Genomic DNA, 144,179 nt, shown 5'->3' on the forward strand with positions numbered 1-144,179 from the left:
ATAATTTGTTGTTTTGGAAAATGAAAAAATTCCAAATATTTGTTATATATATATATATATATATATAATGTATATTGCTACAACATTTTCTACGTGTGTGTGTGTGTGTGTGTGTGTTTACTTTTGGATTGATTGAATAAATTGAGAAACATGCACATTATTTAATTTGATTTTTGTTTTTTTCTTTTGTTTTTTAGTTAATAATTTGCTTCATTTCTTTTAAATAAATTAAAATAATAAAATTAGCAGCTTGCTTTTTATGTTTATGTTTAAGTTTTATATCAATAATCAGTGTTTTTTTTGTTAGAATTATTTTTGAATAAAATGTGTATTGATCTCTTCTTCTTCGTCTTCCTCTTCTTTCTCTCGCTGCTGCTCAAGTTTTATTTTTTAGCGCTTGCTTTTTACAATTTACAATGCACAATGCAAATTATCACATATTTTGTTTTTTTTTCTTCTCTCTTTCCTTTCTCTCCTTTATTTTTCTTCTCTCTTTTTCGCATGCTCAAATTCTACTTTTTACAATATTTAAGTATTTTTTGAGGCAAACTTTTAGGTTTCTTTTTATATTTGCATTTTTATATATTTGATTTGAATAATAACATAAAACAAATTCAAACAAAATAAAATAAGAGCGTTTTTTTTTTTGACAATTCAAAATTAAACTGAACCTGAATGTTAAATTTGGCGCAGCAGCGCTCTATTAAAAGAAAACTCTCTGCTCGTTAACAGCTACTGCCGGCTGCAGCGAGTTACTGTTACACGCAATCCAACTAACTGTGGGTGCAAATGTGTTTGTATGTGTATGTGTGTATATGTGTGTGAAGGTATGTGTGGTGTTAAACAAATATCACAATCGAGAAATTAACAAAATGGCGGCTGCAGCTAATAACAGTCGCACAGCAGCTAACATAGCGCAACCTTAACAGAGCAAAGCTGAGCACAGCACAACTCATTCTCTGTCTTCCCCACACACATTTGTAATACTTTTTTGCTTGCTTGGTTATGTTAATGTTAAGGTTGCTGCGCTGTTTGCTGCTTCTGTTGCTGTTTCTGCTGCTGCTCTGCTACTGTTAGCTGCACTCTGCTAACTCTGCTTTTGGCTCTGTCTGTTAAATATCTGCTGTTGCAGCTGCAACAAACAAAATTACGACATTCCAATCCAACCCCGATTTAAAAGGGCTCACATTTTTTTGTAAAATTACAATTAAAACAAACTAACAAATACTAACAGACACACAGCTTAGGACATTGGCCCATTTGTGCTGACGGCTGCGACGGCTGCTGCTGGCTGCGCTGCTGCTTCGATTGCAGAAGCTGCCGCTGTTGCTGTAACTGTTGCGTCGACGCCGGTGCCGTTGTTGTCAGTGCCATTCTCTGTTGGCGCTGACGCCGACGACGCTGGACTGGTAACGGCCACTGTTGACGCTGGCGCCGCTTGTATAGCTGGCGTTGCTGGCGGCGCTGCAACCGCAGCTGGCTGCTGGCTGCCTGTGATCTGTAGCTGCATCTGCAACTGTTGCAGCGTCTCTGGGGCAATGTTAGATTTGAGTATGTTATTCTCCAGCTCCAGATTGGAGATCTTGTCCATCAGCTCGGAGATGCGCTCCTTGAGCACTTCCACCTCCTCGCGCACCGCTATCATCAGATGCGATTTCACCAGATCCTGTAAGTGCAAAAAAAAAAAAAATTTATTAGTTAAAATGAGTTATTAAATTTTTAAAATTATAAATTAAAATGCTTAAAATGTTCGCAGCGATTATCGCTTATGTAAGCTAACAACGAAATGTTGATTAGCAGTGACGTTGATGCTCTCTTTTCGCTGCTCTTATTTAACAGCTCTGCAATATGGCATGCTACTTAAAATGTTAACATATCTGACCGAACACGTTGTGCGAACAGCGACATGTTGGTTAACAGCGTTGCTGCTGCTACCTGCTCTGCAGCTGCTTAAAGAGTTAAAACCTACACGCAGATCGCTTATGTAAAGATAATAGCTAGCACTGTTGCTCTCTTCTCTGTAGTTGTTAACGTAACAGCGCATTAACTGGCTCGCTCACTGCTGTTCAAATAAAAAACACTCAATTTGTCGATGTTAGCTAATAGTCTATTAATTTCAGTTGAAAAAAGAAAATATGACTTGAACTTAGTTAAGGCCACGCACTAAAATTCATGCCAACAATGTCGCGTGTTTCGAGTAAAAGTACTAAATAATTATTGCAGAGAATTCTAACCAGCTTTACCTTTGTTTTTTCCCAATGTCAATGCCAACAGCAGCAACAACAACAAGAAAAACTCGCCACGCGTGTCTGCTGCAAATGCTCGTTAAATTTTAACATGCCCATTAAAAGATGTGGGAGGGCAGAAAAAAAAACAACTTAATGTGAAACGTCACCGTTACGTGATTGCCATCTCGCTCGCACATTGCATGTTACACGTGCGCGGCCAGCAGCAATAACATAGACATGTAATTATATATATATATGTAAGCAGGTGAGTGGCGCTTTCCTCTGCTTCTTTTTCTTCTCATCTCTTGTCCTCTCTCTTTTGGCGACACTTTCTGCTGCGCTGCTTGCTGCATTTAGTTCCGTTTTCATCGAGATTACGTTACTTTTTTCTCTCTCTCTTTCTAAAAAGCCGTTGGCCTAATTTTCACCAAAAATGTTGCCCATAAAAAGACTCGAAATTATTCTCGATTAGACAGCAATATAAATATAATATATTTAAACACAAATTATGAGAATATGTAGCAACACGCGCGCGATTTGCGTGCGTTTTCTATTAGTCATTCTCATGTGATTTATGACTAAATCAGATGCGTGGGGGAGGGGGCAAGGCTTTTGCTGTCGTCTCGCATTTATTGCACTAATTTTCGCTTGTTGTTGTTCTGCTTCCTCTGATTATAATTGGCCAACTGCCAAAGAATTATCAAAAAGCAACAAAAAATCGCGTTTTTCTATCTTTGAAATATTTTAAAAAGTTCCGTTCAATTCATGACAATTTAATGAATTGAAAATAGTACGCAGACACATATATATATAAAATATACTTATATATATGAGTAAAATATATTTTGTTTTGACAAATGTGCACTAATTCAATAACTCAATTATAAATGGGAAGTCCGCAGAAAGTCAGAGCATTTAAAAATTACAGGTGATAAGTAGATAAAAATAAAACTGTTAATTGAAAATCTAGTTTTTAACCACAATTAAAAATATTAATATGTATGCAAATATAGACTACATAATTTAGGCGTGAAATTATCTAATTCAGTATATTGATTTTTAAAAATATTTTTTTTAAAACATTTTCATTTATTTATATATTTTTAGTCCCGCTTTTTGTGTGCATTTCCTGTTTAAAATTGTCTACATTTTTTCATGGCCTCTTCTAAGAAAAAGAAATAAATGCACACCACACACAACATATCCATAACACACACACAGAGGCAAGTGCGTTGAATTTGAAGTTGGGTTCGTTTTCGGGTTCAACACGCGTGTCTTTTGTCTGCTTCTTCCTTTTACTCTTCTGCTGTTGTTCTTGTTTGCCTTTCGTTCGTTTATTTTTTGGCTGCACTTTGCTTAACGAAAGAAACACAAATATGGCGACCATAAGAGACAAGCGACTAGAAGGCGTCTTCCCCTCTCCGCTCTTCCTTATTCTAATTCAGCACTTTTCCATGTTCTCCTCTTTGTTGTCTGTCTTTTTTACCTTTTCATTTTTTGACAAAAGAATTTAACTCATAATATAGGCATGAAAAATGAATACAAAAAAATCATACAATTTGGCAGTCTAAAGAGAGATACAGAAGTATATATATATTTATTATATATGTATATATATATATATGGATATTTTCCTCGACTTTGGCTGTTTGCCTTGACGACAAGAAAAAAAAAATGCGCGCAGCCTCAAAAATAAAAAAAAAGTAGCAAAAATCAATAGCAGAAAATCAACTGCAGCAAGGTGAATTTTTCTCAATTGCACAAATAGTTCAAGCCTCTATATATATATATATATATATATATCAATTTTTTTTGTATACGTACTTTGGCATTGGGGACCATTACATAGCAGGGGCTGTCGTAGCCCTTCTGCCAAATTTCGTATAGCCAATTTTCTGGCTGACGCAGCGACATTGTGCCCATCATTTTTCACTGGTGTTTGTTTTTTATATTTGGTATTTAAATGAGTTTTTCTTTTTCTCTTCCACTTTTCAGTGTTTTCACGCACTTATATAATTCTTAAAAATTTATTCCAATTTTATTATATATCACAGTTAAAACAGTGCACAAAAAAAATCTCTAATATTTTTCTTGCTTTGTACTGATATATTTTTTTTTGCGTGTGTAATTTTTAAGTTTTTTGCGCTTCTTTATTTTCCTTGGGTTGTTTTTACGACAAAAGTTCAGCAATAACTGAGTGCGCTGTGTAGCTTTTGGTAATTTATGAGACCGGCGCAGAGCTTTTGCATTTGCATTCAGAGTCGACACACACAAAAAAGCTTATTTTTCTCTCTGTTGCTTTTAGTTGTTTTTTTCTTTTATGGTTGGTTTTGTTGCTGAAATAATGTAATTCAACAAATAATAAGTCTCTTGTTGGCTGGCCGCTTGCGCACAAATTACAATTAAAAACTTGTATATACTAGATTTAATAATAATTTCTAAATTTTTTTTTATTATTTGTGTTTTTAACGTTGTTCTTTTGTGTGTGGCGTGTTGCGAGTTGAACTGGCGACTGAACGTCTGCTTGCAATTAGTACCCGTTTTATATCAAATTGCAGGCAGCAAGCCGAAAGAGAACGAGAGAGAGAGAGAGAGAGAACAACAGCGAGAGAGCATAGGCAGAGTGTGTGTGCATGCCGTGAGAGCGTGTAAGAGAGCGAGCGAGCGTGCTGTGTATCTGGCAGATAATTTTCGGTAGTGCGCGCCATGTTGCGACAGCTGTATGCGTGTGCCTGCGTGTGTGTGTGTATTATAGATGACGGGTGTGTATCTCACTCAATCTTTAAGCATTTTCAAATCAAAAAAATATATACATATGTATATAAAAAGCTGTCTCTGATGCTGCTCTCTGTTTGTTTTGACGCGCTGCTCTACGCCTCAATAATTTACACATTTTTTCTCAACTTATTTACAAGCAAAATAAAAAAAAAGCTCAAATATTCATAAGCCAGCGCCCCAATATTGGTAAGAAAGATTTAAGCAAAGGCAAAGCAAAACAGCCGGCGTGTTTTTCATACGTATTTAAATATTTAGATACACACTCACACAAATACTCATATATTTATATATACGCATACCTATAAAGTATTTGCCATTCGCTTTCGGCATGACAAATTTGCTGCTGGCTACTTTTTTATTTGTTTTTTTATGCCTGTTTCTTTGGCACTTTTTTTGCGACGCAAAAACTTTACGACACTTTTTTTGTGTGTGGTGTTTATCAAAGAGTAAAAAAAAATACAGACAGACAGACGGAATGCTTGGCGTTCTTATACATATTTGATACGTTTTGCGAGCAAACATGCCATGTTTTTTTTTCTGCTGTTAATTGTGCTTTTTTGGTGGTGGCTCTTTTTCACCTTTTGCGCATTGCGTTTTATGCTGCTATGCGAATAGAAGAAGTATAAGAGAAGAAACAGATGAAGAAGAAGACTTTCTTCAATTGAAATGCCATTTTTATATAATCGAGAGTCAATTTATTTCCGCTTTTTACGAAACGAAAAATGAAAAAGTAAAGAAAACGAAAGAAAAGCAAATAAAGACAAGCCCACAAATATTTCAAGGGCTTGCAACATTTGCAAAACAAAATTGTCAGCAATAAAAAAATGTAACACACATGCAAAATGCGAATGAGAAAGAAGGAAAGAACGAGGAACGTATCGATTTCATGCGCATGTCCCCAGAAGAAGATGTATCCCACACCCCCCTCTCTGTCTATCTATGGGTCTTTAAGCACTAAACAAAGCTCAGGAAGACGCACACACACACCACATAAGCACAGTTAGAAATGCATACATAAACACAGCTTCACACATACACACACACATAAGAAATACAGCTTCATTTATTTTCCCACAGCACAGAAGAAAAAACAGGCCGGCAAAACAAATTTGTAAAAAAAACATCCGCGTTTGAAAGCACAACAAAACTTTAAACTAAAGACGCAAAATGCAAAAAACAAGCAAATATGTAATAATTAAAAAATGCATGTGGCAACAGAAGCAAAGAAATAAATAATAAAAAATACACAACACAATTAACTGCACATTTGTCAACTGCAGCTGATTGTTGAATAATGAATGTAATAAAATATTGCCTCATTCGAAAGAGTGAAAAATAGTTGAATAAAAGTTAGCCAATTTTTATATTCATTATTCGAGTTTTAGCAACGCGAAATCTTAACTGAAAAAGCAATAAAAATCGAAGCTTGCCAATGCTTTTTGCATTTCTAATTACAGTTTATCTTATTTTACTTAACAGCGTTCTGCACAAATTAACATACGCTGTAAAAACTATTCACAGCTGTTATACAAATTATATTTCATCAATGAAAATGCAAGAGAAATAATTTAACAACTGCGAATTATTATAAAAATAAAACAATTGATATGTTTTTTTTGGCAACAAACAAGAAAATTGTTGCCATACGCCTATTATTCAAACCAATATATATATTATAAATATTCATATTGGCAGGCAGCCAAAAGTATGAGTTCAAATATGTTATTCACGACTCATTCTTCATTATTCAGGTGGTGAAAAACAGCAAGATTAACATTTGAATAACCGTCTGGCAAATAAAAAAGTGGGTGGGGTGGAGGAGTATAACAGTATTACGGCTTTGCCCCCCAGAGACGCCCCCACACACTGGGTCAAATAAGTAAATATTTCCAAAGCTGATTAGAAGTAAAAAAATAAAGTGTTTGTTGTTTTAAAAGCGTATGGAAATTTTTTGTTACTTGTTGACAAACCAAAATCATCAAAAGCAACAAAAGCAAACATTTTTTGTCGCATGTGGAAAATTACATGAGATTTTTTTTATTTGAGAAAGAGCTGAATCTACGGCTGGGGAAGCAGAGAATGAGAATGATCGACAATTAAAATAAATAAAATCAAAATAAATAAATATTCCATCTCATTTTGATGTTGAATCACATTTCGAAGCGCGTGCACAAAATTAATAAATTGCACTCTATCTCTTTCTGTCTGTCTCTCTCTCTCCTCCTCTCTCTGCTTCTCTCTGACACTTCGCACTGGACTTTGGGCAATGCACAACACTGGCTCCGCCCTTTTACTGTTTTAATGATTAGATTAGCTGCTTATCACTGGAAAATATCACAAAATGTTGTGCAGGCAACAACCGTTATAAAACTGTTAAGCTGGCTGTTTTAAGCCGAGTGAGCAAGAGAGAAAGTGGAGGAGGGGGTGGGCAAAACGTCGACAGGCAGTCTTTCAACGCGGATGCAGGTGATGCGGATCGAGGGGCGTAGGAGGGCGAGTGACGCGTCAAAAGTGTTATACAAATGAACTTGGGCAATGTAAAAGGAGAACAAAAAAATTTGTTTGAATTGAGCAGTTGAGTTATCTAAATTAAACGAAGCCAATAAAAATCGAAGCCATTTTGTAATTTCAAATTACAGTTACTTCAAAGTGCTCTACTCAAATTAAAATACCCTGTAAATATCTATATTATACAAATTGCATTTGATCAATGAGAAAATGCAAGAATTAAATGAAAGAAATATGACAACATTTATTGTGCGAGTGGTGTTATTATTTTTTCCACAACTCTATATATAGTATGAGATGCTATTAAATTGTGACCATGGAGGCGCAAACAAATAAAAAACAAAACCAAATAAAAATTATGTCAAACAAAAAAAAAGATTTGAAGGCCTCTGTTAAAAACAATTTTGCAGCAGCAGCTCAATTCCCTCTCTCTCGCTCCCCCTCTCTGTATTTGCATAACGGTGTACTCTCACAGTTTCCGTTTCTCTCTAGGTCTCGGTCTCGGTCTCCCTTTCTGTTTTTCGTTCTTTGTTTTCTGATCACGCCACACCTGTCAGCACCTTACCCAGCGAGCATTTTCCCCTCCCCACCACCCTAAACACATTCCCACGAATATTTGCCAAGGCACATCATGACTGGAAACTGGAACGAAGGCTGATTTCCTGTGGAGGCCCCTTCAAACTCATCAATTGGAACAACAAACAGCTGATTGTTTAGTCAGCTTATCAGCTGTGCAGAAAAAACGGTACCACTAAACGGTAAAGGAAAAAATATACATTTCGCCTCGAACTTGTTCCAGGCGGTATTCCAAATCACACACATGCATATGCATACATATATGTGCAATGCGTGTAAGTATTTGTTTGCTTTGTTTTGATTTCTGCTTCATTGGCTCTTTCTATGGCAGAGAAGACACAGAATGCTGCTGCTGACGTCGCTGCTAACATCGCTGCTAACGTTGCGCTAAATGGTCAGCAATTGAAATTCATTAAAAACAAATCAAAAAACACAAGCGAACGCAACAAAGTAAAATATCAAATATTCATTTGAGAACTATCTCAAGGGGGCCGGGCTGTGGGGGGGGGGGGGGGTGTTTGTTAGTTTGTAGTGTGTCTGTCCAACAACTATCTGTCCAACGTTATCTGTTCTCCTCGCTGCTTATCTATCAACTTTTGCCTGCTTGTCTAGCTAAGCTTATCATCATCAGCAGTAGTTTTTCACACAACGCACGCGTGATTATAGTTTCAGCTTTGGCTTTACAATCAACAACAACAATAACAACAACAAAAATAACAACTATTAGCACATTTGTTTACCGCAAGCCAAACACACACACAACACATCAACACACACAAATAAATCCGTCGTAAACAGGTACAAAATACACAAAGAGAAGAGGAGGAAGAAAGAAAGAAGACAGACAGTCAGGCAAATTTAAATACTCTGTACGTAATTGTAAATTGGGTATATTGGCTTATTATGGTTGCAGAAGCCAGAAGACTGGCAAATTCTGCATACGCTGTGTGGAAAGGTAAATGGGGTATATCGGATTGTTATTGTTTGCTAAAGTCATGAGATAAAAAGACTGGCAAATAAAAGAAAAGGAAGGAAAAGTAAGAAAACTTTTCTTTTTTTTATCATTTAGACAGTTTTACTACTATCAACATAAGTAAGCTGAATTGCTACTTATTTTAGTTTAGTTTAAATTAAGAGATAAAAAAGAGAATTCTTAGAAATGTTTTTCCACATAAAAATAGAGTATTGGGCAGTCTTTAAATTGTCAGCAGAAAACAACTTGCGATTGCTTTTACATCGCACACCCAGATATATATATATATATATATATATACGCCTAGGTATATAGTCTATAGTCTGAGTAATTTGTTTCGAATGCTAATTTGTTTATCTCAGCCAGCCAGCCAGACAGTTAGTCAGTCAGTCAGTTAGCAAGAGTGAATTTGTTATTCTGGCATAATATTTGGTCAAAACAAATAGAGCTACTACCAATTCTCAGATGCTACAGATGTATTTGTATTTGTTTAGGAATTAGCGCTACTTAGAAGCAGCTCGAGTTGTATTTGCAAATGGATCAATGACAACAGTAACAACAAATACGACAATGAAAACAATAATCATAATAACAAAACAGTAGCAGCTTATTACTGTCCCATCTATGAAGAGACTAAGGCATATGGCTTACTTGTAATAAATATTATTATTGTTGTTGATGCCTGTAATATTTGCTCCGCTGCTGGACACGTGTAGCAGACAAGTCCAAACAAATCATTGTTTTTTTTTTCGTTATCATGTAAATATATATACATAGATATATATATGTAGATATATAGAGAGAAAGACAGATCTGTCTGCAATAGTCAATTGTTACTTGTGGCGGCAATCAAAGGAAATGCCAATTAAAAAACTGCTAAACGAGCTCAATAGCAGCCAGTTTGGCTTAATATGCAAACTGGAAAAACGAATAGAGACAACTTTAAAGAACACTTAATAACTAAATATTGTTAGCAATGAATGGGCAATCATCGATACAAAAATATATCAATACGGAGAACTTTTTCCGTAATCAGAGAATATATCACTAAAAAGTAGAAGTGTAGAAATTCTATAACTACTATCTGTGATCACAGTAATATATACATGTATATACTGACATTTCATTGGATTCTATCTTTGTTTATGCTCAGTAAAAATCGACTTGAATTTTGGAAAATCACCCTAAAATTTAAATTGTTTTGAGAAAATAATTTCTAGATATAGGAAAATAAATTCCTTAATTCCGTATCTATATCTATATATATATACATATATCTATATCTATATATATATACATATATCTATATCTATATCTCAATCTATATCTCAATCCACATCTATATCTGCATCATTATTTATTGAATATTCCACTTAATTTTTTCGCAATTTTATTGGCATTTTCCTAATATTTTTCAAAACATTTTCGAAATGATATTCATGCCAATTAATGATCAACTATCTCGAGGTGCAATTTGATTAATTGATTGGACACATGTCCATTTGACTCGAGGCAAAGTGCCTCATTAGTTGTTTCTCGGAAACACTCGCCGAGTCTTTTCCCAAAAGAAAAATTGTGCAATTAAATTACATGTTGTCGTCTATGTGTTTGTCTGTATATCTGAATAAAAGAAACTAACAGAAACTGCCACCACCCACCCAATTCAACAACGACAAATCAAGGAAAATGTGACGCATAAAACTGAAAAACTTTTGCTTTTCAAACCATTTTCATTGTGGCCGTTTTTAAAAGCGTGCCAAGAGAAAAAAAGAAAATTGCTTTTAAAACTATTTTGGTCAACTTTAATGTGTATATATATGTATATAGGGCGCAAGATTTGACAGTTGAACATGTCCCATACAATATATATATACTATATAGCATATCTATATAGTGTATAAAGATATTCGCCAAACACATTGACAGTTCTAAATTGGGTTGATACGCAAACCAAACATATGAAAAATTACTCATCACATTTTCCTTTTTATCTTTTGGTCGGAAAAATGACAATTGAAACTGACACGTTGGATATATATATATACAGATTATATATATGCGGATTTGTCTCTGGCGAGACCTTAACCCAAAATAACTATCATAGAACTAATTACGCGTTGACAGTTGACAAATGGTTACAAGGATAATACACAAGAAACCTAAAGCTGAAATCAAATGCAATCGTAAAATCATCACACATCAAATTTTAAATAGAAATATTAACATAAACATTAAAATTTGGTGGTTTGCCTGAGATTATTTAATTAAAAATTGAAGTCAATGGGAAATAAAATCCAAATCAGAAAAAGAAATTCGGTTCGCTTTGAAAGGATGCGCAGTAAATTTGAAATAATGCTGAGAAACGTGTGTTGGCAATCAAAACAAGGTGAAATTTATATTTAGGCGGGTATGCTCAACTTTAAATACCCATTGCAGTTACTTTGCAATAGTTTTCTGAGAGATGAGTGTAGGTAAGTAATCACCTAAAATCTGCAGACAGATTGACCGATTTCTAATGATTAACTGTATTATATAGTCGACTGATATTAATCAATCCAAATAAATCACTCAAAATGTCTTGCATATCACATTAAAGACTCATCATACCCAATCGCATGAGCAGACACCATTTCTTTATAGTATTCTGTTTATATTCTTGATTTTTATGGCGTTTGTGGCCTCGTCAAGAAATTAAAGCAAAAAAAAATGAGAATAGGAAAAACTGAAAGGGTAATTTGCTAGTGCGAAAACTATAAAAATGCGTCGGACAAATTTGTCCACGTTTTGGGCAACACTTGCAAAAGTTAATTGCCACACGTGGCGAGTTTGTTGGCATCACTGAGTGAGCTACAGACAGACAGACAGACAGAAAGACAGGCAGACTAAGAGACGACAGCTAATTTGCGCATTCAAATGCAATTAGCGCGGCTGTCTCTCAACCTGGCCAAGAGCCGAATCAACTCAATTCGACTACCTGGCCAAAATGCTAATCCGCATCGTAAAACGTAAAACGTGTCTCCCTGTGGCCAACATTTTGCTGCAACTGCAACTGCAACGGCAACACAGCGTCGCCATCGGCGTCTGTCGGTTTGTCTTAATTGCAACCAAGTTTTGTTTTTGTTTTCTGTTGCTACTTTTTGCTTAGGCGATTGCCTCATTCAATTTTATGGCCCTTACTTGATATGGTCAGCATTTCGAAGAGGTGTCTAAATGAGACTACAACTGAAAGTGCGCATGGCAAATGCTTAACAAAAAGTTGTTAATGGCAGACTGATAGTAGAATTGGTCAAACTAAATAAGAAACTATTTATATATATAAATATATCATATAAAATTGTAAGAAAGCAATAAACAATTGTCTGTAAATTTGTGGAAAGCATTGAGGAAAACTTGTTGGAAAATATAATGATCCATTTTTTATAACCTGAACACATTGAAAACGGGAAAGGATAGGGGAAAACCCATGGGAAAATAAGAATCATAAAGTAAAGTTTCATTGAAAAACATAAGAGAATCTCAACTAAGCCACTATCATATAAAATAGTGTGTATACCCGTCAGAAATTGTCAAATGGGTATCATAAAGTTGTGCAAAAAGTTGCAACATGTAAACAGAAGCATCAGCGACCGATGGGACACTCAAAATTTTGAATATAAATTCTCGTGTGCCATAGGCAAATTGAGCATATATTATTTTATCGATAACTTCAGACGTTTCGAAAATATCGATATACGTCGACTGCCGATAGCGATAAAATACGTAATTGTAAAGATAAAGCCTTTCCATTGATATACAACATACCCAGACATATTATTGATAAACTGTAAAGATTTCATAAAGATGGGCCAAGAATTTCATATTGAATTAACTACTATCAGCATGCTTAGTATTTATTTGGGGTCCAATTTTCTTTTAATATTTATGATTAAAATTCTAGTTTCCACAGAACTTAAACTTGAGCACATGAATAATGTTATTTACCTCAGACTGTAATGAGTTTCCTCAAATTATTTTTATCTAAATATTCAGCTATAAAATAAAGTATGAGCTCATTTTTGCCTTTGGTTTCTTTGTTTTCTTTTTTTATTATTTTTTTTTTTTACGTATGACACCTTTTTTAAAAGCTGATTTGTATCCAAAAACAGTTAGACAACAACAGCAACAACAACACGAACAAATTGAGCTATTCTCCCTAATATGGTTTATAATATTACAGCACAATATCATTCTGACTACGACTCTCTCTCTTTCTCTCTCTCACACACACGCACACTCTGGCAGCGCTGCTTAACTTTTGACTATGCCTATCGCAAATAGTTTGTAAACAAATGAGCGGCCCAAAGAGGAATGAGCAAAAAAAAACAGAGAACAAGAACACGCCGAAATTAATGAAAATTTAAAGTGAGGCGCGCACAAAAAAAAAAGAAATGCTATGAACAAAACAGAAGGCAAAACAGCTAAAACATAAACAAAAAAGAGGCAGGCAAAACTGAATTATTTTATCATGAATTATTCAAGGCCAATCAGGCGAGGGGAGGGGCGGGGGCTGCGCAAAGAAAAGGGCCAAAGCAAAGTACAATAACAGAGAGGGAGAGCAAAGCAGATGATTTTGCAGAGCGCAGCGTTCCCATGATTTATGTATGCACACACATACACTCACACACATGCACGCATGCATATGTACACTTGTGAACAAAATAATAGCACCACTCGCACATGAAATGTTTGCAAAGGTGGCTTTGCAGGCGTTTTTGGAAGTGGAAGACGACTCTAAAACAGAGTGTGAAATAAAAAAACCTACATATATTATTGATTAGAATCCCTGATGCTGTGCTAGCATTTATTTATTCCTTTTCATTCGTAAGAAATAATGTCTGTAGTGCTGCTATTATGCTTTTCGCAACTGTATGTGTATGTGTGTGTGTAGGGGTCTAAATATCATGCTCTTTGCGCCTGTTCAGCTAATGCCGAAAACTATTTTAATTATTTTGTTTGTCTCATTTGTGTTGCTTTTGCTTCTTCTTTTTCTTCTTGCGATCGCTTATTTTTGGGTAACGTAAGAAAGACTTTTTTGATTTCGCCTTTTGCCCTTTGTTCCAAGAATATAGTCAATCAATTTCTTCCCCCCACCCCCCAGGAATTCTAATTGTGTGTTTCTCCTTCTCTCATTTTTATTGATATTCATTTGGCGCATTGTGGAAAAATTTGTTCAATTCGCTGCAGATATCAACTAATAAACTAATTGACTTACGTTCCCCAGCGAGCAACAAATACTTTTGTTTACTCTTTTATTTATTTGTATCATGTCTTTGTTTTGCTTACCTGTAAAGAGACAAAAGAGGGGAAAAGAAAAGTGTCAAAAATTAATAAATAAAAATTCATTTTAAATACATATTTAAATACATATTTTTTCTAAGAAACATACATAAAAACATCAACAGCAAATGATAAAGTAGCTCAAAGAAACGATGCAAAAGTAAATAAAAAATAATCCTATTTTTATATCTATAATATATAATTTATGGAGATATAAAAATGTTTTTTTATTTTTATAATATATAATTTATGGAATTGTATTTTTTTTATTTAATTTTAATTGTGAAATGGCCCATTAAGCAAATTGAACGTGGCAAAAATGTATTTGAAATTTCTCAGACTGTTTTTTTTTTCTTGGCTAGCTATTGAAATGCGGAAGCAAAATGAATAAATACAAAACGATGTTGCGTTATTCGATTTATAGCGCCTCTATATAGATAGACAGACAGACAGACAGACACACACCTAATGTTTACACCTCGTGCACTTCTGAGTTGTATTTATTGTCGTTTTCTTTTCGTTTTGAGAGACGCTGGCAGCCACAAAGAAAATGTGATAAATTTTCCACTGTGCGCCCAGAAATTAGAATATTGCTCATTTTGTGTCGTTTACCAAAAAAATCTTAATTGGCATATTGGTGCCAGATTTATAAAATGCCTACAAACAAAAGCAATATGTGAAAACAAATATACAAAAAATCAAAGAGAGAAAAATATAATTAATCATTGTATTGCAAAATCATCTAATTTTAAACGCTGCTCTCAGCTCAAATCGGTTCAGATCTTTATATTTTTAATGCAAAAAAAAGCAGCGTTGTAAACGCGTTTTTTATTTGTATTTTTTTAGTGATTTTTGTGAGCATTGGTGTTGGTGTTGCGATCATGGCCAAATCAAACGTAAACATGGCCCGAAAGCGCTGTCGACGACGAGGTTACTCAGAGACAGATAGGTGTGTCTCTTGCTATCTCCCTCTCTCTCACTCCCACTCCCACTCCCTCACGCTGTCTCTCTCGCTCTCTCTCCGTCTCGGCTAAAAGTCACCAGACGCACACACGCAACAAAACTCACCTCACCACACCACACCTCTCGCCACCTCCTCTGCTTCCTCACCTCTTTCGTCATTCTTCTTCACAACTTGTTCAAACTGGTTCAATAAAGGAAAAAATCAAGTAGACTCGATTCAAATCGCACCTGAGTAACACGATTATACGATTATTTATGCTATATACTATATAGCGACAGAGACAGACGCACGTGGATTATCATGTCTGGGGCACAACAAATGCTCTGTGGTCAATTAAGGCATTAAGTTTCTTTTCAGCAGTCGTCGATCAGATCAATGCAGACATCTTTTCAAGGCAACACGACAATAAAAATAATATAGGAGAATTGTCTACAAATATCTGTCTGAATTCTTTACTAGTAACATTTCATTGAACAATGTCGAAGAGTTTCTTAAAATTAGACTTTTTCATATACCATAGTTTTTATGGCAAATATAAATGGCCGAAGGGGTATAGTGAAGTTCGGTTCAAGTATGTTAAAGGCTGAAAGAAGCATCTACTAGCCCATAAGCCATATATATTCTTGATCAGCATAATTAGTTGAGTCGGTTTAGCCATATCCGTCTTTCACTCTGTATGAACATGCTGAGAGACTAAGAGATATAGAGATCTTAAGCTGGAATGCAAGTTTTCAAATAACATCAGGCTTATTTCACATTTGCGAATATCGATAAATATCGATTTCCAATAGCAATATCGTGAAAATACAACTTTCCAATTAATACCCACACATATTATTGATCTTCTGTATAAATTGTACTTAATTCGGATAAGAACCACAAATTCTGTTTAGTCAAAACGTATTTATTCAATATGATTTTTACTGGCTTCTTTTTTTTATATATTTTTTATATACTCTAATATATTTTGAGTCACTTTCAGGGATAGTAAGTCTTCCATTGATAAGAAACTTCCATCAGCTAGTCTACTCAGTATATAGTAGGGTATTTCTTAGTCAGCTGCATTTAATAGTTGTGTTTAGGGGGTATCTCCTAGATGAGCTCTCTCGACTCGAGTATTCCAAGTCGACTTGTTTTTTTTAGATATGCTGACAATTTAAACTTTGTGCTAAAAAGGCTTATTTCGCATAGCCAAAAATCTTGCTTATTAATTTCTATTTCGAATTGTATATTTTTAGCTTTGCAGCTTTTTAAAGACCCCAATCTATTATTTTTTTCACCACCCGCTACATATACTAAAAATATTTAGATTTATATGTATTTTGTTTTGCCTTTGACAACAAACATAAATTGTTGGCTATTTTCAATTATAATTCAGTTTTTATAAACTTTTTTCTTTGTTGTTGATTTATTTTTAGCAATTTGTTTTGAGCTTATATTTATTTTTTTCGGCCCGAATGCCAAAAAAGTTAATTAGGTCAGCAACTGTTTTTGTCAGTTTTCGATATCTTATTTATATTGTTTTTTCTCTGGTTGCTGGGCCGCTTGGCAACCAGCAAAAATTTTAAACAATAAAATAAATATGAGAAAAAGACAAGCAAGTAGCGAGTAAGAGTCGCGAGTGCTCGACTCGAAGTTATTGTGTACGGAAATTATATAAACTTTAAAGCTATTTTTACAACTTTTGAAACGTCAATTAAAAAATTGTGCAAGAGTTTCAAAAATTGTGGTTTTATCTTTGTTTGAAAGAAATCGTATTCTATTTGATACAAATATCAGGATATTTTTCAACAATATGAGAAGAATACAAGCAAAAGTTGACGGTAATTATATAAACTTTAAATGTACGAAATCTTGCACAATAAATTTGATATTGGGCACCAGAATATCTGACAATATATATTTTTTTATTTTATTTTTTTGACTGTCAATCAGAAAACTGTGCAAATGTGTCAAAAATCAAGGCCTTAACGTTTTCAATAAATTTCAGAGATATATATCTTATTTTATTTTATTTTTTATGTAGGTAGAAGTACAGCTTTCTTACGCACCTACTTTTTCTATTGGGCTTGACAACAGGGTATAAAAAACAAATGAATTTTTTTGCCCAAAGCATGGAAAAACTTTGCTTGTAAAAATCATCGTTGTTATTTGTTGTGTTTGTTGTTTATTGTTGATTGTTTTGTATGTTTTGGGGGTATATCAAGTGCAGGTTGACAGTTTGGCAGCTTGTCAGTTGATTGACATTTCTAGTTGTTGTTAAGTGGCACAGGCGTGTGTGTTGTGCGGTGTGTGTGTTGTGTGTCTGCTGTGTGTGTGTGTGTGGTGTAAAAGTGGATTGTTGTGCATTTCAAACGCAACTAAATACGCAGAGAAATTTGTCAAATTTTGAGTTTGAACAGCTGTTGTTAACAGCGAAATATACAACTATAATTATATATATATATATAATTATATATAGGTTGAGAAAGTCATGATCCAGTCATCATAAAATAATGCCACGTAAATAGGCTCAAGTTGAAAACACTTTAAAAGGTCATTTCGATCATCATTATTCAGTTGAGAAATGCGAATTAATCGGTGATGATTGAATTACTTCCTGGCTGACTCTAAATGAAAAGCAATTTAAGCATTACGGAAGATCATTATACATACATTTATACGTTTGTATCTTTTTCTATCTTATTGTATATTTTTGTTTCGCAAAGCAGCACAACAAAAGTTCATTCGCTCAATATAGCGCAAAGGTCATTGTGTCAATATATCAACATTAAAACACACACTTTTCACAGATCATTTCAGTTCAGTTCAGGCTCATTTTCAGTTCAGAGTTGAATCTAAATTTTAGGCTCAGCAGGGTCACATTAATCATTGTTTTATATATCTTATGATACAGAATTTAAGGGGTCGCAACGAATATACATTTTTGTTTGCTTTTCAAATTGTGCATCAAATTGTGGAAAGAAGAAATTATGAAAGCATGCCGCACATTAAATTAGAACTTCATATATATATATATATAGCTTGGCGTGTGCTTGGAATCTTGAAAATGTGTCACATAAAATCGTACATTTGTCTTCAACAAAATTTACGATTTTCTTCCTTCAAAAAATTATTTATTATTTTAGCTTATTTTCCACATTTAAAGATGTAATTTATGAGGTGAAACCTTCCCTTTTTCTGTAGTTTCAGATTTTTATTGTATTTTATTTTCGTAGAGTATATCCAATTCGACTTTTGATAGTTGGTTTTAATATTAATTTGTATGCAGGCGTCATCATCAACGCGACAGAGTGAAAATTCATTCATTTATTTCGGATTAGCATAAATCTGTTGTTTGTTTACGCCACCGCGAAACAAATAAGAAATAATGATGATCATAAGGCATAAATTAACAATGATTATGCTTTAAATAAATACAAATTTGAAAGTCAAAGCAAAAGCATGCGTTGACTTTAAGCCGGTTTTTGGCTTATGTCTGTCTAGGCAAATGATAATAATTTGCCAAAATTGGCACAAATTGTTTTGTGGCCAAGCGTATAAATCAAATTTAAATTTATTAATGACGACTAGTTCCGCATGTTGCAGCAGGAAGGCGACTACTAAATGACAGAGAACAATTTTCTGGCTTGTTCTGCCCGAGTTCATTGCAAAGATGAGAATCAAAAACAACTGCTAGCAAAAGATCTAATTTAATTGAAAAAGACTTTTGTTTCATGTTGCGTCTGGGCGGCAATAAAATTTTAGCATTTGATTATAAACAGCCGCCAATGCTGCTGCCCCAAGGGCAGACAGTATTGATAAACGACTGCCAGATAAGCTAAACCAATTGTGACATAGGCCCACCAGCAGATACTCACACATGGCTATATATAAATATTAAATATATATAGCAAAGCAAAGGCGTTTGCTTCAAAATCTACTCAAGGACGTTCAGTTTCAGCAGCGCACTTTGCCCCAAATGACCGCAGCTGCTTTTGCTACGACAACGGAGCACGTGGCGAGTGCTGCTCAGAGCGCACTTTTGTCGCAAACGTCCGTAGCCAATTTTAGTGCTTACAAATTGGTTGCGAGTGTCGTTGAGAATGCACTTTCGTCCCAAACGACCATTGCTTTATGAAGCTAGGTAAATATGCAACGAAAAGACGCGAGTGTCGTCAAGCACACAGTTCACTTTTGCAGCATACGACCGTAGCTACAATAATACATAAGAAATTCAAGTGTAGTCGAAAGGACATCACACTTTTGTCGTATACGACCGCAGCCACAGATTTCTGTGACAAGGCGCGACAGTCGTCAATCTCAGAGCGCACTTCCGTCGCATACGACCGCAGTTAGTGTTACAACTCAAAGAAGCCGACCCACAGCTGCATCATTCTGGCAGTAGTCAAGGATAAGACGCTAGTCTCGTTAAGTACACAGTACACTTTTGCTGCATACGACCGCAGCTGTAACAGTGATTACTCAAAAAAGCACACGCAGAGTCGCACAGAGCCCACTTCTATCTGATACGAGCGCAGCTGTAACTGTAATCACTCAAAAAAGCGCGCACAGTGCACTTTTTCCACATACGAGCGCAGCATTTGCAATTTGAGTGCGCCTGGCAACATAAAAGAAAAAAATACATAAAAAAAACGAGTGTTGATCAATTTGAATGTGGCTGTGAATGTGAGAATGAATTTGAGTGCAAGTTTGTGTGAATGGCAACAAGGCGATAAAAGTGACCCACTTAAAAGTGGCGCTCACTGCGAACTGCACTTTAAGGCTATCTAATGCCAGACGGTTGCATTTAAGTCTCTAGGCCAGTAAGTATTTAAATATATATCAAGTATACATCATGTATAGATTTACGATTGTTGTTGACTAACATGTTTCACGAGTGTGTGTGTGTGTATTTGTGGGGGTTGCATTTTGGCAGACAAAAGCACAAGCTGACCTTGAATGTGAAATGAAAATTCTAGAGAAAACGAAACAACCAAACTTAAGAAATAAACACAATTTATTTCGCGTGTTTTGCTTTTTACGAAATACCCTGTAACTGAGTGGGAGGTGTAGCGGTTATGATAGACAAGAAAGAGCCAACCCTGAGTAGATATCTAACTTCTAGATTATTTTTAAGTATTGCTTAAAGCTCATCGGCTTCAGCTGGATTCTTGATAAGTTCACATATCTTTTCTTATATCATAAATATGCCTCAACAACTTGTTCTGTTGTCAAATTGTGGGGTATCTGGCAGTCGTTCATTTGAGGCTTAAACATTTTCTGGTTTTCCACTTTTGTGCTTGGCAAGTGTTTAGACAGCAACATTTATTGGCATGTCGTCACCTTCTGCAGTTGTTGCCACAAGTTGCCACACGTTGCCGCTGCTACTTTGTAATGCTAATGCAAATAGCTTTCTCTGTCTCTCTCTTTCTCACTCCACCCTCCCTCTCTCTCGCACTATAACGCTAAGTGCAACAAAACACAGTTCAGTCTCTGATTTTTTCTGGGAAATTGTTGCATGACTGAGTCACAGCTGTTATTATATGTGTTGTATTTTTTTGTGCTGCTGTTGGGCCGACTACAAACACAGGTGAGCTCATCGTGTTGAAGTTTATTGTGAAATTCCAAGCCTAAAACATTCACAAATGTATCCACCCACCCCAAACCCCACCAACACAACCCCCTCTCGGCTGACTTTTGGTTTACATTTCATGCGAATTGAAAGTCAACCACAACAAATTAAAACAGCAGCTTCATCAAAAGCGCATATCTGATTTCTACAGAACTTCAATGAGAAGTTGCCCTTCTATATGTACAATATATATATAATATATATATATATAATTATATATGTATATGTAGATAATTATGATCAGCATCATCACGACGTTTGCCACACAATGTTGCACTATTGTCTGCTGTGACGCAATCTGCAGTTGAAACTTAGTCTAATGACGTCAGCTGCTCTACATAATATATAATTGTGGCTGGTTGGTTATACGATGAATTTGTTGAATTAGAGATCATAAAATTAGCTTTGACTTCGAATATGAAATCAGGCCATGAATGAAAAGCTGTCAGCAAATGTCTGCATGGAAACACTAAATGCATTTTAATTGGGAAAAATCCTAAAGCTAAATTCTAAAACCATATTCTTAAAGATTGTTTTTGCCTGGAAAGTAGATTGCTGTTAGTCTTTGTAAAAGTTATTCATTGTTATATTTATTATTATTTGAAAGTTCTTTTCAAACACTACTTTTAAGTCTCAATTAGTTACAGTCTCAGTTTCTACTTGCTGCGATTCCTCAGCCCCATTGCCATCTCTAATGAGTTGGGTGGGTGGCTTTTCGAAATGTGCCTTTGTCAGGTCAGGCCAGACGATCAAGTGATAAGCACGCAAGGCCAACGGTCTCAAAAGGTCTCGTGCCACAACTAATTAGCACTACTTTTTAGTAGATTATGGGGTATAGAGCAAATAGTCCGTAAAAACACGTAGAACGGTCACAAACTGGACTCTAGCTTGAGTTGGGGTACGTGTTTCTGACGTCAAACGGCGGTTCAAAGCGCACTTAGAGCAAATAGCTAGCTAAAGATACTAAACATTTGATACAGATAGATAGATTGAATTCGATTGGACAGTAGAATATACTGCGATTAAACATCAAAGGGTCGCTGCTTGTGGCACGAGGCAGTAGCGCGTGCTTATTTAGACAATAAAAGACAATGGGCAAAGAATCTGCATAGCAGAAGGAACAACTGTTTGGAGTTTCCAATTAAAAAATAATACTTGCATTCGACAGCTGTTTTCTCTGGCATTTTGACTATTTCGGTTCATTGTAATTAACCTTAACCATATTTGGCAATAATAAATGTTTAGTGCTGTTTTTCACACCCAAAAACTTCAATCGCACTTGCACAAACACAAAAGCTATTTAAAAAAAATATTTAAAAAAAACAGTGGTAAAAACCCAACGAGTTTTTTTTTTATCTTATCTGTTTCATTATATTTTATTGTTTATGGTTTTTTATGGCTTGTTTTTGCTACAAGTAGTCGTGTGCTCAGTCAGTCAGTCAGTCAGTCAAAAGAGGCTTATGTGGGTTGAGAAATTAACACCATAAATGTCATTAAGTCATTAAGTTAAGTTGCATTATATCTTATCTTGTTGTTTTCAACATGTTTCCTTAAACATGTTTTCTTGTTTTTCTTGTTTTTTCCCTGTCAAGCACCCACCCAACAATTGAGGAACTTTGTCAATTACCACCTTTTTTGCTGCTGACCGGCCTGCGTTTGCTCAGACACAATTGATAAGGCTTCAAATTTGATTACGCAGTTTAGTTTGTTGTTTGGGGGCACGGTTTAAAATAGAGAATGCCTTCAAATTTTTAATCTTGGACAATTTTTGTTTGTGTCCAAAATAGTGACGGGCTTGACTTTATCATCTATATGTATCTTTAGTTACTTAAAATGTCCAAAGGCTAGACGACTCTTTCAAATGCGACCCACATTCGAGGCTATTTTGATCATTATCTTTTCACTGTTATTATGGCCAGAACTCATTGAAAATGTGTTAAAAGTGTATAATGAGGTAGTAGAAAAGAATGTAGTAGGCAGCAGGAAGTATGTTTGAGGCCATAAACTTGTTCTTGCTCATCATTAATATCAGATCTGATTAGTCATATTAGTCGGGCTGTCTGTTGATCTCAGAGATTTAAAGTCCTAGAGATAAGGGCATACGAAAAGAAGTCTTTAAAAGAAGGTTTTTAAACTTGTTTTTCTTCAGATTTTTATAAATTTTTACTCTTTTTTCCCAAAGGCAATCGCAATCGGGTTTCCATACTCTTACTTTATATTTACTGTCTATTCCATATAATACATATGCATATTAAGCACTGTATACTTTAAGCAAGTACCTAAGAACCTAACATTTCTAATTCATTATCTGCGCAGTTTGTCCATTGATTTCCCAATGTCCACTGAAAAATCTTATCAAGGCTTGTTTCTGTTCAATCGTTTGATTTTCTATGTTTTGAGTGGTGGCGACAAGCAACGATTGCTAAATCAGCTATTCAATATTAGTATAGCCTACAAACATTATCAGTATATACAATATATATAATATATATATATATATATGTATTGTGTATATTCAAGTTTGAATACAAAAAATTTAAATTAATCATTGAGAAATGGCTGACAAGTGGCGCCTAGTCTTTGTTTTGAGTCGATTTCTTGCAGAATGAGATTAAAGATGTTTATACGAAGTACAATTTCGACGAGATTAGCTCAAGAAATGGGAACGTGTGCGTAGGGGTACTCACTATATATATATATATATATATATATACAACATAATAATATGAATATGAATTGTGATAGTCACACTTGAGTCAAAGTGCTGCTTATCGCAACTGGTAATAGTTATATTTACATTTAAATGAGATAGCTTGGAGTAATTGACAAAAAATAACAAGATTTTGATAGGACAACATATTTTTTAATGCGCAAAAAATAATAGGTGACGTCATTATCTTGTTTGTCGCAATTGATTGATAAGCAGCAGGCAGAAGATTAAATATGTATGTATATATATATATATATACATATATATATGTGAATAAAGGAAGCATTGTTTAAGGAAGCTAATGTCTGAGTTACGCTCACATGAAGGGCGTGTCTTTGTTTCTTATTGTTCCTGATAATATATACATATGTATATTTAATCTGACCAGTCGTAAAATAAAGAAATATTTTCGAAATGAGTTTTCAATGAACGCATAAAATATTTATGAAGAGAACTCATACATAATAAGAAACAGACTCGCAATATGGCCACATAAATTATACATTCCGACATATCCTCATTCTTTAGATATAGCATATGTCTAGAGTATTTATACCTCCAATACTTCAGCCTTTGTTCTTAACTGCGAATTGCCATTTGATAATCTAATCAGAGCAGCTTATCGGCCTATCAGCTTATCAAATTTGAGTTGCTTATTTGCCACGCTCTTTTTTCACCACCCACAAATCTATGCAGATAAAAAACACAATGTTTTTTACTATAAATTTTTTGTCGGGGTTATCTACAAAGTTGAACTCAAAAGCAATGGAGAGAAAAATCGCATTGAATATAATTTATATTGTTTCTGCACCTGTGAGCGCATTTCTATTTTAAGACTCTACGCAGGCACACCCCTACTATCAAGCACACATTAGTGTAGCTCCCACTCGCAACTCCACTCCGATATATATTTATACGAAAAATCAAATAAATGATGCATAATTCGATGACTTTCACTTTCAAGCTGTGTTCGCCTTTAATGCCCCAATGTATAATTATAATTATTACTATTCAAAGTGATGTGTTTTTTTTCGCCATATCATTGGCACAACAAAGTGTACTTGAAGTGTGTGTGTGTGTGATTGTGTGTGTACTTTATTGTGATTATTATTATTATTATTTTTATTATTTTTGCTTTGCGATGCTTATTGCGGCAAACAATTTATGGCATTTTTCGAGTGTCGCCGGCGCGATAAACAGCACACACACACACACAGACACACACTCGCACACACACTAAAGCAAATGTCTGCCATTTTGTAAACAACTGCGCCCCAAAACTGATAAGCAAAAGCAGCGGCTCATAAAATGACATAAAACACATACCAGGCGAAGTAAAAATATTTTCAAATGTGTTGAAATTTTTGTCTGCTTTTTTGTATATATTTTTAAATTCTGTAGCCAAGGTCAAAAGCAAAAGCAGCTCAAATCAATCCTGTTGCAGTAAGAAAAAGTGAACAAAAAATGAGAAAATTACTTTCACATAGAGAGAGAGAGAGAGAGAGAAGAGAGAGAAGAAACTTCTCGAGTAGAAAGGCAAACAGAATTCAGCTTTGCTTGTTTTTCTTCTCATTTTTTGTTTTTCTTCTTTCGATTTTGTTTGTTTGTGGTTTTGTTTTGGCCTGAAGAAAGTGCAGACAACGTACAAACTGGCAATTGAATTGACCCAATTGACCAACAATGGTCAACGTCATCGTTTTCTTCTTCTTCAGCTTCTACTCGCCGCACTTCTGCTGCTGATGCTGATGCGGCTGCTGCTTGCTACGTTGTAGATTTGATTTCAAAAGGAAAAGTTGATTGACTTTAACGAGCAACCAACCAGCTGAAACTGCATGCAACAAGTACCCCAATCCAAGAACCCCAATCAAAAACCAAACCAAGACACAGATCCGTCATCGAAAAAAATAAAAATAAGAAAAACAAAACCTGTGCATAAATGTTGCCTGTGAGAAACTGGTGATAAAAGATATATGCACTTTATGCACATTCAATTGAATCAAAAAGAGAGGGAGAAAGAGAGAGTTAACAAGAGAGAGTTAGAGTGTGAGAGAGAGAGTTCTTTACGCTTAATTTTGATTGATTTTCGACTGCCTCAAAGAGTACCATAATAATAGTTTTTAAGTACTTTTTAAGTATGTCAAATGGGAAATTGTCAAAGCTGTGAAACGCTGTTCAAATAGACAACATCAGCATTAGTATTAATTGCAGTTGTTAGTTGATAGAAAAAATAAATTCAAAATATATTTTAAAGAGGATTCGATGTTGTAGCTAATATTTTTAGTGCATAGAAGATCTGTTTGTCGATGAAGATAAAAGGGATCTAGGCTAAAAGAGACATGCTGAGTAAATGTGCAGCTGCTGGCAAAAAACAGTTGCCATAGCCAAATAAATAATTATTAATCACATTTTAAGGCATTGATTCATGAGTTTTACTCAAGAAATGAAACTGATCTGAACTTCTCCTCTATTTAAAATTCTTTCTTGTCTTTTTCGATGTTCTGAGTCTAGTGAATGCGACTGCTTGTCTTAGAATAGAATAAACTTGAATATATTATTATTTTTATTTTATATCGATTGTAATTCAAATTCTTTGCACTATAAATATAGAAATTCGATAAGCACTTGTTGGTTTTTATTCAATACTAATTCAATTAAACTCTTTTTGCTTTTACAAAGACCTTTATCAGAGTCCACGTCACAAAGCAATACATATTCTTTTTTACAATCAATTTTCGACTGCCTACTTTGATAACCATATACAATTTATTGTATTATTTCATTTATTATTTAAGTATTTTCTAAGTATGCCAAAGCCAGAGCAAGTATCTTTATCTTTATGGCAGCTAAGCAACAAAGTCAAGCCTTTTTTGCTATTAGAAAGACCTTTGGCGAAGTCAACGTCACAAAAGGATGCCCTTCTGCAGTGTATTATGCCCGAGCACCTCATAATCTACTTATATAATCGAATTTCAACTCAATAGAATTCTGCTCTTGCATAAGTGCTTTCAGAGTGTCGTTTGTTTTTTGTCGTTGTTTTTGTCAAGGTTTCTCTTTGCTTGCTTGTGATTGAATGTTTGCTCAATGTAAAAGCGTCCAAGAATAGCAGCAGCATCACAATCAAGGCTATATACATATATATTTATATCGACACTATATATACATACAGACAGACAGACATATCTGAGAGTGGGTGCAAAATAAAGCTGACGAGTTCAGAGCTCAATCACAAGCCGCCCACGGCGAGAAGAGTGAGAAGAGCAGCTGCCTGCCATCATCAACATGACAAGAATAATTGTTGATGCGTGGAGGGGGGAGTGAAGGGGTACTTCCAAAGATAACAAACACAGCAAATAATCAGAAACAATTGTCCACTCTTGGGGTTTTTTTAATTGAGTCTAAAAATAGCTGCGATATTATGTGCACAAAAGCATAAAAAACAGAGCGAAAAAAGCATCGGAAACATCGAAACTCAATTGAACTAAATTTGCAGACAATAACAGAAGAGGGACGAAGGGGGGACAAGTGGGGATCTCACTTGAAGTGGGGGGCAAAAGACTTCAAGTGTTGAACAGTGTCTCAATTGATTTTCTGGGTTTCAAGTGAGTAGAGTCGCCGTTAAGTGGAAATAAACCAAAAGATTTTCGATCTGGTTTTTTTTATATCTTCTTTTATGGTTAAACTGTTAAACGATCTGTAATTTTGAGCATTATTCATGGCCAAAACTAAGCGACAACAAATTTGATAGACATTTGAATATTTTTTAAGAAAAATCCAAAAACATACTCAAAATTTACGCTTTTCATTTGCTTATCAGCAGACACTCAGTAAGAACTTTATATATTATATATATATTAATTAAAGACAAGGATTTACGATCTTTTTATAGCACATTTTATGACGAAATTCAACTTACCATTGCCTGTTCGATTTTGTTGTCAATCGCAACTGCACTCGTTCCAGATGCACTGTAAAAAACAAGTATATGTTTGATTATAATCGAGTTGAACTTTATAGAATACATACAATTATTTGATGTATAAATAGAAAATGTAAAAGAATATTTATTAATTTTACAAATAGCTTAATCAAGCTTGATGAAGTATAAGATTTATATGAATGAAGTTTATGTAAATTATGATTATAATGATTTGTTAGGTATATGATTGATCAAAAGTTATGATAGTTATTTATAGTTGTTCTATATATATTTAGCATCTACTTTAAGCCCACTTGGAGGCTAGTTTTGTGCCAGTTTTTATTTGCATATTTTTAACCAACTCATCAAATTATTTTTAATTTTCCCAGCTAACTTCAAATCAACGTCATCAATTAAAAACACATCATTTGATTTGGAATGCAGGGGTTTACTTAACATTTTGACAGTTTTATCCGCAGGCAAAAATTAAAAAAATTGCGGTTTATTTCATTTGACCCTGTCCGGATTGAGGTCAATAAAATATATAATAAAACTTCCTACATGCAAAATGCTAAAATACAAAAAACTTTTGGCACAGTCGGAAAAATAAAAGTGAGCCCCATTAAAACGCAATGTCAAATGCGCAATTAAATTGTCAGTTTTTCGCATCAAAAAAAAAAAATTAAACCCAAAAAAAAACTTAAAAAAAACCCGAGTTTGAACATCAAATTTTGTTGGCGCAACTTTGCCACACGCATATCAGATATAAAACTAACAAGTCTTGAGATAATTGGTTTGGCTCATTAAAATGATTGAATGATCATTCATTGCCACGCCTCCCTACACATACCTCTGCCCCTCCGCCCGCACCCTCCCCCCTTCCACTGTTTGCAACACGGTCTATCAATTTCGAATTTCAAATGGTTTAAACATGTCAGTGGAGCAGCTTGAAATAAATACACACACCGATCGCAGCCAACTATGTATTTCCTTAATTATTGAGTGTTTTCTGTGTTTTTTTCTTTTCAAACAAATTGCAAATTAATTATGCAACACTGGCTAGAAAAACCATAAAAAACAAACACCAACTCAACGAACTGTGTTCGAAATTACATAAAACTTGAATCAGTTACACAGCTCGACTTAAATACAAAAACCTGAAAGCATTTTGGGCACAAACTCTCAAGTCGCAGTTCTCACCTTGAGCAAATGTTTTGGGCTGAAAAAAATAAAAATCCGACAACTGGTTTTTCTTCTCAATTCACTAACGAAAAAATAAAGAAACAAATAAGCAAACAAAAACCTTTCAAGGACTTTTCAAAGCGATAATCGTAAAACATATTCTTGATTATAAACGAAATGATTAGCATGAGTACAGTGAACGAAAAACCGGGCGAGTTCTATAAAAACGGAAAGTCAACTGAATTTGGAACTGTACAATCAGTCGCAGATACACAAATTGGGCGTGGCAGTTGCAAGGTTTTCGTATTTTATGTGTTGCGGGCGGGGTGCCACGCAATTCTCAATTATAGAAATGGCCATATACTTTTTTAATGTGTCATCCAGTAAGATGCCTTTGAACTGATAGCAGCGATTTCGATGAGTCAATCATACAATTTTTATGGTTCGCTTAGCAACTGTGTAACTACTATTTTTGGCCAAGTCAAAGTTGACCACATTCCAACAATTGATAGCAATGCAGGCAATGACTCAGTTAAAAACTTTTGCACAAATGAATGAAAGGCGTCGGGAATACCCCAAAAATATCAATGATTTCAGTTGGGAATGGCAAACGGTTTTTTTATTTATTCAAAATATAGTAAAAATACTTGAAGAAAATAAATAAGAATGCTGCAGTCGAGTGAGCTCGATTTAATTAATTGATTGATTTGCTGATGCACATTCCAAAGTCGTTTGTAACTTTAAAAATAAGTTAATTATTTTATTTATGAGCGATGAGCGAGTGAAAATAAAAAACAACAACAACAATAAAAACATATCAGCACTGTTCGCACAAAACAACAAAAGAAAGAAGAAAAATATAATAAATTTATATGTTTGTTATTTAAATGGATGGATTTGCGCGGCTCGCAAAATAATTAAAGTCGAGTCGAGTGCGACAATAAAAATGCGGCTTGTCTGAGCCGACCGACCGACAATCTGATGATATTTATATATATTTTATAGTGCTCCTCTTTCTTCCTTCGTCATTTTTAATGGGCCATAAAGCCGAGTTGAGCCGGGCCGAGCCGAGTCACGAGACGAGACAAGGACGCTGTGCGAAAGTTTCTTAACCGTCTGTCCTTGGTAAAAGCAACGGATGCAGCAAGGAATGTCGCTACGCCCTCTCCCCGCCTCTCTCTCCAGCCCTATCTCCTTCACTCGTCTATCATCAGACTGCCCCGAAAAGTAAGTGGGCAAAGAATGAAAGAAGAGAAAACAAGAATGAACGCTTATCTTTTGGGCATGCCGATGCTTACATACCCTCCACTTCCCTCCCCGGCAGATAGGTGCCAAATAGCGGATATCTATAGTTCACTATAAATTTAAAAAACCCATCGATGATTGCTTGATTTGTTGACCAAATGTGAGAAGCATAATAAAAAGCATAACTAGTAAATTGGCTTGGGAAAACTTGGTAAGCAAATCATTTAAAATACGATTGTTCCCAATGCAACTTGACGATATAGTAGTCCGATCTAACTGATTTTTTATTTATATGTGAGCAGCATAATAATACGCACATTTCGTTTTTCATTCAAAATCTCATCCAGTGACCTATTTTGCCTATAGCTATATGATATAGTAATTCGATGAGGCCACGACAAAGGAACTATCATCAAGGTAAAAGATGCATATATTCCAAGTAACATCAAGTCAATTTTTAAACAGATGGGACACATGGGTATATCGATTCGTCTCTTATACTGACCAAGTATATATATACTATAGACTACAAACTTTACATCGTATTTATGATACTCTCCCAAAAGGGTAGACAAAAAGTAAAAGTCGCAAGCTGGGCGACTCCAAGTTGAGTGCAATGCCTCATGTGGCGTGACTTTTGTTCTCTTTCTTTCAGTTAATACCAATAAAATATATATACATATATAAATATATATATTGCATATATATTTTTGCCAATGTCATTGCGGACAACGGTCAATGGCTTTGTAAGGCGCATTTGATAAAAACAAGCCACAAAAAGTCCAACGAAATGAAACGATATAAATAATTACCCAATAACTAAGACAAATACACATTTTAATATTTAACGTTCGAAATAAGTATTATAAAATGCTGCACAGAACTTTTGTTAAACAGTTATGTCAACAATTAGACGAAGGGGATGACCCTAATGATATTATTATTGTCTCTTTTTTAGCTAAAGCAATAATTATCAATTAATTAGTCGTCTTAATTAAGTATTATAAAATCTCCAACTATCTCTAAAGATTTTCAATAATGTATTAACGTTAAGTGGGATATCGCCCAAAATATCTTAAAGATTAGTCTTTCATTTCTATGTTTATGTATTTAATTTTTTTTTCGTAGTTTGCAGACTTTTAGTATTTAATACAAAAATATATCAATAAGTCCATCTAATCAATATTCTCAAAATTTCAAACATTAGCTGAAGCTCAGCACAGAGCAAGTTAATTTAAATATTATTTATATGTTTGAAGTCGAAGCACAAGCCTAAGTAAATAGAATGTAGAATCGCAATCAAATCAATTTGAACACATTGCTAATCTATAATCTATAATCCCTGAACTAACAGACCTCCACCCCAATTATTGAACGTGAGCTCAGCTCAGATTAGATCATTAGATCGTCAGATCGTTGGCACGAGAACAGCATTAGGGGTGCCTGATCATGATCAGCAACATCATTATCATCAACATGCGAATAATAATTAAAACCGGTTCGCAGCTGTTTTGCTGACGTCACAAGCGCCAAATAGTCAAAGACACAAGACACAAGCCAAACAAAAGTGAGTAAGAAGCCAAATAAAGACGAAAGCACGAAATGAAAAATAGGAAAGACGAAAACAAACAAAAAAAACAGTGCAAAGTTTATTAAAGTTCAAGCGTCGCCCCTACAAACAACAATGATGTCATTTTTTATTACTTTATATTTTATTTCGTTTGTTTTTTTTTTTTTATCGTATTTCTACTTTTTTGTTTTTCAATTTCAATTTAATTTAATTTGATTTTAAGCACAAACAAATCATGTTTTTGTTGTTGGAGCACGTTTGGTTGCCGCCTGCAAGCTTAACTTGCCAAAATCACGTGATCAACACTGTTTTGTATCGCTTTGCAACACAATAAATATGTGTGTCAAAGAGAATACACAAGTATCGCAGTTACGAGGCCGAAACCTGAATACTCTGCGCAGACAGAAACTCATTAATTGATAGGACTTGTTTATACACTGACCTGGACCTGAACCTGAATTACAAAAGGGAAAAATGAATATAGTGAAGAAGAAAGCACCTTAGACCCCACATAAGATTTATATATATTCTTGATCAGCATCAAAAGCTGAATCGATTTATCCATATCTGTCCGTTACTCTGCGTGGAAAAAACGAATGATTATATACCGTGACATATTATTGATCGGTTGTTTTTGTGACTTTATCAAGATTGGATAAGGCAGACATAAGTAAACATATTTCCTTATCTAACATATGAATATGAACAGTTCTACTACGTATTTAACTGCTGAATGCCCTGGAACGAGCTCTCGAAACTAGAGCATTTGAACTTGTTTTCTCTTTGACGTTTTCCTTTGTTAATTATACTTTTGTGTGTTGTTATTTACAATATATGATTAGGTTTTTATACTTTTTATAGTCCACTCAATATTTTTATAGTGCCGGTTCTTATAATATATATTACGCATTAAATATTAAATTTTTATAGGACAATAAAGAGAACACAACAGCAGCAGCACTATTGTTACATAACTTTAGGTTCTGTTTAAACAAGTGTTGCATAGCTCAATAAACAGTTACAAGGCACTATATACACCTCCCCCCTCTCTCGCTCTCTCCCTCTCTCTGTCTGTCTCTCATTTGCGTCTGGCTTCCTTCAAGACTTTTAACTAGTCGGATACGTAATATTCAGCTGTATTTGCTGGCGCCGCAAAGCAAAAAATAAAAAAAATAAATGAAAAAAAGTTGACGTGCCAATTTTGTGTTTGCGATTTTGTTGTTTTGACTGCAACAGTTGCAAATTCAACGGCAACGGCAGCAACTGCAAATGCAAGCACATCAAATTACACGCCAATTGCCAGACAAATTAATCGAATCGAATCGAAACGTTTCACTCCTCTCTCTTTCTACCCGCTCCCTCTTTCTGTCTATCGGTCTCTGTCTGGCCTATTGCCAATTGGCCAAGCCACAAATTAGTTAGTGTCGCTGCACTTTGGCATTTCTCTTTTTGGCCAGGCCAAAATGTTGCCCAGCTATTTTTGATTTCACTCAAATATCAAGCAATAACAAAGACTCTATTCCAGATAAATTTAAGTGTATTTTTAATTGCGGATGTGGCAGCTTCAAAAAGTTGCCCCTTTTCTCATTCGGCATTTCCATTTCGAGTTCTATTCCCATTTTCATTTACAGCTTATGCTGCATTTTTTTTGTATAAACTTTGGGCTCACGTTGCATAAACACAAACAATGGGAATGCGAATTCCAAATGGGGAATGGCTCTTGTTGTTGAATAATTGAAAATGAAACAACAAACAACACAACTCCTCTGTTCAAGTCAGCAAAAAAAGAACTATGCAAGTTTAGAAGTGCGCAACTGCGTAATACTCTGTCTTTGTGTTGTATACTGACCAAGTAGAAAACTCTTTAAAAGCAGACAGCTGGCAAGGCAGCAATATTTTTTTATAATATTTAATAAATATAATAATTCGAAAAAAATAATAAATAACTTTCAGAATTATAAATTTGTGCTTGATTTTCTTTCGTTTTCATAAAATCAACATTTTTATTTTAATATTAATTCAATTTAAATAAGGTTTAAGCGATGTTTTTTACTTTCTCACTTTCTTTTCTTTTTCACTTCTAAAAACCAATTCATAAGTTCCTTAAACTTACAAATTTGAAAAACTCCAGCAACTCCTTTGGCTATAAACCCATTTCCCTTCAATAAAGAGTGTATATAAAAGAGAACTGACATATATAACATTCCTTTTATATATATGTAGTATCAAATGTAAGTTAAAGTTTCCTTTCTTTGCATTTATTCCCGTTATGACAACTACTTCTGGGGATCTCTCAAGTGTTTATTTGCATTGCCGTCGTTTTTGTCGGATTTTGTTTACGACATGAGGAAGTGAACGAAATCGTCACGAAAACGTTTAGATTATAGGGCTCTATGTGTGTATTCGTTATATACACTATATATGTGTATATATATATGAAAAGCAGGAAGTCAATGGACAACAAAGTTGAAAGCATACCAAGTAGTTGCAAACAATAATAATAATAATTTTATTGCGAATGCGCATTGTGTACTAAATCAATTAATGATTGCTGGTAGGAAAGCGGAAAAATTAGACTTCAGTTCAACTGGGAATACTTTTAATTACTTGATTGAGAACTATGATTAGATTAAAATTAATAAAAAGAAATGCGAAAAGTTTACTTCAAATATTAATTCATACAGCAAATTGAAAGAAAGAAATGCCAGGGATACTCGAGATTATTTTTAAATGTTGCTTAAAGTTTTATTTTATTTATATATTTTTTTGTTTATTTATTGTTTCCAATTCGAAATTAAAGGCAAAATATCAATATATAATTGGTTTACCATATTTTAAGCAAATAAATTCTTGCTTAACTTAAAATAACAATCAACAGCTAAAGTTAAATAATAAGTCAAATATTAGCACAACTATTTTGACAGTAAAAATTAGATTGTTTGGTTGCCAAGCGAGCGAAGTAAGACACGATTTATGAGTCAATATATATAGACTATATATGTGTATACTATTTGCAGAGACGACTCATAAGCCAGCATATATATAATTATAGATATGCTGCTAATTTGTTGTTATTGATTGATCTGTCTGTATTCTCTATATCTATTTATAGCAATCAATGCTGATCTATTTTCAATTGCATTTAGCTTAAAAGGCGTCTTTATTTACTTGTAGCAATTGAACTAAAATTAGCTTAATATTTTATATATGGGTCGGTTATCGCTTGGATTGCAAATTGTGTCTACTAGTTGGCCCCTAAGTGTGTGTGTGTGTATGTGTGTGTATCTCTTAGATACTGGTTATGCTTGTTCAGTTTCCTGTGTGTAAAGTAAAATCATTCGGCAGTCCGCATTACATCATCGCCAAATGCATCATTAGTTGATCCATTTTAGGTTTATAACTTCTTTTTTATACCCTACCAAATCATATAAAAATGTTAAATCAAATTTAAAATTAAAGTAAATAGTTAAAGAGAAAGAGAGAAAATTCTATTGCAATTCTTTAAAAACTCTATAATAGCTACTTCTCTGCCAGGGTATTTAAATTCCCTCATTCATTCTTCTCTATTTATTTTGGTTTTGTTTTTATTTGCGCCTGACCCCATTGCATTTTTTGATCCGTTACGCGTCCAGTTGAGCAACTTGTTGCAGGCAGATGAGTTGCCGCCAAGCAGCAAGTTGTAATCGGCACGCGTTGCCAACAGAAGTTGAGCCAGTTGAGTTGAAGCCTGGCAAGTTGGCGACACTTTAAGGCTTCCTACAACATGCCTCAACTTCGGTTCCGACTTGCCACAAAACCGGTTCGCTAGTTGGTGGCATTAACTGCTTATTTTTCTCGATATTTTTGTTGTTGTTTAGGGCTCATACAATGTTGCCAATGTTGTTTCTGTTTTTGTTGTTGCCCTTTGTTTATATTGTTTTTTTTCTTGGTTTTTTTGTATCGCGTCTTTTTTTTTGTGTTGCGTTTTCATATCGTTAAATGATTGACTTTTTAATTGGGTCAGGGACAAAAGCGGCGCATTGAAATGCCATTTTATACTGTGTGTGATTTTTGATTTATTTCTTTTTTCTTACATTTTTTTTTTTTTGCTTGAAATCGAATTGCAATTTCTTATCGCCTTTTGTTTATCATCGTTTTGCGCTGCGAAATGTCTGATGTAATTTTGTTGAGCAATAGAAAAACTGAAGATTCAATAATAACATATTGTGAATTGTTTCTTATATTTGAAAATCAATTTAATTATAGATAAATTGAAATAATCTTCATAGCGAAAATACCAGTTTAATTGAGAACTAGGAAAATTGCTTTGAATTAATTGATTTATATATATAATATAAGATTAGTTTAATTAAAGGATATGTTTGATTTTATATCTTATACTTCAAGAGTTTTAACTTTTGATAAAATTTTTAGTGATGCTGTTACTTTAAAAATAAAACTGGCAAAGTTTATGACACCAATAAAACTAATCCCCCAGTTAGCTATAGATAGATAATAACAGTACTTCTCACACATTAAGTTTACCAAAGAGATTAAAATCTATTAGAGCTTCTGTTAGCTTTTCGATAAGCAACAACAAAGAATTGTCTATATCTATATAGAGCTCTTATCGGTGCAGTCTAAAATTAGATCTCAACTGAAGAATATAAAACAAGAATAAAACGGTTAATTGTGACTTACTCGTTCTCTGGTAGAAAATAATCAATGTACTTCATGACGACTTCTCGCACGGGATCCTGTTGTTTACCCGATATACTTGGATACATATCGAAATCCATTTTGATAATGTTGATATGATTAATATTATTATTATTACTATTACTATTGCTCCCGGCTTCAGTTTTCATTATCGAATTGAGAGCTTAATAAAATGTGCTCGCTTTTATTGGGAGGTGTGCTTAATATGCCGTAATGATATGCTCAGTTTAACTGTTATACACACAAATATGCTTGCCCCCTTTTTTCTTGTTGTTCTCTTTTTCTTGTGACCTTTACTGTCGCTTCTATTTTGACTTGTGTTTTTTTTATCTACTCAAATTCTCAGCTATTTTGTTTTAAATGCGTTTCACTTTTTTGCTGCTGCGCTTTTAATACCGTTTTGTTGTTTTCCTATATTTTGGCGACTTTTGGGCAAGAGAGCTTTTATGTTTTTGCAATGCGTTTTTGTTTGGTTTTGTTTTATTAACAACAACAATAAGAGAGCAGCTCTAGTATTTTTATGCTGGCAGTAACAGCAGGAGAGTGAGCGAGACGGCTGCTTATTCAGCAGAGAGAATTGTTTCCCTGTTATACAGTTAATAAGCAGAATTCAGCGGTTGCTCTCTCTTTCTCTGTCACGCTCTCGCGCTCTTTGTGTGCTTGCTTACGAAAGAAAAAACAAAATGCGCGCGAGACGTTTTCTGTTAAAATACTTTTGTTAGCTGCAATATTAATTGTTTATAAGCGAGTGCAGATCATTTATTTCGTCACACTTAATTTCTTTGTACTCTCTCTCTCTTACACATACACTCACGCACAGTATTAAACAATAGAAACACACATACTGAAAACACATAAAAAATACAGAATTTAAACGCGAGTGCAACGCAAAACAAATGCCAAGCAAAACACAAAAACAAATGGTTTTTTTTTTAGTTAATTAATTAATGTCTGTAATTTTTGTTCGTGTTTGCTGCTTCTCAGAGCTTCTCAGCATAACTGAAAAAAACTGACTGAAGCACTGGCAAAGTTCGCTTTGGCTTCTTTTGCTCTGCTGCTGCTGCTGGTGCTCTGCTGCTGCTCTGTTGCTGCTGTTGTTCCGTGAGAGAGCGCTGCGCTGCTTACTGACTGACTGACAACAACAACAACAGCGAACCAGGTTACAGCAGCGACGCCAGGCGGCAGCTTTTGGTGGTTGCTTTTTAAAGTTTGCATTTGACTGCTGCCGCAGCCGAAAGTTTTCTGCTTTTTTCATGTACCCGCAAAAGGGCAGCTCAAAAGCAAAGCTTACAACTAAACGAAGCCTAACTCACACACACAATTGCATTCAAGCGTAAACAAACAATCAAGCAAAAGAAATGCCCAAAAATAAATGGTGTTTTTATTTGTTTTTGGTGCCTGGCATTAGTTAATTTATATGCAAACGACCATGTCTGACAAGAACTCACTCTCTCGCTACCTCTCTCTCTCTCTCTCAGCCAGCACAAAAAAGCAACATGGCTGCTTGCAAAGCTTTGCAGCTGAATAATGCAATGCGCGCCAAGAGAGAGAGAGGGAGAGCGCCAAGAGAGAGCGCGCTTGTCAGCAAACAAGCAATACAGATCGAGAGAGCGAGCGCAGAGAGAAAAAAGAGCGGACGCACATTTTTTTTCAACGGCAAAGAACTTTTGAAACTCAGCGAAGCGTCGCAGCAGCGGCGGCAGTAGCAACAGCAACAACAATACTCGATTGCCACGTTGTGCGACAGTGTACAAAATAAGTAACTATTGCTAAACCAAAAAAAAACAAAGCACATCAGCTCAATAACCCGAGACGAGCAGCAACCTCTCCCCCGCCCACCCACAACGTGCTCGCTGCCAGACGAATAGATAAAAGGACTATTGGAGGAGGGGTACTTAGCCTGCAGTTAAAACAGCTGATTTCGCTTTATCTGGGACGTGCTTTATACCAAAAGCTTTTTATGCTGTTGCCCAACGGGGAAGGAGTGGGGGAATAAGAAGCTCTAAAGCTAAAACATCCCCCAAAAGTAAATAACAAGCTTACCATACCAATTTTTGAATTTGTTTGATTTCATGATTTGTGCAAATTGCGAAATGCAAAACTCACCTGCAAGTAGAGAGAAAAATATGTATAAAATTAATAAAAAGTAATAAATATTTAGACATAACATGAACATAAGCATAAAAGGCCACAACATACAATAACTGTGCTTCCGCAAAAGCTCTCTTCAGCCTCTTTAGGCTCACAAAATGTATTTAATTTTATTTTTTCGCAATTTTGCTTTTAACGACTTTGGCAACGCCACAGCAACATAAGCAACAATTTCGAAAGCCCATTAAATGTAGAAAATTGTTGCCGGACACGCACGCTATAAAAAATACTTCAGAGTGAAAGAAAAAGAAAATGTGCGTAACGCTTTCGATCCATAACAACAACAACAATAATAATAACAACAACAAGAGTATTATATATATTTTTGTTGAGATGGGTTCCACAATTAGTGGGAAATTAGGGCGCTATAGAAACGGATTACGTAAATATCTTAAATTACTATATGCAGCAGAGCTAATTATGACAAAAAGAAAGCCTTTTTTTATTGCTGGATTATATTTTGGGCTTATTTGAGTTGAACTGCTTTGATTTGTAGTATTCAGAAGAATTTGGGGTCTTGAAATCAGTTACAGTGGAGGAAATTCTGCTTCAGATTTAGGAAATATATTCTTGTTTCAAGTGCAAAACGTCTAAAAATTATATTTTTATATTGAAGACCGTTTAATCTTAATCGTGAACTTTAAAATTAAAGAAAATATAAAACAATGACATCAAAAATGTATCATTAAACCTTTAAAGCAATTTTATCCTTTCAAAATTACTTTAATCTTTTTTTTATTTTTAAATTAATGAAGCAGTTAAAAAGAAAATAAAAAATAAATAAAATAAAATAAAGCGTATAAAAAATAAATTTATGGGTAACATTAATAATCTTGAATTAAGTCCGTTGTCTGTTTTCTTCTCATTTTCATTTTCATTTGCATTGCCTTTGTCTTTAGAGAAAACAAAAAACCTTACATGCAAAATCCATCATTAAAACTGTAATGTAATTTTACAAATTATAATAATTTTATATATTTTTTTTTTAATCTTCCACATTTGTCAGTTGTTGAGTAATTGAGAGTATTACGACAATGCAAATTGTTAAAGTCAATGCGATTAATTTATTTTCAGACACATGTAAATGAAGAAAAAACACAAAAAGAAGAAAAGCAGATAAATACAATAAACAAATACAATATCTTTTTGTTTTAGCGATATTGTTGACAACGCTTGCGATTTTTGTTGTTATTGTTGATGTTGTTGGGGGGGGAAGCCCAAATTTGTTGTTTGTTTGCTGCTAATGAGTGGTGTTCGTTGTTGTCGTTGTCTTTTATTGGCTGTTAACGTGTTGTTTATTGCTGATTACTTTTGCTCGCACAAAGCAACAGCAGCAACAAAAACAACATTTGAATTTGACACGCCCCATCAATTAGCAAAACACCCACAGAGAAATATCAAATAGATATATATATAGAAAAGAAATTGGCAACAACAACGTGTGTTCATTGTGCAACAGACAGCAGCAGCAGCAGCAGCAGCAGCTGCTGGAAAAAAGCTTGTTGCATGTTGATTTCTTGTTGTTGCCTGCCACTGCTGACAGTCACTTCCAGGCATTGTTTGCGTTGTTGTTATGAAACATTAGACACCACAAACAACCACATAAAAATAGCAACAACAACAACCACATCTTATAAACGGCAAATTATCCGCTGCCGCTGGCAGCTGCAACAACTGCAACAAACTACAACCACAACAAGTGCAACAACAATGAAAATCGTGAGTCTGCAGCGCATTTTTCTTCTTTTTACTTTCGTTTTTTGCAAGTCTTTTTCTCTATTAAATGCTACGTGCAACAATGTTGCAAAGCAATTTGATGCCTCCATTTTTGGGGGGCGGGTGGCTGACGCTGGGCGTGGCTGACCTCTGGCATGGCACAAAAAAATAGAGAAAAAAAGCGAAAGGCAAGCAACCCGATGTCAAGTTCAGCTCAAATCGCAATTAAACATAATAAGTACTATCCGATAATAGACCCACTGGCAGAGAGAGTGAGAAGGTGGGAGAGAGAGAGAGAGAGAGAGTGAGGACATCTGTTCAGGTCAAGTTGTAGTCAAGGTGGTGCTCAGAGAATTCACCTCTATCTAACTTATCTGTCTTCTCCCTTCAAGTAAAGTTAACTTAGAACACAGAATATTTTTCTTGGTTTAATCTTCAGATTTGAACTTGATCAGCTCTTAAGCCTTTCCATTATTTGCTTAAGGACCTTAAGTGGTAGTCGTCAGAAATTGTACCTCTATCTAACTTATTTTTCTTCTCTCTTCAGGTATGTGATACCCCTATAACAGAGTTTATCTCTCTACGATTTGACATTGATGAGCCTTTGAAGTTGTAGTCAAGGAGCTTAAATTGTAGTCCTCTGAAATTTCAACTTTATCTAACTTCTTTTTCTTCTCTCTTCAGTTATATGACACCTGGCGCTCAGACAATCCTTAGTTGCAATCCTGTCTCTGGATTTACTCTTCACATTTGAATTTGAGCTGGTCTTTTACCTTTCCAGCTGTAGTCAAGAAGCTTAAGTTGTAGTCCTTTGAAATTTCACTTTTATCTTGCTTCTCTTTCTTCTCTTTTCAGTCTAAATGCGGATAGTTATGCAAATGGCACCTGGAACAGCGATTACCTGTAGTTGCAACCTCTTTTGTCCTCTTTTTGTTTACTCTGCATATTTGAACTTGTCGAGGTCTTCAGCCTTTCACTGACGTCGTCGTGATAATAAATCAAACAAATAATGACAAACATATTTATTTTAAATAAGCGAAGCACATACGAAACAAGAAAGACAGCTTTGGGCACGTCGAAGATTAAATACCCTAGCAGACCGGTGTAAAACTGTCCTCATTTAAATTTCATTGTAAAAGTTATATAAAGCAATATAAATAACACACCTGAACTCTAATACATTCTAAGTTTCCTCAAAATAGAGTAAAAAATAAATATGCTGATCAAGAATATATATTATGGATTTCTTCGATGCGTTACATACGTTCCAACCAAATCGTAATACCCTCGGCAAGTTGAAGAAAAGCAACGGAAATACTCGAGATTAAGAAGAAAATATCGCCATTAATAATGTTTTTATGGATTGCTATAAAGCTTAAGCTTAAGCAGCACGATTGTGAAACACTTTTGATTTTGTTTTTGCTTTGATCGCATAAATCTTTCCATAACTTTGTTACTGACGTCATCACGTCATCACTTGAGAAAATAAAAGAGAAGGTCTCAGCCGAAAAAATAAAAATATATGCTGGTATTTGCTTGTGCCTCATTTTGGTTTGTTGTCTTTTTTTATTTTTAATGAATCATAAAAGCAACAACGTAAGTACTTCCAGATAAAAGCGAAATATTTGCGCGGCCACTACAAAAAAATATTGTGTGTGCCTCATAATCATCTGAGCACGGCACAGTGGCGTCACAAGGGTGAGCGAACTGAGTGCAACAGATGAGAAAACCCCAATGAAAACTGCAAACTGAAAAAAAAACCCAAGATCTCAATAAATTAATGAGTCCGCCAATGGAAACTTCAATTATTATTCAGAAAGCATCTTTCCAAAAACAAGGGTTTTTCTTTTTCCTAAAATTTAGAAAATATATGTCTAAATTTCAGTGTCCTTTTTATAATTTTGCAGCAAAGTATTTCAAAGATGTCACATATGCAAAACCTTTAGATAGTTTATAAATTGCAGTAAATTGCATTATTTGTTTCTGAACTTTAGAAATCATTTCTTAAATCAAGAAAAAATGATCAGTTATCAGGCAATTTTCTAAATGATTAAATGAGAAAAAAAGCACAAAATGTGGTGTTGATGAGTCAATGTGCAACTCTGTGACGATGACAGACGCACCGAAAACCGATAATCGATAACATCAAAAGCACAGCGCAACAAATTGAATGACGTTGATTCATTAAGATGTCAAAGTGAATAGATTGTTTGTGACATCATAGTTAAAAGTAGCAGAACGACAGACTGGCTGACGACGACTGTCCTTAGCTAATCAGCAGCAACAACAGCAATCGTTAATCGCTATCAAACGTTATCAGTACTGTTTTGCAGCTGTGTTGCGAAACGTGTTCGGAATTTGAATGCCCTGCGATTTGTGCGCTTCTTTTTGCCATCTGCGTCGTTAAATTGACCGCAAAGAAAATTGTGTTTCTAGGCACGTTTTGACCCGCTAGCCTTAACCGCCCCTCCTCCTCGCTCTATACCCTTTGCCGCTCTCTCTTTCTCTCTCTTTCCCTCTGTATCAGGCGCGATTCACATGCAAGACGACAACAAGACATCAGTTCACCTTAGTCGCTGCCGCCCCTCAATTGTTGCCACGCCCTCGCTCTATCAATTATCAATAATGCAATATGCCAATATGCAAATGGGCAAACTGTGCAAACGTGTTTTTCTACAGTCAAATCAATTAAACTGGGCTTTGTTGATAGTCCACACACAGCTACAGCTAAGCTAGCTGGTGAATATGAATACGAATACGAATGCATTTATGGGTGCACCCAACCTATTCGAATAGCTCAGCTGTGTTAGTTGTCATCTATGCACTTAGATAAGCACTTCAGCTTATTGGATTACTTGAATTGTTGGCTTTTACTCGAGGCAAAAGTGACCATTTCTACTTCCTTCTAAACCCAACCGACTATCAAACATTAATGGATAGCTATAAAGACGTCAATAGCAATGCTTGTATTGCTAGTATTTAAGAAATTGGATTACATATTTTCTGTTAATTATAGTCAGTTACTTTTAGTTAATTTAAATTCCTTAATATAAAAAAAGCCAGCACCAGAAATGATTGATGAAGCTATTATTTATTTAGCTATTAATTATTATTATAAACCTTCTTAGTTAAATTTCCGCTTTTGGTATACAAATTATACAATTTCCTAGTTTCATTTTAGTCGTTCATATAACACATATAAATCTTTCTTAGTTAAATTTTCGATTTTCTTATAACAGTTATGAAAGTGACTAGTAAAATTTTCGCCTATCGATTCATTATCTGATTTGTATGAGATTTTCGATTATTGATTAAATCTAATTAATCTAATAAAATGATCTAGAACATCGCTGACAGATTTGACTCTTCATCAATTAAAATCAATTATTTTTTATTGTATAATTCTAATAATACGTATTACTTGTCAATGTTGCTGATTACATTGTGTTATAGTGTTATATTCAAAAATTCATTCAGAATATAGAATTTGCGTGCAACAATCAATATTGAAATGCATCGTTATAGGTATATTTATAAATATTTAAATATAAATGCTATTAGGGTCATTATTGTGATCTTCTATATTATTATTCTAATTCCTAACATATATTAATCGATCTTCTTAGCTATAAGCTCAACACGCCAGAAAATAAATTGTCTTGAATAAATTATTGAAATAAAATAACAAATTTACAATTTCAAGCAATTTAAATACAAAGTTGTAGCTGGATAAATGCTGGATAAACCAATCAACATACTAATTATATAAATGATTTCATAATGCATTAATTATATGAAGTATCAAGTCTGTGATTAATATAATACATTGATGCTTTTTTATTAGCAATTAATTACCCTAAGAATTTTTTATAAACGGATATGCGCAGTTTGTGTCAAATATATAACAAATATCTTTTGCATATGCTTATTTCGTTGTAAATATCAACAGTTGGTATTGCAGGGTATCTCTTGGTGCAGCAACTTCAACAAGAACCTTTTCACTTGCCAAGTTATAATTATTTTCAGTACTAAAACAATGGCGGCGCGAACAAAAGATTTCAATTATGGCTAAGATAGATTTTGTGCTAAACAAAAAATGAAAAAGCATCTTTTGTTCTCAGATACTTTTCGCCTCGGCGGGTGGCTGACAGCAACAACAACAACTGAGAACAACAACTGACAACAATAACAACAACAGCAACAAAACAACAACCACGAAAACATTTACCCTTGACATTTTGCTCAATGTCAAATTGTGTTAAATTAACCAAAATATGAAGAAAATAATGCAGTTGAAAATACTTTTGTGAATGATACCCTGGAAATTAAGGTTGGTTTGGGTTAATACCTATATTAATACAGCCATAGCTTTAATAAAACTGATCAGTTTTCAGTTATGGTTTTAACTTAAATTATGCTTAAAATTATGCTCCCAAAAAAATCCTGATCAAAATTTATAGCGACAAACGCTTCCTCAAAGAAATTTATGCGCAATTTTTGCTACTAATAAAAAAAAGAGAACAATTCGAAACGCAAAATAAATTTACGAAATCAATAAATTTACGTTGAAAGTAAACAAAATGGTTGCCTTTCCTAAACATTTTTTTTTTAACCTTATTTTAGTGAAAGAACAAATAAACAAAAGTCGATAAACAGAAGCGAAATGGGAATCAGAAACAATAACAGAACCTCAATTTAGAGGTAGGCATATTATTATGCATATATCATAAAGCGAGCACAATAACAAAAAATTGTAGCTTACTTCTAAATGGAAATGTGGCGCCGGTTGTAATATATTTTGTGTTGGAGGAAGGGGTTCGAATACCCTGGGAGGTAGGCCATGTGGTCGCCATTAATGTCTGATTCAAATATACTCTCGGAAAAGTACACAACTTGTAGTGGGGAGCACTTCGACAAGGTCAAAAGCAGTGCAAAAGTCAAAGGTTCGATTAGCAAATACCCTTAAACAAATAAAGCGGGTATATAGCAACTTTCAGATATATTATCATCAATTGGGTCAAAAAGTATCCTTTCCGAAGTTTAAGAAATATATAAAATCTTAATAATGAAGGTAGAAAACATCCTGTAGCAAGTTAAAGATAGAATACTTAGGAACTTTCGCTACTTTACATAATGTATCATCAACAAGGCCAAAAGCAAGCCAAAAGTTAAAGGTTCGAACAGAAAATACTCTGTTGTAAGTTGAAGAAATTGGTCATACAGATTATATATATACATATAGCAATAGAGTGGAGGTTAGTTTATATAGATACTTTCAGGACTTCACATATATTTCACAGTTGTCATTATGTGTCACAGCATAAGCAACCCTCTCTCACAACCCCTCTGCTCGAGGGGTATAAGATATATTCAAAATGTGAATAAATCAACATTGACTGCTCTGTTCAAAGGAAATAAATTTCATTGGCCTGATGCTAATTAATGGCGAACGCTACAAAACACAAAAATTGTACTTTTTTCAGACGACTCGGTTTTGGCCAAGTTAATTTCAACATAAACAAACAAATACAATTGTTAAATATTTTCTTTGGTGTCTGTTATTTTTTTCGTCTTCTTTTTCTTCATTATTTTTTTTTAATTTTGTTTGCTTTGAGCTCAACGCTAAAATATAAAAACAACAACAGAAAAAAAGAAGCAAAAGCTGAGCTAAAAAAAACATTTTGCAGGCCTATGGCAAGCGCAAACATCTGTAGTCTTTATATAGCTCTGAATATCATGGATATACCATATAGATATAGATATAGGCACACACACACAAACACACACACATGCATATTGAATTGACCATGAAAAATGTTTTTGCCTGCTGCTGTCTACTGTGTGTGTGTATCTGTGTTTGTGTGTGTGTGTGTGTGTGTGGGGGTGTCTGAGTGGGTTTTTCTCAGGTGTGCCATTACAAAATATTTGCATTTCGGCGTCTAGACACAAAATCATTTTGAAAGTGTAATAAAGTTGAATGTGTTACAAATCAAACCAGTTATAAACCTTTATGTACTTAGGTAATCATAAATATTCATATAAACACCATTAAAAAACACAATAAATGGTTAAGAACATCTGTGGCAAATGCACATATATCTTGTTGATATGAACAATTTATTCATTTAACATCATTAAAGATAATGCTTGGAAGGCCTTTAGATCAGCTTTTAACTGCAATTGAGGCTTTTAATTTTTTCAATTTGCAATCATGTATGGAAAACAACAAGGAACAACTAACTAAATCAAACCGAAAATGAGATACTCTTCCAGAAGTGAATCATTATCAACCGATTATTTCTATGAAAGCTATATGCTATAAGTATTGAATGTTGAGACCCTCTGACTCGAACTGTTGTGCCCCTTCTGAGCCTATTGCTCCTCCATCAATCCTAATTCCTGCACAAATGCTAGAATCTTTGTTGTCAATCAAGCCTAGATTGTTTCAAAATCAACTTCAACAATGTCAAGCAAATCAAGTTGACAATCTTTCTCCACATATCAGCGGCTTCTAGATTAACCAGCTGACCAGTTTTTGTTTTTCTTTTTCGATTGAAAATAAAAGTAATCGATCGGATATATAAATAGTAAAACCGCAACGCAGTCGAGTGGATGGCTTTGACAGACAAACAGACGAACCCATTGAGGAAAGCTTCCAAAATGGGAATGGAAATGGAGGCAAGTGTTTTCTGTTTTCACGCTGCTTTTCCGTTTCAGTGCACACTAATCAACCATGCAAGCGTCAGAGAGAGAGAGAGAGGGAGAGAGAGAGGGAGAGAGAAAGGCTATAAATGAAGCTCAAGTTAAAAGCCTGTGACACGAAAAGGTCAAAGGTCGCGCCAAGGGGGTCCATTTACCTTTTGGGCCGTTGACACAAAATACACAAAAACAAAGTATAAAAAATAAAAATTAATATTCTTATTGTGTTTGCTATTGTTGTTGTTTTGTATTAGCTATTTGCTTTTGTTACAGTTTTAGATTGCCAAAGGTAATCAGCCAGCTCAGAGGGTGAAGAGGGGGAGGAGGCGCACACAGTCGCCGTCTTGTGACCAGTTCAAGGCGGTTCATTGATAATAAAAGTAATAAAAGAAAAAACGCTCAGTTGGCAACAATGTTTGTGTTCATGTTGCCCAATTAGCTGGCATTTGTTGGCCAACGGGAGAAGGGGATTTCGGCTAGGGGTAATTGTGTCAAAGTATCTCAGCTAGTTACCTTCTATGTACTCTCAAGTTGCGTGCCAGCAGCAAAGTTGACTGGGCCACAAACTGCACAGATAATGAGAATGGGTACGCTTAGCTTAATGGCGTTGCCAGACTGGCAAATGTTGTGGTCAGAAGAAGAAATGTTGAGGCAATTAGCGGTATTCGCCAATTGAATAAGCCGTAATTAGTAATTAATTATCAATTACCAAGCTGTAATTAGTAATTACTCATCAATTGACAATTCATTTCGGATTTATGGTTGTAGTAGTTATTTTAATGTTGGGCAATTTCAATCCAAAGATTTTATTTAATTACGTAATTGTGGGTAATTAAATGGATAAAATCAGCTTAGTAAAGGTAAAGAGTAATGCTAATTGGCATCATGGATGACATTAAACTTAAGATTTATATTTGTAGTTGGTCTACATTGGATTACTACAAAGGGCACTTCTAATGTAAATATGCTTTTTAATTACTTAAGTAGTTGGAGGTAATTAAATAGATTTATTCGACTCAGTAATGAGAAGTCTAAGCATGTCTAATATGCTAGCAAGTTGACTGCGCGAATAGTAAGAATAGACCAAAGGAATATGCACTGCCTTATCTGTAAACTCTTTAAATGGTTTCTAGTTCTCTTTTGCTCAAATAGAAATTTCTAGCATTCATTGTAGGCATTTGCCTAGTAGCTTCTTACTCACATCCAATACTAATTCTCAAACGAAGTGCAATTAAAAAAAAAATAACGCTCGCATATCATTTTTGTTGCGCTTGGCTAAAGTGCAATTTCAATGCAAGTCAAAACAGCGCCGGCGATAAGCAAACGTAATAAACAACACAATACAACACAACACAATACAAACACCCTTATCCCCATCCCCACTCTAATCCAATGTGGCAGGGGTTTGAGGGGCTGAGGGGGTTGCAGTTGGTCGCGCGTGGCTCCTAAAACAAACACAAGCCACCCACAAAACTGTGGCAGTGGCAGAAAAGGGGAATTGTGGGGGAAATGTGGCGGATTGAAGCTTGTTGCATTTTGCTATATAAAAACTGCCAAGCAATTAATGAGTTTTAATACCCTGTACTCATTAAAGCGTTTATGAATGGATATATAAAATGAGAGTATAACGAAATATGTGTTAGTAATGAATAAAAAAAAAGAGATTGCAGTGATTCTAAATAAATATATCTATCAAAATCTATAGCATATATGTAATCACAAGAGATAGGAATGATTATACAGCTAGTTAAATATATACATGCATCTAATATCTGTCTATAATATATAGAATTATTCCTGATTCTTCTATCTATCTTCTATCTTATCATACACACTATGAAATGAGAATATTCAACTCTTCTTTCAAAACTTTAACTTGGTAAAGACTCACACTTAACACATTTTTGCAGGGCATTACCAAGTCGAGCATTTGCATTTGTTTAACTTATTTTTCAGCGACTTTTCTCGAGTGCTTTTTGTGCGAGTTTTGCTGTACGGAATACATTTGCATTTTTTGCACATTTTGCAATACGCTTAATTATTTTTGATTTTATAATATTCGAATTAATTATGCAGAGAACGCTCGGAAAATGAATTTGCATATAAACATTTCAGTTGTGAGCGATGGAAAATAACAGCAACAACAACAATAAATGCAACAGGTTTTTTTTTCAGTGGGTTTTGGTTTTTGGGGTCAACTCAGCATTGAAATATTAAGCAAAAAGTATAGATTATAAGCTATAAGTAAATCTGCTGCACATTGACTAAATTATATATGAAATATCTGCTAAAATAGTATTCGTTTACTGTTTTTGACATTGGAAGTTGACATTTGCATATTATTTGCATTTCAGACGAGTTGTTTTTCAACAAGCTGCGAAACTAATTAAACCCCGCTCTATTTGGCCAGAGAAATGCCTCGAGTCAACACCTACAACAATATCTAATAGAGTAAATATTATTGCCACGCGCAGCAGCTTTGTTGAATTAACTTTAGTCTTATATTAGCTACGGTGACAAATGTGCAAAATATTTGCGGAATTCGACAAGTGTTTCACACACTGCAATATTGTTTTCGACTGAAGCACGTTGCTATTAAGGAAATTTTGAGTTGAAGCAAGAGAATGGAAATTCTCGACATAAATGGATTAAATTACTAATCCATATAAGAATTTTTGCAAAGCTTCAAGCAAGCAATGTTCAAAAGCAAATACCTTTAAATATGATCGATCGCTTCACAAGACATTGTAGAGTAACAAGTCAGCTGACAAAGAGGAGTAAACCTCAAAACAGTTCATAGCAGAATATGTCGCCTTAGCTAGAAAAAGCTGTAGCATCCTAGGGAAACATCTGATCAGCTCGAAAGAGATAGAATCCCCCAAACTTTGGCATTCTGTTAAGAACCTTATAAAGGGGACACAATAGAACACAATTTATTCCTAAAGATAAATGTGTGTGTGATAAGTAAACATCTCTTCCTAATGTTTAAGAGTTGTGAAATATGTATTTCTACGGGATCGATTCGTTTAAGATCGATATATAGTAAAGTAGTAGTACATAAAACAACAAAATTACATAGTCAAATATATAAATCAAATTTAAAACACTTTACGAGTTAAACTCTAAAGAGATCTGAAATCTTAGAGAATCCCTTCTTCATATTTATAAATAAATATATAAGCTTAAGATACATTTAATTATGTCTAATGAACTATTGATTAGCAGTCAGTTTGCGATACCATCTATTATTATCGACCAGTAGGAGCGAGCAACCGTTAAAAGGGTTGATTAGTTTTACTTACTCTTCGGTGCTGAACATGCGTACCATGTGCCTCTCTAAGTATTGGGGCACCACACAGCATTGGGGGGAGGTGGGCGGTGTTTGATAGGGATTCAGATTCATTAGGGCCTCATCGTCATCAAAGTAGCCCGACGAGGTTGAGGAGGAGGTGCGCGGATATTTGAGCATGTTGAGCAAACAAAATAATGCGAACAATGTCAACAGACAACAAACAACTGACAACAGACAACGCTTTATGTGCACAGCTGTGTATTATTTATGTCTGAGCTGATTTGTATTTTTTATTTTTTATTTATTTTTTATTTTTAGCTATTTTTGGCACAATTTAAAATCAATTGGATTTTGTTGTTTGCTTCTTATTTGTTACCTATTATAATTATTATTATTATTATTTTTTATTTGTTGTCTGGCGTATTATTTGTATTTGTATTTGTGTTTGTTTTATTTCTGCCAAATCACTGCCAAAAATGATGGCTTACAATTGTTGTGTCTGTTGTGTCTCTGTTTAATGCCCTATTTAACTGTTATATAAAAAACGATGTGTGTTTTTAATTGTTATTCAACCAGCACAAAGCATAAAACAACAAAATAAACAACGCGGCGAATTGTGTATACAATTTTATTGCTATCTTTTTTTTTTTTGTATTTTTGCTTAGCTGCGAAATATTTGTGAAACGAATGCGAAACGAATGCAAAACATGCACTTGAACACTAGATACAGATACAGATACAGATACAGATACAGATACAGATACAGATACGAATCGACACGATTCGAATCGTTTATTGAGCAAGTGCAACTGCAACTGCGAAACAGAATTTCCAATTTGATTTTTGAATGCGAATTCGCATTTCGATTCGTTTATTTTATTTATAATTCTATTTTGTATTTAGATTTTGTGGCGCGCTTGTCTCTCTCTGGAACGAACTTGTTTAGCGTCGTGCCAAATGGCAACAACTAATTTATTATTATATTTAGCATTATTTTTATAGCAAATATCCAAGACAGAAACACACACAAAGAAAGAGACAGGGAGAGAGAGACAGAGAGAGAGAGAGAGAGAAAGAGAGAGTGAGTGTGTGTGTGCAATTCTCTCTCTTCTTCTAGCGCTGCGGCTAATTACAATTAATCAAGCGCCACAAAACGTTGACTAAAAATAAATATTAACCAATTAATTAGAGATACACACTCACAGATACAAACAGATACAGTTGCAGATAGCAGCTAATTGCAGATAAAAATTATGTACACTTGACTTGACTTGAATCAAGTGGAGAAATACTGGAAGAGAGTGACTGTTGAGTGTGTAGCTGTTTGCATTATTTATTTATATTAATATTGCTGAATTTCCTCTTTAATGTTCATAGATTAATTATCTTATGAGTATTATACGACATAATTAAACTATTATCTTTTTTTTTCTTCACACAAACTTTGCTTCAGGGTATCAATCCGGAACCGAAATGGCAACTGCAACTTTACTGATTGAGATTTGGAAGAACCAGCTAAAGAAACCGATATTGTTGGTGCACATAGTACCATACCGGAAGTGAATACCGAGAACCAGTTTATAACCTTAACCGGAATCGAAACTGATAACTGAGATCGAAATATGATTAATTTTGACACCCTTAATGTTATTAGCTTAAATGCCTTGACTAGCTTAAAGATGCGTAGATTGGTAAGGAGCTAGAATAAAATGCATAAAACACTTTGTATCTGGGTGTTAAACCTGAACTGAAACTTGAATTGCAACTTTACGGATTGAAATTCAGAACCAGAACCGGACTCGTAATACATTCGCTTAAGAACCAGTTACTGGAACCGATATGATTATGAGTTCATATAGTACCAGAACGGAAACGAATACCTAATAAGATTCGTATCTTAACACTTCACGAGGTGGAACCGGAACCGGAACAGGTACTAAAATACGATACAGTTTGAGACCCTACATATAAGTCAAGTCAAGTTTAGTTATCTAGTGTAAAATGCACATTTTGTTTTCGTAATTTTGCTAATTGATTTCTTTCTGTTTCTATTTGAATATGCACGCTTTGCAACACTGGCTCCTGCAATTTGCCAATAATTGAATAAACGCAAAATAAAGTCGTCCATTCGCTGCTGCTTGCCACACTGAATGTGCGCCATGAATAATATAAACAAAATTGTGGAAGACCGTAAAAAAAATAAAATACCAAAAAACAACATAAAAAAAAAATAGAAGGCGAAGCAAACTTAAAAATTTATACCACACAATTCGTTGCGTTTGCTTCGTTTTAGTTGTTGTTGTTGTTGTTGTGGTTGCTATTTATAGACAATATTTAAATGATGCCCCTGTGCGTGAGCGTGTGCGTTGCGTGTGTATCTTTGTATCTTGTTAGTTTTCAAATGCGCAACGTGGCGGCGTCGCAAGAAGCAGCAGCAGCGGCAGCAACAACGATACTCAGGAGAGTCAAGCAGCGGCAACAATCTCTCAGATACAAAGTATACACGAACTACGGCTACGAGGCACGACAGTAACAAGGTCAGGGCGTCGCACAACAACAACAACTTAAACTACAACAACAACTTGCAAAACAACAACAACAACTCGAACAACAGCAACAACTTGAACAACAATTAGCACACGTCATCGATCGTTCGGCGGCTACTGAAAAATAAAAGAGCTACGAAAAAAATACTACTTCAGCTTGTTATTTTTTTTCGTATCTGTATCTCGACAATTTTTGCGTCTGTATCTTTTGCTGCCCGTACATTCAACTTGAGCTGTAGCAAATTGTTTAAACAAATAGCCGAACAACAACCACTTTTTGTGTAGTGTTTTTATTTTTTCTGTTTTTTTTCTTCTTTTTTTTTTTGATTTTGTCGTGTCTCGCGCCGGCGACAAGTTTTTGTTTACTGAATTCGAACCGAAAACTGATTTTTACAAAACGCGGCGCACAAAATCCAAAAAGCGCCGACGTCGACGTGGACTGCGCTGCTTTCGGCGACGGCGGCAGTGGCGGCGGCGGCTGTGTTGCCGCCAATAAAATATTTTCAAAAATACAACTGTTTTGTTTTTCTCCTCCTTCTGCTCGGCATTTTAGTTGAAGGCAGACCAGGAAAAACAAAAACAAATAAAAGAAAAAACAACAAAACACATGAAAAGTTCACCTTTTTAACGATAAGCAGCGACTGCGACGCTGGCAGCGACATTAACGTCGACGTCGACGTCGACGTACGATAACAAGAGCGACTAGAAAACAACATCGATGATTAGCCAAAAGGAGTGGGGTGAAGGGGACTGGAGGGGGAGGGGGTCTGCTTTTTTAAATAGTGCGTCGAGAATGTTATCAAAAAGCGATCTAATCGCAAAGATATCATAATTACCATTTATATGCATATTACTATATGTGTGTGGGTGGATTTATAGAGCCAAATTTAAGTGCTTTGGCAAAGACAGAAAAAAAAATGGAAAAAAACAAAGCAGTCTTTTATTGAAAAAGCAATCATCATCAATCAATACACACACTTTGTGGCCGAAAACTGCAAACAAACTTTTTCTAAAATATCCTTTTCTAAACTCAGTGCAAATAAAGGAATAACAAATAAATAAATTTAAATATCTGTTTGTTAACATTTTTATCTTATCATTGGACTTTCATCATTAAACTGTTGTTATTCTGTGGTATAATAATGTTAACTCATTCTTATTATTATATGTATATCTCAGTCCAGTCTGAAGAAAAATTTGGAGTTTGTTTGAAAAAAAGGTAAAGATTTCTTTTGCAGTATTTTCTGACTAGTCTTGGAGGAGGTTTATAGAGAGAGAGACGGGAAGTGTTAATTAAGCTGTTGCATTTGTTAAACAACGATTTTAACCCACTTATCAAGGTCTTAACACAAACAACTTGAGAATTATCAGCATAAATTGTGTTAACAAGAAAGCTGTAATCGAAACAGTTCGACTAGAAGATACCCTTTTAAATTCATGTGAAGACACACTTGCAGTTTGTGTAACAAATTGTTCAACTCTTATTTGATCTTGGGGAAATTTTTACATTTGTTCAATAACATGTTTGGGTGTATTATATTAAAATTGAAAAACTGTATTATGTGTCTTTTATTGCTATCGTAAATCGATTAGTATCGATTGATTGATCTTCGCGAGTTCTGCGCGAATTTATCGTCCAAATTTAAAGTCTCATCTGTTAATACTGATCAAGAATATATATTCTACCTACTATATATACTCATGCACAACTTTATCAGCCCGCTTTGCTCCCATTTATTTCAGGGTATAATAATGATTTTGACACAAGTACCCCCACTTGAGAACTTATCGTACTAGCAAGTCAAATAAAAATGTAGTAAAAGTCAAAAACTTGTTTTGACAGCGATGACTAACTATATAGTTGTATGTGGTATATATATATACTGGCGTGAATAGTGCACTTTAAGTAGTACTCGTAGCTGTAGTCAAATTGCCTGATAAGTAAAGCATGTGTCTGATAATAAAACACAAAAACAACTACAACGTCAAACGGCGAAAAAGACGTCATTGGCAAGTATAATTTAAATGAGCGATAAATAATTACTATATATAATATGGACTTGAAGCAACGCAACAAGTACTTAATTCGTGATTGTTACTAATACTATTTAATGGGTTGCGGCTGCAGCTGCTGATGATTATCGAAAATGTCTTTTTAACCTGTTGATGCGAATACCAGCGTTTCAGCAAATTGCATTTATTTTGTGCAAATGCCAGAAAATATGCATGTGCGATTTAGCAAGAGGGGTGCAGCCATGTTGGGGGAGGTGGTGAGGTGCAAGTAAGAGGGGATGGAGGGTGGTCGGAGGGTTGATCGCGATAATTGCGAGCTAAAAGCAACGCTAAGTGTCGAGTTGGCGTGAAATTTATCGCGGTGAAAAGCCGAAATAAAAACAAAAATTACACACACAAAACGAAAAGCGCAACAAATGAGAATGTTGCACAATAAAGCGGAGCACGACTAGCAGATGCCCCGTAAATAAAGACTTGATGTGCAGAAGCACAATATGTAAGAGGAAAGAAAGTAAGTAAAGCTAATGAAAGAACTTTATAATGTGTGTCTTTAGACCAACAATAACAGCCAAAGCAGCTAAAGGAGCAGTGAAAACATACATAGCTAAATAAATAACAAATTTTATATTTAATTATGTATTTTTAGCAATAAATCTGAGAGTCTGAGATTTACTTTCACTAAGATCAACTTCTCTTTAAATGCCAAACTCTGCTGATATTTGCTGCCAACTGTTACAGCATTCATATATGATTGGTTAAGCACATTTAAAATTACAGGGTATTTGTGCAAAATGTGCACAGTGTATGTAGTATGTAGTGTATGTGGCGAGACGGTGCTCTGCGCTCTTGTGATTTACCAAAATTGCCGCAGCTGGCCACCTGCGCGTATACGTAATCTAAATTTATTGGCTCATTAGAGAGTTGTGCAAAATGCGCACGTAAGCAGAGAAAGAAGAGGAAGAGCAGAAGAGGAGGAAGCAGAAGAGACGCCCAAATGCAATTGGTAATTGTGTGTAAGAAAATATATAATAATAATATAAAATAATAAGAAGCAATAATTAATAAAATAAGAATAAATAATACAAAAGAAATGAATTGATAAAAATAATAAATAAATAAAAATTATTAATAAATATATAACATATAAACAAGTGCGATTAATTTTGCGTGTCTCTTCTTGGAAATGGATAATCTTATCGAGAGCCAGCTAAATGCAATCAACTCCGAGTCTGAGTCACCAGTTTCAGTGTCAGTGCTCGAGAGTGTCACAATTATTGGGTGAGTTTGTTTTAACAGCACTTGCAGCACACAGTCAACATTTGCACTCAGACACCGACTTTAATTAACAGTCAATATGGGAAACAGAGTGAGGAGTTTAAGTTTGTCGAGCGGCTTACGAAACCATATCTCTAAAAAGTGAGTAAAAAGTGAGAACTTCACTTCAGTTGAACTAAAACTAAAACTAAAACTAAAGTCATAAGTTGCGTTATGCGCTCTATTTGCCTTTTAATGGGGCTTACGCTTTGCAAACAGACTGGCAGACTGGCAGACTGGCGGACTGGCAGACATACTGGCAGACAGACGACGGTACGACATAACGGTAAGTAAATTAATGCCGAGTGTAACAAGTGCAAATAGCGAGAGAGTTTCAGTTGAGCATTACCCAGCCTGGGGTAGTTGATGATAGTGAGGTAGGTTTCATAAGCCCACAAATGGAATTTGTTTTGTTTAGCATTTGAAAATAGTGGATACTAGTTCGATTATATAGAATAAGTGTACAGCAAACACTGGTCAATCCTGACCACTGACTAATCAACACTGGTTAAGCTCTATCGATGCTACAAAGAAGGGAAATATTTTGCTCAGAAACTATTGAACCAAGTAAGTTAGCCTTTAAAGCTAAGACTAAGGCTAACAAGCATGTACGCATATCGAATTACATTTCTTCATCTCAAATTACTTTCTTCCAAACTGCTTACCAACACTGGCCACAAACTAATCAACACTGTTTAACCCTTATTAGAGGCACTCGATGATATGAATTACAATACTTGCAAGCGAAAAGAGAAGAAAAATGTGTAGCTAAAAAACGATTGAAATAAGTTAGAGCCATGCCAATATAGAAAATTGATTTGTTGTAATCGAAATATTGATTTCGACTTTTGCTTAATTTAACTCTACTGGGAAATACCCAGAGCACAGATCTCAAATGCCTACTAGATTTGCTGCTAGAAGTTAACAAAAACAGGGATTCTTAATCGCTCTTAAGGAAATATTTTCAGTTGATCAATATCAGTGTTAAACTATAGTAATACTTTATCGCTTTGTATCGATAAAATGAAATAAGCTTGATTTGTATCTGATATCTTGTATTCTAAATTTGTAATTTACTTTACTTATATAGACGTTGTCGGGGAATATTAGAAAGCACTACAATCAACAGAAACCAGCTTGATATTTAACCTGTTTACATATTTTGCATGCTTAAAATTCCCATCAATTATAACCGAAGAAGAACACCACATTTTTTTTACTTACGCAACCCGAATCCCAACCCGAAAGAGGGGAGTATATCTAGTAAATAGGTGTAGTCTTTTGGCATTTGAATATTATCGCTCACCTGCAAAGAAAGGCAAAGGTAAACAATAATCGATAAATATTTGAATAATTTTATGCATACCTATTTAAATACTAATTAAATGCAAAGTGATTGAAAGTGTTGTCAATTTTACATTTTTTGCGGCGCAATAAGCCTTAAAATGTATACAGATACAGATACAGATACAACATAGACATAGACATAGCTTAATTAATTGGCGTGTTTGGCAACTGGCAAAACCCAATCAAAAACATAAAAATAAACTCAAATTACGCAGACGTCACCACAAGAAAAGAAATATAATAAAAGTAGTGGCTAGGGCAAAGAGATCGGAATGCACTTTGTTTGGCCAAGAGCCATTCGAATGTTGTCAATGAAATTTGGTAGAGCCGTCGAGCCACATCGCAAATATACAAATATGTAGATTTAAAATTGTAGCCAAGATTCAGTCAAAGCCAACTGCGAAGTCAGCTGTGAAATGAAAATGAAAATTGCATTTCCCACTTAGGACAGGTGTCACAATATATATTTATACATATACAAAAGTCTTCCTCGAGATGTGGGCGTTAAGTTTTTCACTGTTTTCCACAGTTTTTCACAATTTTTCCTCAGCTTTTCAAATTCAGCATATTTGCAATAATTCCTTGACAGACTTTGACTTTGACAGACTTTGATGTCTGTCTAAGATGGGAATGGGAATGAGCAGAAAGATGAGTCATGATTATTTGTGTTGTTCGTCGAGTGTTTTACAATAATTGCAAATGTTTCGGTTTCTGTTTCTGCTTCTTCTCATTTGGCATTTCACATCACAAGCAATATGTCAAAAGTGGGCGGACATCTAGTTGATTTCTAGGAATTTCATACACAATATACACAATGTCCATGAACCTTGTAAGAGATTTTAGTTTTTCTCTGTTTTATTGTGGCAGCAAAATATTCAAGCATCAAAGTCAACAACTTAGTTGCAATTGTTGATGAAATATGATGTTTTTCTGCTAAACTAAACCCACTTAAAGCATTATAGAAATGCTGAATTTGATTGATTTGTTTATTAAATTTCCCCAAATACAAACATTCTATTTTTAGGCCAACATTTCGATTTATTGGTAACCTCAATCTCTTATATACTAGAGTGTAAATTGATATATAATCTGTGGATTGCCTTAAAATTGTATTCCTGTTGAGCTGTCATATCGCAACTTGGCAACTTGGCGCAGTCTACTTTATACGCCGCACTCAATGAAAATAATTATAAAGTGAGTAGAAAAGAAAGGCAGAAGGAAGCATAAAGTATTTTCTCAGCTCTGACAAAACCCTTTAACATATTGTTCCTAATTGCAATTTATTTAATGATCAACTCTACAAACCCTCCCAGCTGCTAATTGCACAATTAGTGCATCATTATATATATCTTCGTACTTCTCAGGGTTTTCGGGGCTCGACTCGATTCGATGCGATTTGAGAGTTGTCAGTTGACAGTTGGCAGCTAAACAAATATTGACGACTGATATCATTTGACAGCATGAGTGCGAGTAACAAGTGATATCAGCCGAGTGACTGTGACTGACTCAATGTTCTCGTTGCTCACTGATATCACTAACAATACTAAACAACAGCAGCAGCAAGACCAGCACCAGCAGCAGGTGATAATGGCAGTGAAAATAACAGGAGTACAGAAATTGGAGCACAGCCAGCCAGAATAAAAAAACAGAAACATTCAGCAGGCAGCAGGCAGCAAAGCACTTTGCTTGACAATGTGTACACATTTTGCAGTTATCAGTTGATTAAATATGAATTATAAACACACTCACACACACACACACACACACACACAAAGACAAACACATACACAAGTGTAAAATGATAAGCGCCAGTAAATAAAAGGCATTTTTATATACAGGGTGTTGCCTTACAGTCTGCTGTCTCTGCCAGCAGCAGCAGTTGAGGATTGGCTGTGTGTGTCTTATTTGTGTGTGTGTGTGTTATTTGTGTGTATGTAAAAACAAATAAGAAATGTGTGTGTTTACAGTGTGTGCTGCATTAGGTGTGCAACAGTAGCAGCTACTGCAATTGGAACTTAACAATATTTTAAGCTGGGCAATTTAAAATGGGGCACGCTTACTTAACCTTCTAAGGGCCCAGAAAAATGCGCTTATTTGCGTTCAAATATTCGTTTCTCTAAATATTATTGGGGAATCCCAAAAATGTTTTTTTTTTGCTGTTTTCACTTATGTAAAGCTGAAAATTAGCGAAAGTCAAACAAATTATAAAAAAACCAAAGTCTTAATTGCAATATACTTTAAAGAAATATTATGAAATAGGATTGGGATTAAATAAATAATAAAAAAATATGAAACATAAAACATAATATTGGAGTGGGCAATAAAATGCACAGCGTTAGCAAAATGGAGTCTAGTATGACTTTAGTGGTTCGAAGTTGATTTTTTCGCACTCAAACCTAAATTTAGTACTCAAAATGTCAGATTATAATTGCATCCCTTAGCCAACAGAATTCAATATTCAATTTGATATTTGTCTAAACCTAACCGAAGTGTTCTAGGGTACTCCAAATTGAATTGTTAATGCTCTTAAAAGAGATTATTTAATTTACATTTCTTGTTACAATTTAATCCATAACTCAACAGAATTTTATTTACAATTTATCCACAAGTCAACAATTTTCTGTTTATAATTTTGCTCAAGTGCTCAAATAACCTTCAACTTTGTACAATTTGAACTTAGTCGAGTTATATATATGTATATGTATATATATATATATATACAGTCTGTGTAGTTCACATAAATATTCAACGTCCGATTGGGTAAATTGTAAACTGGTAAAGTGGTAAACAATTGGCCGGAATACGTATTGCGTATACGATGAGATTTATACTTACCCAATGAAATCTTTGATAAAACAATAAACCTTAAATAAACCGCGATCATTATTGAGTAAATAGTCGGGTTGTATCACGGAAGCGGCCATAAGGCCACTGCTCTGTAGTTGTTGCTGCTGATGTTGCTGCTGATGTTGTTGCTGCTGCTGTTGCAGATGTTGTTGTTGTTGTTGCAGCGTTGTAGTCATGCAGTTGCTGCTGCTGCTGCTGGTGCCTGTTGCTGTCGCCATATTGGCAGCCATTTTGTTTGCCAACGCAGTCATTTGGCGGCCATTTTGTTTAGCTCAAAATGCACATGCACAGTTAAATCAGCTGTTGTTGTTGTTGTTATTGTTGTTGTTGTCGAGTTGTTTTGTTTTTATTTGTGTTGTTTACAAGCACCTTTGTTTAGTCGACGAGGTAGAAAAAAATTCTTAGCTTCTTTTTTCTTTCGGTTTGCATTGAAATCAAAATAATTAAAAATCAATTACAAAAAAGCAATTGCCAAATTTGTGAAAATTGCTCAAAAATTGCCAATTTCAATTAGAGTGCTGCAGATGTGTGCATGTGTGTGTGTGTGTATGTGTGTGTGTGGGTGTGTTGCATGCATCATAAACAGAGGCGACAAGTTTTCATCAAGCATTTATTTAACATTCAGGTGATTTTTGCTTTTTGATGAAATGCCAATCAGAAACCACAAATTACAAAATTGCAGAAAGCGAAAGAGAGAAAAAGAGAGGGGAGTGCCAGAGGGAGAGAGCCAGATTCGGAGAGAGATAGCGAGATACAGACTGTTCTAGATAAGGTCAGCAGTTGAGTTGTTAGTTTGTTGCAGACGTCACTGTATGTTACACTCGTGTCCAACAATAATGTGAACAGCACAAAAGTATGCATTGCAAAACGTGAGCGAAATGAAAATTTCAACACGTTCACAATTTATTAATACATTGGAAACAATAAACCGATGGCGTTTGTCTTTTGCTATTCTCGACACACAAACATGCATAAATACGTTCATACATACACTCAGAAAAAAAAATAGCCATGCAATTTAGCAAATAGTCATGCTTTTGGCGCCAAGGATAACTCAACTTACTATTCATTAAGTATGCTTTGAGAAACCAGCCTTTTTTTAGGATTGCACGCTTTGCTAGTTTTTAGAAATTTATTTTCTTATATTTAGATATTATTCATAAGAACAACAAAAACTTTCTAGTTATCGCGGAAATTTTCCAAAATTCAGTGTGGCATATATATATATATATATATATATACATATTCTTATATAAATCTTAGGTAAACACTCGAGCTAAGTTATGATTATCTGCGAGTCAAACTTTCTCTCGACTTGAGCATTATTAATTGCTTTTTTAAGCAAAGAATATAAATAATAAGTATTAAATTAATATCAATATAATCATCATTGATATAATGCTGATTAACACACAATTTCATCAGCCATACACAAGTTCTACTCACATTCAATTATAACTAAAAGCAAAAGGAAACTGTTAAAGCTGCCTCAACTTTTGGTTAGCCTACTTTTAGCATAGAAAACAAACAAAGACTGGGCCAGCAAAGAAATGTTGATTATATATATATATGTATAGATATGTATATGTATATATGTGTGTGTGTGCAATATCTAAAAACTTAGCTGTTAGCGGGACACAGTCAGGCAGCGAGGCAGTTGTTGGCCAGAAATGAATGTCGCCCGTTGACAGCTTTGTTACTATTATGACAGGCACCCTCCCCCACCCTCCCCCAACCTCCCATCTGCCCCTCTCTATCTCTAACTGTGAGTGTTTAGTTTGTCAACTTGCGACTTTTACAAGTGTACAACATACAACAACATGCAACAACAACAACAACAACAGCAATAGCAACATAAACATCAACCACAAATGGAAACGATGTTTGCTCAAAGATAAGCATAAAAAACAAACCCAAAAATGTTTCTACAACAATATCAATTAACATATTCAATTAAAAGACGCACGTGTCGCAAATGCATAATTAAATCAGTGAAAGAAAGAAATATTTACATCGAGTTTAATGGAGAGCTGAACCCAGGGTTAAAGGCGCCCACTTCAATTAGGGAAGGACTTGATTATTGTACAAAACTCAGTCGAGTATATTATTATTATTAATATCACTTTTATTATTATTATTACATATATATCTATATATTTTGAGGTTCGTTTTTTGGTTGTGCTGACCCTGACTTTGACATTAGCAGCGCCCAAGTTGTAAGCCCAAAAAACAAGTCACGTTCTGAGTGCGGCACTTGAATTGGATGACTTGACTTAGGTATGTATGTGTCTGTGTGTGTGTGTGTCGAGTGGCAGGTAGGGTTGCCAAGTGCGTTTCAAGTGCCACACATAGGCAGAGGCAGAGGCAGAGAGCCAGAGGACCTTGGAGCAGCATAAGTATAAAAAGACTTGCAGCCTCACAGCGCCCCACTCAATTGCAAATGAAAATGAAAATGGAAAAATGTGAAAATGTGAAAATGTGAGAAACGTGTTGCGAGTTGCTTGTCCTCTCTCAAATGTATTCATAACGTAAAAAACACAGCACGGAGCTGCTTTATTATGCACAGCAAGAATTATATACCCTTCAACTGAAAGTAAGCGCAGATCTTTGATACATTTTATGATATCAGAGTCTTAGTTAGGATAGCTTGGGAAACAACAATGTTTTCAATACAAGGACTCAAGAACAAAAGCAAATATTTATGCCTCTTGTCAGCGTTCTAATTACTATATTGTTATTATAGTAGTTATAGCCTTCTCTTAAGATTTTTTGAACCGATTCTGATTTGTGTTTAGAATTGCCTCAAGCATCGTCCCACTTCTAGTTGTATAAATGGAACACAGACTAATCAAGAAAATATATATATCTTAATATATTCTTTTAGCAAACTCAGTCTTTATCACTTTGTCCACAACATAGTAATCATACCCTGTCTGCTAAGTACACAAAAGCAAACAAGAAAGAAAATCTGTATTCAAGCGAAATGTATAAATATGAAAATGGAAATGGAAATGGAAAACTAGGCGACTGCTGGGCTGCCAAGGCTCTTGGCCCAAGGGCTGCCAACATGGAGAAATAATAATATGCGATGAGTTCGTATCAAATGTTAGTTTTGACAAGGACATTTGGGTCTAAATCTAAATCTAGTCGGACCAGGAAACTGATAATAATCTGACTGAGATAGTTATCGCTTTGGTTGATGATGACACAATGAGAGCAAAGTGAATGATTTAAATCTGTTGCTGAGCTGCTAACAAATGTTTAATTTGAGTTCAAAACAGCCAACTGAATGGGAATCTGTGTGAGAATTTGAGTTCAAAACAGCCAACTGAATGGGAATCTGTGTGAGAATCTCTGTATTAAAAGTGACTTATGCTCAAAATATAAAATGTAAGATATATAAGTAAAACAATTGACCTGGAAAGCCAGCAAAACTAAGGGAAGGCATGGATGGAAAGTACACAAATGCAATCCTTCTCATCTATAAATTGTATTCTAGTTTGCACTTATAATTCTGAAACACTTGTTGAGATTCCAAAACGCAGCCGGAAGATAGAAGATGCCACATTTGGAATCTGCCTGGAAGACTGTCCCGTAAATAAATTATTTATACACAAAGTTGATTTGAAACCGGCTCTTGATGAGGAGCCAATAATTTGTAAGATGAAAAATGTTTACTATTCAAATAGAATCTATTCCAGTAGGAATCTTCCACTTTCCCTATTAAACAAATATATCAAATATGTAACAAAGCTGGCCTTGCAAGTTATTTGCTTCGTTTATTTAACTTCGTTTGGTGACTAGTCAATTCACAACGAATTTTAGTCAGATCAACATCTCAGCTTTATCTCGCTTTCTCTAACTTATTTTATTTTCTGAATATTCTGAAAAGTTCAGCATACGAAAGGAAAACGTATTTAAGAAATGACTTCGTTTCTTTTGGGGAAAACCATTCTGCTGGTGGAATTACTGCTTTCTGTCTATCGTTATTGTCAAGCGGCGTTTAGAAACCATTCCGCTAAGAAGACTCCCAATGCAAGAATGCGAAATCAAAATCAGAATCGACGTTAATGGCAATCATTGATAAGGATAGCGATGATATAGAAGATGAGGATCAAGATTCAGAATCGGAAAGATCGTTAGCTAATCAGTTAACTCGATTTTATCCTACTGAAGAAGAATTAACACTGTCTTTGTTAATTCCCGAGTTGCCTTAATATATATAATTATATATTTTTTTGTGTTATTCAGAACAAAATTCAGTTTGATTGATTTGACATTCCCAGCATTCGTTCAGTCAGTTGCGGAGTTTGAAAACTTCATCAAAATGAAAAGATAATTTTTACATTTTTAAAAAATATTATAAATATATTTGTTCTAAATTTTACGACAGTCCAGGCCGACATTAAGATATTAAATAGAGGCAAACTTCCATTTTAGAAATGTACTTTCTGTTTAATTATAAGTTGCCAAAGGAAAAGCTATTTTCTAAATTCCACTATTCGACTGTTTTGCGAGGTCACGATTAAGCCAAGCAAAGAACTATAACTCACTTATAGCTGCTCTAACTATAACAACGATAATAATCGTAATAAATAATAAGTGCCACACACTCGCTGTTTGTCGCAACTAAGCCACAAAAACTATTTTGAGCAACTTTCATTTTAATCTTGAATGGCTTTCGCATAATTTTCGCATTAACCCTGAAATAGCAAATGGCAAAGATGCCCCATTTAAATGCATTGAAGCGTGAAATTTATGCACACACACAGGAGGAGGAGAACAAGCAACAAACAGTGGCAACAAACGGTGGCAAGTACAAAATAACGCTTTGAGTTCACAGGCGTATTAAACGTGAATAATAAAATTATGCAAAATATTTGCTGTGAATTTCTTACACACTTTATATGTGTGTGTGCTGTGTCTGTGTGTATGTGATATGTGTTTGTATGCGTGCTGTGTGTGTGTGATGAGACTATGCGCTTCATTGCGCGGCGCCATAAAAACGCAGCAAGGACGACGCCAAAGGATTCCGTCAACTTTCCAAAAGCGCATTGCTGCAACAACAAAAACTACAACAGCAACACACACACACACTCAATACACACACACACACAATACACACTCATAGTGCAACAAAAGAGGACACCGAACAGCAAAAAAAATATAAAGGAAAAACTAGTAAAAGGAGAGAAAAATTCAAGCTGGCAGCAGCAGCAGCAGCTGTGGCAACCTTGACCTGAAAACGTTGCTGCATGTGGCATAAACGTGGCAAGTGGGTGGCTGGGTTGCCAGTTTTGTGGCACACACAGCAGTTGCGTATTGGGGGCACACACACAAACACACACAGAGCTTAGGAAATGGGAGACAAGCGAGGCACCGCATGTGGCACATTTATATTTGTTATTTGAGTTAAGTTCTTTGATGCAACAATGATGCAGGCAACAGCAGCACTGGCAACCAGATGCAGATAGATTTTAGGTTTAGACAGAATGGTTGCTGCTTTGTTGTGCGTTGTTGTGTGTGGCATGCAGCACACACACCCTAATTTTATAGCCCGATATTAAACTTTACTGTGGCAGTTGCAACCAAACACAGCTCTTAACTTGAACAAGTCGTTTTTCTTCGTTGCGTTTCGATTTTAAGTTGATGTCAAAAAGTTGGCACATTATTTTTTGTGGCATGTGGCATGTGGCAAGTTGCGTATGTGCCATAAATAGCGGATTCGATAACAACAACATTTTTATGGTCCAAATTCGAGTTGTTTTCCTGTCAGCAATAATCAAGAAAATAATTTGAAAAACACATTTCGCAAGAAAGTAATAAAAAATAGTAATTTGCTTAAAATGAGTTGATAACATTTTAAAATAGTTTGAATTTAATTGCAAATAAAGTAATTTGCTTGAAATGAGTTGAATACGTTTTAATTTACTGCTGCTGATTTAAAGAATTAGCTGCGCAGACAACTCCATTTGCAGAAAGCGTCCAATCTTCGCTGCACTTTGCTGTAATTTCCTTGCAGCGATAACAAAGTTTTCCCCATGAAATTTTCAATTAAGTTAAGTTAAGTTAATTAGGACAGGCTAGGCTCGAAACGGAGCGCAGAATTCAACCAGATAGCGGAATGCCTGTGGGCCTGTTCCGGTGCCTGCTTGCCACCATGCAACCGAGTGGCTGGTGCAACTGCCTCCAACTGACTGGCGACTCCTCCTAATGACAGTCAGCATGGATGAGGTTTATATTAAAGTCTAGCGTATTTTAGATGCATATTATTTAGTATTTATATCCCTCATCCATTCTTCACTTTAGGCCGTGTTAAACTATGGATTCACCTCCAGCTTAATACTAAATTTCATTTTATTCAATATGATTGCAAATTAGGATTAGGCGCATATTAACAGACTTTAAAAAAATGTACAAAAAGAATAGGTCAAACTACGGCCTCAAGGATTTAAGGGTTGCATCTTGGCCAGGGTTGCTTTTCAGTGGGTCTAAGAACTATATTTTATTCTCAGGAGCATCATTAGAGATAATTTCTTTTGTTTCTAAGACTATAATAGTTTGTGTTGTTCAACTTCTCTAATTGTGTCGTTATTCTAGGACAAACGCCCTTTTATTGCTTCACATGTCAAATTTGGATACTTTACTGAGAAAATTAGCTTTAATGGCGCAGAAAACTTTTCCAATTGCCCCAACAACAATTTAAAAGAAGCCTTTTTTCAAAAGTCATTTTAGATTGATTGAATTTGGAAATAGTTAAAGATTGTCTAAAGACCTTTTTACAAATTTTCAATGGGTTCAGGGCATAATAAGTTGGCTTCTGCTAAACCCATCTTTCAGTCGAAGATATACAAAATTTCTTAGTCATTCTCAATTCGTATAAAATTCTAGAAATAGAGTTCTTAAAACACTTCCGTTTACAGAACCCAACCCCATTTGGCTGTATGCCGAATTTAATCTAATTGAGTGCTTTCTATAAATTCACCGAAAGCTTTAACGCTTGATCTGATCCGATATAATCTTGAGACAATAAATATCAATTGACGTCGCTCTCTCTGCCCCTTTCTTTCTCTTTTTATATCTCCATGTTTATCTCTCGGTTTGGTCAAAGAAACCGCCTCGATTCGCTTAATTTTATATAAAAAAATAATTTGAACGACTGACGTCAAAAAAAAACAACAAAAATACTGCAAATTGTAATGCCAAAAAGGCATGCGAAAGTCGTCGAAAAGTCGTGTCTTCCTAATGGGTTTGTGTTGGGCCATTAGTTAAATGAGAGGCGAATGCGGCAATCTCTGAGAGCAGATGTTGTTCGATCGGATAGACGATGATCTACCTCAAGCGAATTACAGTCGGCACTAGCCCATCATCAAAGTGGGTAGCTCAACAACAACAGCAACAATAACAACTGGAAAATGTCTATAATAAATGCCAAAATTATCAGCTTAGCAAAATCTCAAATTCATTTTCCAAATTGCCAAAACTGGCAACTGGCAACTGACAACAAAAAAGCAGCAACAAAGTTGCATTCAAGCGAATAAGTGGCAATTAAGAGTGTGCTGGACTTCAACACACCCTGTGCTCACTCATTGGAAGATATGGATTCTTTTGTTCTATTCGAATTTCAAACTCTGTTTGCTCAAAAAATAAGTTTATAATTCTTTGCTCTTCAATTTTGAATAAAATGTAAGTATTTTAACTCACTTAAACCTATTTATATTTCTGGAACTGGTTTTAACAAACTTCAAATGCTTTTAATCTCAAATTGCATTTAAAATAAGTTTTTCTTTTCGGTTTTTGTAGATACGTAAAAAGTTTTCAACTTTCATATTGCTATTAAACATTAATAGTATTTTTTTTAATTATTTAAAATATTTATGTCTTAGATATAATTATATTTATTGAAGCACATGAGAATAGTAGTTTTTTATTTATTTATTTTTAGTTAGCCATAGTCTGTCAATTATCAGAGACTCGGAACTATTACAGGGTATTCGGCAAATTACTTAATTAATGCTTATGCATAAGTGAATATGATGATGATGATGGGGATGGGAATGGGGATGATGATCGTGAAAAGCGAATGTCTGTTTTGACATTTGATGTTGTTTTTACTTCGTTGTTCTCTACTCATATATTTATTTGCTATTATGTGTTTTATTTACTTTTGTTTCGGGGTGTGTTGACTTAGGTTGAGGTCATCCCCACTCTATTTTGAGACAGCTGTCACAAAATGTGGTCAGTTATAAAATATTGCGTATACGCAGTGTTATGCGCATTTTGCCAAAGAAAACAGAGGACCCCAAAAAAAGGGGTTGTTTTCGGTTTGTTTTTACTGCTGTTGCTTGTTGTTATTGTTGTTGTTATTGTGGTTTTTGTTGACAATGGGAAAATGAATGAAAACAAATTTCAAGTGAGCACATTGCGTAATCGAAACGAAGCCATCAAAAATGTTGATGACGACGACGACGAGGACGAAAACTTTCGGAGACAATGTCGCGCTTTGATACCCTGTAGTAAACAGAAAAAGGTCCTAGTGAGGTATATCAGAGAGAGGGATGTTGCAGCAAAAGGTGAGATGTTTCTTTCAAGAGAGCAGAAATAAAGAAATATTTTCTTCTCACTTCAATAGATCTTTTGTCTATTAATCCATTTATAAATCATAATGCCAATCATTTGTACAGGATATCTTTCTATCGAGCCAACATATTTGTCTACAGCTTAAAGTACAGGGAAGAAATACTGTTTTCTTCTGCATAGTAGAAATGTTCTATTCTCATAATAAAACCGATTTCAAACATTTATACAGAGTATATTTTTAACGAGCAGTGAATGCCTCAACATATTTTTGGTCTGCTTGAAACCCAGAAAAGTACACAAAGGAATCCGAGTGAATGAAAGAACAACAAGAGATTAAAAATAAATCAATAGAATTGTAAAGAAAATACTACAAGTAAAAATTCAGTTGATTTAAATACTTCCGAGTCTCTCTCGGAGAGACTGCATTTTGCACAGCTGAATTGAGGGAATGACCTTAATGCTACTTGCCACCTGTCCAAGTTCAAGCCAAATTATTGGAAAAGCAATTTGTAAAAGCAAGGGCGTAGGCGGCGGTGGAGGAGAGGGGGTTCAGGTGGGGTTATCGCTTTATTTATCAGATGGAGGCAAGAGCTATGCAAAAAAATAGACAAAAGGCTATTGATCGAAGGCCATTGAAGGCTATTCCGACATTAAGGACAGCACTCAACAACCTGACATTGAGTTGAGTATTTTGTTGAGTTATTCCTATTTACTATTTTCATTTCGAGGGGTGTGTGTGAATATTTTATTGTGTGTGCGAGTGTGTAAGAGTGTGTGTGTGCGAGTGTGTGAGTGTATTCTGGATAAACATCGCATGTTTTACACGCACTTTGCCAGCAAGTATTTATTTTTGGGGGTAGTTTTTGTGGAGCATAATACATATGTTTACTTTTATGGGCTCGTTTCAGTTCCCGGCAAAGTGATAACGATGATGGCCCTGAGACAAGTGCCAAAACTAGTTCGTGTTCACATGTGAAGCACAAACTATCCGATTTGAGTGTTGAAAATATAAAAAACAACCAGACTCGATCGACTTAGAGCTAGTTATCTATGATTTATGGGAATATCAATTAAAGTTCCTTTTTGAGATGTGAATTGAGTTAAAGTTATAGTGTGGATTATCAATATTTTGAGACCAGTTTATGATGAAGAACTAGCTCACAGAAGAACTTTCGATTATCAGAGTGATTTAGAATACGTTATCGATTTTACAGTTGGTCATTAAGTGGAAGTAAAGGTTTGGTATATCGACACATATACAGAGTAGATTAGTTAGTCAAGGAACTTAACTGTGTGAAGGAAAAATTAATCGATTTGAGAGTAGAAAGTTTAAGAAAGTTTAAGTTTAGTACTAGATCTCCTTAGAACTAGTTATCTCGGACATTAGGTGTGGTTTATTGAGTTGCAGTTAAAGTTGAGAATCTTTATATAAATACTGCATAGATTATAGAAGATTGCATAAGATCTGTTCACTGCTGCTTCTAATAGCATAACTCGCTAACCTATAAAGACTATTGACTGTCAGAAATCTACTTAAGTTGAGTATTTAATTATTATTATCTATTTGATTTCAATTGCCTATTTCTACATTTTCAAACAGTTCAATAGTTATTGTTGAACCTTTAAAACCAACTAGTTTTATATAAGAAACTTGTTCTAAGAGTAACATAAATTACGACTTATAAATGTCATTTGGCTGTGGAATTCCATTAAACAGATTATAGAGAAATGAAAGAGAATAAAAAAATCGGATTAAAAAATACCTCGCAAATAATTGCTACACTTAAAAAATGCCAGAATAAATACAGTCCCCGCTCAGGTATTTTAATGCCCGGAGTTAGACCTTCATTCGAAACTGTTCAAGCCACATTCACATTGACCTTGCCACTCAGCGTGTGACGTCACACACGCTCTCTCGAGTTGACATTCACGCAGAAGGACACTCGACAAGGACTACAAATCAAGGGCTAGAAAACTGCGCAAGCGTAGCCTTGACAAAGTATTCTTCAAATGGAGTGAAACATATTTGACTTTAGATTTAGATATAGATAAGCATGTTATGCATGAGAGCGAGAGAGAGAGAGAGATAGAGATAGTTTTAGACATGTTTTTATATTATGATAAATTAAAAATAGAAGTTTTCCTTTAACAAATTTTGAGTAAAAAAAAAATAGCTCGCAATTAATAGAATTTAGAATTTATTTGTATAAATTAAATAAATTTTAGAATTTCGAAATTGAATTTACCTTTTAATAAATATATTTCCGTTATTAAAGGCAATTTCTAGATTATTTTTGTTTTCCATGAATGAAACTTTTTTGCTGCTGTTGTTGTTGTTGAAATGACGGCACGGAGCACGACACGAAGCACGACGAACGACGCACGACGAGACAAAGGCGTACAAAGTAGTTAAAGGAAGAAGAAGCAGCACCGACAAAGGCGAAATAGGCGCGAAATTTAACGGGTTGCTGCGAACAGTGCAAAAGGGGGGCGCGGTGGGTGGGTTGATTGGCTGATTTGTGCAGGAGGAAAGAGAGCTGCGGAGACACGCACGTTTAATTACACACCAACACACGCACACGCACACAAAGAGAGCGAGCGCGCGGGCGAGAGAGAAAGAGAGAGAGAGAGAGCGCGCGTTAGTGAGTGAGTGTTGCAAAGCGTCGCCTGTTTTAATAGGGCTGAGGCGCTTTTTACTAAATGAATTTTGTTTGCGTTGCTGCTGCGTGCGTTTATTTATTATAAACAAAAATATACATATATATATTTCTCCACACAGCCTTTTTTATTGCTTTTTTCTAACTTTTTTTTAGCTTATATTATTTTTATATAACACAAAACACTTCTTTTTTTGTTGGTATTTTGATTGTAAAGATTTGAAGAAGGCAACTTGTGCGTTGCACTCACAACACTTGCCAAAGTTCGACGAAGACTGACGACGATTTGCCACCAGCGACGACGACGACAACTTCCGCATTTGCCACACAAAACAAAACGACGGATTTCTTTTCTTTTTCGCTTTGTTGTTGCAGATAAGAGCGCCGTTTGCTAAATAGCAAATTGTATATATTTTTTATAAATATATTGCAAATTATTTATTATTTATAATTTTCTATTATGATGTTTGCATGTGTGCGCTGGTTTTTTATTTTTATTATTTTTTTTGTTGGGTTGGTTAGAAAGAAGCCAAAGTGTAGATTGACAGCCGCAGCAGCACTCTGAGGGTAGCTTTTTTTGTGTTTTACCCGTTTGGCGCGTTCATCGCCCAACCAGGCAGCAAAGCATGCAGATGAGCGCAGCAAATTACCTCTCTCCCACACTCACTGCGCTCGCTCTCTCACTGCGCTCGCTCTCCCACACTGCGCTCTCTCGCTCTCAGGGCTGCACAGTTCATTTCATTTCCTTAACTTTGCCACGTGAGCGCGCGAGAGCGTAATAAGAGAGCTTATGTTGCAATTGCCTTTTAAGTGTGGGCAGCACGCATTGATTAACCTAAAGCGCCTAGGCATTAGGCAAGCATGTGTGTGTGTGTACGTGTGGGTGTGTGTGTGTAAGTCAGAGAGCCAGAGTGGGTGGCTGTAATAACAGACGACTTGTCTTCCCAGCCTCTGCGCTCTCTCTCTCTTCGACCGCTCTCTCTGCCGTATACATACATAAATATGGGCAGCATTGGGAAGCTTTATGCATACATCCACTTGATACGCTCTGCTGGCGTCGCGGCCTGCTGCTGCTGCAAAAGGCGCCTGCGCTTTGCATAAATACAAACACAAAAGTTTTAGCTGCCTGGGTCATCGCTGCTGACAGCCTTAACAAGTGGGAGGCAGAGAGAGAGAGAGAGAGAGAATGACTGCTGCTGCTGTTGTGCAGAAATGAACGCTGCTCTCTCTCTCTCTCTCTATCTCTGAGATTCATTCGCACTCTCTTTGTGAGTGCTTTTACTGTTGTCCTAATTTTGGCATTGGCTCCGCTAACTGTTTCTAACTAATTACGCCGATTTATAAATAATCCAACGAGGCGCACAATTTTAAGGTCCTTGAGCAAGGACTCAACCAACAAAGAGAGAGAGAGAGACTGTGAGAGAGAGAGTGAGGCAGATAAACCAAATGTAAATATTTAATCATAGTCACTGCTAGTCGAGTCTATTACAAATCAATGTCGCGTAACGGTTAATGCGAATGATGACAAGCAATAGAAGAGGGGGAGGAAGAGGTAATGAAACGGGACATTTAACTAAGGACACTTGTCTGCTCTGCTTCCTCATCTTCTCTTGATTTTTGCTTGAGTGAACTATGCTAATTGTAACTGATTCTTGTAACTATCTCTCCCTCTCTCACGCTCTCCCTCTTTCTCTCTCTCTCTCTCTCACTCGCTTATCGGACAACTGGAGCATGACCCACATAATCAAACAAAAGAAACAAAACTCAGCAAATTTGTTATAGTTAGCCAATTGAGCTGCCCATTCACAAAAATAGATGTGTAGTATAAGTGGAACAATATTTTTTTTCAATAGAGGGCGCTTGGGTTTTGTTTGGTTTTCCGTGCCGAGCTTTAGATCTCAGCTTTAATCCTCACTTTATTCAACTCGGTAAAGCTTTCCTGATGTAAAATAAATATCATTTGTCTATAGAATTTTTTTATCAAGTGTTGCAATAGTCTCATGCTTTTTGTCTAAGATTTAAGCTCGCAGCTTTACATTAGGTAAAGCTTTCCTGATCTTCTGAAGTGATTAAGATTTGCCCATTGAATCAAATATAATATTTCCACAATTTCGATAACTAAGTATCTTCTTTTTTTGGATATACACTAGAAATTAGTGAAGCAATATTATGTTCAAGTGTTTCATGCGATTCATATCAAATCGGAGCTTTACGTCTGAGCTTTATCTTTATATTATTTAATTCGGAAAGCTTGTCCGATTTCCTTCGAAAGTAGCTATAATTTCCCCATTGCCCTTATCAAATATTAAAGTTTCACATTTATTAAAGTTTCGATTACTCACTTTTAAAGATAGATATAATTATTATTATGTGAATCACAAACATACCTGCAAAGAAAAGATAGAAAACCATTACAAAAATGTGTCACTCAAGTATAAAAAAATCTTTAATTAACGCAATCAGTTTATAATTATTAGTTGCACCATAAATCCCCAACTGATATTGCTATTATTATCATTATTATTATTATTATTGTATTGCAGCTCATTTATATTTTTAGCGCAACAATTGAACAATTTCAAGAAGCTTCAAATTGATTGGAGCCAATAAGCCAAACAAACACATATACAATATATGTGTATATATATATTATTTTTAATATTTTTTCACAGTGTTTAGCTCTGATAAGATAAGACCCCGGGGGTCTCTGCTTTGTGCAGCATATTTTGAAAACAGCCTATAATAAATAAGAGCGACAGACAAATAAAAAAAAAAAATTCAATCATTGAAAAACAAAAAAAAAAACAGGTTGTCTGTAATTTTCCATATGACCATCAAAATGGTCGAATTCGATTATTTTCGGACCAGTTCTGTAAAAGGCCAACACCGAAGGTATTAACTGATAATCAGCGGAAAAGTTTAGGGCAAAGATTAGATATTTTACATGGGTGTATTTATTACAAATAAATAAAGATTAGATATTTCACTTGGGTGAATTTATTATTTATTATAAATGCGCTCAATTTCTGGCACATCAATTTATATAATATTTATATATATTTCCTTACAAATTATATATATTTTCAAGCTATCGAAAAGAGAGCTTTCCAAAAAAACATACGACGATTCAAAATGGCAAGTCAAAGCTCACCTGCAAAAGTCAGGCACGCTGATTACAGTTAATTTGCACTTGAGGCTAAGATTAGCTTAGATGTTGATGGCTCACAACAGAAGTGCTTACTACGAGCGAAGTGCAACAAAGTTGAAGCAAAACATGTGCCCCCAACCCTCCCCCCACATTGGAGGTCAATGAAATAAAACGCAATTGCGCGCGGAGTAAAACTTAAACTGCGCTGCTCCTTCTCATTCCCTCCCGACACTTGAAAGGTAAGCAAAAGAAGAGAGAATAAGAGCGAGAGAGCAGCAGCAGCAGCTGTAGCAGCGATCGGCGAGTAAAAACACAATGCTGAGAGAGCGAACGTACGACGCGAGAGCGAGTGAAAAGAGTGAGTCTGATTGACGCTTACAAATAAACAAACACACACACGCATACACGTACACACGTAAACACAAAACAAGGCGCATAAGGCAAACACTGAAACCGGCGACGCAACAGAGCAAAGCATAGCACAGCAAAGCAAAACAAGGCAAAGCAGCAAGGCAACAAAAGCAGCAAATATTCAACCGGGTTGCCCGCTTCTTGTTCAGTGTGACAGTGAACGTCGTACGTAACGTTGTTGTCTCGTCTTCTCTACTTACTTACTTGCTTACTGTGCATGTGTTATGGCAAGAAGAAGAAAAACAGCCAAGCAAACAATAGAGAAAAACATAGTGTGACCAAGTGTGACAGAAACTAACAACAATTAACAATTACAATTAAAGCCAAGCAGCAACAGTTGTCGACAAAAGTTAAACAGCTGAGATCAACAAACCACCACAACCACAAGAAGAAGAAGAACAACAACAACAACAAGCACAAACATGTTCGAGGTTGCCTGCCTAATGTTCATTTGCCCTTGGCTCATCATCGTTCTGCTCATGTTCATCGCTATGACGGTTCTATGAGCGAGAGAGAGAGAAAGAACGAATAAAAAAAAAATAGGGCACACTTGCCAAAAACAGCAGCAGCAACTGTTTCAACACATTTGGCAGTGTGCCCGTTCGTTCGTCGTTCTGTTTGTTTATTAATGCTTGATTCCTATACACTCAAAAAAAGGTGAAATGCAGCAGCAAACCTTCTTATTTGTTATAGTTTTGTAAGTTATTGAAATGTGATTTTAATTGTGTAAACATTTGTACCTATGTAAATAATATGCATACATCTATTTTTATGTATTTCCTAATTGATTAAGTTCTATTTTACGCATGAGCAAATAAATATATTCAATCGTTTTATATTAAACAACGCATTTTCGCTTTCGATTTTAAATATTAATTTGCATAATCGCCTTTGTTGGGCAACAGGTGAGAAGAGCGCAAGAGAAAAGAGAGGGGAGGAAGGAGGGGATGGGGATTTGAGCAAGCTCATCATCGAGTGCTTGTTGAGTGAGGTCATCACCCAAAATTTGAGCTGCAAGCTGCAAAAAGCTGTTGTCTAAATTCTTCTGCTCTATAATATATATATATAGAAGAAGCTAAGAATTGTAACTTGAACTTAAATAATCTTGATGAAGTCGATATTTGATCGATAATATTTATAATATAATATAACTATATTCTCTATAAAAATATACCAAGTTCTATCTATTTTCCTTTTATTTATCAATATGAATAAAAGATATTGATAATGATTTACTTTAAGTGTGAAATTAAAGATTAAAATATAAAGAAAATGATATTTTTTAATAGTAATTATTTTAGTTTAGATCCACTTCTTCTACGCTTTTGCAGACTTGGTCTAAAGTTCACTTTTGAGTGACACTTTTGCCAGCAATCCAACTGAAGGTAACTGCGAACAAAGCCTTATCTACATAATTCTACTATCAAAACATGTTGATAAGACTAATCAGAATTTTGCCCACCCAGCGAAAACAATCTAAATATACAAAGAAGAACAACAGGTTAGCAGACAAGTTTAAAAAAAAAAAATCAAAAACAATCTAAAAAAAAAAAAAAATTATGATGATAAATTTTGTTATTTTTCATAAAGAAATGTTCGAAAAAAAAGATATTTCCTCACCCACACACAAAATGAAGCCCATAGCAGAGGGGCGTGGCAGGGGGAGGGGTTCTGGGGTGCTTTGAGGTAAGTAGCTGCTTTATTTTAAGTGTGGGGGCCTACGCAGTCAGCCTGGGAGAGAATTAATCATATCTGAGAAAAAGCGGAATTTAATTTCTTCAGTTTTTTTGTGCTTTGTATATTTTTAAACAATTTGTGCTGGGCGTCGTCGTCTGGTGCTAATTATGATGTTATTTTGTATGCTCCTCCATTATGAACACAAGTCGTAATTGCTTGTGCCTGAAAAAACTTTTCAACTTCAAAAAAAAAGCTGATGAAAGTGAAAGTTTTTTTTTTGGGACAAAATAATAATTACAGAGTTATACGAGTATATATATATATATATATATATATACTTATATATATAAATATATATATATAGTTGTTGCAGACGTGTCAATGACAAAGTTAAATGAAATTGTATTTAATTATGTAAAACAAGAAAACAGCAACAGCAACAAAAACAAAAGCTAAACGGGTTATTTAAATGAACTTTACAGCCAAAGTCAACAAATTAATCAAACACGTTTAAATGCAACAAAACTGAACTTGACTGTGATTAATTTCAGTTTGCTGCACGCTGCACGCGCACATCTTAAACCAACAAAAATTCATTTATCAATATTTATATTTGAGACAAAGCACATTTATTTTGTGCAACATTTGTTTTCTCAATGCATTTGAATTTAATGTTTATTGTTTCAGTTTCACGAGGTGTGAATGACACTGGCTTTGTTTGAGTTACAGCAAAGGACACTTCACAAAATTAATTTCAAATACATATTCATTTTTTGTTATTAATTAATTTAATTATTCATTTTTCATTTTATTTGAATTTCTTATGAAGATGATTATTTTTACATTTTTTGACTGTTTTTAGTGAGTCAAGTCAATGAAAATAAATATATCAGAAATAAATTTATAAGAAATTAAAAAATATATACAAATTATAAATTAATATATTATTTATTTTATTTATAAATTATGTACATATCTATGTATTATTTAAATGTTATATAATTAATATAAATAACCAAAAAAATCTAACCTGTTAACTAAGCTAAAATGGGTCAAGTCAATGAAGTCATGGATGAAACTCGATCTATATTTAAGTCTCTGACCTGCTAGCTCAATGATGACTTCACAAAGTCGGTGACTCAATACATTTAATGTAATCATTTTCAAAGATGACAATTGCATCATTTCAGAATGATTAATTAGCTCGCTGACTAATGAGTTAAAAAGCTCGTTAAAAATATCTCAAATTATGCGAAAAGATTTGTTGAGTTTAATCAACTCTATCCGCATTAATACATTTATTTCTCTCGAGTTTTATGTTTATTAATAATAAATAAGGAGCGGATTGACTTATCTTTATTTCTTTTTCTGTTTCTGTTTACGATATTTAAGTTTAATAAATGTTGATAGTGAAATCCGGCTCCTAATCAACACTAAATTAGTCATATCGTAAAACTTTTAGCACCATTTATTTGCCCCGCATTGTTGTCGTTGCGATTATTATTATGGTTTTTTAGCGCTCAAGTGAACAAATATTGTGCACAGTTTCCTTTTCTTTTTTTTTTAAAGTTATTTACTGTCAACTGATTAAATGTTGTCCCAGTGGTGACTAATCTAAGTACACAAAACAATTTGCTGAACTAATTTTTTTTTCAAATTTAAAATTGGGTTTCAATAAACTTTACAAAAGTTATTGTTGATGAAAATCGGTCAAGTTTTGACAAGGTTTTTGAGTTTTGCGTATTGAAAAGTAAGCGTAAACATTTGCACAGCTTCTTCAGTGCTTCTTGCTTGCTTTTGTTTTGAATCGCAGAAAACTTAAACTGAAACTGGAACTGGGTTAATTCAATAGAAGATGAGGCGTTGATTGAGGGCTACAGGTAATAACAGTTACAAATTTGTGGCATCAACAACAACAACAACAACAACAACAACAACAAAATCAAGAATGCATTTGCATTAAAATTCATTCCAGTTGACACGCAACAAATGCAACAATAACAATGAATTTCTCTAATTGCATTCCGGGAAATATTTCGCTTGCCATTCAAAAGTCGGCGCAGAAAATATCGCGTGTTTCGCACTGGGGGAAAAGGACTTGCTTAGTGCAATCACCTCAGCAGTTTTGTGGGTTAGCAGGACTCGCCTCATCTCCCCTCTTTGATTATTGTTGCTATAAATTTGGAATGTTTACATTTTTCATGGCGCAGTTTTATTTCTTTGCCCCCCCATTTCTCGTAATGGGCACTACGAACTCACAGTTCCGGTCGAAACACAAACAACAACAAAATGCAAATGTGTGCAGAGCGAGACAGAGACAGAGATGGAGAGGGGGGAGAGAGAGAGAGAGAGAGAGAGGGAGTTAGTTACAAAAGAGGCAGGTTCGTCCACACAAACTGCACACAGTTCATTGCTCCAGTTCCAAAAAGAGCATTTTAAAACGAGCAGTCGTAACAGAAATGAGTGCCAGCCAAACACTCACACATTCACACTCACACTCAGACACTCACACACTCAGTTGAACTACTCAGAATTGATTTGTAAAGTGAATCTTAAGCTTTGCAGCAGCAAGGAACCGAAATAGCAATTAAAAACCAGAAACGGAATTGAATTTGGAATTAAAATTGAAACCATTTGGGATTCATAAGTGGAACCGAAATTTGATTCACTTTAAATCAAAATGTATTTTTATCTTTGTGAAGGCAAATCAAATATGTTTTATGGCAAATATTAAAAATGGGCATATCGCTATTATTGTCTTCTACAGTAAATCCTGTGCAAATATATAAATTGTATATAAAAGTGGGAATATCCCTATTCCATTCTCGCATACAGAATATTATTAATTATTATGATTATTAATCAATTATAATATTAATTAATTAAATATTCAATAAGCTTTATAAAAAGGGGAATGCCACAATTCTAAGCTTGTATTCAGATTAAGACGGAGAAAGGGGAATACCCCTTATCGAATCTCGTATTTCTTTATTTCCGCAGCGCACAAGCAATAAACACAAATTCAAAACAAACTTCACATGCCACATGTGGCACGTTTACTAGAGTGTTGCATGAATGCACTTTGTTTAGTTTTTGCTGCAAATTTTGCACATTACAAAATGAAAATAAGGCCAGAGGAGAGCGGAGTTGCAAGGGGAGAGGGTCATTCGGAGAGAGAGAGGGATACAGAAAGAGAAAGAGAAAGAGAGAGAGAGAGAGAGGGATAGAGAGGAGGAGGAGGAGGGAAGCGATGAAAGACCATAAAACTAAATTACAACAAATGAATTGAATTTTTTAGTGCTTCTGGCGGGAAACTTTGAAGTTTGCAACAACAGACAACTGCTGACTGCGCTTGCCCCATGTTGCAGTGGCAGTGGCAGTTGCAGTTGCGAAACGCGAGTCAAATGCAGCAAATGTCTATGCAATTAGGCCAAATTGAGGCGCTGTCGGCTTCCCTTTCATTGTTGTGGCATATGGGAAAACAGTTTGAGCAACACAACTTCAATTTGTTTATTTAGCATAGTTTTTCTCATGTCTGATTTAGGATTATGATTTTATATACATTTCTCTATGCAGCTGAGTGAGTCAAGTAAACAAATCATTTAGTTGAGAATATATTTCAATTTGCGCTGTTTTATAAGCAGAATCCATTTAAAATGGGGCAAAGACATACACTCAAAGCTATATTTTTATTTGTTTATCGATAACTGCTTTCGTTTCACGAATATCGATACAAATTGATTTCCGATAGCGATAAAGAACACTCTGTTAAAGATCTTCTCTATCACTTGATCATTTATATTTATATACGAGAGATTATTATTATTATATTTCTATTTCTAGCAGAAGATGACATTATCAATTAGCTGCAAGTATAAATCGCTTGCGGGTTCTTTGAAGTGATTTATATTTATTTATTTGAGTGGAAATTCATAAAGTTTGCTTGAAATCAGATTTACTATCTGTTTGAGAGATTTAATGTGCGGCTCTCTATGAATAATTGTGTTTCCTATCAATGGACTCTTTCCTACCACAAATATAATATGAGCTTTCTCTATAATATAATTTGTACATTGGCTAAACTGCTAACTCTTAAACAGTTTCGTTTCAAATCCTACACACTTCTGATGTATATTAGCTGATATATATATGAGTTAAATATACTTATTATGCACACTTGTATAATACAATATCGGTTAGTTTATAGGCCTGCAAGTGCATTCAAAAATCGATGCCAGAAATCAATCACTTCGCGCTTCGAATTGCTGTGCAAAATGCACAAATAAATGTTAAAAAATTACGCTGCAGTTTTTGCTGCAGCTTTTAATATGCCAAAAGCAGCAAAGGCAAGCAAAAACCCCCTCCACCCCTGCCCCTCACTGCTCCCCTGCCTTTTCACTACACGCAGCGCTGCATTTCATAAGAATTATGCAAAATGCAAACAAAAAGAAAGAAAAGAAAGCGCTGAAAAATGTGAGACGTGTTTTTTGTTTTGACTGTTTTCCTTTTAGCCATTGTCGCCAAACAGTCTGCGCCGTCACTGCTCATATTAGCCACGCATACCGTATACAGTTTAGAGTCTAGAGTCTAGAGCCGCCACAAAATGTGGCAAGCACAACCCGAAACCATAATGAACTTAAGCGCTCGCAATATGTTCGTGTTGTTCTTGTTGTTTGGGTCTTCATCGGCTGCTATTTTGAGTTGTTTTGTTTTGTGGCAACTAATGAAGCAGCAACAGCAGCAGCAGCGGCAGCAGCAGCAGTCCCGCGTAATGTGGCAAACAGCTTTGGTTTATTTTTACAGCCTAGCCTTGCTTTTGTGTTGTTTTGGCCAACATTCGCCACCAGCTCATTAGCTTGGCCAAATAAACACTCGGCGAAATATGACGAAAATGGTTTCTTTTTGCGCTAGTCACGTACATTTGTGTGTGTGTGTGTGTGGGAGTGTGTGTGTGTGTGTGTGTGTGTGTGTGGGAGTGTGTGGGAGTGTGTGGGAGTGTGTGCCTAGCTGTGTGTAAACATTGGCCACGTGGCTCATTGCAAAAAGTAATTAAATGCTGACTTCCTCCTCCGACTCCTCTCCCTCGCCTTTCCCGCTCGCCCTTTGAGGGCAGCTCAACAAAAGAGTTTGCCACTCCCCAAATAAAATCAACTTTTGGCCAAAGTTGAATTTATTTTCAACGGCTGCCAAATCAAAGCTTTTATTAGCACAGTAATTGCTGGCATAGCTGGCAAGTGTGTGTAATATATATATTTAAATATATATATATATATATATATATATATATATATATATATATATTTATATATATATATATATATATATATATTTATTTATATAAATATAAAGCATAATACATTAATTTGATAAGATTGGTTTGAATAACTTGTTGAACAGAACTATTTTTCTTACACCAATTCATAGTCAAATTGTTCCTTTGACGGCAAATAGAATTTTTTTGGTGTTCAGGAATATATACAAACTTCAGGAATATATATAATCTTAATATGGTTAATGATGTCTTCCTCAATAGTTGTGTTGTAAATTATCTCTCCACAAGAATATACATAAAAATAAACCAACTTAAAACTTCATCTCAAAAGTTGATTTATATTTTGAAACATTTAAGAATATTTCTATGCCAACTCCAAAGAATCAGCTTTTGTAAGAGAATTATTAATTTACTATATATAAAACTATATACAAATATAATATTTATAATTGCAAATCAACGTTTGAAGCCACCCTCGCTGCACTTGTCTCGAGTGCGCATTGTAAGTTTTAATGGCGAAATAATGAAAAACAATGTAATAAAATTGTTGTATCCAAAAACAAAAAAACATTGCGCACGTGTCAGTTGTTGAATACTGATGATGATGGTGATGCCCCTCCGTTGGGGGCAACTATCTATGCATATCTACAACGACTGCAACAAAAATTGGCAGTTGTTAAGTGGCAGCCATTGAAATGCATTTGTATCTGTATCTATGACTGTGCAAATGTATCTGTATCTGTATCTATAACTGTGTAAATGTATCTGTATCTGTATCTATGACTGTGCAAATGTATCTGTATCTGTAAGCGTGTTCCTAAGTGTGGCAATTAACCGTGTGGAATACCCAAGCTGCCCCAGTCCCAGCCTCTCTCCCCTCTCTCTCTCTCTCGCTCTCCAACTGCTAGTTAAAATGCCAGACAATGTGGCGTCGCTTGTCGTTTCTCTCTCGCTCTCTCTTTCTCACACACTCTCCCCGTCTCTTTCTCAAGCTGAGTCTCTGTTCCTTCAGTTAATAATAATCACATCGATTTCTTGGTTCTTCCCAGTTGTGCTTAAATGTTAATGTTGATTACGGTTCATTATAGTTCATGCCTCGTTTAAGATTACACGGTTGGGTTGTGTGTGTGTTTATTTCTAGGCAGCACTGTCGTTTGCATCAAGTGGCACGCTCTTAATTATAAAATTAACTCGGCGCAATTTGCATATGGAGAAAAGTTGATTATCAACTTCGTTTCGGCGTCAGTCAGAAGTGATGTGAAATCGGAGCGTTGACTTTGATTGATGCCCAGATATGATTATAGAGTTGATTACTGTAGTCTATTCTGGTATCTCTGGCCAACTTATGACAGCATATCAATTGTAAATGTCAGTGGGCAAATGCCAAAGCGATTAGCCACAAGCCGCAACTTGAGCTTTGCAACGGTTTGAAAGTCAGTTAATGTTTTGCAACTATTCAAGCCTATTTTGTATCTCAATTGTAAACTGAACACTCAGCAAACAGCGAACTTATTTCAATTTTTATTGGAATTGAACTTGGTTTAAATGTGATTTGAATTTCAATAAGCCAACTATGCAGAACACGTTAGAATGCTCGAATAGAAGATAATTTGAACTAATATTTTGAGTACATATTGGAGCCATATCGATCTATAATTGATCAATAAAGCAACATCTGCATTTATTATACGATTATATTATTTATCAATTGTAATATCTTTACTATTGTGCTTTAATTTCAATCGGAAATCGATTTATATCGATAAAGACGACAATTAACTGGCTCAGCGTTGGGGATTCGAGAACTTGTACTCTAAGTTTATAGTTTCTAGCTCTTATAGTCTCTGAGATCGGATTTCACAGACGAACAGGCCTATCTTCCTATTGATCCTGATCATATATACCTTATGGGGTTGCAGATACGTCCTTATGCATCTTTCATACTTTTGCACAACTTTATTATAATTTTCCTCCCATTTTTAATGGCTTCAGGGAATAAATATTTTTAGAAAAAGATAAATACATAAATCTAGATATAGAAGACTAAGCATGCCTCAAATGAGCTCAAGTTTAAATATCGGCCAAGATTTGACAAAGTTCTCAATTCCATTTAGAGTTCATTCTAATTTTCCCATATCTTAAACTATCTAAATAAAATAGAAACTGTTGCAACTCACCAAAAACAGAGTCGCACATTAAGGCAATCATTTAAAACTTGTACATACCTGTAATGAAAGAGACAAATTTATATATATAAGTAAATGTAATCAATATAAATATTGGATATATACACGGAAATGTAATCTATAAGAAATAATGTGAATCAGTAACTTTTTGGTAAAAGTGCGCAAACTGTACAAACTTTGCTGGCAAAGAAACTTTAAAAAAATGTATGGAACATGCCAAAAGTGCAAACTGAAAGAGAAATATTAGAATAGAGTGACGAATATGGATAGGCCATAATTTGTCACGAACTTCAAATAATTATGATGATGATGATGATGATGATGACAAGGCCTGAAACTCCAAAAGCAGACAAAAGCGCTTCGCTTCGAGTGGGCGAAAAAAAGCAATCGAGCGAGAGGCGCAAAATGAAAAAGAAGAAAACACAAAAAAAAAATAAATAAATAAGACAAACAAAAAACTTTGGCAAATTCTTCAAGTTGTTTTGCCGGCCTACAAGAGCTTAAGAGCTTCAGCCCAGTTGGTAAACAATCCATTGTTGGAAAGCGGAGTCAAAAATAACCACAAGATATGAAATGAGTGCAGACACCAAAAAGAAAAAAAAAATACAAAAAAAATAAGAAAAAAACCCAAGACGCCAATTGACTGAAGACTCCACAGATCCCAGACACCGGCAGTCACAAGTCACCAGAGATCGGAGACCCGAGTTTGGAGATCGGTTGGAAAAAAGAGACGCAGATAAATTGCTGGGCCAAGGTAAACAAATTCTGCGTCGTTGTTTACCCTTGCAATGGGATTTAGCGCTTTTTTTACAGCATTTGCCATGAAAAATAGTTTCGCTTGTGACTCGAAAAACACAACTGAATGGAACTCAACCTTGATCTTTCTATTGTTCAAGAATTAGTTTATTCAATTACACGTTAACGTTAACGAATGCAAGTCAAAGCAGATGAGGTGATAATAATATATCTTTTGTATTGGTATTGTTCAAAAATAAGTTTATCAAATGACAAGCAAACGTTGACGAATGTAGGTAAGAGAGAATCAAGCGATAATATATTGTTTAAACAGGTATTAAAGTTACCACAGCTTAGCTAGTTGCAACGTTTGCGAATACGATACAAAGAGGAATTAGAATTTAAATCGTTTACGAATGCAAGAAAGGGAGGATTAGGTGATAATAAACTAAATAGGCGTAGTAGATTTATAAGTGGGCTAATAGGTCTTTTAAAATCATGACTGCCTACTAGTTGCAACGTTTACGAATGTGACACAAAGAGAAATTGCAAAAGAGAAACAGTCTTGGTCCTTTTAGCCTGGCCAAAAGCAAACATTAAGCCGAAGGATGTTTCGACAAGATACCAAATCCTCAACAGAGATTTAAGGGTAATCCTCACTTCGTCAAGTCGAAATTTAAGCTTTACTTTTACTTTGCTTTAATTTACTTTTTTCCTTTTCTTTTTGGTTGTTGTGAATTTGAAATTTATTCTTGCCTGAGTTCTGTTGTTTTCTTTGCTTGTTTTTTTGCTTTTTTGGGGGTAACTTTAGTGAGTGGACGTTAAAACAGGTTCAAGATACAAACGCCAATTTATAACAGAGAAACAGAGAGAGTTGAGGGGATGGGGAGGAGGGGGGAGGGGGAGGGAGACTGCCTCTCATTACGCGCAGAGCATGTTATTGTTATATATATTTTGTTGTTTTGTTGTTTTTTTTTTGCTGGGCAGATGCTCGTAATTGTTATTTGTTATACTCGAGTGTGTTTCGGTTTTTTCTTTTTTTCTCCTTTTTTTCTTTTGCCTGGTTATATTTTTTTTTTTTTTTTTTTTTTTTTTGCCTGCGCTCACATTTAATATTATTTTTGGCATGTTTTTTAAGGCTTGCGGCTTTCGTGTGTGTTTTGTGTGTGTTTTGTTTTGTTTCGCGCGGCGTTGCGAGCCCCAAAAATAAACGCTGACATCATCGAGGCAAGCAACCAAATGTCGACAATGAAACGCAGCTCACTTATCAGCAAAGAGGCAGGGGGTGTGTGTGGGGGCGGGGAGGGAGGCAACAAACATGTTGTGTGTGCCTGTGTGTGTGTGGTTGATTGTTGTGTGTGTGTGTGTGCATTTGTGTCTTGTGTTTGTTTGCCATGCGATTAAACAGAATTTGCGCATACCTCCCTCCCATGCCAGCCCCACTCGCCCCGCCCCTACTCCTCTGGTTGCCACACAATGTGTCCAGAGAGTCCCGATTTTTGTTGCACTGCATAATTAAATTGCAATCTTTGAGCCCCTTTTTTTCGGCTCTTCATTCTTTTTATTCTTCTCTTTTGTTTCCCAAAATGCAGCAACGATTTTTTAACCTTGAACTTGGCCAGCGGCTGCATTTTTGGACAAAACAAGCAGACTGACACACACACACATATAAATCTATATATATATATATATGCAGATAAATTTGTGGAGTGTGTTTTGTTTTTTATTGTGTGGCCTTCGTTGCAGTCAACGACGCATGCGGATAAGAAATGTGTTTTTAATCGAGTGCAGACTGTACTTGCACTCGATTTAAAGGAAAATCTTTCCAATAAGCAGATATAGATTTAGATCATCAGTGCTCAACTTAGATACTGAGTTAGATACTAATTTATTTAGAGTTTTATCATTTTATTTTGCTGCCCAGTTTGCAATGCATTGAAGGAAACCACTCCAACAACCTGCAATTAGGTAGTACATAGCACCTATAGTAGTATATACTTCACATAAAATCAATATATATTCCTGTTAAGCATCAATAGTTGAGTCCACATAGATATATTGATGTTATTATGTAATTGCTATGTGAACTCAGTCTCTATATTCTAAATCTCTCTTAGATTTTCTCGTGAACTTAAATGCATCGAAGGAGACTTCATCGATCCTATTGAGTATATATATCTTTGATCAGCCATGTTTGTCTGTCTGTCTATCTCTTGTTATGCCAAATAGTACCCCAGTTATTAAGCTATATTTATAAGACATTTATCTACCATTAGAACAATCAGTCGAAGGATAAGTTATTGTATGCATAACCCTTTTGTTCAAGTTAAGTAATCCCAATCAAACGCAACTAAAGTTTGTTTTATGATCAGACTACTATATTACATATATAAATCGAATAGTCTTTTTTAATAATAGTGAAAGTTCTTCGTCGAAATCTTGAATTTCTATAAACAAACTGCTTGATTATCTTATGATGATTGACTGACTGACATAGAATAAACAGTGTGATTGATTGATTAACCATCTAATGTCAAATCTGCTTCTTTCTTGCCTGTTTTTTGTTCAAGATTTAAACTCTTTTTGTAACTAAGAATTATTACTGTAGAATATTCATAAATTAACAATTAAACAGAAAGCCTTGCTTTAATTTTTCATTAACAATTTTCCAGCAGAAAAGCGAGCACTTTTCCACAACATCAAATTGCGACTTAATTTTTAGTGTGCTTCAAACAGAGAATACCCCAAACGATAAACCAACAAAAACTAAATAGCTAATAAAAATTAGCCGCAGACAGAAGTAAACAAGAGCAAGAGAGAGAGAGAGAGAGAGAGAGAGAGGGAGAGAGAGAGAGAGAGAGAAAGGGAGAGAGAGAGAGCGAGATTAAGCTTTAGTTATCAGGCAACATGCAAAAATGTTATTCCTTTTTTATTCTCGTAGCTGGCAGAGGGGACTGGGGGCATAGCAGGGGTATTCCCTTAACTAGTGCCGGGTTGTGGGGCATAGCAGGGGTATTCCCTTAACTAGTGCCCTGAGGGAAACATTTCCGCAGTTTAATGCGCAGTTCTCAGCCAAATGGTCAAACTGCGTAATACTCACTCTCCCTCTAAATATACATATGAACAAATATATATATATATATATCTATATGTGTATTTGAAATTGCTTTTTTATTACGAATCGTCATCATCATCATCATCAACATCAACAGCGTTGAGGAGTTGTACAAAAAGCAGCGCAAAAAGAAATGCGAAACGCGAAAAACGGAAAAGAAACCTTCAAGTTTAGAAATGACATCATTTCAATTTTTGGCATTCAACTCAGAACGCACTTTACCACACACAAACACACACACACGCAACTCTTTAGCTGTTGCAAATTGAAAAAAAAAAAAACAAAAACGAGGCACATGAAACGCCTCCTGGCAGAGAACCTTAGCTCAAAATCTTAATGGACAACATGACATGAGTCTTAAAGTGGCTCCAAAGATGAGTTTTTGACTTTTTTCCCATTTCGCTTTTTTATAATTAAAAGCAAGGCAAGGGCCAACAATAAATTGCAAAAGGATTCGCCTCGAGAATCCATCTCCACGACAAATGATGCATCATCAACTGTGGCAAAGACTCAAGACTCATCTCAGACCGGAAATCTTCTCGCGGTTTGGAAAAGTGCAATTTGCCAAAGGATAAATTGCATTATTAGCAGGATGATTCAAAAGTAAATTGAGATTGTGGTAGACAACTGGATATACAGATATATAGAAGATATAGTCAGTCTGACCCTGAAGAGATTGAGATTGTAAATGGATACACAGATAGTAGTTATATATCTATATGAAGAGATTGAGATTGTAATAGATAGATGGGAAAACAGATAGATTTATCTATGATCTGTCTGATCGATATATAGATAAATCTATAGATAGATGGTTGATATAGTCAAAAGTGATGGGTAGATAGTGGTTAACCATGGCTGAGCTGATCTCAGAGACAACATCTCGTACACCAAACAACAATCAAGTTCATCGCATTTTATCGATAACTTTCTCATTTTTTATTTTTCCATAGTTTCTTAGTCTTAGGTAACAGTAATTAGTAATATATAAAAATAATATAATACTTATTCAAGCCACAAATAAATTGTTCAATGAAGCTCAGATGATATATTAGCAAATATTTATCGATTTTCATGCCGCAATAAGCATTAATGAATATGAGAAAATGTCAAACAAATAAAATACATGCAACATTTTCAATATGAGTTGAAAGTATTTGCGACATTTTGTGGAAAACCAGCAAAACACCAAAATTAAGTGCAAGATGAAAACATGAGTTTTTCTGCAATTGCAATTGTGATTTTTAGTGGAACAACTTGCAATCGTGCATCAAAAAGTTATCGAGAAACGAGACATTCGATAACTGTTAAACAGATTAGTTGTGGGCCAAGTAAACTCAATGTTCGATTAGAATTAAAGATCTGTTTGTTGCTATACTCGAAGTAAGCATTTATTTGCTCGTCGCAATCAGTGTGACCAGAGTCGATTAACACTATTAAAACGATTGTTTGCATATCGATATCAATTATAGACACATTTATTTCAATCTGCAATTAGGCTTTTAGAAAAAGCTAATCGATACTTAACACAAAAGCTAATACTTTACTGCGGATACCTTCGATAACTCGATGAACGATGACTATTTGCATATCGATACCTTTTTAAGCAATAAACTAATCGAGAGACTCAAGAGACTAGCTGTAACTTTGGAGTTACTCAAGTTTTAGCTGTGTTTAAAGACGGGCTAATCGAACATTGAGCAACACTGTGGCATTTTGAACCGTTAACCAACACACCGACCTGTTGACGGCCAACACAGTGGCGCCATCCAGCGGCGAACGTGGACGTCTTGCGGCAGTTGCTGCTGCTGTTGCTGCTGCTGCTGCTGTTGCAACCTCTCTTGGCACTTGCAACCGTTGAAAGCCACCAGCTGCACCCATCTCCGCCAAAGCATCCGGTGAACTGGCATAAAACGATGAATAGCCATGCACAAATCCCGTGGGACTCGCACTAAAAGCTGCCACTGCTGCTGCTGTTGCTGCTGCAGTTGCTGCCGCAGTTGCAGTTGCAGTTGCAGCTGAGCCGATGCTGAGGGAACGTTGCGCATGCTGCTGCCGCTGGTGCAGCAGCTGATGATGCGGATGATGATGCAGATGCGGATGCATCGGATGATGCTGTGGACTGTTGCCGGCACTGCTGCTTATGTTGCTGCTGCTGCTGCTGCTGGGTATGTTGATGGCACGACTCGAGCCGAGGCGAGTGTAGAGCGTTGGCGAGAACTGGTCGATTGCCTCCTCGGGATCCTCGTCGGCACCCGTCGTCGTGTAGAGCTGCCCCTCGCTGACAGCAGCGGGCCAAAGTGAGGCATCCACGCAGAAACTACTCCGGCCGGAATGCGATTGATCGTAGTAGTAATAATGATGCGGCTGCAAACGCAGCCCCGACAACGACGACGACGGCGGGGTGGTGTTGCAAGTGGTGGTGGTGCTGGAGTAGGGTATGTGTGGGTTGCTAAAAGCACGCTTGCGACTACCGTTATTACTTGGGGCGTGGCTAAAGCTGTGTTTGTTTGTTGTGTGTATCGATAAATTTACATGGTGTATCGATAATTTTCAAGCGCAAAATAAAGCAAAAAAAAAAAGAAAAAGAGAAAGAAAGAGAGAGAGAGAAGGAGAGAGTAAGCAGCAGATATACATAGGCAGTCATATTTTCAGAGAGAGAGAGAGAGAGAGAGATAGGGGAAGAGAGGGAGGGGAAGAGAGGGAGGGGAAGAGAGGGAGGGGAAGAGAGGGAGATAGTGAAATCCATGTAGGAAATCAAAAATATATGAATTTGCCAATTATTTTGGGGGGTGTGAGTGAGTGGAGTGGAGGGGAAGGGAAGGGAAGGGGGAGCGAGAGATGTGTGTGTGGGCGTGGCAGATGAGCTGAACTGTGTAGACTCAAAAAGGCAGGCAAATGAGTAGTGTCAGTGATCAAGGAAAACTATCCAAGAAGCGAGCTATCGAATTATTGCATAACTAATTAACAAAATGATCGATTAACGCAATTATCGATACATCAATTAATATAAGTATTAAAGCATCAATTAATAAATCAGAGCACAATGTTCGATATAGCGAAATGTTTAAGCATCGATAACTATTTAAACAGGTTTTGCTATATCTAAGAATTATCTACAGCTTCTTATACAACTTATGCATTTTATATACGTTTATCGATAAGTTATCGATTATTGGGTTTTAGTTTTTGCTGAAAAATGATGATCTTAAGCAGTGCCAAGCAAACTAATAGCAAGTTATAAAAAGAATCGATTAATTTGCTACAACTCAACAATATTTGATTAAATAGAAACTATCGATAATTTCTGGTTCTTCCGCTGCTTGAATATATGCAAACAAAAAATGCGAATAAAAAGCGCCAAGCGTCATCTCAAATAGATGATGCAACATTTGTGGCAGCAACATGATGGCGATGCGCTCCAGTTCTCAGCATAAACAAAAAGCGAGAAGAGAAGAGAAGCTGATGATGAATGATGAGCTGAATGTGGCATAGATAATCATCATGATCACAATCAGCACAATCATAATAATCATGAAAATGAAATGAAAACTGTCAGATTGCTTTGTTGCACGCAACAAGACGCAGCAGAATTGCAGCCAGTTAATTGTGTGGCAAGATTCGCTTCCGCCCCAACAAAAATAGTAAATAAACAACAGACGCCTCTTGAAGTTGAAGACAAATCGCCAAATAGAAAGAAAAATGGCCAAGAAATATATAGAAATGTTATATATATATATATATATATGTATATAAAGACATCTTTATACCAAAATAGGAGGGAACAAACAGTTAGTGAAAAATAATATATCTGATGACGCTTGAAACACCCTAGCTAAAATTAAATATAGTATTTATTGTATATATTATTATATATATTATATTATATATTTATCAGCACATTTTATATATTTTATTATACGAATATATATAACAGATATATATATATATAAATATTTAATACATTTTATTTTTAATTTTAACTTTGGTCTTTCAGACTTGATAACAAAATTATTCAAAATATTCTTGTACATTTTCCATATTTATTAATATTTATTTTCTCTACTCACAAAATATTGTTATTAAAGCGAGAATTCAATTTTTGAGAATTTATTGCTTTGTTAAATAAATGATTAAATATTTTAATATTCAGATTCTTTTAATTTTACAACTTATCTTTAAAAACAGCTTTAAATCGCTTCTTCCCATGACAGCTATAATATATAGTGCGTCAGTCCGTCTAAATCGATGTTAAGTACCAATTTAAAGATATATATCTTCATCCTCATCTCTATTTGGGGGCAAGTCTTCACAGTTTTGGTTGCAAACTGAACGCAAATTGCGGCCAACGATAAACATAAATAAAATGCAGGCAGCCGCGAAGAAAGATCTCGTGACAAGCAACAAGCAACAACAACAACAACAACAGCGTGCCACAAAGTAGTTGCAACAAACAGCAGCCCAAATATAAAATAAATAAATAAAGAAACGAAAAGAAAAAAACACTTTTACCCCATTTGCAGCAGCAGCAGCAGCAGCTGCAACAACAACAGTTGCTGTTGCAGTTGCAATTGCATTCAATGCAGTTAGCAGCACTCAGTCAACGCCGCACAACATCCGGGATAAACACACACACACACAACAACAACAACAACAAACTTTCAGTTTTGGCGCGCTTTTCACTTGGCAAATGCTTTTTTTTGGGCATATTAACTATGACAATTAGAAAGATACATTTGCCCAGGCTAAGACAAGTTTTCAGATTGAAGAAAATGTGGACCTAAAAACAAACGAAGCTGCTTATCTATAAGAATCTGTACATCTATAAGAATATATCCTAGTTGAGAATTGAGTTTTCTTCTGATTCTGATAAGCAGTTCATGTATATCGATACAAATCGATTTCCGATAACAATACAAAACACTCTTCTAATAATATAAAATAAATCGAATAAAAAACACAATTTGTGTTTACCAAAAACACATTTTCCTATCATAAAATCTGCAGCTTTCAGCTTTAAAAAACACTTTTCCAAGTTATCGATAGTTTTTCGACTATCCAAAAATAAACTTCAGTTTGTCAATTGCAAAAATATGTATTCAGTTTGTATAAAATTTAATGATCACAAAATTGTGTTTAATTCAAAAGACTTTTGTCTTAAGTTTTACTAGTCCAAAATGCATAATTTGCCTATTTAGAAATAGATAATTTTAAGTGATAATAAAAAGTCTAAATTCTTTCTTTTTTTTTTAATATATGATTCTTTTGAACACTTTTTGAGTGCAGTCGAAAACGTGTTTTGAGAACTTTTCGCAGCAGTTTTTAATTGGAAAACTTTCAACTTTGCTGCCATTAAAACTTGCAACTTATTCTTGGGTTAATTTAATTTAAAAAATCTTTAATTTTTAAGTTTAACAACTAATTAAGTTTTGTAAACTTTGTGATAAAAATAATGCCTGCTTAATTTTCTTTTCTTTTTTTTTCTTACATAATCTCAACAAGAAAACAATTTTGTTTAACAAGCGTCGTGCAACAAGAAAAAAGTGATGGAAAAAATGAAAATGCAACTAAAAAATCTGCATACAAATGGCTCATGCAACGTGATTGTTGCTGTTGTTGTTGCTGTTGCCATTTAAGAGCACAAATCACATGCGAGTTTCGCACATGTTGCCACTCTCCCCCCGCCCCCTGCCACAATTACATGCCTCCTTTGCCACTCCTTGCCCCTGCTAAAAAACAATGCACAAATTATGCAGCGCACTTTGTTTTTATTGTTGTTGTTTTTTCAGTGTGTCGCCTGCAAAGCAACAACAACAAACAACAACAACAAAACACAAACAAGGAAACAAAACTTTTTGGCCAAAACAAGACGAAGAAATTAGGTGAATGCAGCTAAAGTTGTTGTTGTTTGTTGTTGTTGTTTTTGTTGTCGACCAGTTGGGAAAATGTAAAAGAAAAAAGAAAGAGGAAAAGCGCAAAGAAAAATAGTCAACGTGTTTTGAGTGCAATCAGAGATTGGCATTAAGGCAAATAAATGGGGGAAAAACATGAGTCAAATTTAAATTCAAAGCCAAAACAATAAAGAACCGTTAGCTACAAAATCAAAGGTTGATGAGGCTTGAAATACCCTAGCTAAAATTAAATAAGGTATATATTTTAAATATTATATATATTTTATATAAAATGTACAAGAATAGATAAGAAAAAACGTTTATTCCCACGACAGCTAAACTATATAGTTCGCCGATTCGTCTAAAACGGACCTGGCTAAAGCATGTACTCCAGAATAAAGATATTTATCAAGTTTCTTCGAGTCAGCTTTAAAACTGGCTGAGTTCAAATAGTCAGTTGGAAAGTTGGATAGTTCGAAATAGACTTGATCAACTAATCTGAACTAATCTAATAATATCTAATGAAAAATGTCTTCTTCTGAAATTTGAAATTTAAATTCAATCATTTTATTTTTATTTGTAGAATTTTCCCATTTCTTAGTTGAAAAGAGAGAGACAGAGATAGAGCAAGCAAGAGACAGAACGAGCAACGACAGTAAATTTCAATTAATGAAAAATGCTTGTAAAAAGTTTGCATTTATTTTACAACCAACAAAATTTGTGCATGAATTTTTTTTGTTTTTGTTTTGTTTTGTCAAATGTGAAATTATGAAAAAGGAATTTTCTTTTTTTTTTTTTTTGCGGTGTGTGGAGGAAAAAGACTAGGTTCAGTGCATACTCACTCGGCTGGTTAAGTAAATAAAACTTGGGCTTACCTGCAATTAAGAAAAGATACAAATATTGATTAGTTGTGAGGAAGAAATAATTAAGTTAAACTTTTTAAAACTATTTCCTAATTTAAAAAGTACGAAAAGTTAGCCAAACTGCTTGCGCACTGCTTGTACACCTAATTGACACTGCTTGCTTTCGTGGTTGCTGTCTGTGCTCAAGTGTATAAGTGCCAAGTTGTACAATGCGCATAAACTGTAAAGGGAAATATAGCAGAGACACATGAACTGCTACACTCACGATGAGCAAGGCATCGAAAACTGTGCGCACTTAGCAGCTAACAGTGAATGCCAAAGTGTGCGACTTAGCTAAGACACCTCGCTTTAGCAGCTCAACTCAAACTAAACGTAGTGTGGCCGTGCTAATGTGGTATATGTTTCAGCCATGACAGACACCCAAGAACTTTGCAAAATAATCTTAGAAAAAACTGTAATTATTACAATTAAAAGATTCATTTTAATTAAATCTTTACCAAGTATTAAAAATGTTATTAAATGAAGCAAATAATGAATATCAATTTTCAATTAAAAACATTACTGTGTAAGAAAACATGTGGTGCAATTTAGAGCAGATTTTTAAACGAAATTCAATTGAAACATTTAAATTGATTTTAATCTACAAATATTGATTGTTTTCCATGGAATCCATTTAAATCCACCACCATTAATCCCGAAATACTTGGACAAATTTTTCAATTTTAGTAGAACAGCAAAAGGCAACCAATAACAACAAAAGAAGCCCGCAACGCAATAAAAATCTGTTTACCGTTTTCTCATTGTGCGCTTTGCTTTGCCTTGTTTTGTTGTCGTTGTTGTTTTGGTTGTTGTTGTTTGATTTTTTTCAATACCCTTTTTAGCACAACGAAAAATGGCAACAAATACAAACATGGCGATAATGTGCAATGCGATCAATAGCAAAACCAACAACAACAACAACAGTTGAAGAAGAAGAGGCGACAATAGAAGCAGAAACAAAACAAAACTCTTGAGAAAAACAAAAACAAAAACCACTGCAATTAGCCAATAGAGAGCGAGAACGAGTGCGAGCGAGAGGTAGCTGGATTCATTCACGTGTGTAAAACGGTTGTAATTGAGAGCCGATGATAAGAGCGTGAGCGAGAGAGAGAGGGAGAGAGCAAGGTAGGTCAAGAGAACTTGTAACTGTTGATCTTTGAGCGCGCGAGAGCGAGAGAGAGAGCGAGAGAATTGTCAAAGTGTGTTATTTTTTTTTATTTTGTTTTGTGTCTACGTCTATAATATAAATATAGAGAAGAAAAATGGTAAAATTGCGCACTATTTTAAAATGTTTTGCAAAAGCGAATTGTTTGATTTTTGTCGCCAGTTCGTTTGCTTTTTGGGCGCTTTTGCCATTTTTGTTTTGTGTTTCATTTTTGTTTGTATCTTTTTGCTTGGCATGATGACCGTCGCCTTGTCTCAATTTGTTGTTATATTATTATTATAGTTGTTGCTGTCAATCAATGGAAACAAATTCAGCAACAACAAATGCAAAACAAGCTAAAAACAAACTCATGAAAAATGCAAAAATCGCATGACGCGCAGAGGTGCGAGCGAGACGCAAGATTTCAACTTCCACACGGGCTTGTTGTGGAATGAATGTGTGGAATGTATGTGTGTGTTTGTGTGCACCCACGCCCCGTGTTATCGTCACGGCAATTTAAGCGCCCTGGCGCCAAGTGTTAAAAACTGACAACGGACAAAAGTTCTTCAATTCTTCTTCTTCAGCATTTGCTCTGCATACCCTAATAAAAGGCGGCCCCGCATGCAGGGTTTATGCATTTACTCGTATTAGTAATTAAATTAAATATACACTTCATATTTATAAATATCTATTTTAAACTGGGTTTCAAACCAAATTCGTATTTAGACTAATTTGAATATGAATATTAAGTTAATTTTAAACCGAATCAACTTTGATTCCTATCCGTAAAGGTTTTATTAAAGTTATCAGATAGTCTCCATCTCTTTACAGGGTATCTCCCTAGTCTCATACCAATTATCGATTGCAGCACAAGCCAGGCAAAGTAGTGTTGTATTATCATCAAGTGTGCATTGCAAAGAGACCTTCAAAAATTCAAGTACAATTCACTTGACTCAGGTATTCCCATTATATATTTATATATATAAGTATATATATAATATGTGTCTGCATAGTTGGTATAGTTTCAGGAAAGTGGCACAGTGGGCATTTCAGCTAAGACACGCATAATCGATGGGGTCTGCAGTTATCACTGAGGGCGCAGATAAGAAATAAAAAACAGCAGTGAAAGGTGCATGGGTAAGTCAGTTGAAATTCCGGAAACTGATAAATGTTCAAATGACAAATGCTTTAGTTAGTCGCAACTTTTGTCTAATCATCAGTAAATAAAAACAAAAACAATAATAATAAAACGAAAACCTGTTTCTACGAAAAAAATGAAATCAAGTCGGAAAAAAGCATAGAAAAATCATATAACGAACATAAAATGTAGAAAATGAGCAACTACTGTATATACTATATACGATATACATATATATAAATAAATTATTGCGCGCTTTTCATGATTGCCTAATAATTCGAGAAGACCGTTTTACGATCTTGCGGATAGAATTGAAATTCCACACAGAAAAACTGGCGATTGCAAAATGATAAATTTAGTTTTGTGTCTTTCATTTTGTATTTAAGCCATATTTCATTTTTATATAGTTACGGATTTGATTTATTATGCGACGCTTTAGTTGATTTTAAATGCAGTCAGGCGATAGTCGCTGCAGCGCCCCCTGGCGTTGGCCAAGCGCAACAGCAGCTGCGACGCTTTGGCAATGAAAAATTGCAATAAAACCGATCAAAAACAAATTAGATGCGGGGAAGGCTATGCATGCAAATAGAGTGGCAGAAGGAGAGAGAGAGACACTGGGAGGGAGAGGAAGATTGAGATAGCATGATAGAGGCAGAGATTAGCTAGACGACTGTCAGATGCCCTGCCAAGGAAGATCATTGAAATAAAGCTTTAGACAAACATCGATTAGAAATCCAATTGATTATAAAGTGATAATCATAAACGATAATTTAAGAAATCAGATGAAGTGTATGTTATCGATAAGTGAACGAATTTGTTCTGTTGCTTATATGCTCAAACAGTTGCTAGTTGCTCCTTCATTAGCAATCCAACATAACAGTTATCTTTACTCTATCGATAACAATCAATTGGCACACTTATCGATAATTGAAGGTTTTCTGACTGTAAGCTGCACTTTTGTTTACATCTTTAAGTATGCTGAATTTTTGACGGGCTTGAAGTACAGTTTTAGATTATCGATAACAAGCAATTGTAGCATATGCTACTGATAAAATCGTCTTGAATAGTTATCAATAGTTCAAACTCGATTTCACATGACTTCTAATCCAAATTATTCGGTAATAAATAATAAGCTAAGTAATTCATAGCTGAACTATCGATAGCCGCATAGAGTAAATTTACATTTAAACTATCGATAAGAAGCAATTCGTGCATAATCTATCGATACTAATTGAATACAACAATTAACAATAGTTCAAATTTTCGTTAATTCTATTTACTTTGCCTTCATTTGGGGTAACATTCCAGCTCACATAATCAATATACCCTATTAGCAATTGCAGCGTATGCTTGTGCCAATAAAAACAAATAAAGTAGAGATCACTGCATACAAAATTTCGCTTAATTAACATTTTCGTTGTTGTTTTTTGTTGTTGTTGTTATTGTCAGTCGCTTGCGTCTTTTCTAATTTTCTGCGGCGCTTGACGTACAACAAAGTTCTTATTTATTTCAATTTTAATACATTATGCATTATCTGTGTGTGTGTGTGTGTCTGCGTATATGTATGTGTATGTGTATGTGTGTGTGTGTGTGCGTGTGACAAATGCAATGTGCCCACAACAATTTTGGCACAGCAACAACAACAATCGCAAACCGTTATTAGGCAAAGTAAATAAATTAATTGTAGATTTCTGGGCGCGTGAAGAAAATTAATGCGAAATTAATGGAGCGTTGTGGCGCCGTCGCAAAGTTTGCATTTCAATTAGCAACTAATAAATTAGAAAACCCAAAAATAAAATAAAACTCAATTAAAAAGTGCAAAGCAGAGCACTGAACACTCTCAAAAGCTGGCTGCTATGCGAGCGGGATTAAGCGCTCCCAATTTCCCTGTTTTTGCGAGTTGCTGACTATGTGTGTGTGTTTTGTGAGTGGATGCCATGTGGGCGTTGTCACCGAGCACCGCCGGCAACAAACAAACCAAAAATAAGACACCAACAAAAACAGCTGTTGAAGCACTCGTTTCGCACAGCTGCGCGTCGACGTCAGCAGCGGCGCTGTCATCAGCTGAGCGCGCCTCGCTGACTCGTCACAATCCACACACACACACACATGCAGAGCTGCCAAACAAAGGCGAGCGAGCGAGGCGCAGCATGTGGATGTGAAGTTTTTTTTTTGTAAATGGCCGCTGGCTTTGGTTGCTGGATTGGTTTGGGGTGGGGGGTATTGAGTGAGGTTAGGTTTGCTGCGGCTGTGGTTGATGATGACTAATAATGAGTGGCAACCAAATAAAAGTCAGAGGCAAAGGCAAACAATAACAACAACAAAAAATAACGGGCCAAACCATAATAAAATAAAAAACCGGCAAAATAGCTTAAAACGGCAAACAAAGAAAAAACCGGCTTCAATTTTTTCTATGTGATACATACACATACAAAATATTCACATAAACATATATACACACACACATGCATGGGCAAACAGCATAATGATCTCTAGCGGAGACAACAACCACCGCAAAGATTAGAAGTTAAATATTTAATTTATGGCAAGAACCAAGCCAAATCTTTCTTTTCATCTTTCCTTGTCCCCATCTTCTTCATTCTCTATTCCACTTTAAGCTGAATTTTCTTTTGCAAATGAAAACTCAACAAATAATAAAAAAAACAATTTCCATTTGACAATAATTTCCGACAAAATGCGGAAGTCTCTGCAAGTCTCAAAAATTATGATAAATTTTTGCCAAATTGTGTTGTTGCCACCAAAAGTTTCTTTCTCGTTTGGCAGAGGGGGTAGGAGTGGGGGTGGTTATGCTTTGTATATGTGGGTGTTCAGCCAGTCAGCCAATAAACGCCTCCGTAAACAAATGCCCAACTTGTAGGCGAGCAAATAAGCCATTAATTATGTTATATGCCGAAAAATGTGTGACGCTGACTGCTGCGGCTTCTTCTCCTTTTTGCCATTCTTTTAATTAAATTTCATTATATTTCTATTCCCCTTCAATTCAAGAATGTGTAATTAATTGTTCACTTTTTATCATACTAGAATTGCATGCAATGTTTGCATGAAATCAAAATAATCAATAATTTCCTTACTTATTGATTCCCCTTTTAATATTCTACAACTTATCGCTTGAACAGTGGAAAATATTGACTTTAATTCTGTAAATTAAAGTATTTCAAATCATGTGTCTTTCTTTTCGGAGTGGTTCCTGGAGTGCTTTCAGTGGTTCCAGTTGGTTTTGTAGAAGAATGTGTTGTCCTTGGAGTGGTTCCAGTGGTTCTGCTTGGAGTGGTTCCAGTGGTTCTCCTTGGAGTGGTTTCTGTTGATGTTATTAAAGTGGTTTCTGTTGGAGTCATTGGAGTGGTTCCTGAGGGTGTCGTCATTGGAGTGGTTCTTCTGGTTATACTTGAAGTGGTTCGTGTTGGAGTCATCGGAGTGGTTCCAGTTGGTTTTGTAGAAGAATGTGTTGTTCTTGGAGTAGATCCTGTGGTTCTCCTTGGACTGGTTTCTGTTGGTGTTATTAAAGTAGTTTTAGTTGGAGTGGTTCCGGAGGGTGTCGTCATTGGAGTGGTGCCAGTGGTTCTGCTTGGAGTGGTTCGTGTTGGTCTGATTGGAGTGGTTCTTCTTGTCCTTGCAGTGGTTTCTGTGGTTCTCCTTGGAGTGGTTCGCGTTGGTGTCAATGGAGTGGTGTCAGTTGTTGTTCTTCTCGTGGTTCTAGTTGTAATTGGATTAGTTGCTGTTGGTCTTGTATGAGAAGGTGTTGTCCTTCGAGGAGTTGCTGCGGTCCTTCGAGTGGTCACTGCTGGTGTGTGTGTTGTTCTTCGAGTAGTTTTCACTGGTGTCCTTTCATTAATTGTTGTAAGATTCACCCGATTGGTTCCGCTTGGTATTCTAAATGAGTTTGGTTCTGCTGCAGATTTGACGGCATTGTTTTCAATCACTTTCCCCAACGATATTTGCTGCAGCTTAAAACAGTCTGTGCTGACCTCATTGACACATTTTTGGGTCTTGGAATCAAAGAAGTTGATGCAGATTTTCGGTACAGCGACTCCTGCGAGACACTCGTAGAACTGCGAACAGCTGCTGGGTTGTGGAGCACGATATCCATTGGGTTTATTGAGGCAGATGTAAGAATCGTTATCGCGGAATGATTTCAAATTTGTGGCTGCTCCGTTGGTGGCAATAACCAACAGGGACAAACAGCTAAACAGAACTGCAAAAGTAGGTTGATTAAATCAAGTCAAAAATGCCTGCTTCTTGAAGTTTTCCTTCCATTATTACCGATTTCTGCATTCATCTTGAATGAACTCTTCATCGAAGTGTTTGAATTGTACTAACTCAAATTTAGACTGTGTCACTCAATTTTTTATTTAAATCATTTGCCTCTTTGAGTTGGTTCTTATCTACATATGGTTCAGATAGTCGCTTATCTTAAACAGTTTTAATTAATTGACGAATTGAAAAATAGACTTCGATTAGGAATTACCAAGAAAATTAGAGAATTTCAATTCCATTTAAATTCAGAGAACTCGATTGAGGGATTCACTTCATATAAAATTAAGATACTTCGAGGAGAAGGGAATTAAACAATAAGTTATTAAATTAACTTAAGATAATTCGATTAGGGAATATTTTGACAGCATAAGGAGAAGATAAACAGATAAATCGCTACTAAGTTGGGTTGATTAAAGTTGGACCTCAAAGTCAGCTTATTCGTTTAATCAAAGAAACAATTCTTGATTGTTAAAGTCAAATATATTTTTAGTTGACTTGACAAAAGTGAACCACAAAAATCAACTCATTCATTTCAAAAAAGAGGAACCAAAGATTGCTAAGGCAGACATATATATTTATAGTTAAGTAACGAGAGGACATTGACCTATGATTGTGTGGAACGAACCGGAACGGAAATGCCTAAATGGCAAACCGAATTTTTGTGACTGAGTCAATGAAAAATGAGAAATTTAGGAAGCGATGAATTACAATATGGTTTGAGAGGCAATCAATAGGCTCTTTAACTGCCCAGCCACACGACAGTTCACTTAAGTGGACTCCTCCCCAATCCCTTCTCCTACTCCTACACTATAAACAATGTTCTCCACCGGCTGGCCTTATCTGATGACACACAGAACCCACCATTTTCAGCCAACTTTTCCACTCTTCGCTTCTCGCTCTTCTCGGCTGGCAAAACAAATATGCTTAATGAATTAACAAACAGTTCTCTCGCCCCTCTTTCCGCCTCCCTCTCCTTCCCGATCTCTCTCAATCATTATGGCTAATTAGGTGCTAAAATGCTACAATGTATTATGGCAACGAAACAGCAGCTGCTTAAAGCAACCTTAAAGGAGCAAGGGAACCTAGTCTACACTCAGCAAAAATAAAACGAACTGAATTCTAGAAATTAGCCAAGGCTTTCCATGGTGCTTGTCTCTGTGCATTGAAGAATTCAAATTTGAGAGGGTTTTTTCTAATAAAAAACCACCATATTTTTGTAAATTTTGGTTTGGGGCAACCTTTCTAATTTTTAGAAACTAGGTTTTCTTATATTTAGAAATTATTTTAAAAGAAAGTTTGTTATTTTTCTGAGTGCAGTTGTCTTACACCCTTTACACCCTCCTATTCTCCCACCCAAGCATTGCAAATTAGGCTACGCAAAGCAAAATGGCGCTCTGATAAACCAGCGAGTGCATTTTGTCACGCACATTGTGCAACACTGTGGCCCCATTGATGCCACACACGCACATGCACACTCATGCAAAGGTGGCACTATCCCCTTCCCCCTCTCACACACTTGTGGAATTTTCCATTTGGATTCTCTCAGACGAGAGTCAATCGATTCGAACTGCCCTTAATGCTAATTGTTAACAGGTCAAAAGCTATTCAAACTGATTTCTAACTTGTTTTCCATAAGTTTCAGCTAAGTTAAGTTAGTAAACAGCTCAAAGGAATTGTGTTTGAAATTTGTGGATGCTGTTGAGATTGATTTAGATTAAGATTGAATCATATTGGAAAACCTGATTAATATTTGACTCCTATTGGGTTTTATATATCTAATAAACAACTAATATCCAATAAAAGTATATATCGAATTATGCACATAAATATTACATATGTATGTATCTTATAGATACTTAATACCCACACAGGCAACAATATGTAACTTGCTGCTCGACATCTGCCCCAGCAAATCCAGCTTAACATAAATATATTTATTTCATTTTCTGCAGCTGAGAAATCCAATTTCCGTTTACTCCAACGCCTCACAATCCCAATCCGCATCACCCCCCACTTCCCCCTCGCATTCCCCATTCATCCTGCTCGAGCTGAGAAAGGCGCTAATGAAAGAAAAGCGTTGAATGCCTTTTTGTCTTTCGCATTCGCATTTCGGTTTTAACGTGGCTAAAAACGATGTTCAAATTGTGCAACTTTCACGCTCACTTTTTTTTTTCTTTTTTTGGTTTTCACTAAGTTGTTGTTAGTTTTTTTTTGTTGCTTTAGCGCCATTTGACATTTTCCCATTTTCCCTTTTCAAATTTTCTTTTTTTTCATTTCGTCTGCTGCATTTTTTTTTTATTGATTTTCATTTTTATTTTCTCGCTAGTTTTTCGCCAGCGACAACGAGTCCAAATTGCGTTTTCTTCTTACTCCCTTCTTGCCCCTTCTTTTGATGCATGCCGCTTCTTTCTCTATCTCTGCCTCTGTTTTGCTGCCCCCAAAAATGCAAATCCATAATCAAGTTTGCCTTTCGACGATTGTTTGCACATCCGATAATAAGTTTTTCTTTCGCTGTCAAGGTCGTTCGTTTTGTGGCAGCCACAACACATCCCCGTCCCCCCACCCTAACCAACCACTCGTTGGAATAGTAAACAACTCAAGTCGCTCACCCTACACCTTCTCCGTCCCCCCTCTCTTGAACGAGTTTCGCTCAAGTTGCAATTTTAACTTTTATAAATGTCATATTTAAATTCAATTTAAAATTCATTTAGAGAACAAAATGAGAGTGTGAAGATCTATAAATTATATTTATTCAAATACAAAACTCATAATTTTAATATTTGCCAATTCAATAATGTATATATATATTCATGATAAGCGTCAACAGCTTCAAATTTGTCACATAATTTCACGCGTATCTTAAGGTGCTCAAGTTTATTTAACTTGATCGATAACTGGCACTGTTTCGACAATATATCGATATAAATCGACTTTCAATAGCAATAAAAGAAAAAGTTCTAAATATATAGTATTAAAATTAATAGACGTAATTTCGTATTTATTATCATTTTACATATTTTTACTATTTTTTTGTTGATATTTTGTGATTGCCTATTTTTTTATATTTAATTTATTTTTTAAAGCCTGTCTACAGGGTATCTGCCAGTCGAGCAGTCCCCTTTACCCGTCGATTTTCAAAAAGATAGCTATTTTTGTCTCCTCCCCATTGAAACTTCATTTATATTTGTAAACACAACTTTTGCTGGTAATTCATGCAAAAAAGAAGAATCGATTTTCAGATTTGCACAAGTTGCGGAAATGGGCAAATGCTAATTTGGAAGTTGTCGTTGTCGTTTCTTGCAACTTGCCCCTTAACGACCAAGCCACAAGTTGTTAGTTCCGTTTGTTGGTTCGATTTTTTTGGCGTTTGCTTACAAGTCTTTAAGAGGTGGAAGGAAAAGGGGACAGTCCCAATCAAATTGTTGTCCAAATAAATAACAAATTAAGCTTGACATGCACAATAAAAGCAAAAGTTGTTTGCAAATAAATTTTCCACATATTTACATTTTATTGTATTGCTATACTACATAAATAAATGAAATCAAACACAGATTAATGACAAGTCCATAAAACTCTTGATTTATTTTTTTTTTTTTAGCTTTTAGCTTAATGCAATTAGTGGCAAATATTATTTGGGTCGCAACTAAACTGTGCTCTTAATTTAGTTTTCTATTTTTTGTGCCACATGCGGCACATTCAGCCGACTAATTGATGGCGGCCATAAACTTGTTTTGTCCAGCAGAAATGAAAACACAAATTTTGCCGCATTCAATTTCCATATAAAATAGTCAAGGTTATGGTCAATGTAGGGAAAAAACAAACACAAGTAGAAAAGTTAGCTTCTGGCGCCAGTTCCAACTACTCCTCACCCTCTTCTCCCTAACCACCCTTACCGGAAATGACGCGAACCAAAAGGAAATGCCAAAAAATGGACGACATTTTTGCAAGGCGGAAAACGGCGATGAAAGTGTTAAGATTATTATTATTTATATATATTTATATATGGTGAATTATTGATTGTACAAAATATTATGATTTAGTGGCATTAATTTGTATTATTTATTTTTGTGGCGTTATCATTGATGATTGACACACTGTGGCGGCATTAGATACAAGTGCGACAGAGAAAGGACGAGAGAGCGACAGTTAAATAGAGGCAAAGAGAGACAGAGCAACAATTTGGGTCTGCTTTGATATTTATGATCTAAAATAAATAAATACATGTGTATGTGTATTCCTGTTTTTTTTTTTTTGCTTTTGTTATTTTCCTTTTTGTTGGGATTCTTTTGTGCGCCATGCTTTGTTTTATTTCAATCATGTGCTCGTCCGTCTTTCGACGCTGTCCTCGTCGCTAGCCTTCGTCCACCCCTCGAAATGATCCCGCACCCATAAAGCAAAACGATCGCGGCCAACTGACGTCTATCAATAATTTCCTTCTTTGCTTTCGTCTAATTTCACTTTGCTCTCCCAAAAAGATTTCTTTGTGTGGGTGTGTGCGTGATAGAGAGATACACTGCTCTCCTTTACTCACGCGCGTACATATCGAAAAAGAGCCAAAAGTCAAAAGCCCAATCATCAATCAATCATTTCACGCAGCCATCCAATCGCTCATAAATCAATAAAGTGCCGTTTGGCGCCTGTCACAATGCAACAACAACAACAAGCAAGACATGTGAGCACGATGACGAAGAAGAAGAAGGTGTCAATTTGAAGGCAATAACAAATGAAAGCCGAAGAGCTTTCGTAATCTGAGGTATTCCCTTTTTGCACATGGAAACACCTGTTAAACATATTCTGTTGCTGTTATTATTTTTAGGTGAGTTGAGGCACAGTGGGGCAGGTTGTGTTGTGCTCGAATTGCGATCAAGATTTTTACCTGGCAACAGCTTCCTCTTTATAAAAATATATATTTATACGTACATATAGAATGTATGCGAGAGCGAGATATGAATCAGTGTAGCAAAGCAAAATAGAAATTCCGGCATTTTTGCATGTGATTCATTTGCAAAGTTTTGATTAGATAGAATATATGTATATAATATTCAAGATTATTTCGTTGATGTGTTGTAAAGATAAGCTTTGTTTGTCTATAGCTTAAAATAATTGTAGATTATAATTATTAAAAAATCCTGTCAACAATTAAACTATTATTCGGTTTGGTATCATCAACACTGAGACCACAGTGACAAGGCAAAGCGAAATTTTACTTGGAATACGTATTTTCATACTGCATTTATGCATGTAAAAGCTTTAACTACTCTTCCCATTGGAAAACGTATTGGCTTTTTTATGCACACCATTTTAATGCTTCCAATTAGTGAGTGCAGGCGGCAGGCAGTTAACAGCAACAAAAAAATAAAGCTAATAACAGTGCAGACATGCAACGACGCCCCCTCATCTATTGAAGCAGCAGCAGCTCGTTAAATGCCAACACAAATAAAAAATGAAAAAAAGGCGGCGCAAAGATGCTAAACATGTGCGCGTGAGAAACAACAAAAAAAGAGACACGCATAAAAAAATGTTTGTTGTGGTGAAATTTGCCAATTTTTTTCGCAAAAATTAATAGTTAACATTTGGAGAGCGGAGCAAAGAGCCACTAGCAGCCAGAGAGCGGGAGCAAGAGCGAGAGCGAGCGAGTGCGAAAGCATGAATTAACATTTTATGGAATTTCATTCCATTGACTCTTTTAATAAGCAGATAAGTGCGAGTGAGAGCGCAAGAGAGCAGTCACTCTCGAGAGCGGAAAGCTTCTAAAAAAAATGCCACGCGCAGCCGAGTTTATTTTTAAGCAACAACAAAAACAATAATAAGCATAACAAATATAATAAAAGCAACAACAACAAACATTGATAGCTGATGGTTGATAGCAAAACCAACAGCAGCAACAAAAACAACAACAACAATAGCAGCAACAAACAACGCATATAAAAATCAACATCAATATTTGTGGCTATTTATAGACACACAACACAGACACATAACGAACGCATGACCGTTTGCCTGTGTGTGGCTGTGTATATGTGTATACGTGAGTGGAAGAGCGTCGCACAGAGTGCTTTAGACAAGGGGGTGTGAAGAGTGCTGGCATACGCTGCAATGCGCCGGCTCAACGATCAATGCAGCTAAGCACAACAGCACAAATACAAATGCAAAAAAGCTCTCCCATGCACACGAGTAGAGCGCTGACTTCGTTTGTATTCGTGCTTGTTGGCGACGAGACGCCTTACAGACGACGACGACGATGCGACGTCAAAGGCGTGTGTGCTGTAATCATAGCAATGAGAGTTTTGTCGTTGTTGTTGTTGCCTGTTGCTTGCCTGCCTGCCTGCCGTGCACAAGGCAGCAGCAAACAACTGGAGAGAAAATGCAGACAATACGAGTTTTTTTTCTTTTACTTTTTCATGTGGCGCTCTTTAAATGCACTTCTCAACTTCATTAAATATTTCAAATTAAATATATTAATATATGCATTTGCCACAATTCGTGTGCCATTTGGGGGCGTATGCCAGTGCCATAAATTTGTTGATTTTCACAAGAAATTGACTTTTTTAAACACGCTTTGACACCGCCTGGAATAATAATGCATTCCAGTTAAGCAACTAACGTTTTTCGCTGGAAATCAGCGCCGTCTGGAATTTACCCACCCCATCCCCTTGTGTTGCATTCCCAGACAGACGTATTTGTTTTTCTTTTTATAATATTATTTAGCGTCATCTTTGCTAAAAAAAAATATTGCATGGCCAGTAATACGTAAACGTAAACGTAGCCGCCTCGTCATCAATTAGAAAGTTGTTTGCGTTGCATGTATGTTTGTGCGAGAGTGTGAGGCGCTTAACACATCCCCGCCCCCAACCAATGAACCATTGTATTATGTTTAAAGTCGCGCATCAAATTTCCATTGAAGGTCAAACTGCGTTTTACATTTTTTTTTGCGTAGAAAAAAAAACAAAACGGCGACGTAACTACGTATTTTGAGTTTGGCATTGGGTTTCTCTCAACTACAATAGTATACCTGAAATATATATATGTATACAGTTGCGGCAAAAATAATAGCATCACTACATTTTTCCTTACGAATCGAAAAAAAACCGCATTAATGTTTGCAATTTTTGCAAATGTTGATTTTTAATATATTGTTTTTACGGGAAAGGGAAGGGAAAAGCGCCATAATATAAGAAAAAATAATTATAGAAAAGGGTTATTTATAGCCAACTTTCATAATTATTATTCTCATTATTATTGTTATTATTTTTATTATGTTAATTTTATTGCTTGTAATTTTATGAAATGTAATTATTAAATTTGAATATGTTGAATAAAATTAAAGCTTTTTTCTGTCACACTTTTTTTTTTGGAAGTGTCTTATTCCAGTTCCAAAAACGTATGCACAAGTTCCTTAAAACATTTCTTATACGAGTAGTGCTATTATTTGTTCGCAACTGTATATATACATATACATATATTTCTTTATATATATATATATATATATATATATATATATATATATATATATATATATTACTGCGCATAAGGCGCAGCTCATTTAGCGTTACACAACACCTATTCCAAGGGGGAGCGGAGAGGGTGGCGCGGCAAGCACATCTCAAAATGCACACATTACGTACAAACAACAAGGAAATGAATCTTGACACGTTTTTTGCCATACAAAAAAATAGATAAATAAAGATTATTTGAGAACTTTGTACAATCAACTTTTCGTATCGTATTTTTGATAAAGTTTTAATCTTTTTAATGTGTGACCCCCATTTTAAGTGTTGCATGCGATTTCGTTCCACTGTGCACTATGCAGCAAACACTTTCACACGCATCATTTAATTCTGCCAAAAAACGCTGATGTAACAATTCGTGACGTTTAAATTCTACCTCGAGAATAAAAAAAAAACCAAAGGGCAAACAAAAAAAATTATAAATACTTTTTTTTTTGATAACGTGATAGTAATAACACAGAGCTACCCATTATCAACGCGCACAAAAAAAATTAATGCTGATTGTGGAAAATTTTTTGAATGTTTTTATTTGTAGAGCAGCAAGTTTCAAGTGAAAGTGAAATTTGCTACAGTTTTGTGCGAAATACATATACACATGCATTTATATATATATTTGGATAGATTGTTGATTCTTATCAAGCATCTGGGCTCATCTGGCCCATATAGCAAGTGGCAAGCGTGCCAAAGTCATAAGACATATGCAGAGATAATGGTTCATGCGCAGATTGTTTTCATGATATCATATCAACTAGTTGATATTGTTTGAGAAATGTTTCGTATGATTATATTTGAAATGATGGCTTATATTATTTCTAGAGATAAATTAAGTTATGGGTATAGCTGTCCTTGAGAAATAAGCTTGTGATTATATTCAAATGAGTTTCGAAAAGATTAGTTCATTCTTATATGAAGTTGGCATAGCTTATGCGATTTGTTAAAGATAATATTTACTATATTATTTGGGTTTATGTGCAGATTGGTTTTATGATCACAACTACAAGTTGATTTGCTTTGAGAAATATTATTATTGATTATATTTAAATTATTATTTTATTATAATTTATATTGTCATATGCCAAAAAAAAGGTGAACTTTAATATAAGCTTGACTTTCTTTGAAAAATGTGCACATGTTTAGTTTTATATGAAATTATAACTAATATTATTTCTAAAGATAACGAAAATACATTTTCAAAGTTGGCAAAGCATATGATTTTTTAAGAGATGCGTTTAAAATTTAGACAGATTAGCGAGATAAGTAAACTAATAAATGAAGTTTAGGATTGACGAACATATAAAAACTATTAAGAGATAAATGAAGATCTTAAATGGTGAAGATGTAGAAGATGTACAAGAAATAATTATACACAGTTATCATGTATCAGATATATAATAGTGTTTTCTTAACTACTAAATCTGCTCGTAGCAACAAATTTTCCTCCTCTCCTCTTGAAATCGTCTTTATAATTTACAATTGCCACATGTATTCTTTTTATTGTATTTTGGGTGTATTCCTTTCATTTGCCTGCTGCTCTGACGTTAATTTGCTCAGCACTTACCAGCCCCCAACCCCCACCCCCTGTCTCTATCTCTCTCCCTCTCTTTCTATATTGTCACAGCTGTTTCTGGGAATATATCTTTCAATTTCATTTCTTTTTTTTTTGCAGATTTCAATTGGTTTTGTTTTCTTGGAACATTTGCCGTGTTCAATTTGGTTCAAGCAAATAGATAGATACACTATATTCTAGATAATTTAGATAAACAAGTGCCTCAGATAAGAAAGCAAGCACAGCCTTAGATAAAACAAAAAAACGGAAGTGACAACATTTCTAGTATTTGAATATCTTTCTCTTTTACATTTTTGTTGGGGTGCATTAAGAAAACAACATATGGATTTTTGTGATGGTTGGAATCAGCAGTATTAATTGACGCATACTTTCTGCTTAGTAGGTCAAAACCAGAGACGCAAATCAAAATAAATGAGTCGCAGAAAACCAGAAAAGAATAGCAAAACTCGGCATTTGACAGTTCGGCAAAAATAGAAGCAACCAAAAGAGAGCAGAGCAGACCAGAAGCAAAAGGAAGAACCAACCAAGTCAAGGCCCATTTTGGCACATGAAATGTTTACGACCTTGCCGCAAAAGATAATAAATCTATAGATATATATATATCTAGATATATATATTATATAGAAACATGTCATGTTCCCAATAATTGCTTAAATTATGAGCTTCCAAGGATCTTGCTTAATAATGACAAGCAGAACAGCAGCAGCCTTCAAATTGAATTCCGATTTATAGATATTTTAAAAATCCATATTAATACTTTCTTCAGTTTTAAAATTACAATTCAAGCAAATTAAAATTCTGTTTTGTGTTTAAAGTTGTTATTTAAAGCTAAAGTAGACTTAATTTCCAAATCTTGTTTTATTATTATTGACAGCATCTGTTCTTAAAAGAAATCATAATGCATATATATTCAGCAGCAGCAGCATCAGTAGTTCTTTTGTAATTAATATATATAACGAAATTCACAATTTTAGTGATATATCTGTAATATCTGGACACATTATTAATCATCTGTTGGAATATCATTAACATCAGCTAAGAAACACGCAAGAAAATTGTATTTCCATCTTAAAGATCTGGCTTTGGGGTATCATCTCCTAGTGGAAGCACTCTCGACTCGAGCATTCTCTTTTTTATTCATCTAGTTTATTTATTTATTTTTTTTGACTTTGGTAATGCGAGCGTAACGAACGAGAACGAGCTCTGTCCAAAGTGACAGGTGTCACAAATTTCAAATTTCGCCGGTTTCTCGTTCTCGTTGTTCTCGTTCTGCTTCTGGTTTTCTATATGCATATATATTGTATATATAGCATATAGCATAATATTATCGGTTGTTGTTTGCTCTTTAAGGTGAGAAATCGCCGCTGACAGCCACATATGACTTTGACATAGTTATGAAAACGATTTGCGAAATTTGACTTGCTTTGTCTTCTTTTTCCTTTGTTGGGTTTTCTCTCTTTTTTAATTACTTTTTGTTTGTTGTGGCGCCTAAATGGATTAATTTAAAGAGCCAGGCTGCTTATGAGTAATAGTTTTTCCACTTCCGGGTGTTGCTACAATAACAGAACATGGTGAGTTTTGCTGCCTCTTCCACTTTGCTGCTTTCCAATTACGCTCAAAGTCGGTCAATGCCACACGCCTAAATGAGCCACCCCCACATCAGATCCAAGACTTGACATATGACTTTAGTAATACTGTTTTTATTTTTTTTGTAGTCTGCCTCGCCTTTCAAAGGTTTTCCACATTGGCTGAGGTAATCAATTTTCATGGCCCGGCATTATTAACATTGCTGTCCCGCAATCGCTGCCTTATCACACATGACGCATGTGAAGTTCTCCGCCTCCTCTCTTTCTCTCTCTCTCTCTCTGTGTGTGTTTCTCTCCCGCTTTGGGCGCTTGACTGTTCGATTGGGTCGTTGACTTTGACTGTTTCTTGGGATCGTTGCGTTCCATTGCAGTAAATCTGTCGATGGTATGGTATATATATATATACATACATATATGTATATATATATATATGCTGCATATATCAGTCTTTGCAACAATCTTCCAATATATAATAACTCACGCGTGTGTGTGTGTGTGTATGAAATATGTATTTACAATGTGTTTGAGGCTTTTCGTTTTGTGTTGCGAAATAAATTAAAAATGCGGAAAAGGTCGCAAAGCAAAAAAAAAATAAAAATAAAATAAACACAAAACTCATAAATGAAATGTGTGAAGAGACAAGCAAGCAAAAAAAAAAGGAAAAACAAAGAGACAGAGAGAGAGAGAGAGAGCGAGTGCAGAGCCGTTATTAAAGACGCGTGTTAGACATTCAAAAAAATATATTCATTACGTATACGCAGCGTCTGACCAGCGAAGAAGACTCGTTGTAACTGCGACAATTTCGTTTAACTGTCTATTGTTTGGCTTTTGCTTCAGATATGTATATATAATATACAGTTGCGAACAAAATAATAGCAGCATTTCGAAACTTATGCAAAAAAAGAAATTTATTATGAAAAACAAACCAAACCAAACAAAATTCAAGTGTTGGTTTTTAATATGATGTTTGGATTCTTCCTATCAAATAGCTTTGGATCAATTATATATTTTTCCTTTTTCCTTTAATAGAAAAAGTGACAAATGTATAAAATAAAATATAATTGTAGAAATCGTTTATTCATTTATAATTTTCTTCATTTTTCGATCATTTTCTTCATTTTTCATAAAATGGAACTTCTTCATTTGAATTGTTTAAAACACGTTTCTTGTGAGAGGGTTGCTATTATCTTGTTCGCAACTGTATACATATTAATCTGCAAATTATGAGTAGAGTTCTTCTTAATATCTCTTGATTCTCATTCGCTTTGTTGTCATTCGCTGCTAATTTAAATGACAAAATTGCCCAATGAGCTCAGCCAGCTGAGGGCGATGATGATGACAACAGAGCAACTCAATGTTTGGATTGATAGTGTATATATATCTATATATATAATGTGGAATGATGATTAAATGTGTTTGCTCACATATGAGGATGAGTTTTGCTCGGTGGGTGGTCAATATACTCATCAAGCGTTTCAATTAGCCCAAGAAAAGATTGTAATAAAAGCAGAACAAGTATGAAGTATCCTCAAAAGTATTTAAAAGAAGAAAAGAATTTCAAGATTCGTCTCAATCATTTTTAGATGGTACACTCAATATCAAATATATCTGTGTGATTTTCCTGCTAGCCATTACAGACATCTATCAATTAACACGTTTCGTTATCCAATTATCCGTTTGAATAATAAAATCAGCTCCATTTCAAACCGGCTAACTGCTCTCCCATATTATATAAACTAAATGGCATCTCTCTGTCTCTCTCTATCTTCCTCTCTCTCTCTTTCACACTTAACAGCTGCTGTGTGCAACAACAAAGCCCACGTCAAGTGCCATTGAGAAAGACTTTCGTTTTCATTAAATATAAGAGGCAGGTTAAGATCACGACTCAGAGACTGACCATACATAAAATAAACCAGTCACTGATTCAGTCAAAGTCCACTTATGCTTAACTCCCTGCCCTAACGCAAGCTCTTCACTTGCAACAACTTGTGCCCTTGCCACATTGCATCAATCAGTCGACAACAACAGCACTTCAATAACACAAAACTCAACTGAATTCGATCGTTTGTGGTGGCAACTTCTTAGATACCATCAAAGACGCAGCAGAAGAGGTGGAAAAATGAGAAATGTACAATGTAAAATGTATAACAGCAAAGTTGTCAAGTGCAGGCCAGTTCATTGGTATACCCTGTACCTTGTTAGAGGCAAACAAAGGGAATATAACTTTGTATGTTGTATGGAGATGAAGGCTGCATTTAAAGTAGAAATAAAGTTGATAATAATATTATTATGGATAGCAAGAAATAAAATTGATCTGATTTTATTTCTCTCAATGGATAATAAATTAATGAATGAATCAGCGAAATTATATCTCTAGACAGACAGAGAGTCAGAAGGAAATAGTTAGATGGAATCGTTAAGAACATATATATACTTGACGGGTTTGATTATGCTTTTATCAGTCTGTTAAACACTCTTACACAACTTCACATATTTCAACGTTTTCAAATATTTATTTGTTCTGTAGGATATTCTTACGTCGTGCATTTGGAACGCATTGAATACTTTCCTTTTACATTTTATATCTGGCTGCTGAGTATTACAGGCATTTACATGGCAAAAGCTGTTGCTAAGCCAAGCTAAGACAGACAGACAGATAGACAGATATTTGCTGCATTACTCATTCAAAATTCTCAGCAGGCAAAGTCAAAGGCACAGCAGCAGCATCTTCTTCTTCTTCCCCTGATGTTGCTGTGGTTATTTTTAATACCAAGCCACATAATTCGTAGTAATTTGCCAGCCGCTTTACATTTGCCAGCTGCATTTGTCAGTTTGGCTTTGACGTGCCACACTCAAGGGGCAGAAGTAGAAGTAGAGGAAAATTAAGCAAGAGGCAGCCAGAAGTAGGCAAGAGGAGGCAGGCCGGCTGAGACTCCACTTGACTGCCTTCGACGACGTCACACGTAAATGTGCAATCTGTACACAAGTAATCTATGCATGTACACTCAGAAAAAACTCGGCATAATATAGAAAGTTGCAGTTAAATCAAAATCGCAAGGCTAGAAGAAAAATTGCTGATTTTCAGAAATTATTTATAATAAGCGAAAGAAAGCTTCCTAATACCATATCGAAACTTTAATTAAGATAGAGAAGCATGATTTTTAGAAAAACCTTGGCTTGTTTTATTGCACTTGGTATTTACTCAATATTGCAGTTGATCAGTCAATTTATCAGTCTTTCTAATACTAAAACTAACAATGAGTCATCAACATCATTCAAACATTCCACCACACAAAAATTAGTCATCACATAACTGTTTGACCGAGGAGTGTCCCCTCCACCGCCCCTCCCCCCTCTGATGACAGCACAACAGTGTCGTCAAACAAGCAACAACAAACAACAAACTAAAAACCATCAGCAGCAATTTTAAATTACTTTCGCAACAGCGATGAATATTAAATACCCTAGATGCAGAAAAAGAAACAAAAAAAAGCTCCTGTCTACAGACAATAAACATTCCATTCATTTGGCTTTGTATGAATCAGCATTCATAAATATTTTGTATAAAAAAATATATATTAGACTAATGTTTTTTGCGAATCGTTTCGAAGCCAGCAAACTTTTTTACCTCCATTTTTTATGATAGACTTATTCCACGAAATGTGACAAATGATAATGACTAATTTGCGCTTTGAAACCAGTTTTTGAAATAGAATTTTATCAACTGGAACTCTTCTTTGCAGTGAAAGTAAACCAATTTTAGTATATTTGTAAACTTATTCATGGATATGTTTTGAAATAAACAATTGTCTTATATTAAGATACAGTTTCAATGACATGAAAATAATTGAATTTCATTTTTAAAACAGTTAATAGACTTGAATTAACTTTCTTTACTCTTCATCTGAACTTTTGAAGACCATTTGAACTTGATTACACATAATAAACCAATTTTGAGGTGGTTTAAAAGAATTTTATTATATTTATAAGCTGGTTAATAGAATTTAATTATTCAAGTAGTTTATTGCCTTGGATTCTCTCTTCTTTTAGCTATCGTTTAAGAAGCTTACACATATTAAATCAATTTTGAGCTGGCTCAAAAGAATTTTATTAGATTTTTGAACTATTCCCTTTTTTGAATATTAGTCTCTCTCTCTTTATTTTACAAGTGAACTTTTGAAGCCCACTTGAACTAGTTTATAGCATATTAAATCAATTTTGAACCGGCAGAAGCACTTTTGCAGCACTCTTGAACCGGTTCACATTCACATTCAAATAGTAAAATTACGCTCGGCACAATTGAATCAAATTTTATTTGGTTGACTTTAAAGTGCGCTTAATTGAAGCGACCTTTAGTGTCATGCCCGTGTGTTTTGTATTTGTGGCACTGGCATTGGGGAGAACATACGACTCGTGCCCCCCTTCTCCCTCCCCCACCCTCTCTTGCACCCCTTTCCAATTGTTCAGGCCAGCTGGCCAGCTGGCTAGCCCACCCACACACGCTACGACAAATTTCTCAGCTAATTTCATTGATGAATTTTTATTAAATAAATTATTATAATGAGCTTGATGAACTTGTTATTGTTGTTGTTGCCCCCTCGAGGCACGTTGCAAGTCAACGAACGAACGAATGAACGGACGTCAAGCGAAGAGTGAAGAGCAGCGAGCAGCGAGCAGAAAGAGAAGAGAGAGAAGCAACAACAAACAAAGCGCCGCAAGAAATTTGGCACAAATTGGTTTATGGGGCAAAAGAAAGAAATTGGCGACACTAAAAATGTGGCGCGTGTTTGCACTTTAGCAAAAGCAACCCACCCCTCCCCCCCACCAATTACAATCACATGAGAGGAGAGAGAGGAAAGCAGAAAGGGAGCTGCTCTAGCTCCAGTTCTATGGTTTGCTAGCCAACAATCAGCGCTGAGAAACTTTGGCAAACAATGCTGTGCGCTACCACCAAAAATAGCTCAAAATTAAATAATTCTCAGAAATCTAAGCTTTGTCTTCTGCTTCTTTTACTTCTTATCGGTTGGGGGGAGCTCTATAAATAGTCCGGGGCCACAGCTATTATTAACTAGCAGAAGAACAAAGGGAAACAAAGTGCGTCGATTGGGCGAACAAATGTTTGACCAACTCAAATAGTCGCCGAGATAAGGGAATAACGAAGTGAATAAATGAATGAATGAATGGATTTGTGAATGAATATTGGAAAGTGTTTATTGAACAAGTTGAGATTTTGTCCAACATCATCAACGGTAAAATGAAAAATGTTAATTGCAATTAATAAATCAATTAAAGAGTTGGCATATTCATTAAAATAAATAATCGATTTTTAATATTCCTCACGGATTGGTAATGAGAAATTATGGTAATTAACTAAAGAAAGAGAGAAAGAGAGTCATTTATCACAAACTATTCATCATTTATTGTCTAGCTAAAATGAGCATCAGAATAATTTATTTGATTTTATCGATACGCTTTTGAACTGAGAAAAAAGGGAATAATAAAGTTTGGAAAAAGTGTGTAACAGGCAGAAACCTCAGATGTATTATATATCATTAAGATTATATTGGAAACATAGATTTTGTTAACCAACATTAAAAAGTATTTAAAAGCAGAGTATCTCCTAGTCGATCTCTCTCAAGTGTCGCATTCCAACTTCATTTCAGTTTCAATTAGATATTCCTCATTTATTAACCTGTTGACAACTAATCACAGCATTCGGATTTGATAAATCTGCGTGATTAGCTGCGATATACATAGATTATGTATGTGATCAATGAGTAATCTTTTGATTACATATTACCCAATCCGTGAGTCACATAAAAGTTGGGCTATGCATCGATTTATCAGGCAGTTTATTTTTAAAACAAATGATTTCACATCTTGGACAGCGAGCATTGGTGCATTTCTTTCTTCTTTCGCTCAGATATCTTATTTTGTTTTTTTCTTTTTGGTACATTCTCAACTTGAACTATTTTTTAAGTATTTCTATTTCCTAAGTTATAAGATATACTTATATATACACAAGTGATTATCTTGGACTTACCTTTCAGTCTCGGATTCTGCATTTGGTTGCTGCTGTAGCTGTTGTATCTGTTGCTGTGTGGTTGTCGATGTTGTTGCTGCTGCTGCAGGTGTTGTTGTTGCCGTAGCAGAATTAGTTGCAGCTGTAGCAGTTGTTGTTGCTCCAGCTGCTGTTGCTGCTGCTGTCGATTGTTGTTGCTGTTGTTCATCGCTTAAGCTGAGCGATGTTGTCGTTGCATCCACTGCTGTTCCAGTTGCAATTGCATTCGTTAAATTCACATTCACATTCACATTGTTGTTGTTGTTGTTACTGTTATTGTTGGCACTAACACTCGCGTTACTTGTTGACGTTGCTGTTGCTGATGTTGCAGCTGCTGCTGCTTGCGATTGCAGCTCATCGAGCACGCCGGCAACAACCAATTGCTGCACATCAGCAATGGTTGCTGGTGCGCTTTGCATAACTGTTGCTGCTCCTGCTGCGGACGTAGCAACAACTGTTGCTGGCGGCTCATAGCTGCTCATGTGCAGCAATGGCAACGTTTGCCCTTGGGTCGCAACACCAATTGTTGCTGGCGTGCTAGTGGAAGTTGTTGAAGTCGGTGCTGCTGCTGCGGCAGCAACTGTTGCCACGATACCATCGATTTGCGATGGCTCCAGCTGGAAGTTTGACGACGACGGCGGCGGTAGCTGTTGCCCGGCAGCAACAGCTGCAAATGTTGGCGGCGTTTGTTGTTGTGCCGGCGACAATGGTTGCTGCTGCTGTTGTTGTTGCTGCTGTTGTTCGATGTAGCTGCCGCTCATGACAGTCAGCTCACCAGCAACTGTTGCTGCAGTCGTGCTGCTGCTGTTGTTGTTGTTGCTGCTGTTGTTGTAGCCAGCAACATCCATAGCAGCAACTGCTGCTGCTTGCTCCTGTTGCTTCAGCTGTTGCAGCGATTGTTGCAACTGTTGTGCGGCAGCCGTTGCATAATCCATGGGTAAGGTCTGACCATGGGGCGTGCCCTCATTTGTGGCATTAGGCGTGGCACCACCAGCATTGGCATTAACACTATCAAAGAGTTGCTGTTGCTGCTGTTGTTGTTGCTGTTGTGCCTCGTTCACAAATTGTTGCATGCCATGTACGACTGTGGCAGGTGCTGTCATTACGCCACTGGGCGTGGCAAGTGCTGACACAGCTGGATGCAATTGTGGATGTTGTTGCTGCTGCAGCGATTGCTGTTGCTGTTGCAGCAGCGACTGTTGCAGCTGTGCAGCATGCTGCTGCTGCTGCTCAGCAAAATTCCAATTGGCGTCCGATGCGGCGGCAGGCGGCTCATGATGCAACATTGTCGGCGGCAGTATCATGCTCTGCGTTGTCTTCGGTGCACCACCACCACCGACTCCTGCTGCTCCCATGCCTGCTGCCCCCTCAAACCCGTCGGCCGTGCCGCCGCTTGGCGATGCCTCCGAGTTGCCAGTCTTTTCATTGTTATTGCCGGCACCGCCACCACCAGCACCAGCACTACCCCCGCCAGCACCACCACCACCAGCTCCGCCGACACTGGAGTGATCCAGATAATCCATGCAGATCCAACGACCACGCTTAAACGGCTCTGTCGACTCAATTTTGACGACCTTGAAACGTTCACTGCGATGCTGAGTCTCCTTCATATCCTCGTGCTTCTTCTTGGTGCCACCGGGTGTGACAACACCACCACCACCAGTACTAACCACATTGATTATATTATCCGCCACGTTCACCTGAACATTCTGGATGGTCTGGCCGCCGAGAGAAGAGGGCGCTGTGGGATCGACGACGACGAGACCATATTGTGAACTGGTTGGGATGACGGGTGCCGTTGTGCTTAACGCATTGTTGGCAAAGAATACCTCCTCCTTGGAGAATGTGTCCTCGGACATCGAGGGTGTCTCGTTCTCGAGATCGGTGATCCGACTATTGTCATCCGTATGAGATTCATCTAGATCATCGGCGGACTCATCGCCCGTATCGCCACCGGCTGCATTCAATTTGGCATGTCCAACCGTAACGGACGTGATTTGAAATGAGGATGTCGTCTTTGGTTTGCGCTGATTGTTGCTGGCGGCGGCGGTGGCAGCAACACCAGCAGTGCTGCCACCAACTGTTGCTGTTGTCGGCTGATGTCCCTGGCTGTGGCTGATGTGTGGCTGCTGTTGCTGCTGCTGGTGATGATGATGATGATGGTGGTGATGATGATGATGGTGCGGCTGTTGTTGTTGCTGCTGTTGCAGCTGTTGTTGCCACTGTTGCTGGCTGTTGCGTGGTGCAACAGTTGCAGCTGCTGTGCCACCACCATTGTTGTTGGGCGAACTGGCTTTGCTATTGTTGCTGCTGTTGTTGCTGCTATTGTTGCTGCTGCTGCCAGTTGCTGTTGCCGTTGTTGTTGCTCCTGTTGCTGTGGCCGATTGATTATTGCTGCTGCTACTGCTGGTTGATTTGGGCGCCAGCGATGCGCTCGATGTTGTTGTGGTTGTTGCAGCAGCAATGCTGCTGCTGTTGCTGCTCGCACGCGATAGATCAGCAAGTGTTGCTGCTGCGGCTGCAGCACCACGACTCAACGCATTCAAACGCAAACTTTCGCTGGTGGTGCGTTGAATGTTGCTGCTACCGTGACTGTTGTTGCTGTTGTTGGTGTGGCTATTGTTGCTGTTAGTATTGCTGCTGCTGTTGTTGGTGTTTGTGTTGCTGCTGCTGTTGTTCTGTTGCGCATGCGCCTGATGATGATGCAAATGCGAGGCATGATGATGATGATGCAAGTGTTGCTGCTGCTGTTGCTGTTGCACATTGCTGCCGCCGAGTGAATTGTATTTGGCCAGCGGTGGTTTCTTAATGCTGGTCGTACTCACCACACTGACGCTACCACGTGGTGGATTCTGCATGGAGTTGCGACGCGGTGGCGCATTGCCAGCATTTGTGGCGCCACCTGTTGGCTTAAACTTGGTATTCAATGGACGATCGAACATGTTGTTGCTGTTAACTCGTTGCTGTTGCTGTTGTGTGCCTGCCGATTGCCGGCGTGCTGTGGATGTTGCAGCGCCAACTGTTGCTGCTGCCGTTGCAACTGTTGCTGCTGTTGTTGTTGTGTTTTCTTGCGAGTTTTCGGGTGAGGAGGCGGCTGAATTGCTGCCACTTGCCTGACTGCTGCTACTATTAGCAATTGTTGTTGCTGCTAATGCTGCTGCTGTGTTGTTGCTGGCGTGTTGTTGCTGTTGATGTTGATTTTGCTGTTGTTGCTGACCGGAATCTTCGTTGGCAGCGCTTTGATTCTCGGCCATAATCGAATTGGATTTCAGCGTGCGCAAAGTTTTTAGCAAATAATCCAGTTTTGCTGACAATTTTCTGGATTATTTGAATTAAATAAATATTTTATTTTTTTTAATGTTTTTCTTTCTTTCTTCAAGTGTTTATTTTGTGTGTGTTGTCAGATTTTGTTGTTGTCTGTGGCAACTAGTTGCTGTTGCAATGTTGCTGCTGTTCTTGCTGCTGCTGATGCTTGACGGCAATTGTTGCTATTGCTGGCGTTGTTGCCAACGATGATTTGCCCACTTCAAAGATGAAATTTGCGGCTGCCAAACGACGACGGCGATACATAATAGCGACCGTTGCGTTTCAGTTGCAATCGATTGACTGATTGACTGACTGACTGATTAACGGACTGATTGACGACGACGATGATGAGCGAGAAAACGCGCGAGACGCGAAAGGTAAATAAAAATATTATTTATTGCTGTTGTCGCAATTATTATTGTTGATTTTGTTAGATGGCGCGTAATAAATTTTAATTTATTTTGCATTTATTATTAATTTATTATTACACAAAAATAATAATATAAAAAAAGGCGCCCAATACAGCGCCATCTAGCGCTTGACTTTGCTTACAGACACACATACATTTGCACTAATACACACACACGCACACACAGCACAGCTGTTGTTTATTTGATTGATTAATATTATTATTATAATTCACTTAAATCGAGCACAAATATTATTTATTTTATTTTATTCTCAATTATTTTTGTTATAATTTATATTTATTTATTTATTATTATTTTTATCTACTTTTAACTAAGAATTTTAATTTAACTTAATGAAATTAAAAACTTGTTATTGTTGTTGTTGTTGCTTGCACTTCTCACACACGGAATTAATTTATTTTGTTTATCGCGGAATATTAATTAAATTAAACAATTTCTTTGTGGACCCCGTTTACTGACAGCAATGCAGTAAACTTGAGAAATGTAATTCCTGCAAAAAGACAGAGACGAGAAAGAAATGCAATGCAAATATAAATATTAGTATTAAATTCAATTTCACAATTGCAGATATAGATGTGTACACCTAAGTAATACTAGTGATAAACAACAACAACCAGTCAGTCTTAAACACTGCAAAATTCAATCGACAAAAGTGCTAATAACAAAATAAAGTAAAACTGACTACGCAAAAAGGAAAGGAGAAGTTTCCTCTGCAGCTGGATTAAATTAACTAAAAAGAACATCTAAAATACTAAACATTTTGTACTCTACTTTTGGGTCTATTATTGCGTATACTATATTTATATAGCTGGGGAAGAAAAAATATCACTAAGATCTTTTCCGCCAGGAAATGAAATTGGAACCGTGAATTTATTGATTGAAATTAAAGTATTCAAAAATAAATACTAAGTAAAAGGAAATATTTAAATCGGAATCTGACTGAACACAAATAACTAATTGTATATATCCCCAAATACCGAAAACGAAAGTATTTGTGTCGAAGGAAACCATATCGGAACTTTAACATTCTGGGAAAACATTCTACGTTTGATCCCTTTGTAGTCACATTGAAATCTGTTTTTAAATCTTGAACCCATTTAAAATGGGTAAGATGGATATAACCAGCAGAGTGCAGAAGAAAGCAACTCTTCCACCTTATAAGGTATATAGATTGTTGATCGGTATCAACAGACGAAAACAGCACAATGACTCCTAAACTTATTTGTTAATCATAATTATAACTTAAGACTTTAATTTTTTAACATCTGTCTAATGACTTCTAATGGAGTTTAGATCTGACTGGGTTTCGTTATTCGTGTTTGATCGACTTATGTTTATTTTAATATTTAAATTAAATTCAAGTTGTATTCTTTAATCTTTTCCAAGCTCAGCTCAGACAACATTTTTCAAGATCTGAACTGTTGAAGAGTGCTATATTTATTGCCCAGCACTGTATACTGTATACTCTCCAGCTATATATTTGGGCAGTCAAACCCTAGCTATATCTGTATCTGTTCTGTAGATGTATTTGTATGTCTGCTAGTAGTAGATATTTAATAACTGCGTAGTTCCACTGTTGCCTCTGATTAAGTATTTTGTTGTTGCTAATGATGATGATCATCATCATCATCAATCAGAGATGATGATGATGATTTTGAGTTTTCTTTGCTTGTGTGTTTTTTTTTATATTGATTTCATTATTTCCGTTTAACGTCGTAGTTTGTTGAATTAGTTAAGTGCCACATTAGAGGGCTTCCTTTTTTTTCCACTCATTTGACTGCATTATTGTTTTGTTTTCTTTTTTCTTTGCCACAGTTTTTAATATTTTAAATATTTGCTTTTGTTTTTTTTGCACTTTTTATTATCTCTCAGTTTTTTGCTTTTATTTCGATTTGTTTTTGCATTATTTAATTGATTTCGTTTACGGAAATAAACGCGCAATTGACGATGCCAAAATCAACCAAAAAAAAGTCTGTCAACAATTTTTAAGCTTTGCATATGGACGCATTGATACCCTAGAACATTTTCATCTGAGGTTGACATTTTTCGATTTACAACTATATTATTAAGATTGCATTCACCGAATTAAAAATAGTTCAGCTTTCTAACATTTGTTTTTTGTTATTCTTTTCTTATTTTAAAAATAAGATCTCTATAATTAGTATGCCCGTTGTGCCACTGCCCCCAAAACAAAGGTTTGCAAAAAAAAAGCTGCGTAAATGAACGGACATGTTTGTGCTTGTCGTTTTTGTGTTTGTATTTGTTAATAGCCGTAAAGCTTTGGCGATCATTCATAAATTGCGTGAACTGTTTAACTTTGCTGAATGTGTGTGTGTGTGTGTTTGAGTGTGTGTGTGCGGGCGCGTGTCTTTGACGTTTTGAACTCTTACGTGAGCCCCCGTCCCGAAGGCAAAGTCAAGACCTTGGGGCACGCAACGTGAAGAAACAACAAACAAACAATCGAAAAAAACAGCATACTCAAAATAAAAAACAAACGATTTATATTTGAATGTGGAGAGATATATGTATGACAAATCAGTTATAGGTCAACACTGGTCAGGGTTCTCAGCAGGTGCTAGAGAGAGAGAGAGAGAGAGAGAGAGAGAGGCAGAGAGATAGGGAGATTCTATTGGCCTTGCTGATCGCCCTCTTGCTCTTACTCCAAGTGATTTAGTTTTTAAGATTTGTTGCTGTATTTCGTTTAAGGAACCAAAAAAAACACGTTTTAACTACTAAACAAATTTTGGAATGTGATTTGAGCTTTTTGCTTGAATATATGAATAAAATTATGATTTAATTTGAAAGATAAAAATGCTATTTAATCATACAATCGATAGTTGTAGTATAAATATTCCCTTTAGACTATCGATCAACTTTTAGAAGACTATTTGAACATCGAAACAATTTTGATGCGTTCTTTATCATGTGAAATGGCATTTTGCAAATTTTGAATTAGCTTTTAGACAGATAAATTGTAGTTTATAGTTGTAGTTCAAATATTGCCCATCGATATACTTTCAGCATTTATGAATTAAGTTTTGTTCTCCAATAATTATCCAGATAAACATATTGTATAGTTTCCATACGCATATAATCGATAGTTGAATTTAAAATATTGCCATTAAACAATCGATAACTTTTAGATTTATTCATAAAATTATTAACAAATTTTTAATTATTGGAACACATGGCATATCTCTAATTGTTAAGGGTATTCCCTGTTCTATATCCTAGTCAAAACCATTAAATAATCGCTCCAATTTTGATTGTTTTATTCTCCGTTGTGATTAGGGATAGATAAACATTTAACCATTTAGATTTATATTAGTGGCATTCATCTCAAAGATAAGCGTTAAATATTAACGAGAATTGCAAATGTAGCCAGCAAAAGTATCTGATGAATGCAAAAGGTGCAAAGAAAAGATGCAATTTACAGTTTTCAATTTGCTGTGGAGCAGATGCCTGCCTCAACAGAAGAAGGAGATGCAGCAGCAAAAGAAGGAGGTGCAAAAGGAGTAGAAGAAGAACTAATTGCAACGACAAAGTATAAAATCGATGAAGCAAAAATATAATGAAGAACGAACAACTACAACAACAAGAACAACAGCAACAGCAGATAGACTCAAGCAAGAAAAAAAGACGAAGAGAGAGGGAAATGGAGATGGAGAGATAGCGAGCGCAGAAAAAAATACATATGGATGGACAGAGAGAGCGAGAGAGAGAGAAGCGAATGCGCGTTAAACAAATTGCAACAATTTTTACCCACAGAGCAGCAGCAGCAGTAGCAGCAGCGGGACAGGTAGAGTAGGGGACGGGGCCAGCCTGTTGGCCTGCTGCCTACAGACACACACACACACATAAACATACACACATATATATAGCAGAGACATACACACACACATATGCACATTAAGCAAGCAAGCAACGTGGGCGCCTACAAGTGGGTGGGTGGGGGGTTAGGGGGGTAAGGGGAGGCAAGGGCTGCATGCCAAACAAACAGTGCAAATTGCCAAAAAGAGAGCGCACACACCATGCACAAAAAGAGAGCGGGACCAGAAGAGTGGAAAAGAGTGCAAAAAATTGAGAGCGTGCATTTGTCGGCAACTGTCGCTCTCCATATCTTGCGTTCGCTCTCTCTCTCTCTCTCGCTCGCTGACTCCCTCTCTCTTTTGCTGCTGACTATTGGCACTGAAGAAGACGAAGAAGACAGCTGCCGGTAATCAATATTGATGATAGCAGCAGCAGCAGCAAGCAGGCAGCAGCAAGCAGGCAGCAGCAAGCAGGCAGCAGCCGAGGCAGTGACAGCGACTGCGACTGCGGCCGCAACGAAGATAAAGAGCAAAAGGGAAAAGGTCAAAGTGAAATGCAAATCAAAGAAAAAATACCCGATAAAAACGAAAATTAAATGCAATTTAATTAAACGAAATAAATATATAGGAGAAAGAGAGCGAGCGGGGGAGTGAGTGAGAGCGAGATAGAGAGAGAGAGCGTGTGCAAGAAATGAGTCATGAGACGGCGCGTAGGAGGAAGTAGTGCAGCAGCAAACAAAGAAGAGGGCAGCGAGAAGAGCAAGAGCAAAGCAGAGGCCGAAAAAAGGAAGACAAAAGATATTGCATATCCAAAAGATACGCAGCAACTGCAACTGTAAAATAAATCAAATCAAACAAAATAAATAAAAACGAAAAAGAAATAGTAAAAAAAACAGATAAACGGAAAAGAAATAATAAAATAAGGAAAAAATAATAATAAAAACAGAAATCATTCAAATCGATTTAAAAAACCATAAGATAAATAATTTGTTTAAATCGATAGCAAACCGTTTTGTAAATCGAATATAAATATAAATAAAGCTAAACAACACACAGCTAATAAATAAATATATCGTATTTCTAAACACGAACAAAAAATTCTGCCTTGACAAAAGATAAACAAGAAAATCAGTACAAAGAATCGCAGACTCGATTGAAATATGAGACGAAATGAAAGACATTAAAGCCAAGCTTGCAACTTTGTGGCATGTGGCATGTAGCATGTGCCAAATGGCAACAATAACAATTCCCTTCTGCCGTCATCTGTTCTCGGATTCAAGGTTAATTTCCAGAACTGTGATTGCAAATTGAATAAGCCTAGAACTTTTCAATCTTCTAGAAAAAATATTAAACATAATTAAATAAATATTACAACTTTATCATCAACAAATTGAAAGCTTTCTCAGCTCTACAATATTTATAAACTATAGTAATACCTTAAAGCAACTTACGATTTTTGAGTATTTAAAACTGTACCAAGAAGCAAATAAAAAATCACTGATATTCCGTTTCTCTGATTACCTTTAACCCATTCATTTTTTACTCATTCCCCGGTTTAGCGGGAATGCACTTGAAAAAATTCCCTCAAAAATACTATACAAACTCGATTCGATTTTCAACATCTTCCGAGCGGAAATATTACATTCCAATATGCACTCACTGTCAAAGAGGGTGGAGGGGGGTGTGTATGAGAGGGGGGAATAATATAGGCTTATCCAACTGCACAAGATTTAGTCATCGTCTCATTTTACCTTATTGGGAAATCGGAATTAGAAACCGAATCGGGTTTTAATTTATTTTCAATGTAAAAAAAAGTGATTAAACTAATAAAAAGGGGGGAGAAACAATTGCAATTGCAATGAACTGGAGTGTAAACAACGCGCCAAACAGCTGATTTTTTAGTTATAAACAAAATGACTTAATTGCTTTGCCAGCTGTTTTTCTTCTTCTTGCTGAACAACAACAACAAAGCAAAAACCGCTGTAAATCCAATCAGAAAAAAATATATACTCACACATGTGTGCGTGTGAGCAAGACAGCAACAACAAAGCGAAAAAAGGTACAAAGTGCAAATATTGCCAACAGCAACAAGAACAAGAAGCAGAAGCAGAAGAAGAAGAACAACAACAACAGCAGCGAAAACGCAGCGAAAGTGAACGAAAATTGTAACAGCAACAACAACAGCTGCAAGGATGGGCGACGTCAACGTCGACGCAGGGCAGCGACACACGCACACCAAAAAAAAACACACAACACGCACACATAGAAACTTGGCCACATTGCAGTTAATTATTAAATTCTTTGGTCACATTTTGCACACAATTTTTTTGTTTATTATAAATTTGTTTTTGTTGTTTTGCTTTTCTATCGATTTGTTGCACTGTGCAGCAGCGACTGCGACTCCGACGCCAACTGCGACTGCATTTTGTAAAATCAAAAAACTTTATTTAATTGTCAAAACAAACTAACTTGCAAAGTGTCAGCAGCTTCCAGTTTTTCATGCATTTAAATTCAATGAAATTATAAAGAAAACTGAACGAAGAAATATGTTCAATTTTCGTTTTGCAACTACACAAAAAAAAACGCAGACAAAAGGAAACAAATTTGACGTGAGCGAGAGAGCGAGAGAGTAGCAAGACCAGTGTGCGAGAGAGCGTAAATGAAGAGAGCGCTCAACACACACACACACAGGCACACATATGTAGCACTCGTAGCGCGTGTGTGTGTGAGCGAGAGAGAGAGCGTTAAGTAAACGAAGCTCGTGCAAAGCAGATTTGCAAAAAACGTAAAAAAAAACTTTTTTTGCAAAAGCCAAAAAAAAAAATGAGCGAGAAAAGACAAAGCCACTTTAAACATTCAACAACAACAAGGGGCATTAAACAATTTAGCGCCGACGTCGCCAACAGAAAAAAATTACATTTTTTCATCACACACACATAGAGAGAGCGAGGCACACACACACACACATATGCATATATAGAATCGTCGGCGTCCAGCAACAAATTAGTGCTTTCATAGTTTCGATAGATTTGAGTTGAGGGCTTTACATAGCCACACACACACTATAGCGAATTTTATGCTTGTTGTTGTTGTTGCATTATTTGCTACCGTTTCTTATTCAATTTGCACGCACACACACACAGCCACACGTATATAGAGACACGCACACACACACACACACACTACACACATGCGACTCACTTTACACATTTTTCTTATACGGCGCTGTGCTTGGCTGTGTTGGTGTTTGTTGTGTGTGCAACGAATTCGATTTTGGTTGTTTCTTTTTTGTTGGCCCGTAACACGACGTTTGCTTGCCATTTAGTTAATCATGCTGTAGCATTTCGTTTCTTTTTTTTATTTGTGTTGTTGCTATTTTCGAATTACAAACTTTTCACCTTGAAATTTTTACGGCAGGCTCGCGAACGGTCGACAATTTGTGGCGGTCGGGCGATACACGCTCGCTGCATTGCAACACTGACTCTACGCGCAGTGTGACCGCTCAATCGAAACTGCAAAAATATTCCAAGAACTCGAAAGGGGACCAAGCAATTCTCGCAAATTTCCCAACAATTGAGTATATTTTGCAGATTTTGCAACACTTGTGCTTGGTTTGGTGTTTCTTTTTTAAATTTTAATTTATCAACGATATTTTTTTATCGTAAATTATTATTGTCAGCATCCAAATATTACAAGTGTTACCATATTTATAAGTAAGCATATGCATATTTAATTAATTATAGAGAAATAATTTTGTAAATACTTTATTTGTCACTTTAAATGTAACAATTTTAACATATTCAACAAAGTAAAGTATCATTTAATGTTAATTATCAGGTTGTTTATAATTTAATTTAATTTATAGATATATTACGGACTTTTAAATAGTCCGCAAAATATTGCAAGCCATGCGTGGCATATCGATATGTGCTGTCTCTTAGATCTATCGATAGTTATTAAACCGCTGCGTTCGGTTTGCGCAACTGTTGCGCAACTGCTCACAAGCGTTCAGCGCCGCCAACCGTTGTATATTGTATTGGGTTGCTCAGCATTTCAGTTACATTTCAAAGTTTCGTTGAGTTTCCATTAGAAATAAATCGCACGTTAAATGTGAATGGTTTTCCCCAAACAATTTGCAATATATAAAAACAAATCACGCTAATGATCGCCAAAAGCAACCCTCAAATAATTATTTCTTATTTCCAGCTGACCAGCGAACGTGCTTTGGCTTAGAACTAAGCCCATCTAATCTCAGACACGTTTCCCTTTGAAGACTGCAGCCACCCCTCCCACCCCCTCACCCGGAAAAAACCCTCAACAAAGTCACATTTAAATTGCAACGCAGCGTAGCAGAGGAATAAGAAGAACAACAACGAAACCTGTCAAAAAGCAAGCAAGGATGAAAAAATGCCCGAAAATAAATGCGAAGCTTGCTGGACATGTTTTTCTGCGTAATTAGTGCAAAAGACCAATACACAGTGCACCCCTCACACCCCTCCGAAAAATTCCCCTCCTCATTTCTTTCTAATTTCCCTTGCAACCCTCAGCTAGAAGGGCAGCCGAGCGTATTTTTCTATGCCTGGCAAGTCCCGTTATTTCCCTTTACTCGTTCTTCTCGCTCGTTTCGCATTTTTGCTTTCTTTAACAATTTCCATTTGATTGCATTTCGACGCCGGTAAGCAACACACACGCACACACACACACACGCAAATATATAGACACTTGGACAGCATTCATTAGGGTGACCAGCGTCCAGTTTGGCCTAAGCTTAACTGTCATTTCCATAAAATCCCTCAGCAAGGGGTGTGGGTGGGCATGGACAGGAGGGAAGGGGGGGGGGTAGGCGTAGTAGGAAGCAGCGACAGGCAAACGCACACACACACACAGACACACACGCACAAAAAGACAAACAAACACTCAACGACAGACGTATGCAAAACTTTCTCTTTGCATTTGAATTCCTACGCTCCCTCTACCTCTCCCTCTCTCTCTTTCACTCTCTCTCTCTCTCTCTCTCTGTCTCACTCTGCCTGCCCATAATTATGAAGATGAATGTTCTTATTGCTTTTATATCCTTTGCGTGTGTGCTTGTGTGTGTCTGTGTGTGTTTGGTAGTTGCCGACATTCTCTATTAATAATGCTTTCGGTCACACTCTGCATACATTCGTTGAACATTTGCTGTTGTTGTTGGTGTTGTTGCTGTTTTCGCCCATTTCCCATTACGAAAAGTTTGCGTGCACAGTGGGACAATGTCGATTGGAAAATATTACTATTATTGTTATTATAAATATAATTATTAATATCAGATAATTTTATAGAAATCTAGATAGAGAACTATAATGTTTCTAATAGTTTGCATAATAATAATATATTAAATGTGCATATCAGTGTGGCGCATGCATGTAAAAGTTATGTCCACACATGCGCACACAGCAACTGCAGTTATGCGAACTCAACTAACTGTAATAATTGCAGCTCTTCTTCTTCGTCATCTCCATTTGCGTCCGCTCACATTAATCTTGTGAGTTTGACGAATGCGCAACTACTAAGCTAAGCTTAGCAGCATCAGGAGAGTTTCTCCCCATTCTGCTGATCTGCTTTGGAGAGCGAAAATTCCAACAGCAAATTTCCCAAAATAGTTCTGGAGCGTAATTACCCAATGGGCAATTCTAGATAAATTTCCCAGAAGCGCTTAGCATGGAAATTAACCGCATAATAACATATACATATAAAGAGAAATTGTTGTGGTATTTAAGAGCAAGCTTGAGCTTTGTATGCAGCTATAAATCGCATCAAGCAAAGGCACTTACAAAATTTGATATATTTGCTTTGCAATTTGCAGTTAACATTTTTCACACACTCTTATGCCACTGTACGGAACGCTTTAGTTCTGCCTGCGCGTGCAACTAGCGACCAATGCTGCTGCTGCTTCTTCTTCGTCTTCTTCTTAGCACGCGTCGCCGCCGCAGCAATAATAAAGGAAAATCCGACAGGATGCTAATGCGTATTTAGTTATTTAGTTTATATGTGTGTGTGTGATGAGTGTGTGTGTGTGTGTGCGAGGGGGATGGATGGGTGGTAGGGGAGGGGAGGGGAGGTGGTATTAAGGACTTGAGGCGTTTGTGTTTGTTTTATGCGCTGATACAATTCGTACATGTGTGTGTGTGTGTGTGTGTGTGTGTGAGTTCTCCCCTGAAATATTTGCATATTATCGATTTTGGACGAAAAATAAACCACATTTAATATCGGCACACAGCGCTCGCTGCGAAATTAGAATTTTCTCGGCAAGCAAATATATAACAAAATATATGCATAAATATATATGAAGGTTCCCCTTAAGCTAGTTTGTTCAGTTATTAACTGCTATTTGCATATTTATTAATAATAATACATTTTTATTGTATTCGTAAATATCACAAATAAAGAAATATTATTTTAATTACTCAAATTTGCAAACAGTGAGGAAATTCTTCAGAAACATAAGAAAAATAATTTTCATTTTATTACTAGATTTAAAAATTATTTTCTAATAAATTAATTTAGGTCCATTTAATATCCGAAAATCAGTAAGGAAAGGCTTAATAAATAAATATAGTTTAAATAATTAAATTGAATAAATAAAATCGAATTATTTAGGATTTTCTCAGTAATTCGTTTATACTCCTGTAATATATAAAAATAAAAAATAATACAAAATAAATTGAATATAGTTATCTTTATATGCCCATATTTAAATAAACGATTTATCCTTTATTTTATAAGCTCCACAAATTTGGGCTCGATTCCCGCTTAAAATCGAATACAAAAAGGACCCTTCCTTAATTTTAGCATATTTTTTTTATAGGATATGCGAGGCCATCATTGATTTAACTTAAGTAGCTTTTAAGCTTAAAACGGGGAAGAAGAAGATGGAAAACTAAACTCAACTAAACAATTCGATTTGCGAGCTGTTCGAAATTCGACACGAAACGTGGCCAAAAACAGCCAAGGACAAAATGGCGCAGCCGAAGGACCTAAGCGGATTTTGACAATTTAAATAGAATTTTGTTTTCTCGGTTTTCTGTTCTTCTTTTTTACTTATTTTTTTTTTATTTCTGGTTTTTATTTTATACATTTAGAGGGCAAAATGTCAAACATATAACGACACGGGTCCAATTAGATTTCGCCAAGGCACACAAAAATACAAGGAATACAACAAGAAAAAACCACCCGAAAGAAACGCCCACCGCCCACCACCCCCAACCTGTAAGCCCCTTCACCACCCTGCCAGCATTTTTGAACAGTTGGCATAAAAAAAATAAAAACATGGGCCACAGGAATTATGAAAAGTAATGAACTGAAAATCGAATTCGAATTGTTTGACTGAACTTTGCCTGGGGGAACAATTACCGACAACAAAAAACACACACATAATAATCCTAATAAGAAGAGGAAGAACACATCCTAAATACTTAATATGCCGCACAATTTGCCAATCAGTGGCAACATATCAAGTGCATGTGGCACTTGGAAGGGGAGCAGTGCTTGGGACTAAGATATTACTTCGAATTTGCGTGTACTTCAAAAAATATGCTAGAATTAGGAATAAATATATATATATATATATATATATATATATATATATATGCATAATGTGTATAATATATCTAAATCAGGTTTATTGTCTTTTATATGATCTATTCAGAATTTACTCTCCACAACCAGAAGCGACCAAGTCGAGGTCGACCAGAGTGGAGAATATTGAAAGTGTCGAGTAAAACCCAACTTAATTTATTTCTGGACAGAAAACATAAATCAATTTTATAATTTTTGGTTAAAACATATAAATTCCTTTATTTTATGTTAAAGAAGTATAAATTTAAAACATTTACTTAATTTTAATTAAGTCAAAAATCTTTTCTTAAACTTTGCTTGTTTTTTACCTTTATATTTTCTGTCAGCTCTTTTAAATACTCATTGTGAATTTGAAATTGACTTTAGGTAAGAAATAATTGTTATTTAAGGCATTTTTCACCTATGAAATCTATTTGTTATATTAGTCTTATGTTGATGATTAAGGTGCAGGAATTAGGATAAGTTGTTAACCAAAAAGATAACTTCTTGAATGATATCTTTCAGTCGATTTCGCGTATTGAAGCTATGTATGATATACTGATCCCATTCAGTCAACTCTGGCTACAACAAAAGCAGAAATATATCTTATAGGATCTCATCTTGTAATGCTGATCAAGAATGATCTGCTTTCTCAGGCCAAGGATATCGCAGTAAATTTAAACAACTTTAGCATATACAATTAAATATCGGAATAACCCCTAAAAAAATACCCATAAATAAAGTGAATAATATAATAAATAAAGCTAAACAAATGATATAGAATTATATATATTAACAAAGTAACCCATCGATAAGCAGACAAGTTTTAAGTTTATTTTGAAATTTCTGTTTCAGCCCAAAATCCAAGTAAATCGAGAATGCATCGCTGGTTCTTTGCCACAGAGCGGGAGGCGTGTGCACCACTAGAGCCGGAGGATGCCGAACCCAAGCAGGAAGTGCAGAATCAAAAGGATACAGTTAAAGAAATTATATACACCGATTTCCCATTCTGTGTAAAGGTGAAGAAGGTGCTGCAAGGCAACGAATGCGTTGCAATTAGTGGCAACTGTGATGCGCTCGGCAATTGGCAGCCCAACCGGGTACATCTGATGCAAGCCGTAAAATGTCACGGTGAGTCGCAGTGTTGTTGCCCCACATTTGGGGCAACTGTGCGCATACCGCGCAACAAGGATGTCGAATATCGCTACTGCATCGTCGGCTACGATCCACTGATCGAGCAGGATATTATTATCCGGTACTGGGAAGTAATGCCAAGACCCAGGCTAATCCGCACCTGTGACAATACTTTGAGGTTATGTGAGATTTTCGGGAAGCACGCAGAATTCGGCGAGGAATCGCGAATCGATCGGGGCTGGGCAACCGTTGAGACAATTGTACAATTTAAGATCTTCAATGCACCTTTTGTTTGGCTGCAACAGCCGCGGAGATTGTTGCACGTGCACCTGCAACCGATGTACGAACTGGAGCCGACCGAGTGTCGAGTGCGCGCCAGTGTTGAGCAACCCCTGCGACTGACCACAGTAGAAGTGTTGCCAAGCGAATCCAGTCGCAGCACAGCACTGGCCTTCGCCGAGGTGGCAAACTTGAAATGCAGCCAACGTTTGCATTACCAAGCGGTGAGTGGCTCCCGCTGTGGTCCCGACGATCTGCAGCTATATCACTGCAGCATAAGGTATCCCGAGCAGACCCTATATCGTCTCGATCTGTACACGTATGCGCACAAGGCAGCTGCGGATGAGCCAGCCTATCACTATGGCTATGGCTTTATAAGGCCAGAACAGCTGATCGACTCTGAGGGACAGTTGCGTGTTAAGATCAGCTGTGCCTCAACGCATCGTCCTCTGATTGAGATGTGCTTGAGATACTTGATAATACGCCCCCTGGCGGCGATCAGTTCCAACTTGAGCTGTAGCTTTGAGCGCTATTGGCGGGCGCAGAGAAGTGCCTTGGATATCGGTCATCGGGGCACGGGGAATACTTATCGATTGGCGGCGAATGTGCATCGCGAGAATACCCTGTATGCCTTCAAGCAGGCCGCGTTGCATGATGCTCATCTCGTTGAGCTCGATGTGCATTTGACGCAAGATGCTCAGGTTGTGGTGCATCATGATCATGTTTTAAGGTTCTCGCTGGCTTCTGCGGCATGTGCGGAAAAGTTACTCGATGATGATTATGATGTGTGGATCTTTCCACACGAGCATTTGAATCGCTTGCAACTGTTGGCCATGGGCGGTGTTAAGCGGGGGCAACACCTGGTGGTGCCCCTCGAGGCATTTACCTACGAGCAGCTGAGACTGGCGCAGCCACTGCGCTTTGCGGCCAGCAACAGTGATGCATGTGGCACGGACTGTGATTTAACGGATCAGTTGCCATTTCCGTTGCTCAGCGATGTCTTCAGCCACGAATTGTCCGACAAACTTGGCATTTGCATCGAGTTAAAGTGGCCTCAGCAGGTGAGTCGTCGTCGCTGGGAGGGGGATGGTTTCCGGCCCACTTTCGATCGCAATTTCTATGTGGACACCATACTGGAGATAGTCTTCAGATTGGCGGGCAAGCGTCGCATTATCTTTGCCAGTTTCGATGCGGATATCTGCGTCATGTTGCGCTATAAACAGAATCTGTATCCGGTCACCTTGTTGCTGCTGCATGCGGAGCAACCCGTCCAGTTTTTGGATCAGCGGGTTAGCATTTTCGAGAATGCCGCCAATTTTGCATATATTATGGAGTTTTTCGGGCTGAATTTGCACAGCGGTTGGCTGCTGAAGCAACCCTTGAGCCTGGGTCTGATCAAGGATCTGCGCATGCAGCTGATTTGCTGGGGACCCGACAACAATGACGAACTCGTCCGCAGCAAACTGAAGCGTTATGGAGTCGTTGCCGTCGTCTATGATCGCATCGATCAGTTCGATCAGCAGCTGGGCGAGCAACTACAGGGTATCGTCTGCTGCATCGACTCGATGGCAACCCGAAACTATATTCGCAGATTGCAGGACGAGGAGCGGCAGCTCAAGTGTGGCAAGCGGGATTGGAATGTGGAAGAGGCAGGATCACTGGGAGTGGAGTGACTGATGTTCTACAAGAAAGTATCGAGGATTGTATTCAGTTTTAAGTAAAATTATGTCAAGTACAATTTATTTACATTTATTTATTTCAATATTCAATATCGATTAATATTATAAAATACTAACAATAATATGTCGATTAAGAGGAGTCTATCAGAGAGAGATATACCACAACATTATATATCATTATTACGGCAAAACGGAATAAATATTTGAGTTTAAAACTGGGTCTAAAAGATTATCAACTTTGCAAAAGATATGTTTTTATTGTACTCCAACATAATATTCAATGGTTTCGAATAGAAAATTTGATAATTTGCAGAATTTATTTAGGGAACAAAAAATGATCAAAATATGAAAGCTCCTAAAAGTTATGGCAGCTTCGAGGGTATTTCTAAGTTGTGTAGTTGGGCCAGCTTAAAATCTAGAAAGAGTATTACAAAACAATTGTAAATATATATTTATAAGAATATTATAAAACGGCAGCTTTAGTTTTTTTCAGTCCCACAATATTAAGAAAAAGAACTGCTTAAAAATTACTCGCAATGCAAAACCAAATAAAAATGGCTAACTGAGACTTACCAAAGATTGTATAATTTATGAAACCGTCTTCAATAAATAGCTTAAAAACATAGCAAACAAAGTAGAAAAATGTGTAAAAAAAGACAAAGCGAGAGAAAAATATTTGGCCAGATTAAAATGATGCCAGATTCCAAAGAAATCCCAAATTGGCAATTGTATTTCGTTCATCCGATATCGAAGACGAGCATAAATCTAGCGGCTCAGAGCTGAATTTTGTTGTAAATGCGAAAACTGTTTATTTTTATGCGTTTTCAATGCCAAAATGGCAAGGAAATGCGCCAATGAATGGAAAGCAATTTCCATTTCGAGAAGGAAAGCAAAAAAGAAACAAAAACAAGGAGACAAATCCCCAGCAGCGATTTGACCATTAAAATTATACCCACAGGACACGGCCGCATAAAAAAAGGACAGAGAGAGGGGGAGGGGGAGGGGCAGGGTACACTCTGTTGCTGATGCTTGAATATGAAATTGTGTGGAAATGAGCAGAAACAGGAAAATGGGCACTGGAAAGTGCAAGCGAAACAAGAAATCCAAGTCGCAAACGATTCCAAAAGAGTTTTTCTTTGGCTTCCTTTTCCTCCTACTTTTTTTTTGGGCACATTTGTGTTCTCGTTAACTTGCCACTTGGCGAGGCAAGGGAGTGAAGAGTGGAGGGGTGGGGGGGATATAGTACTATTTTCTTACGTGTTGTCTGGTCATATTTTAGAAACTAATGTGACATTTCGATTATTCGATTGGATTTAATGTGTTTTATGAGTTTTACACGTTCCAAGCGTGCACCACTCTCTATGTGTGTGTGTGTGAGTGTGTGTGTGTGTGTGTGTGTGTGTGTGTGTGTGTGTGTGAGGGTTGTAACTTAGGGCGGAGGTGTGGGTAGGTGTGTTGGACATCAGCATTGATACACTGCTAAATGAAAGGGGCGTGTTCTGTGCAGATAGCGCCCAATTTACGAGTGCTTAATTTTAATGAGTTTAGAAACGGGCTAATTTCAAATAAAAAAGATAAATAAAAAGAAAAAGCTGAGGTTAAATTAAATAATTGGGAATAATAACTGTGAGAGCTGTCTAATTTATTGAAAATAATATAATATTGTAATTAAGCTCGACTTAAGGAAATCGCTTTATAATATAGTAGTCTGATCTTGCCGACTCTAAAGTTGCTAATGCTTTATTCTGGTTTAAGTTGGTTTTTAACTGAGAAAAAATATGGGAACAAACAGACGAACAGTGGGACATGATTGTACCTGTAAAAACAGTTGATAAAACACATTCTTGACTTTCTAAATATTCTATATATTTATGTGATTGGTTGTCAATATATTTAAATATTTTTAACTAGCTCTAAATACCCCAAAGATGTGTGGAAAAATCAGAAATCAGAAAGTAAATTGATTTTAAATCAATTGAAAATATGTTAAAATTAATGCAGTACTTTTGATTACTGATGATGAATATTCATATGCTTAATTGCATCACTTAAATAATACTTAACTCTCAATTAACGAATGTTAATACTTAAATATTTAGTATACTTTTGAAACTATCACAGTCCACAGTCAAATAGATATTTGAATCATATTTGTAATAAGTAAATCTTTAGCTGAAAGTTGACATATTCTAAATCAAAATAACATAAGCTTTTCCAATAGTTATTTACATATTTTAAGGTCTTTTCTAATATCTATAAAAATAGCGCTACTTTAACACTAAATCCCCCCCGCTGACCTCTCTTTTCCCACTCATCTGACACTTTTTCCATAAGCATTCATTTTCACTTCACTTTCACGTTAGTAACAAGAGGGAGCGGGGGAGGAGTGGGGTGATTGGGGGGAGAAGGGGGTGGTAAAACTGTAACTGTTCAGTGGATTCTGGCTGCTGGATGCTGGATTGTAACTTTAACTCATTTGTATGCCAAACAGCAACAGAACTGAAAGTTTTTTCATGTGCTCACGCCATCCCCCCCCTCAGCCCACACCTCCCCCTCTCTCCACACATCCTGGGTTTTTCTTGCCTCAACTCTGCACTTATTACTTATTACTGGACACACACACAGGCAGAGGGGGATAGAGAGAAAAAACCCTAGACATGTGAGACATGGAAATTCATCATCAAAAATGAATAATGTCTACACTTAATGCGGAGAATATCCCTTCTACTCACACCCACAACTAGATTGGACACTGAATACAGAACTCGAGACATTCTGGACATTCAGGATATTCGGGATAAGCAGCATCAGCATCCACATCCACATCAGCATCAGCATCGCACCCTGAACCCAATTCGCACCCCATCAAAAGAGGCCGGGCGTGAAGCCAAAAACTACAAAGCAAAGGGGGACAACTCTATGATGAGGGCTGAGGGTGTGTGGGATGTGCGGGGGAGGGTGTGTTTTGGTAAGGCATCTACTTTCGACACTGCGCAGAAAGGTTGCTTGAATATTAATTGTGAATATGTAGAAGAGCCGAGCAAAAAAGGAGAAAAGGCAACAAATGTGCAAACTTAGAAATGCAGGCGACGTGCAAGGACATGTACAGAACACGGCACACACACAGACATATACACAGACACAGACACCGAACACCGAACAAGGACATGCAGCGTGTTGCGTGGGAGGGAATCGTATTTGTCCGAGTCTAATAGATTTTGTTTGGGGGATAGAAACGATGGATATCCATAGGCTGGAGCTGTCAAAAGGAAGCTGGCTAAGATAGTCATCTGAAGTCTGAATTAGAAGACGAATTCGAGTTCGAAATCGAAATCGAATTCGATGTGATTTTCGAATGCGCTACTTGGGCGTTGAGAGGAAGACTATATCCATAGAAGAAGAGATATTTTTGTATATTTTGTATGCTGTTTTTAAGATTTAGAATTCAGATAAAAGCAGGCTGTCAAAGCTGAACCGGAATGGTGACTTTATCAAATGTAACTTAGAAATGTATATATTTTTAAGTTAGAATTATAGAAACCGATATTGTTATCGATATTATTACCTGTTCCTTTACAGGAAACCCTACAATTGACGTAGGGAAACCTTTACGGGAATCTTACACTTTATGTACAGGAAAAGGAACCTTGGCCAACAATTGTTATAAAGTAAACACAAAAGTTACCCTATAAAAAGCATTGTTGACTTGCTGACATTGCTGGTTGTCTTTTATTGCTGTCGAAAATCGATATTGATCGATATTCGTGAAATGTGTGCAGTTATCGATGCAATCAAAGCATTTCGATATCCGTGTGGAGAGCGAGAACTTATAAATCAAAGTCTTTAGCTCTTAGACAGACAGACTCGAATGTTGAACAAGAATATATATAATTTATACTTTCTTCAACTTGTGAAATAATTTTACACAATTGCCTTAAACCCTTCCTCGCATTTTTAATGTGTTTAGTGTATTAAAAGAATAGATAATTGTATTTCTTGGATCAACTAAAATGCTGGACTTTTGCAGCGCAACAACCCCCAAAAAGAAAAGTGCCGGAAAAGCGTCAAAACAATTTCGTAACTTATGATTATTTGCAGGACCTTAACCCTCAGCCTGAGTTTGATAAATATATCAATTTGATGGGCAGACTGCAATTGTGCTCAGAGGAAGCCAAACCAAGAGCAGCGTCTGCTCTTCAGATTAAATAGAGACTTGAACTTGTAATTTATATACTTACTATATATAGTTGAACTTGTAATATATATATATTGTCTGGTTTCAGTTTAATTTGGTTTTTTTCTTTCGTTTTTTGTTTTTAGTGATTGCTGTAGCGTTGAAATTTAATGAGCTTTGAAATTGATTCGATTGTGTCTAATTTAGTTTGAAATCGAAATCGAAAACGAAAACGAATCGAATGCAGCCTAAATTGTCGTATCTAGTCGTATCGTAATGCCACCGATAAATAATGTGCAATTAATATGTAACACGTTAGCCGCCTCAACTCTGGTTAATGGGTTCCAGCCAACTGCGGACCATCGACTTTCCGTTCTGGCCATTTGTCAATTTTGATGGGCGTGCGAGTGCCATAAAAAAGCGCCAAGACCACCTCCCCCCCTCAAAAAGAAATGCAGCTAAATCAATGAGGACAGTGTGGCTTAATCGACTAGCAGATGCTCTGTTATCAGCTAAAAATAGCCATTGTTTTGATTACCAGATCGCAAGAGAGTTTTCAGTATAAACAGGTAGAGATGGAGTAGAAATTTAAACATGTAAAAAATAAATAAAAACTGAAACGGAATGTTCTAAAATGCACTGGCAAAAAATGGAAAAATTTTGAGAAATCAAAAATTGTGAATTATGATTTTTAGTTAAGTATTTCTAATTCCAAATTAGGTCTGAAATGAGTAGTAAGAAGAGAACAAAGTATGCTTAAGATTATTTATTCCAAATTAAGTTTTTACTTATATTAAGAATCTATTCTTCATCTGTTTTCTATATATTTTTTCTGCAAACAGTTAAGTTCTCCGAGTTAAAACTTCTTCTATATTTTGCACACCTATTCAGATATTTACTATACCTCTGTCATTGTCTATCTCTCTCTTTAACCATTCTCTGATTACAGGGTATACGGAAACAACAACAAATGGAACAAAACTAAGCCTAAAACTCCGTATAAATCACCATTAAAAAAACGGAACGCGTTCTGCGACACAAGTCACATAAAATAAAATTAACTTAAAAAGCAAATTCACCAGATATATATATTTTATGTGCAACGCTGTGTGTCCGGTATGTCCCGAACATCCTGAATGTCCTGAATGTTCGGCTCGGGTGTCCAGCTCATAATTCAAGGCGCTAATCCTTTAAATAGGACATTCATGTTATCCCCATTCATGACCATTAAAATAAAATTTATATCAATAAAATTTAATGCCCTTTCTTTTGGGTTGCATGCCCCTCCCTCTCCCCCCACTCCTTGCCCCAAATAAAAAACATCCTCACAATGTCCTTCATATTGATATTTATGATATTTGCAAGGCATTATAACTCTTATTGGATTTATAGACGTGAAAATGTCACTCTTCCCACACGCTTACTCTTATTATTGTAATCTATGTAGGCTCACAGAGAGTGTGTGTGTGTTGAGTGTGTGTGTGTGTTGTGTGTGTGAGGCAATTGAGTTAAGATTGGTTCCAGTTGGCATGAGTATCGCATAGAGCACTGTATGAGCAGATATTCAGATACTTTGATACTATTCTTAATTTGAACTTAAGCATTTTATTTCAGCACTTTTCAATGCTACAAATCATAATCGATTTTTAGATATATTATATTATTATAAGTATAATCAAGTAGTAATATTGTATGTCTTTTAAAAGTAGTTTAAATTAACCTTTAAACAATCTAAAATGTTTGCATATGTGATATCTTATAGTCTATCTTAGTTCTATCAATAATATAACAAATAAAAGGCTCATTTTAGAGTTCGAAAATTGTTCTAAATATAATCTGAAATTTGGAAAAGAAAATCCCTTTTTTGGAAATATACTTCTTAAATATTAACGTGAGTTATCCTAGTGCTCAACTATAAACTCAAAATACACACATAAAGTAGATTAAAAACATTTGAAAAAAGCTGGCTACGCCTCTGAGTTGAGTTAAGCTCCACATTTAATTCGTTGTGACTATGCTGTTTGCAACTTGTGGCAACAGTATTTAACCCCTTTGGACACAGCTGGAAACCCATATATCATCTTGCCGCTAACCGCATTTAACGGTGTCTCAACTGTCAGTGACTGAAACATTCATAATTTCATCGAAATTAATATGAAATCAATCAAGTGCTATCCGCATTCACATTCACATTCGCATTCACATTCGCATTCATTTCTGCCGCATCATGCGCGGGTTAAGGTTAATGAAAAAGTTACGCATTCTGTAAAAGCAAAAATGGGGGGTTTTCTGGGGGGTGTTCGAGAAAAAAGAGTTGACAGAGTGCAAAAACGGATGACGACAAAAGCGCATGAATTTTTTTTCTTTGTGGCATACATTTTTGTCATGCTCGTCAGTTGGCTGAAAGTTTCTTGGTAATTTGAGCGCGTCACACAATGGCCACATTAACCCCTTATCGCCCTATACAACCCCCCCCCTCCCCCTCCCACATATCTCATCCCCCCTTCACCCATTTACATTCCCCTCCCCCTGCTAACTGCGCAGCTCGTAATTAATCCTCGGCAGTCGTCGCTCTTTTCCATCCCCCACAAATATTCAGCAATTGCATGTTGTAAATTAGATTTTCGTTTGTCATGACAACCCTTGGCCCTGCACAACCCCCCTCCAGCTCCTGCTCTAAGTTGCTAGTCAGGGTTGCAGCCAGCTCGTTGTTGAATGCAAAACTGCTTTTGGTCATTAACCTGTCTCGAGCACTTTGCAAACTTCGATTTCATTTGCAGTACAGCGAAATGCTTTCAACCAACTTTCAACCCCATGAATCAGGGTTTCCATCAGAGTTTCCACCAGAGTTTCCACCATGTCATCGTCGTCTTACTCGCTGCTCGACGCCATCTTGGCATTGGCTTTGCCATTGGATTTTGCCGAACTTCTTAATGAACTTGAAGCGTTCGATGGCCACAAAGGAGGGAGGGGGGGGGGGGTGGGGATTGGGGTAAGGGTATGCGATATTCGCCCATCGCCTCACTTTGCGCACAAAAGGGTTAAGCAAGTGTTAATCGGTGTTCGAAAATGACTTCATCAATCATATTTGCAGCCAATGTCGAATATCATTTTGGCCATGAGAAGGGAAAAGCATAATTCTTGGGTTGTACACAGTTAAATGAGCTAATGGATTGATAGTTTTGGAGGGAGAGAGTGAGAGAGAGAGAGAGAGAGAGAGAGAGAGAGAGAGAGTGGACAGAGTCAGAGAGATAGATTAAGTGAGGGGATAAGATAGGTAGATAGATAGAGAGAGATAGAGACGATGACAGAAAGAAGGAGAGAGATGAATAAAGAGAGAAAGTGACATGAGAAAGAAATAGAGAGAAAGTGAGAGAGTGCCAGATTGAGAGAGAGAGGGATCGAAATTGAGAGACAGTTGAAGAGAGTTGGAAAGGAGTATGGGAAGAAGATAGAAGAAAACAAGAAATGAAAAGATAGAAAGGGCAAGAGAGTGGGAAAGGGAGAGAGATAGCGAGAGAGAGAGAGAGATATACAGCTTCAAAAAGATATGGAGGAATAGACAGACAGGTGGACAGAGATAAAGGGAAAGAGAGATGAAGAGAAAGTGATGGAAAAGAGATAGAAAGAGAGATGGGAAGATAAAGGCAGAAAGAGAGAGAAAGACAGATGGAAATAGAATTAATAAGAGAGAGAGAGAGAGAGAGAGAGATAGGTT

At 36.0% G+C, this 144,179-nt stretch overlaps 2 protein-coding genes across 2 annotated transcripts; one reads left to right on the forward strand and one right to left on the reverse strand.

The window, feature by feature from the left end:
* Positions 1-451: 451 nt before the first annotated feature.
* LOC6561455 (protein bunched, class 2/F/G isoform) lies at positions 452-120,998 on the reverse strand. The gene is made up of 5 exons (XM_032735882.2): positions 120,882-120,998; positions 118,039-120,695; positions 89,726-90,484; positions 27,581-27,632; positions 452-1,666 (listed from the first exon to the last, which is right to left on the reverse strand). The coding sequence occupies exons 1-5, from the start codon at positions 120,996-120,998 to the stop codon at positions 1,244-1,246; spliced, it is 4,008 nt and encodes a 1,335-aa protein (XP_032591773.1). The 3' UTR covers positions 452-1,243.
* Positions 120,999-134,035: 13,037 nt separating this feature from the next.
* On the forward strand, positions 134,036-136,487 carry LOC6561454 (glycerophosphocholine phosphodiesterase GPCPD1). The gene has a single exon (XM_001989300.2). It carries the CDS (start codon positions 134,074-134,076, stop codon positions 136,279-136,281), a length of 2,208 nt encoding a protein of 735 aa, XP_001989336.1. The 5' UTR covers positions 134,036-134,073; the 3' UTR covers positions 136,282-136,487.
* Positions 136,488-144,179: the final 7,692 nt, after the last annotated feature.

Source organism: Drosophila grimshawi, unplaced genomic scaffold, assembly GCF_018153295.1.
Source record: "Drosophila grimshawi isolate 15287-2541.00 unplaced genomic scaffold, ASM1815329v1 contig_1377, whole genome shotgun sequence".
NCBI lineage: Eukaryota > Metazoa > Arthropoda > Insecta > Diptera > Drosophilidae > Drosophila > Drosophila grimshawi.

What these genes read in the sequence shown, in the direction of transcription:
- LOC6561454 (XM_001989300.2), top strand. Translation starts at nt 134,074, where the DNA reads ATGCATCGCTGGTTCTTTGCCACAGAGCGGGAGGCGTGTGCACCACTA.
- LOC6561455 (XM_032735882.2), bottom strand. Translation starts at nt 120,998, where the DNA reads ATGTTCGATCGTCCATTGAATACCAAGTTTAAGCCAACAGGTGGCGCC. An exon ending in CACGTGGTAGCGTCAGTGTG is followed by an intron (nt 120,696 to 120,881) that starts GTGAGTACGACC and finishes AACAACAGCAGC; the next exon opens with AGCAATACTAACAGCAACAA. An exon ending in GCAGAATCCGAGACTGAAAG is followed by an intron (nt 90,485 to 118,038) that starts GTAAGTCCAAGA and finishes AAACAAACACAG; the next exon opens with CTTTAGCCACGCCCCAAGTA.